Source organism: Dipodomys merriami, unplaced genomic scaffold (assembly GCF_024711535.1).
Source record: "Dipodomys merriami isolate MVZ:Mamm:240054 unplaced genomic scaffold, mDipMer1.0.p SCAF_6, whole genome shotgun sequence".
In the NCBI taxonomy this organism is placed as follows: domain Eukaryota; kingdom Metazoa; phylum Chordata; class Mammalia; order Rodentia; family Heteromyidae; genus Dipodomys; species Dipodomys merriami.
Window position 1 is genome coordinate 67,502,925 of NW_027206179.1, and position 144,179 is coordinate 67,647,103.

At 40.8% G+C, this 144,179-nt stretch overlaps 1 protein-coding gene and 1 pseudogene across 1 annotated transcript; one reads left to right on the forward strand and one right to left on the reverse strand.

Moving 5' to 3' along the window:
• Nucleotides 1-21,665: 21,665 nt before the first annotated feature.
• On the forward strand, nt 21,666-92,194 carry LOC138814151 (phosphatidylinositol 3,4,5-trisphosphate 3-phosphatase TPTE2-like). Its single transcript, XM_070003091.1, has 24 exons — nt 21,666-21,745; nt 22,689-22,882; nt 24,919-24,951; nt 25,993-26,046; nt 29,252-29,305; nt 30,531-30,587; nt 33,116-33,169; nt 49,321-49,374; nt 52,094-52,147; nt 55,367-55,528; nt 56,869-56,988; nt 58,547-58,646; nt 58,765-58,828; nt 59,859-59,923; nt 63,967-64,027; nt 65,044-65,125; nt 65,226-65,314; nt 74,760-74,821; nt 78,496-78,576; nt 82,784-82,889; nt 85,728-85,816; nt 87,844-87,936; nt 90,408-90,478; nt 92,071-92,194. Exons 2-24 carry the CDS (start codon nt 22,872-22,874, stop codon nt 92,177-92,179), a joined length of 1,725 nt encoding a protein of 574 aa, XP_069859192.1. The 5' UTR covers nt 21,666-21,745; nt 22,689-22,871; the 3' UTR covers nt 92,180-92,194.
• A 45,066-nt stretch (nt 92,195-137,260) lies between these two features.
• On the reverse strand, nt 137,261-140,839 carry LOC138814326 (small ribosomal subunit protein eS1 pseudogene; annotated as a pseudogene).
• Nucleotides 140,840-144,179: the final 3,340 nt, after the last annotated feature.

A 144,179-nucleotide genomic window follows, 5' to 3' on the forward strand; every position in this document is an offset into this window, starting at 1 on the left:
TTTGATCTAGTGGTGACAGAGCATCCTAGGTTTTAGTGAGAGTTGTATCACTCGGGTGAGAGGACACAACTGGAGAAACTGATGTGTCAAGAACTAAGATGGCTATACTAGGGCTGGGAAGGTGGCTCAGTGGTAGAGTGCTTGCCTTGCATGCACGAGGCCCTGGGTTCAATCCCTCAGCACCACATCAGCATAAAAAGCTGGAAGTGGTCCTGTGGCTCAAGTGATAGAGCATTAACCTTGAGCTGAAGTGCTGAGAAACAGTGCCCAGGCCCAGAGTACAGATCCCAGGACAGACAAAAAAAAAGGTGGGTATACTAGTTCTAAAAATAGAAGAATTATGCTAAGTGGTGATGGCTCATACCTGTAATCCAAGCTTCTCAGGAAGCTGAGATCTGAGGATCATAGTTCAAAGCCAGGTGGGGCAGGAAAGTTGGTGAGACACTTCTCCAATTAACCAGCAAAAATCCCAAAGAGGAGGTGTGGCTCAAGTGGTCGGACACTGACCTTGAGTGAAAAATCCAAGTAAGAGAATGGCACCCTATATTCAAGCCTCAGTATCAGCACAAACAAACAAAAATTGCATTCCTAAGAAGTTGGCTTCCAGAAGAAACAATCTGCCTAATTCTAGCAGATTTAAAATGTGTAATGGAGTGTTACATTTGCTCAGTATATTAAACACATGTGCTTTTTAATTTTTGTGTTTTCAGATAGTGGCCAGAACAACAGTGCCAGTAGCAAAGATAAATAAATATCAGAAATATCCTGGGCACAAATGAACCTTATGAAAGTAGCAGTAACAAAGAAATAAGCAAGTGTTGGCCCTCTCCACCCAGTTCCCACAGGGATAACAGGTCCCTGGACCTGTCCAGGGAGATGTTCCTGTGTCACTGGGCATCACTGCAAACTTGACATGTGCAGACAAACCCACAATGACCTGACAGCATTTCTTTTCACTCTGAGTCATTGTGTTTTGATTCTGAGGCTAATCAGTTGCATGTTTCTGTTGTTTCTTTTGTTTTGAAACCTAGATGCTCCCTATGTGGATCCAGTTGTCCTGCAGGCAGAAAAACCATAGACTGTTGCAAAGAAAAGAGGTGATGTGCTGGGTGCCGGTGGCTCACACCTGTAATCCTAGCTACTCAGGAGGCTGAGATCTGAGGATTGAGGTTCAAAGTCAGCCCCGGCAGGAAAGACCATGAGACTCTTATCTCCAATAAACCACTAGAAACCCTGAAGTGGCTCTGTGGCTCAAGCAGTAGAGCGCTTGCCTTGAGTGCAGGAACAGCGCCCAAGCCCAGAGTTCAAGCCCCATGATCGACCAAAAAGAAAAGAAAAGAAAAGAAAAGAGGTGATGAGGATGATTTTGTGGTGATGAGCTAGCAGCAGATTTACTTCCAGAATAAGATAGACGTCAACATCTTGGTACAGAAAAGAAATTGCCTTCCTTATGTTAACTTTCAGATATTGAATCCAATTTTGTACACTGTTAAATTTTTTAAGTGTATTCTGTTCCATAAGTATGAGCTGATATTGTCATTATTATCATTATGGAATAAGATTATATGAAATAAACACTAGGTTGGTGACATCCTTTCCTTTTTGGTAAAATTGACTCACTGTAAGCAATAAATTTCATAGCAGGGCAATGTGGCTGCAGACTGTAACCCTAGTTCTGTGGGCAATGGATATCCAGGGATTGTATTTGGGAGCCAGCTGAGTGGAAAATGAAATTCCATTTAAAATAATAGCTGAGTACAGTTTACACATCTGATATCTCAAATGTAGGGAAGTACGAGGGGTGGGTGCAGTGGCATGCACTTGTTGTCCCAGCCTAGTAGGGAAGCACCAAGAGGAGAATCAACAGTCTAGACAGCCACAGTGCAAATGGAGGCCCTATTTCAAAGTATCCAAAGAAAAGCCAGCCCCTGCTGGCTCATACCTGTAAACCTAGCTACTCAGGAGTGTAAGATCTGATCAGATGTGAGATTATGGTTGAATGATGATGATCAGATCTGAGATCATTATTTGAAGCCAGCCCAGGTAGGAAAGTCAATGAGACCCTTATCTCCAATTAACCTGCAAAAGGCCAGAAGTGGAGCTGTGGTTCAAGTGATAGAGTCCTAACCTTGAATGCAAAAAACCCAGGTTCTAAGTTCAAGTGCCAATACCCACTCCTACTTACACAACTACATAAAATGATTGGTGAAAAGTGCTAGGATATGAAGACTGGGTAGAATAAAAATCTGACTGAGTGGAGGAGATAACAGAGATATGTGAGGCTGTGAACAGTGGCAGATTTGGTGATAATGTTCTGGACCACATGATATTGAAGGTGTGGGCAGTCACTGGCCTAACTTCCTCGCTTTGTCCTCTCTGGCTAATTCTGCCTCTAACCATTTTCTTCTGAGTTTCTCCTGCAGACACTTTAGATTCAGGAAAGACAAGTCTGATTGATAGAAAAACAGCTTTCTGACAAAGGATAGGATCAATAGCAAACCTGTAGAAAGGGGGTCACAGTGTTTTAAAAGAAATGTACTTATTACCTTACCCTGTTTATCAACTTTAAAATAAATTAAAAAAGGCAAACCGGGGCTGGGAAGGTGGCTCAGTGGTAGAGCGCTTGCCTTGCATGCCTGAGGCCCTGAGTTCGATTCCTCAGTACCACATAAGCAAAAAGAAAAGAGCCGGAAGTGGCGCTGTGCCTCAAGTGGTAGAGCACTAGCCTTGAGCTGAAGAGCTGAGGGACAGTGCCCAGGCCCAGAGTTCAGGCTCCACGGCCAGACCCCCCCCCAAAAAAAATAAAAATAAAAAAAGCAAACCTAGAAGGACAGATCACACCCCAAGGAGATCAATTACCTATAAATAATCATCTCATGGCAACTAGATTGCTCCCTTCAGGTGATGACAGCACTGAAAATGCCTCCAGGAGCCCTAGAGAGCCAGAACTGAGATGATCATCAGTCAGCCCATTGTCCTGATCAGGGCTCATGTCCTGTCAGCTATGCATGCCCCGACACATTGTCTCCCTTTTCTATAAATAGTTCCTGTCAGCCTCTGGAAGGTAGATTGGAGTCACTTCATCTCTTTGCCCAGTGTGGCCATGCTGGATAGCTATATCTCCTTTCTCCTTTGTCACCACCTCTTATCTCTTTAGTTGATGTCATGGGATGGGTAGCCCATCCCATCTGCTGGGACTCTCAGATCTGGACATTTTGCCCTAAGACTATGAGAACAATTTGATAATCGAGATGAGGTGGGAAACCAAATAACTAATCAGCAAGTCTGTAGCAAGTACTAGACACTCTGAGAAGGGATACAAGAAATAGGAAGCAATCACCTAGTCCTGAAATACACTCTGGCAAGGGTCCTAATAGATGCCTGAATAGCCACTCTGGGATGGAAACGTCAGGTCCACCTGCAATTACCTGACATTGCCACCAGATGGTGGTGTGCCCATGCTCATAGTGCATACTGCTTGTAGCCATTCTGCTTCCTGATCAATATCTTTTTCTTTGTTGGTGTGTGTTTGTGTATGTGTGTGTGGGTGTGTGGGTGTAGTGTGTGAGGGAGTGTCTTGGGGCTTCAACTCAGGACCTGGGCACTCTGCCTGAGCATTTTTTTCCTCTAGTTAGTGTAAGCATTATACCCACCTTTGGTCCTCAGCTCCACCCAGACCTGCTGCCCCCCTCCACCCAAACCCAGATGAGCTCCCATCTACCTCACTTCCTACCCCCAGACCCTGCTGCTACTTAGATAGTGGAGGCTGTAATGGGCTCTCTCTCCAGAAGAAATATGGCTCCTCTAATAAACCTTGTACTAATCTTTCTCCTGTGCCTGTCTACCTCTGCGTGGTCCCCTGCCATGGATGTGGCAGATCATTTCTTTGATCCATTCATTGGTGGCTGGATGGGGGTAGGTTCATCAGAGGATTTGCTCCCCCCGCAACTTCAGATGGGGGTCTGACCAGCTTCCCAGGACCTAGCCTTAGAGCCTACAGTCTGATCGCCAGAGGACCAACAAGGTAACTTTCTCTTGACTGAGTGGTCTACCTGCTGCCCAACACTGGCTCATTAAGTCCTACCCCAGGTCAGTGACCAGTTGACCAGAGTTCTGGGTTTCGATTTAAAAAAAAAATATTTATTTATTTTTTATTGTGAGAATGCCGTACAGAGGAGTTACAATTACATGGGCAAGATAACGAGTACATTTCTTATCAAGCATTGTTGCCTCCTCCTTTGTTTCCCCTTCCCATTCCTCCCCATACTCCTCCTCCTCCCACCACCCTCTCCTGCCACCCCACCAAAGTTGTAAAGTTCGTTTTTCGACATAACGACTTGTACATCTCATTGTTGCAATGGGTCCACCTGTATCCCTATTTAAACAATTTGGTTTTTCCCTTCCCCTCCACAAATTATACCGACATCAAATACAGTGGAAGTATGGGTTATACTGTGGGGGAGGGACATACAAAGTGACATAGAAATCATCTTATAAATTGTAGCGACCGTCTACTCGACCAGCGAGAAAGAACGACCACCACACCAGGAGTCTTCTCAGATCACGCTTTATTGGAGAGCCTTTTAGTTGATGGGAGAGCTTGGGCGCGAGAGAGCATGCACCCGAAACATAGCCGCTTATATAGGGAAATAGGAACGCGGGTCGGTCTATTGTTGGTCGCCTGCCTTTCACTGTCACCAGGTGTCATGGGATTGGCTGGGGACTCTACCTGGCTCGCGCATGTGCAAAGCCCAGGCGTCCCGCCAAGCACCGTCTAATATGGGGTGGTTACCTCAAAGGTGCAAGGGAGTGGGCGGAGTCTCGCCCCGGCTCCCTACAGTTCCCCCTTCTTGTTTTTTGGTGACAGGTAAGAGTAGAGGTTGGGCCTCTGTCTAAAACATTAATGAGAGGACCTTGCACTGGCCTTCGCCTGAGGGGCGCCTTCCCCAGTGATGACCAGGCCCGTCCGATGCCTTTTTTGCAGAGGTGGGATCTTGGGCATCAACCCACTTGCAACCCAGCATGCTCTTCTTGAGGAGATGAGAACCATCTCCTCAAGTGCAGTGCACTTGCCTTGCACCCTGTCCCAAATTGCAAATTGCATACCTGTCCTGGTGCAATGGGATCCCCTGATCCCTCGGGGTGCTAAGGCTATGCAGAATGGTAAGGCTTAACTGCCTCTTAGGGCCGACAGCCAGATCTGGGGTGAGGATCCACTCTCCAAAGCGGCTAATGCTTGCGAGATAACAACCTTGTCCCTTCTGGTTTGGGCTCGAAGGCGACAGACCAACCATAGGCAGACCATGCATCCTCCCAGGCAGCAGGCTAAAAACATTCCGACTCCCACCCGCTCTTTGGAAAAGGACACCACAGAGGCAATCCAGTCAGTAAATTGTAACAGCCCACAGCATCATTGGTTTAGCTATCACAGGGATTGCTATTAGCACTGTTGCTAATAGCAGGAAGATCAGCTGCATCAGGAGACGAGTGGATGGCATCTTCAAGAGGGGGTTCTTCTGCAGTCTCCACCGGCCTGGTCAGTCTCGTTGGCACCCAGTGAGGTACTTCTTGACTCTGTGGAAAAACACAAACAGCTCCCCTGGATCTCGTTATTACCGGATCCGGGCCATACCATTTATTATTAATAACATCCTTCCACATAACCATGTCTTTAGTATCCATGGAGTCTCTTGTCATATGCCGATCTGCGGCAGACTGATCGTTGTCATTTAGAATTAAAAAATTAAGGGTAAAGAACGCAAGAGAAAGTCTTTCCCTGGGGGACGCGGACTCAGCAATTCCCCCTTTTTGCTTTTGAAGCATTTCTTTTATGCTTCGATTAGCTCTTTCCACTATACCTTGTCCTTGAGGATTGTAGGGCAATCCAGTGGTGTGAGCAACCTGCATTTGTGCGCAAAAGGCGCGAAAACCATGGGAAGTATAAGCAGGGCCATTATCCGTCTTAAGTCTAAGGGGCTTTCCCCAAGCTGCCCAAGCTTCTAAGCAGTGTATTCTGACGTGAGACACCTTTTCTCCTGCCAGAGGTGTGGCATGAATGACACCAGAAAAGGTGTCCACAGACACATGTAAATATTTTAACTTACCAAATTCTGTCAGATGAGTAACATCCATTTGCCATAGGGCGTTTGGTCTCAACCCCCTGGGGTTTACCCCCACATGGGGAGGATGAAGAAAGGTAACACAAGATTTACAGGCTTTAACAATATCTCTTGCCACATGTCTGGACAAATTATATCTTTTCCTAAGGGTATTAGCAGGTATATGATACAATCTATGAAAGTCTTTTGCCAATTCTACAGGATCAGCAGCAACCAGAACCATAGCCCGAGTTGCCTGGTCCACCAAATCATTACACTTTGCCATCGGGCCTGGCAACATAGAGTGGGCACGAATATGTCCAATATAAAAAGGATGTTTTCTATTTAAGATAAGGGATTGAATCTGTAACAAAACATTAGAAATTGTACTGGCCTGCTTAACTGAAGCAGCAACTTCAAGAGAAGCAACGGCATTTACAACATATAATGAATCAGAAAATAAGTTAAAAGGTTGATCAAATCTTTTAAAAACTTCAAGCACAATTAAACATTCAACAGCCTGTGGGGCATTCGGCCGAAAATTAAAGACCACTGGCTGTTTGTGTCCTAGAACAAAAAAAGGCACCTTGTCCAGATTTTGATCCATCCGTAAAGATGGTTAGAGCATCAGCCAAGGGCTCCTTTGAAGTGACAACAGGAAAATACACTAAATTTTTGTTAACTATGGCAAGCAGAGGATGCTTAGGATAATGATTATCAATTACATTTGGAAATGAGCAAACAAGAATTGCCCACATATCCACTGTGGCTGCTAAAATTTCAACTTGCTCACAGGTGTTTTTTTTTTTTTTTAATCTCAGATCAAAATTGCCTGTTTAGCCACTAATTCAGGAAAATATTGAACAGTTTTTGCTCCCACAGAATCATAGCATTAATAGTTAGCCTTTGAAGCAAGGCAGTGGTATAATTGGCCGTCACCCCATAAGTCCTGACTGCCTCAACTAAATCTTTTAACTGGGAGTAGGAAACCGGCTCAAAATTTCTTTCATTAGTAATTGGATTTTCAAAAACTGGGAAAGCGGCTGCCAGCCGTGACCAGATGCTTCCTTTTATAGTTACTCCGCCCCGCCGGCGGGCACGCCGCCCGGGGGGCCGACGGGTGAGGGCCAGCTCCGTTTCCTCTTCCTGGCTGCTGCGGTACTCCCACCCCTAGGGGGCGCCACCCCCCATATCTGTCTGCCTCGTGCTCCGCCGCAGCCTCTTCTAAGTCTTCACTATCAGCTGGATCGAGCTGCTCTCTCTCCTCCTCTAACATTTCTTCCTCTGAGTCACTCACAAGATTACTATATTCTTGGTCCCGCCCTTCCACATGTAGGGCTGAGAACCGGTTTGCTTTTAAAGAAGGGCATAGGGGTCTCCTTGAGACCCCCTCCCTAAAACCCTTCTCCTTTTGTGAGGGCTGCAGTCCCTCCTGCTTTAATTCTTTAGGATCCTTTTGTCTTTTTTCCCTTTTTCTTTTAGGCCTATTTTCCTCCCCCTTACTGGCTGCTGACTCTGATAGACTATCCTGATGCTGCGTTAGTACTTTGCGTCCTTCCTGGATTAAATCAAACCCTCCCTCCTCGAGGCAAGTGCGCACCATCAAAAAGACAAGCCACAAAGGAAGAAGCAATGCAAGCAACCAATAAATATCTAAATCTACAGTGAACAGCATACCGGGGGATACTTACCGACGTCCCCTCTCCGTGTGTTGAGTTCTGGTTCCGGTTCGGCCTCTCGCGCGGGTCCCGTCCCTGGTTCGTTCCCGGGTTTCGGCATCACTTGTAGCGACCGTCTACTCGACCAGCGAGAAAGAACGACCACCACACCAGGAGTCTTCTCAGATCACGCTTTATTGGAGAGCCTTTTAGTTGATGGGAGAGCTTGGGCGCGAGAGAGCGTGCACCCGAAACATAGCCGCTTATATAGGGAAATAGGAACGCGGGTCGGTCTATTGTTGGTCGCCTGCCTTTCACCGTCACCAGGTATCATGGGATTGGCTGGGGACTCTACCTGGCTCGCGCACGCGCAAAGCCCAGGCGTCCCGCCAAGCACCGTCTAATATGGGGTGGTTACCTCAAAGGTGCAAGGGAGTGGGCGGAGTCTCGCCCCGGCTCCCTACAATAAATATGTTAGAAACAAATGAAAGGAAAAAAAAACAAAAAAATTTCAATACTTATCTTGGGGTTCATTCCCATAACATCAATTTATCTGACCTTTTCTGGTTGACTCAGACATATACTAGTTATTGCAAATAAGAGAAACCATGGGACCTATGTTTCTTTGGGCCTGGCTTACTTCACTTAATATAATTTTTTCCAAGTCTTTCCATTTCTTAACAAATGGGGCAATGTCATTCTTTCTGATGGAGGCATAAAATTCCATTGTATATATATATACCACATTTTCTTGATCCATTCATCTACTGAGGGGCATCTGGGTTGGTTCCATATCTTAGCTATGGTAAATAAGGCTGCAGTAAACATAGTTGTCCTGGTAGCTTTAATATGGTCTTGTTTGTGATCATTTGGGTAAATGCCCAAAAGTGGGATTGCTGGGTCACAGGGTGAGCTCTATGTGGAGTCTTTTGAGGAACCTCCATACTGCTTTCCAAAGTGGTTGAACAAGTTTACACTCCCACCAACAATGCAGTAGGGTTCCCTTCTGTCCACATCCCCTCCAGCATCTGTTGTTATTAGAGTTCTTGATTTTAGCCATTCTAACTGGGGTGAGGTGGTATCTCAATGTTGATTTGCATTTCTTTTATGGCTAGGGAGGTGTCTATTGTCCATCCTTCTTTCCTCTTCAGAGAAGTTTCTCTTTAAGTCTTTAGCCCACTTATTTATTGGGCAGTTGTTTCTTTGAGGATTTGTTGTTGGGGAATTTAATTTTTTGAGTTCCAAGTATATTTTGGATATGAGATTCCCCAGCCTTCTGTGTCCGGGGAGCACCGTGGAGAGGGGTGAGGATCCTTCCCACTGGTAGGTAGGTCCTTGTTCGAGTTATTTGCACTGTCAGGGACACTCTGCAGGTAGCTTTTGGCTCTGGCCACTTACCATGGAAAAGACAGAACTAAATTTCTTTACAATCAAATTTGGCCCCAAATTTAAAATACACTTATGTGAATGCTTGGGCAGGTAAAACTCTCTCTCTCTCTCTCTCTCTCTCTCTGTCTCTCTCTCTCTCTCTCCCTCTCTCTCCCTCTCCCTTCCAACTAAAGGTAAAAGTATGGAGGATGATTTTAAGTTCAAACGCTTCTTTTAAGGCTTCCCACGAGTACCCCCCTTTGTGGTCTCCCCTGCGAGGCATCCCCTCTTCTGTGGGACCCTCCTCTGCCTTTGTAGTGGGGGTGGAATCCGAAGCTCCATGTGTGCCAGAAGCAATGCAGCCTCGCTGTCAAACTCTTCAGCCTTCTCTAGCATTGACCATGTGGCGGGTGCGCCATTGGCATCATGGGAGCTCAGCTGCTATTTCCTACCAACTCGATTTCTCGTGGACCTCAACTTGATTCTGTGGCCCTCCTCACTCTGACCTGACCAATGGCGCCATTATATCATGCCACGTGTCTGTTCTTGTCTCCTGTTTACTAAAGATTTTTGACAAAGTTTTGTGTTTTAAAGTGACCATGTGGTTCCACCATAAATTAGGCAAAGAAATTCCAAAAAACCTGATTTTAAAATCTAAGTGCACTCTATAATCTGTGCAAAAGCATGTCTGTCTGTCTGTCTACTTGGCTATATGTAAATGGTTATGGTTTCAAAGTTACCAAGTACAAGGCTTACTAAAAATCTTTGTCAATGGAAGCTGTGATTTACTCTAAATTGCTTTAAAACTTTGTGACCTGATTATAAGCCAAAGAAACTAATTCTCCATTTTTCTCTCCTGTGCACCTATCAACTCCCTTTAATATCCCTAAAGGACCAAAGTGAAACCAGGGGGACCAGCCTGCAAAAGCCAGTGTGAACCAGGTCTTAACCAATATATGTAGAAAATTTGCAATCAACCAGTGAGAGATGCCACAGACTCATCCAGACTCCAGCCTTACTCCATCACACATGACCCAAAGCCTCCTAATTTGGGGGTAAAACACAAGCCACCTTAGGTATTTGTTTCTGTAATGTTAATCCCCGCAAGTTAGACTACAAGGGGTGTATGACCAAATGATAAATTGTTGGCCTAGAGGTAAAGGGTGTAGCCAGTGTTTCAATGAAATGCTTAAATAGAGATTAAAATAATTTTAGAAAAAGGGATTAAAAATGGCATCCCCTTTGTGAACATTTCTGAAGTAGTGGGGAGTGGCTGGCTTCCCAGACAAAGTTTAAAATTAAAATTGTCTTAAAGGTTTTTTAAAGTCTAAAACAATAAATTAGGATTACCAGAGACCTGAAATTGTGTCCCTTTTGAGATCTGCCTAAACCAAGTTCCTCAGCCAGCCAGAAAAATGCTTTTATAAACCAGAGTGTTAAACAGGTTACCCAGCTGTAGTCCAAGATATAAACCACCTTAAACGGGCTGCCCAGAGGCAATGGGTGGTACTTAGAGTGCCAATAAGTCCCAGTTTAAAAACATCTCCTGGGTTTTATTTAAAAAACTCTAACAAATGCTCAAAGAAACAACTGCCCAATAAATAAGTGGGCTAACGACTTAAAGAGAAACTTCTCTGAAGAAGAAAGAAGGATGGCCAATAGACACATGAAGAATTGCTCAACCTCCCTAGCCATAAAAGAAATGCAAATCAAAACAACTCTGAGATACTACCTCACCCCAGTTAGAATGGCTATAGTCAAGAACTCTAATAACAACAGATGCTGGAGGGGATGTGGATAGAAGGGAACCTTACTGCATGGTTGGTGGGAGTATAAACTTGTTCAACCACTTTGGAAAGCAGTATGGAGGTTCCTCAAAAGATTCCACATATGGGCTGGGAAGGTGGCTGAGTGGTAGAGTGCTTGCCTTGCATGCATGAGGCCCTGGGTTCGATTGCTCAGCACCACATAAGCAGAAAAAAAAAGCTGGAAGTGGTGCTGTGGCTCAAGTGGTAGAGCACTAACCTTGAGCTAAAGAGCTGAGGGACAGTGCCCAGGCCCAGAGGTCAGGCCCCACGACCGGACCAAAAAAAGAAAAAAAACACTACACATAGACCTCCCCTATGACCCAGCAATCCCACTTTTGGGCATTCACCCAAGTGATCACAAACAAGACTGTACTAAAGCTACCAGCAAAACTATGTTTACTGCAGCATTATTTACCATAGCTAAGATATGGAACCAACCCAGATGCCCCTCAGTAGATGAATGGATCAAGAAAATGTGGTATATATACACAATGGAATTCTATGCCTCCATCAGAAAGAATGACATTGCCCCATTTGTTAGGAAATGGAAAGATTTGGAAAAAATTATGTTAAGTGACGTGAGCCAGGCCCAAAGAAACATAGGTCCCATAGTTTCCATTATTTGCAATAACTAGTATATGTCTGAGACAAGCAGAAATGGTCAGATAAGTTGATGTTAGGTGAAATTATCCCAAGATAAGTATTCAAATGTTTTTTCTTTCATGCGATTGTTTCTAACATATTTATAAGATGATTTCTTTGTTGCTTTGTATGTCCCTCCTCCCACAGTATAACCCCTGCTTTCACTGTATTTGATGTTGGTATAATTTGTGGACTGGAAGGGAAAAAACAAATCATTTAAATAGGGATACCAGTGAGATGTACAAGTTGTTATGTCGAAAAATGAACTTTACATGTTTGCCGGGGGAGGGGGGGTATGGGGGTTGGGGAGAGGATAGTAATGGATAGGAAGGGGAAACAAAGGAGGAGGCAACAATGCTTGATAAGAAATGTACTCATTATCTTGCCCATGTAATTGTAACTCTTCTATATGGTATTTTCACAATAAAAAAAAAGGGTATTGGTCAGGTTAAAGAACAGACTCAGAGGGAAAAAGGATTGTGGCAGTAGAGAAGAGCTATGAAAGCTTTGAGAAAAGAACCTGCAGGGGTCACGATGAGACAAGAAAGTATACTCAGAGGGTTGTCTGCCTCGCCCAGGGCCTGGAGTAGAACAAACTTGATTTGCAACAGACCTGGAGGAGCCACTGAGACCAGTGCCAAGTGCATGGCATTCTGACTCTCCCTTGGTTCAGAGGTCACTGTCCATGCAGAAATTATGGCTGTGGTACAGTGAGGACCTACCTCATTCTATGACATGGACATGGGTTTTGTCTGTGATCTTCTTTAGGCTCGTTTACCAATCAGAACAAAGAAAATGGCCTGGGTTTCAAATACACAACCAATCATCACTATAGGGTAGGTTCACAGCACACACCCATGAATGTATCTGCGCACACCCAGCTCATGAGTCATGCAAAGTCACTCTCAAACCAAATTCGACCTGGCTTTGGCACTGGACTCTAGGTTGTTGACCGTTGGATAAGAGCCACGAAAGGTCTTGGTTCAAATCCAGGTGTGTCAGCACAACCATGTTCATTCTTCACTAGATTACACTGGTTATAATAAGGAGAGTTGTCAGCTTGTTTATTCTAAGAAAAACAATGCACTAGAGTATGACTTGTTTTAGTTGAGAAGTTTGTCAAGACTTTCAAGGGAGCACTCATTTTATTTTTTTCTGAAGTTGTTTCAATTTTTTAGCTCAGCATTAATTATATTGTGGTGATCCATTTTTTTGGTCAGATGTGGGGCTTGAACTCTGGGCCTGGGTGCTGTCCCTTAGCTCTTCAGCTTAAGGCAAGCGCTCTACCACTTGAGCTACAGCTCCACTTCCAGTTCTCTAGTGGTTTATTGGAGATAGGAGTCTCACGGTCTTTCCTGCCCGGGCTGGCTTTGAACCGAGATCCTCAGATCTCAGCCTCCTGAGTAGCTAGGATCACAGGTGTGAGCCACTGGCGTCTGGCAGTGGTGATCCATTTTGACTCCTGAACTGACAGCTTGGAAATGTAAAGTTTCCTTTAAGTATAACAAATATGTTATTAAATGAAATGTCAGGATGTTCACTTGCTCATTCTCTTTATTCTATAATTTATCTTCTTGAAATAGAAGTGTGGCTCAAGCAGTAGAGTGCCCAGCCTTGATTTACAAAGCCAAGTGAGAATGTAGGGCCCTAAGTTCAAGCCTCAGGACTATTACAGAAATTCATCTTCCCATTGACAACACAATTGATAACTTCTACATCATTATGAAAGTTTCCTAAGTGAAAGCAATGTGTATAGACTCATCTTTGCTTTTAAATTCATGTTGACTTTTACTTTTATCGCTGTTCTAAAGTAATTTAGCTTAGAGAGTGCGCCATGTGAAATCACTCATCAGTACATAGCATATTCTATATTTGGCCTAGCTGGAGTTTGCACTTAGGACCTTGCACTTTCTAGCAAGTACTCTACCATTTAAGCCATGCTCCCAGCTCTTTTGCTTTAGTTTTCAGATAGATTCTCATGCTTTTGTCTGGCTGGCCTTCAACTGTTATCCTCCTACTTCCTCCTCTTGATTTACAAGGATTTCAGGCATGAATGCAGCATGCACTGCTTGTTTTTCAAGATAAGTTTTACTAACTAGTTGAAGAATTTTCCTGGTCTAGGCTACAATCCTCCTATCTCTGCCTCTGAGTAGCTGGTATTAAATGTGTGCACCACCACACTGGCAGTGTATTATTTATACATTATAGTATACTGAGTGATCTACTCTTTAAGTATAGCTATTTAACATTAGTTTTTGTTGGTTGTGGGGCCTGAAATCTGGGCCTGGGTACTGTCCCTCAGCTCTTCAGCTCAAGGCTACTGCTCTACGACTTGAGCCACAGTGCCACTTCCAGCTTTTTCTGCTTATGTGGTGCTGAGGAATTGAACCCAAGTCCTCATGCATTCAAGGCAAGTGCTCTAGCATTGAGCCTTCTTCCCAGCCCCTAACATTGTTTTTATTGCTGAATTTGAGCTGGTTCTTGATTTTAGTTGCTATTATAATGGCTTACACAATATGTGGTAGTTAAATCTATCATACTTTGAGCACAGTTATGTAGGATATGTCGCTAGCAGTGAAGCTACTGCATTAAAGGAAATGTACATATTCTCTGCATTAGCATATGTTCACATAAAATTTCAAACCAGTTATCTGCACAGGGAACAGCATTGCTGGTGGGAAGCGAGCCCTGTCTTGTCCCTATGATGGTTCCCAAGGCCTGCGGTGTTCTGTTTGGTGAGAAAATATGTTCTCTTCCATCCTGCAGTTTATAGAAAATTAGTGCATGGTGGCACTGAGGTTTGGGGTCCCAGATCTCATCATGATTTTTGACATCTACTTAAAGAACAGTCCCTTTATGAACATAAGAAAAACGAGTTCTGGGTCTCCCTGGCAGGAAGCAACATCTGTCTGTGAATGTGTTGGCTAATGTCCCTAAATGTCCAGCAAAGCTGACAGGAGGGCTGAAAGTGGCTCTAGAAACAGTTGGTGTCCACTCACTTTGGGGACTGTGCCACTTACATGCTGAGCACTTTCTGGGAGTCATCTTTGAGTTTTCATAATGACCTCATCAAACCTGGAACTATTCCCCTACTGTGTTGAGATGAGGAAATGGAGAGAGGCCCAGAGCTAATAAACATGGGTCATAGAGCAGCTAAATGGTAGAGCCAGACTTTGAATCCAGAGCAGAACTGGAAACTTCCCTTCTTGATCAGTTCTATCATTTTGTAAATATCCCAATATTTTATAACAATCATCTGTTTCCTGTTCCACAATACTCAGTCACTTTAAGGAAGATGCAGAGTGAGATGCTGTTTGTACCTTGTACAAAGGCCTTAATACAAAGGCCTTTCCAGCAGAATAGGAGCTCCAAGGACAGGGTGGTGAGTCACTCAGACCTAGGATGTTGCATGGAGAGGTACTTGGACAGTGTTGGTTAACTGAATGAATTTGACAAATTCACATAGAAAGAATTAAAGGTCATCAAGACTGTATCATCAGGAGCTAAGTAATGGGGAATGAAGGTTAAGATGGTGAAAGTCTTGAAGGTTGAAGAAGACTCAGGGGGTGTGTCTTCCATATCTGCTCACCCAGTCATGAGACCATAAGAACAGCACATTCTCAATATGTTAAAACTGTACTTGATACCTTATCCTGAGCCTCCAAATTTGTATTAAAGCAACATTAGGGGTGTGTGTGTGGATAATTTTCACTTTTTAAATAGCTTGAAATGTTAAAACAATATTTTATAATCTGTGAAAATGAAATGAGATTCAAATTTCATTTTCCACAAGTAACATTTCACTGGAATCCAGCCAGACCTTCTACTTATTTGCATGTGAAATACAGTGAAAGCAGGGGTTATACTGTGGGAGATGGACATACAAAGCAACAAAGAAATCATCTTATAAATGTGTTAGAAACAATCACATGAAAGAAAAAAAACATTTGAATACTTATCTTAAGGTTAACATCACCTTATCTGACCTTTTCTGCTTGACTCAGACATACACTAGATATTGCAAATAAGGGAAACCATGGGACCTATGTTTCTTTGGGCCTGGCTTACTTCACTTCATATAATTTTTTCCAAGCCTCTCCATTTCCTAACAAATGGGCAATGTCATTCTTTCTGATGGAGGCATAGTATTCCATTGTGTATATATACCTTGATCCATTCATCTACTGAGGGGCATCTCGGTTGGTTCCATATCTTAGCTATAGTAAATAATGTTGCAATAAACATAGTTGTGATGGTAGCTTTAGTGTGGTCTTGTTTGTAAACATTTGGGTAAATGCCCAAAAGTGGGATTGCTGGGTCATAGGGGAGCTCTATGTGGAGTCTTTTGAGGAACCTCCATACTGCTTTCCAAAGTGGTTGAACAAGTTTACACCCCCACCAACAATGCAGTAAGGTTCCCTTCTGTCCACATCCCCTCCAGCATCTGTTGTTATTACAGTTCTTGATTTTAGCCATTCTAACTGGAGTGAGGTGGTACCTCAATGTTGTTTTGATTTGCATTTCTTTTATGGCTAGAGAGGTTGAGCATTTCTTCATGTGTCTATTTGGCCCACAATTCCTTAGGTAAGTCTGATAACCATTCTACTATTAAAACAAAAATATAGGCAATCAATCATAGTATTGGTCAGTTCAATTTTTTAATGGCTTAAATCTATCCTAGACATAATCTAGACAAATAACCAAGTTGAGAAAATAATTTCTACCATTCCACTCAATTGAGTCCCCACAGTCAAGCAAATAAGAGAGCTAGCTGGCCTTAGTGAGAGCTTGTCACGAAAGAAAAGCAGGACAGCATTTCCCACAAACCAGATGGCAAGAAAGGTTACATCTGTTACCTTGGTCATAGGGCTTGTTGGCTTTCCAGTTCCTGAAATAACCACCTTACAAAAGCAAAAGCAGACAACAAACGCCTGGTTTCAGAAGGCTTCTTAGAGAACTGCCTACAAGCTTGCCTTTCCCTCCATTCCCCACATACACAATGGCAAGCATGGCTTAGAATTCTTTGCCCAAGCAGGCATAAGCATGCAACCCAAAAGATCAATGTATTTGTCACATTCCTATCTTTCAAACCGCATGAATTAAACCATTTCACATCAACACAGAAGCAGCATCGCTCATCATGGTTTGACACCGATTCCCAGACACCTTCTCAGTGCAAGTGGAATTTACTATCAATTAGACCTCAGGTGATGCCTGGTCACTCTCACTTGAAATTAAGCCTCTGTGTCTGTAACAGAGATAATCCAACTGTCAACATTTCTTTCACAGGGTGACTCATATCTCCCCATGCACAGTTTCCCAGCACTCAGTGAACCTAAACACAGAGGAGCATTCAAATGTTACAGTCATCCATAGAATGTTAATGATTTAATATTAATATCCCTTAATATTAGTGATTAATTACTATTAATTCTGCCAACTCAATTTTCCATTCTCTAGTTTCTTCATTCATTTCTTGAAGACTTTATAATTGGATAAAGTGGGCCCCTCTAATCATTACTGAGGGTTATTCAGGGTATTGTGAATTGAAAAGCCTCATTTTTAAGTGAAAATTAACTATAACAAGCAGTATATGGATGATATTTGTCATGTGCATACACTGAATTTTAATGAAAAACCTATCCCATTGCTCTATTCTCCATTCCTCTGTTGTTTAACAACCTTTTTATTTGCTATCTTTTGATGTATTTACCCATCATTAGTCTTTTACCCATCTCTTCCTTTTGGATCTCTTCAAATCCCCCAAAGTGGCAAACAAGTTCTATGTGGGAGCACACACATAGACACACACATACATATATGTGTGTATATATATATATATATGTATATATATGTATGTGGGTATATATACATATATATATATATATATATATATATATATATGTCTTTAATGTACAGATTTCACCAGTAAGTGAAAATGTGATATTTGCTCTTTGAGCTTGGTTTATCTCAGTCATCGTGATCATCTCCAGCCTTATCTGCTTTATTGTATATGACAGGATTTCAGTTTCTTTATAATGGAGTCATATTCTAAGGTATATTTGTTTTACAAGTCTTTACCTATTTTTCAGTTTCTAGGCACTTCAGGTGAATCCACCATTTGCCTGTGCTAAACAAAGCTGGAATAAACATGAGTATGCATGAGTCTTTTTTGTATATTGATTAGACTCCTTGAGATATATCCCAAATAGTAATGTGGCAAGGTCATTTTTTATTTATATGTATTTTTATTGTAAAGATTCTGTACAGAGGGGTTACAGTTACATTAGCAAGATAATGAGTTCATTTCCTATGGAGCAATGTTACCCCTCTTTGTTTTTCCCCTAATATCTCTTTCTGCCCTACCTCACCAACTCCTTCTCCCCCCCCCCAGCCCGCCCCCACCAAGTTGTAAAGTTCATTTTCAACAAGATGTTTTGTACATCTCATTGTTACAAAGGGCCAACCTGCATCCTTGTTTCAGCATTTTGTTATTCCCCTTCCCCTCCCCAGATTAAAAAAATGTATATACAAGATGCATGGCACCATAATCAAATACAGTGATAACAGGGGTTATACCATGGGAGAAGAACATAACAAAAGAAAAAAATCACATAGTACATTAAAAACAACAATGGCAGGGTCTTAAGCTAAGTCTATTTGTAGTTATTTTTGGAACCTTCATACTTCACCAGTGTATTTCACACATGCATACACTATGCTTGAATTAGATTGACCCGCTTTTTCTTACTCTTCCTCTACGTGGCATTTTTCAAGAGCATTTTTTTAGTGAGTCCATGCTGCTCTCTTCATTGAGAGAGAAAATGTATTACAGGAATTTGCATCATCTAACACTCTCTTTTCTCACCTCCTGATCTCATAAAACAATCTGACAATGACAAAAATGTCTTATCTGTATGATCCCAAGTATTTTTTGCATATGTTTTCACACATATGAGAGCAAACACATGACTTGTCCTTCCTGAACCTGGCCTGAAAACAATATAACTTCATCTTTATGGATGAGTACTACCCAATAGTATATATATGTTGCATTTCTCAATTCATTCAACGGTTTTGGGACACTGTTTCCGTAGCTCAGCTCTTGTGAAAAGTGTTACAAGAATGTGGATTTGCAAGTGCCTCTATTATATGCTGATTTACATTCTTTCAGGTACACGCCCAAAAGTGTTATCACTGTATTGTGTGGTAAATCTATTTTCAGATTGTTTTTGTTTTTTTGTCTGTTGTGGGGCTTGATCTCTGGGCATGGGTGCTGTCCCTCAGCTCTTCAGCTCAAGGCTAGTGCTCTACCACTTGAGCCACAACTCCACTTCCGGTTTTCTAGTGGTTTATTGGAGATAAGAATCTCACGGAGTTTCCTGCCTGGGCTGGCTTTGTACCTCGATTCTCAGATCTCAGCCTCATGGGTAGCTAGGATTACAGGCGTGAGCCACCATTGCCCAGCTCTATTTTCAGATTTTTAAGGAACCCCCATATCAATTTCCATAGTGCTTGTACTGGTTTATATTCCCATTAACAGTGCATCCTTACTAGTATTATGGTCATTTGTGTTCTGGGTGATGGCCATTCTGATTGAGGTTAGATGAAATCTCACGTGTTGGTTTGTATTTACTTAATGGCAATGGATTTTTGAACACTTCTTCACGCTCATACTTTTTTCAAGGTATGTCTCTTCAGTTTATTTGCCCTTTTGTTGGGTTACTCAGATTGTCCCCCTTTCTGCTAAAATTTTTTTTCTCGGTTATCTGGGCCTGGGCGCTGTCCCTCAGCTCTTCAGCTCAAGGCGAGTGCTCTACCACTTGAGCTATAGCACCACTTCCGCTTTTCTAGTGGTTTATTGGAAATAGGAGTCTCACGGTCTTTCCTGTTTGAGCTGGCTTTGAACTCAGCCTCCTGAGTACCTAGGATTACAGGTGTGAGCCACTGACACCCGGCATTCTGGTAAATTTTTAATGGAAATCAGCAAGGAGGCATTTCTAGTGCCTTTTCGAAGTTTTATTTCATTAATTTTATTCAAACATACATATGGGCAATAGGGTTAAGTGTTAATTTACAAGGACTTATTTGCTCTCATTTTTGGAGGGGGGCAGTTCATGCTTTGTGTCTGGTTCAGCTGAGCTTTGTACACTACTGCTTCTATTTATGCTTTGCTCACATTGCTAGGTGTGAGAGAGGTGCACCATTGATCCCAGCCATTGTGTCTCCCTTGTGGCTAATATAACACCTGTGTACTGCTTTATTCAGCAATTTGATGAAATAGAGTTCCATGAACTTGTATTCCTGGGCTAACCCTGAACCATAGTCTCCAATCTGTTTCTTTATAGATAAGACAGCAAGCTTCAGCCACCATACCCAGACCTATTTCCTCTCAATTCTCTGAAATAATGGTTTGAATGATTCATCAATTTTCCCCAAGTCCGCTCTATCACTCTTGCCTTTTGGACCCAAATTTAGTATTCGTCAGAAAACATCCAGCCCCCTAGTCATTCTGTCCAACCTCCACTGGCAGGCAAAAGATTGATGTAATCTCATTTATCAGAATATATACTATGTAATAAGAAGATTCTGAGATATCCAAAGTTAAGTTACTGGCCATAGGATGGAGCACGAAAGAGAGAAGCAGAGTGCAACAACAGCTTTAAGCTAAACTAAAGGGGAAAATGCTTCAATTGATTCCCTGTATCCTGGTTTAGTTACCAAGAACTTTGTGTTCCCCTTTATAACCAGTCAAATAGGAGCACATTTCTCTCCAGACCACCATCTTGTTCAGGATTCCACCACGCCCCACCTGCCCTGGCTTTGTGTTGTACTCTCCTTTTATTTATAGCTAATATAGGTTCAGTGTAAAATTATTGTCCCCTGATACTCTGGTTCTCTCTCTTGGGTGGGCAACTTTCCTGTTACCTGTCACACTCTCAGTAGGGAATTTGAGCCAGTACCAACTCTTCTTTTTAGCTAGCATTTGTAAGAGCCTAGTCAAACCTTTTATTTCAGGGATCTTTTGTATCAAAAGAAAGGGCAAGATAGTCTGTGTGCTGAGATGTATAATTATACCGTGGCATCTGACCTTAGTACGTCCTTCCCACTTTCAGTCTGCAGTCTTTAAGGAGAATAGTTATGCCTTTAATTCTCCAACATTCCATTCCTCATTCTAGAGTGATATAACGATGACCAGTACATTCTGTTTGGGGTTGCCATGGGAGTGAGCATAGGAATATTTTCAGTCTGAACGGATACAGACATAGGGTAAGGGTCTCAGCAAGAGCAGTCTTAGGGTGTGCCCTGTATGTCAGCTGGACATGTCCTCACATCTGTACCAGGGGTTAAAGAAAAAAAATGAGTTTTCTGAGGGAGGGCTTGTGAGATAATGTGAGGAAAAGAGTAGGCTGGTGGAGGGGATGAAGAGGAGTGAGGGCTGGCTGGGGCTTTATGAGGCTGCTAAATATGAAGGTTTTGCTTTGTGGTTAGCTAAGTGTGTGTGTGTGTGTGTGTGTGTGTGTGTGTGTGTGTGTGTGTGTGTGTGTGTGTGTGTGTGTGTGTGTGTGTGTGTGTGTGTGTGTGTGTGTGTGTGTGTGTGTGTGTGTGAAATGCTAGGCAATGTCTTTTTCCTTCCTGTTCTTACCTAACATATATCCATTCTGTGAAATATTGTAGAATGTGCCACTTACTCATTCTTTTTATTTCTATTACAAAATGTTTCAAAATTGACAAGCATATTTACCATGAGGTAAATTTAGCTTAACACTGGATTTCTTTACATTTCTAGGTCCTATGCAGCAAATATATTTTCTCTTAAGGTGTCTTATATTCTAGTTAATGTCTGCTGAAGACTCAAAAATTCCTCTTCTGTTGTTTCTGTAACTGAATTATGAAAAGTAATTACAGAATGTATGTCTCACAGGATAGGTAAAATCTAAAGAATTGTAGATCTCATTCTTTCATAGATTTTACAAGGCTGAGTACTACCTAAAAAGTTCCAAGTGCATGTGACTTTCCCCCTAATGTTCAGTATATTAAGATTCTTCAACGCAATCAGCATGAAATTTTTATGTGTTTTCCTTCTCTTAGGTCAATTTACCCAGTAATTCAGTGTACAGATATCTCCGGATTATATTGTAGAAATACTGACACACAACAAATCTAATATGTAAGTCACAGGATTCAAAGACGCTAAATAATAAGTAAAAGGGCCAAGCTTTGTTGACAAAATTGGGAATATACCTATAGTTTGTTTATTAATAAATGAAAACTATGTGGAAACTATAGGTAACACATTCACAAATTATAGACCTTGTATTGTACCGTGGTTTTTCTTTCTCCTTTTGAGGTCATGGTACTTAAACTCAGGGCACTGGCACTGTGCCTGAGCTCCTTTGCTTCAGGCTCATGTTCTAATGCTTCATCGCACCACATCTCCATTTCCACTTTTCTTTTTTTTTTTTATTGTGAAAATACTGTACAGACAGGTTACAATTACATGGGCAAGGTAATGAGTACATTTCTTTTATTTTTATTTTTATTTTTTTATTGTGAGAATACCATACAGAGGGGTTACAATTACATTGGCAAGACAATGAGTACATTTCTTATCAAGCATTGTTGCCTCCTCCTTCGTTTCCCTTTCTGATCTCCACCCTGCCTCTCCCCCACCGCTCCCTCCTGCCCTGCCCAGACAAAGATGAAAAGTTTGTTTTACAACATTACCACTTGTACATCTCATTGTTGTAATGGGTCCACCTGTATCCTATTTAAATGGTTTGTTATTGCCCTTCCCCTCCACAAATTATACCAACATCAAATACAATGAAAGCAGGGGTTATACCGTGGGGGATGGACATACAATTCTAATCAAGCATTGTTGCCTCCTCCTTTGTTTCCCCTTCCCATCCATTCCCATCTCCCACCCCTGAAGTTATAAAGTTTGTTTTTCGAAGTTATAAAGTTCGTTTTTTGACATAACGACTTGTACATCTCATTGTTGCAATGGGTCCACCTGTATCCCTATTTAAATGATTTGTTTTTTCTCTTCCCTTCCACAAATTATACCAATATCGAATACACATTTCCACTTTTCTGTTTGTTCGTTGCAGAGACTTTCTAGCTGAGGCTAGAGTCAACTCTGAATGTAAGATCTGCTGTACAGCAGCAAGGAATACAGACTTGTGCCATCACCCCCAGACTTCCTGCTGTTAATAATACTACAGTTGGAACAGTGTGATGGGTGTGTCTGAGAACCTATAAGTGGCTATCCAGCGGCAGCTGGTGATCCCAATATGAATAACTGGTGAGTTGATTTACTTGTCATCTGATTTACTTGTCATTTTGGAGTAACAATACACAGTATCTACGAGAGCCTAACAGTATAATTATTTAATTATTTCCAGTTTTGAAAATAAATACTCAAGAGAAGAGAACAAAGAAACTTGCTCAGACCCTGTTGTGAAGTGAATTACTAGAAATTAGAATGCTAAGACTGTGACCATGCAACTCCTAATAACTAGTTAGAAGTGAGGAGGATTTCAGATATGAAGTAGCTACAGGAGCTAATGAATGTTTCAATAAACCACTAGTCTTCTACCTGAAATGCCCAACATCATGTTGGATAGAAATTTTGCTTCCAAATACAGATCATTTTCCCTATAAGAGAATCAGGACAGAAAGCCAACAATAGAGAGAGTGAACAGTAAATAGAGAAAAAAATGGAACCAAAAATTCATGTGCTATATCACCTTGAGTTTCTTTCTAATTTGTGAAATGGAAAAGAGTAAACATGGAAGCAGAAATTTAGATGGTACATCATCATAAGTTCCTAAATAGCCAATGAATGCAAAATATGGAAAGCAATGAAATCACAGTAAACATGGCAAAGGTTCATTAAGAAATAGATTTTTCTCAATCTGGCATGAAAGCTGTGTTTGGAAGAGGATAACAATTGATTTGAGCAAACACACTCGTATGTTAGCAAACCCAGGAAAGACATCCTTGCATATAAAGTATATAAAGTTAGTTGTCGGTGAATTATATCTAATTTAGATAAAAGATTAATGTATCAATTCACACGGTCTTTTGTTGTGTATCATTTAATGCCTCAGTGTTCACGACCAGGAGAACATAGGACCATGGCAAGAGCTGGACATACAAGGAGAGATACCCACTTCAGATAGGTATATGTACAAAGATGTCCAGAGACTTGGCACAAAGTGTGCGGGATCTCTTTGGAATGTCACAGGAGTGCAGTTTTTTCTGTGCCATTCTGTCCTCCTGCAACTTGGCTGAATGACTGAGACAGCAGTGAGGAGATAAGAGTTCTTGTGGTTCTAAAGAGCAGTAAAGAGGCCTCTTAAAAAACACTGATCAAAATGCCTGTGTGTGGGACTCTGCTCAAAAGGGTTGTTCACATTTCCTATTATTGAAGGAACACAAGATCACAAAGTAGCTTCTACACTAACAATATACCTCACAGCACTGGGAGATATGGGCCTCAAATCAAAATGGCCTGCAGCCATCTAGCTCTTGCCAGGGCTGTGGAAAAGTGTTTGGCCCTTACACTCATCCTCTAGATTTCTGCCTCATTTTGCACATGAAATTCTTTCTGTACACTTCATGCTAACTTTTTCAGAAATGTGAATCCAAGGTTTCTGACTTGATGAATATTGTACAGACAACATTTACCTTGGGTAAATGTTTAAATTCATGGTATCAAGACATGATCGTTACTCCTGAAATGAGCAGTAATTGGGTTTTCTAATGAAATCACAATATCCATAAATGAAATTATGGAGTGTATGTTCTGGTGGTGGTGGTGATGGTGGTGGTGGTGGTGGTGGTGGTGTGTGTGTGTGTTTGTGTGTGTGTGTGTGTGGTAGCAGGTGTGAGGGCTGGTAAATTGGCATTGAGCACCTTCTGCTCTTGTCTTCCTGACTGATGCTTTCACTTTTGAGCTCTACATTTGTGGCCCATCATCTTTTTGGTGAATTGGAAATGGCCTTTCAAAGACATTCCTACTGCGAGTGTCTTCCAATTCCTACCAGTCACTTCCTGGACATCGAGAGTACAACAGGGCTTCACAGAATGAGCCAGCATAGTCAAAAGCACGACCTTTCCTTAGCAGCTTCATCTAGCCTTCTGTAGTCAAACCTCAGTACAGCACAGAGACATGGCAAGGATAGGAAAGGTGGAGATGTAGCTCAGATAAGCAATTGTGTGCCTAGCATGCAGAAGGCCAAGGTTTCAATTACCAGCACGCGAAACAAAAACTATGATTTTTTTCCTTACAACCTGAAGAATAAAATTTGCCGTATGTGTCTAATTTCTCTACAGTGATGTGGGATGCGGTCCAGACCCAAAAACTTGGTGAGTCCACCTACTTGTCATCTGAGTGTTAAACAATTTAGAGACTTGGATCAATCAACAGTATACATGACAGGCTATCAATATCAGGATGTCCTTGTTTCCAGATTTGAAACTAGTTAGGCAAAATTGGAACAAGTTAAGAGACAACTGATCCTGTTTGCACTCTCTCACTTTCTCTCTTTCTATCACTCTGTCTGTCTGTCTGCCTGTGTGTCTTTCTGTCTGTCTCTCTCTGATTTTGCCATTCTTGGGACTGTACTCAAAGCCTGAGCACTGTTCCTGAGCATCCTTTTCTCAAGGCTAGCACTCTACCACTTGAGCTACAGGACCACTTATGGCATTTTCTGTTTATGGGGTGATTAGGAATGAAACCCAGGGCTTGTTGCATGCTAGAAGAGCATTTGACCAAGAGGCCACATTCCCAGCCCCAACTCCTGTTCTCTTTTCAAGTCAAGTAGTAGGAACTACAAGGCTAAAGGAAGGCAGTCAACGTGCATGTATACAACTCACATTTGTTGGAGGTAATTCAAGACATTTCTCATTCAAAATAGCTAAGGAAGCATCCCTCACTTCTTCATTCCCCACAACTCTGGGACCTTGAAAAACCCACCATCACAATGGATGGGAGTCCTCCTTGCAGCCTGCAGATCCTTTTCTCAATCAGAGAGGCAGGACACACAGCCAACAGGAGTGCCAGCAAGGAGTGAGCACAGGAGACATGGAAGCAGGAATCCGGATGGCATAGCAGCTTGAGTTCCTATGGAGAGAGTACAGTGGAACATAAGAATCCTAACCAAACCACAGTAAACACTGGTGAAGTTTCACCAGGAAAGACTTCTTTGTCAGGCTTGCATAAAAGCTTTGTTTTGCACAGGTGAGCACTGAATTTGAGCAAGAATCCTCATTTCTAGGAAATGCAGGCATTCCCATCTTGTGTACACAATATGAAAGATTGTGGTAGGTGATTTCTAACTTATTTGGATGCAAATGTGAATGGATGAATTCACACCATGATTTTCTGCATATCATTTAATCTTTCAGTGTTCATGACCAGGAGGAGAACACAAGGATTTTTGGAGAGGCCGGACATATAAGGTCAGACCCAACTTGACATAGGCATGTGTACAAAGATGTACAGAGACTAAGCACCAAGTTTGTGGGAACTCTTTGGAATGTCACAGTACTGCAGTCATTTCTGTGCCATGCTGTCCTTCTGGGAGTTGGGTGAATGACTGAGACACCAGGGAGGAGATGGAGTTCTTGTAGGTGTACTGAGCAGTGAAGAGGCCTCTTAGAATACAATGATCAGAATGCCTGTGCATGGGACTCTGCTCACAGGGGTTGTTCACATTTTCTTTGATTGCAGGAACACGTGACACAAACAAAGTAGCTTCTGCACTAACAATTTACCTCACAGCACTGGGGGATATGGGCCTCAAATCAAAGTGCCTGCAGCCATTTAGCTCTTGCCAGGGCAGTAGAAAAGAATCTCTCTACACAGTCACCTTTTTCCTCTTTTCCTGGCTGTGGAAAAGTGTTTGGCCCTTCCACTCACCCTCTAGATTTCTGCCTCATTTTGAACATGAACTTCTTCCTGTACACTGCTTGCTAACTTTTTCAGAAATGTGAATCCAAGGTTTCTGACTTGATGAATATTGTACAGACACATTTACTTTGGGTAAAGATTTAAATTCATGGCATCAGGACATGATTTTTACTCCTGAAATGAGCAGTGATTGGGCTTTCTAATGAAATTACAATATCCATCAAATAAATTATAGAGTGTATGTTTTGGTGGTGGTGGTGCTGGTGGTAGTGGTGGTGGTGGTGGTGGTGGTGGTGTGAGTGTGTGTGTGTTTGTGTGTGTGTGTGTTTGGTGGCAGTTGTGAGGATTGGTAAATTGGCATTGAGCACCTTATGCTCTTGTTTTCCTGACTGATGCTTTCACTTTTGAGCTCTACATAAGATGTTTGTAAGAAGTTAGTGTAGGGACATAATCAGGAATTTATGAACAGTAGGAGGGAAGATGTGTCCCTCTACAGTGGAATGAAACATGATAAAAGTAACTACACATTGATGATACCTCTTTACATACAAATTCACTGCTTTTTTTCTTTGCAAAAGTCTCATGTTTTTGTCATTCCCTAAAGAAAACTCATGTCTAGGAAATGATGCCAGCTTTGAATTAGGGCTACACATACAAACATTCCAAGAACAACTATTACCAGGTTCATCAAAGAATTGCACTTATTGGACCCCAAAAATTCTGTTTGGCAACAATATCTATGTATTGTTGCCCCTATTGATAGCAGACACCTCAATCCCAGTGTACATTGTTCAGAGGCCTGTTTCATGTCTCTAGTTTCTTGGCCTGTGTTAGAGCATGAAGCCTCTTGTGGTGGTGAAATTTAGGTGTTGGTTGAGGTATTCAAGGCTTAAGAACTGAAAATAGAACAAAAGGCATGTTTACTAAGACAACACAATTGAATTGGGCAAGGAAAAAACAGTCACAAAAGAGTGATGTTCTTGTTTGTATAATTCAGTTGTAAACACCTGAACAGAAATGCAGAGTATGTCAACATTTTATTGTACACAATAAGTGTGCTCTAAATATCTACAATTCAGTGCATGGAAAAGTGATACACAAACTACCAAGTAACTGATTTACATGGGAGTAAGGTTCCTACAGTGATCAGCTATGGAGATATTTCCACAAAAGTGGAATTTAAGAATTTACATGATCTGTGATCATATGTATCTGATCACATATTTACATGGAAATCTGAACACTGAAACAGACATGAGTTGGCCATATCTAAGTGTGAAGACTACTTGTTTGGAATGGAATTGTGTAACAAGAAGAGAAAGGAAAAAGAGGTTGAAAATTGTAAAGCTATCCTCTGGAGGATTTGGGATTGCAGTATCTTTTTAACTGTGTCTAATCTTGTCACTGATGGATCTCTGGGTGACGTCTGTCTTTTGATGGAATTGGCTAAGAGAAGAACAGGTCATAAGCAATATGGGACTTGTAGTCACTACTCTTTTTTTTTTCTTTGTTTTGGGAGGGAGTGGGGGTCAGTAGTGGGGCTTGACTTCTAGACCTGGGTGCTGTCCCACCCATTGAGCTCTTCAGCTCAATGCTAGTGCTCTATCACATAGGCCACAGTGCCACTTCTGGCCTTTTCTGTTTATGTGGTACTGAGGAATCGAACCCAGGGCTTCATGAATGAGAGGCAAGCACTCTACCACTGAGCCATTTTCCCAGCTCTAGTCATTACTCTTAAGAGCAGGATTCCTCAAGAAATAATCTGGTTTTAGATTTGTAAAACTCTAAGACCAAATGGGAGACTCCAGTTTGGAGTGGAGAGAAGGAGTGTCTGACAGGGAGAGGGGAGCCATGCTGGGTGAAATCAGAGATGAAAGATATATCCAGAGCTTCGTGTGCCAGGTGCTCCAAACCGCACTTAATACAGAGTTCTGCTCCAGGGAGGCTGGCTTGCAACTCAAACCTTGAACACATTGTTCAGAGCCCCTGCTTCAGGTCTATATTTTCTGGCTATTGAATGAAGGGCATGAAAACTCTTACAATGTAGAACCTACAAAGAATGCAAATGGATTTATCTACATGGGGCTGGTTTTGGGATGAGGGATACAATGGCTTCATAGAGTTCGGTAGTTAACTTTCTCTTTCAAATTCATGGAAGGGTTACAGGAGTAGTGGTGTGAGTTCTGCTCTAAAGGCCTTGTAGAATTCCATTGTAAAACCATCTGATCCTGGGCTGTTCTTAGATGGGAGGTCTCTTATGGCTGTTTCTATTCCAATGCTTGATATGGCCCTGTAGAAAAATTCTTTTTTTCTTATTTTTTTTTGGATCCAGTCGTGGGGCCTGAACTCTGGGCCTGGGCGCTGTCCCTCAGCTCTTCAGCTCAAGGCCAGTGCTCTACCACTTGAGGAACAGCGCCACTTCTGGCTTTTTTCTTTTTGCTTATGTGGTGCTGAGGAATTGAACCCAGGGATTCAGGCATGCAAGGCAAGCACTCTACCACTGAGCCACCTTCCCAGCCCTGAAAAATTCTTTAATTGTGTAGAAAAGCTTTCTTTTGCAGAGGTAAAAATGCAATTACCTCAAGAAATTAATTTCATTTCTAGGGAAAAATGGAAATACCTTTCTTCATTTAGCTAGGTATATAAAATCTTTCCATTTCTACCCATTTATGTGAGGGAAACTGTAGCTAATTTGAATGAAAAACTGTTTATGAATGCACATGGTATTTGACTGTGTACAATTTAATCCTTTAGCGTGCATCAAGGAAATGCAACAGAATGGATGACAGAAGGATCCTTCCCTAAAAGGTCAGATATCTGTATGTAGATAACCATATGGAAATGTACACAAAGATTAAGCATAGAGTTTCTAGGAACTATTTTCAAAGTATTGGCAGTGCAGCTTATGTCTGCAATATCACTCCTTTCCCATTCTTATTGGATAAATGAGAAATGAGTCTCAAGAAATTGTTTAATTCTTTTACTGAGTTGTGAGGAAAAACTCCTAGAAAACTCCCACACCACCTGTGTATGAGAGCCTACTACAATTAGTTGTGTTCCTTTGGTATGAGTGCAATGACACACAATCCCATGCATTTTGTTCCTGCCATAACAATTTTGTCACAGGTTAAGAAATGGAAGTCTCATGGCAAAGTGACTATGAGTTAGTTTCATTTTGAAGGGTGTAAAGGATCTTTTGTCTACCTCTTTTCCATAGTTTGCTGGATATATACAGTTCTTTGATGGGTACGTTGGTTGTCTAGGTCTTGAACTGAATTTATGCATAATCCTGTCATTGCACAAGAAATGACAAATTTTTAATACTGTGGTTCTAAGGTTTCTGACATTATGAATACTTTGTGGGCACCATTTATATTTAGTAAACAAAAATCCATGGCATGAGAACAAGTTAATTACTTCTCACATCAGTAACGACGGGGTTCATTAATAAATTCACATTTCAAATGAAAGAAATTGGAGACAGAGAGAGAGTGTAGTATGTGTTGGGGGTTGCAGTGACATTATGGCTTCAACTCAGGGCTTTGGGAATCTTCTGCTTTCTTGCTTATGACTGAAGCTCTGCTTCCTGAACCACACTCGCAGTACACCATTTTGCTGATTAATTGCAGATGGACTTCTGCAGAAATTTCCACCCTGGAGGGCTTCATATTGATACCCTCTGGTCTTTGCATCCTCTATTTATAGCATTATATCTAGAGCCAAAGGCATGCACATCCATCTAAAGTTATGGTGATAGCATACTCAGAAGTATCACTGAATAGGCAAGCCTAGGCATAAAGGATCACCTTACCATGAGCACAGTAGCAGCAAGTATGGAGCTCTGGGTTGAGGACTCAGTACTGGAGAGAGGGTGTGGCAGGGACAGAAGAGCTAGACATGTAGCCCAATTTGCAGAGTACCTGTATAGCATACATAAGGCCATAGTTACCTTACCTAGTAGTGTCAGAAAAATGTGTAATTTCTTCCTACATTGTTCCACTTAATTTTTTCTATGCATTTGATATGTCCACAGTGAGGACAGCGACTTAACAGCCATTATTATTCAAGATAATGAAAACATCTCTAATTGGTAAGTTGAGTTTTTGGTCATCTGAGCAACAAATTCTTTTGGAGTTATGGTGACTATTCAGATACACAGGAATGCCTGTCAATAGCTGCACGTCATCATGATCTGTTTTGAAGCTAAGTAGAAAATGATAGAGGAGGTCAAAAGACCTCGTGGTCTGCTGTGAACTCAAGTTCTAGCACCCAAAATCCTGGTCAGGTACTCAACATGAGCCAAGGGAGCTGGCAATCACTTTCTGAAACAAAAAGGAAGTCCCAGCACTCTATAGAGTCCAGGAGAAAGGAGCTCATCAATCCTGAATTGATGCTACCTTCTCTTGAATACTTCCATCCTGAAAGGCTCCCAATCACACTGAGTGGGAGCCCTGCTTTTACACTGCTGTTCCTTGTCTCTATGTGGGAGACCAGAAAGACAGCAGGAAACAGCATCTGCAGTGTGGAAACACACATGGTACAGAATTCTTGAGTTCCTATGAAGTGAGTTGAACTTAAACAGGAAGAGGTCATATAGGTTAGGTAGACGTATTACATCATATTCGACTTAAATCCTGTATGTAAATCATCTCTTACAAGGGTAAAAATTTAATTCCTCCAATGATCCTCATTTTAGATTCCATGCGTGTATGTAGACTGAACACACCTATACAAATAGAGAAATGTGGACACTGAGATTTGTGATGTCCATGGAGAGGTTTCCAGCACTAGAGAATGGCATTAACTTAGTTTCTACCTGATCTCAATATAGTGTGTGAAGGACACTTTCCAACTTTGTGTCTTTGGATAAAACGGAAACCTATAACAAAATCAGAAATGCTGCATGTGCATGTTGTGTTGGAGACACTGTATAAATACCAGCAAAATCTAAGGAGCATTTCATTCCAAATGCCTTGGCATGAGATTTGGTAGATTGGGTGTAGGGACAAAAGAATCCTGAAAGAGTAAGAAACAAAAGAATTTTAAAAGGCTGGGAAGGTGGCTCAGTGGTAGAGTGCTTGCCTTGCATGCCAGAGGCCCTGGGTTCAATTCCTCAGCACCACATAAGCAGAAAAAAAAAAAAAAGCCAGAAGTGGCGCTGGGGCTCAAGTGGTAGAGCACTAGCCTTGAGCTGAAGAGCTGAGGGACAGCGCCCAGGCCCAGAGTTCAGGCCCACGACCGGACCCAAAAAAAAAAAAAAAGAATTTTAAAAGAGCAAGGAATCGGTCCCAGTTGGCAGGGACTAGAGGCACCTTCATCTCCATGTCAGGCTAGTTCTACAGTTTCCCACTCATATCCACTGTGGATAGACGCCCTGCCGCAAATGTATAGCTGTTTCATTTTATCCCAGGGCTAGGAAGAGAGGTATGATATGATGTTTGTAAGAAGTTAGTTTAGGGACATAATCAGGAATTTATGAACAGTAGGAGGGAAGATGTGTTTCTCTACAGTGGAATGAAACGTGACAAAATCAACTACACATTGTTGATACCTCTTTACATACAAATTCATTGCTTTTTTTCTTTGCCAATTCTCATGTTTTTGTCATTCAAACATAAACACTCATGTGTAGGAAAAGATGCAAGATATGAATTAGGCTTATACGTACAAACGTTAAAAGACCAATTGTTACCAGGTTCATGAAAGAAATGCAGTTATATTCATAAATATTCTATTTATGGACAATATCTATGTACTTAGAGAGCCATTAGGGACAAAACACACAGCTAACATTGTAAGTATTTAGTTGCAACCAGCCAGCTAAAGGTTTCATCGTTTCAAATTGTCCCTGACCAAATATGTTCATTCCCAAATGATTCACACTCACTTCTATGCAAAGGTAATTTGCAAGTTTCAAAATGACTAACAGGGAATATGTGTTATTAATAGGACATAATATTGGGCTGGGAAGGTGGCTCAGAGGTAGAGTACTTGCCTTCCATGCATTAGGCCCTGGGTTCGATTCCTCAGCACCACATAAGCAAAAAGAAAAAAAAAGACTTCTAGGACACAATATTGAACTATTGGTGCCTTGCTCCAATAGTCACTGTAGATTTTCCCAACACATAATGGAGGTCATTGCAGTAGTCCTTCAAATTAAGTAATGAGTCTGTAGTTACTTTCTCATATCTACCTACATTTACTTGGAACAACAGGAAGTTTTGATTAGATGTGATGAAGATCATGGATAATTGATGAGCAATCCTTTCCATTAGTGAGTTCAGGCCCAAATGCTTTGGTGGTTCCCTGACTAATATGGCTCTCATCTCCTTTGGACAGGATCTTGCACCTTCCTCTTCTGACCCCCTGAACTGGAAACCCATTCACTTTCAGAATGCAGTTAATGCTTATCGTCAATATTTGATCACCAAGTGTATTACTTTAATGATATGAAACGGCAATGTGCCATTATTCCAAATCAAGGGTGAGAAGAGAACCAAAAGTTATAGGGGAAAAAACCCAGTCCTCTACTGTATGACTGGCAGAATAATTTCACCCAGAATATGAAATCTAGGAATTCATGTGATATCTGACTATATGTGTTTTTCATTCCTATAGCACATCTGCATATGAATTTTGTTCAGCACATGGTGATGGCAGTGCTACTGAATGGTAAAATACAAATAAAGCCGTAAAAATCTACGGATAGACAAGTATATAGGTAGAAGGTTATGCTAATGACTATGTACACACATGTATATATTTGTATAGGAATATATATGTAAAGACACAAGGACACATATGAATGCACATACACTTGCCTGGGACTGACACTTGGACACAATTGAAGAAAACAATTAAAAGGCAGGTGGCATGAGTAATAGAGTGCATGGCAGAAAGTGAAAAATCCTGTGTTGGAACAACAGTACTGCTAGGAAGATGAAAGAAATATGTATCAGGAAGGGGCTGTCTGCCACACATGCCTTTACCACATAGCCATATGCTAAGTTGTAATTGAGTGTAATCTCATTTAGAAGCCAGCTTGGGAAACAAGTTATTGAGGCCCTTATCTCAACTAGTGATACTGATGAAGAAGCTCACAGCTGTATTCCTCCCTATCAGGAGCATAGGTAATCAGATCTTAGTCTGAGGTCACTTCCAGGCCTAAATGGAAGGAAGACCTTCCTGGAAGGATATCTAAAGCACAAAAGGACTTTGGCCACCACTCAGGTGGTAGAGCCTTTGCCTAGCTGGCAAACAGACAGTACTGGCTAATGTAAAATGGTGAAACATTTCAACAAGCTCTTCTCACTGGGAGGTGTAAAACATTAGGGGTTATTCCTTCTGTGGGACTCCACCACAAACTCTTGTACCTAATACACCACAAACACCTCACCCTATGACACCATTCTATCTTATATTTCTGGAATATCAACTTGAGTTACCACATCAAAGTTAGTGTGCGTCACAATAGCATCATTTGGTTTCCATTTGTTTCAAATAAGTTTAAAGTTCCTTATTGGTTATCAATCCTCTGATCGTTCAAGTGCCTTTCAGTTAACTTTCATGCATTCTTATAATTTCTAAAGTCCTCTTTCTTTTTGTAGTTCTATTTCTTTGTAAAAATAAGATCGATTGATGAATAAAATTTCTTTCTCAATGTCTTGGGACTTGGTTTGTGGCTTTACCAATGATCTTCTGAAAGAAGATTTCTTTCTTTTTTGGGGGGCGGGTCCAGTCATGGGGCCTGAACTCTGGGCCTGGGCACTCTCCCTCCACTCTTCAGCTCAAGGCTAGTGCTCTACCACTTGTGCCACAGCGCCACTTCCGGCTTTTTTCTTTTTGCTTATGTGGTGCTGAGGAATCGAACCCAGGGCCTCAAGCATGCAAGGCGAGTGCTCTACCACTGAGCCACCTTCCCAGCCCAAGAAGATTTATTTCTTTAGCTAGAAGATGAAATGTTTCTAAGTGTCTCCTCGACAAATTTGGGTTGTAGTAAAAACACTGATGTTTTCTCATGGACATTTTTGTTTGAATGATCCTTCCTTGCTAGCAATGGATATGAATGCGTCTTACTTCTTGTGCTCAAGTGTATGTCACCTCACAGATTGAAGGATTTTGGTTTTGCAGAAGAGTGTTTTCTGGTAGTATGTACCTATATCTTTACAATGACTATTCTTGTTTTTTTATTTGATACACTTGTCATAATTTTCTGCCCTTCTTGACATTTTTTCCAGTGTGTGCTGCTGTCTGTCTTTCTTTCATAATCACAGCAACTTGTCATCGCTTTTTTGGAATGTTTTCCAGTAAGAGATTTTTCCATTCCATCCTTACTGTTGAAATGGGTGTTTAGTAGACAGCATACACTGGGTCAGGGATTTTCAAATTTAATCCTCTAACAAAATCTGCATCTTTCATTGGACAGAATAATCTATTTTACCCTAAGCTTCTGATGGATCACCATAGGCATAATGCTCACATTCCCATTCGTTTCTTTCATATATCCTACTTTCTTTTCTCTTTTCATGGGTCCTTGTTCCTGTCCTCCCTGGCTATTGCACAGCTGCCAATACTGGACTGGTTCTCTTCTTCTTTGTGTATCTGGCTTACAAATTTACGCTATATGACTGGCAGTAATGAAATCAAATGAGTGACAGAAAGGATCATACTAAAAGGCTTGATAATCAGTCAACTATATGTAGTTCCAGTACCCACAAGCTAACTTTCAACCTGAAATTAATGCCGTCATGAAGGTCTACTGTAATATTAAGGAAATGTTGTTAAATAGTGGACAGTTACATAATCAGTACTAAACTATGTCATTTCATTTTAATCAAATTGATGACCTAACTTCATCTATCGTCTGATTTTAACTACTAATATGTACACTGTCATATGAAGTAGCAATCTTCCGTGAGTAGTGAAAATTGATCAGTTCAGGTAAATGTAGACAGCTATTTTGCTGAAAATGTATGCAAAAAGCATTATCTCTGCCTATATATTCCAACACTTCCCTATCCTGAAAGACATGGCAGTAGCACCTAATGTGGGATCAATATTGAAATGTGAGTCAAAAACCACGGAGATTCTAAATGTATCTGTAAATACATACACATATACATTTTCACAGAATGAGGGAAAGAAATACATATGTGCATACACAAACAGATATCAAAATATTAAACAAGAGGTAGGGGGAGCAATGTGGCACAGGCATGTGATCCCAGCTACTGGGAGACATAGCTAGGGATATCATGGTCTGGTGCCACACCTGGTCAGTGCAGAAAACACTACTGAAAACACTATATCAAACACAGAAGGAATGAGATTTTTGCTTCAACATGAAAAACGTTGCCAGAAATCAGATTGACCACTGTTCAAACCCCTATACTCACCAAAGGAAGGGAACAAAATAGGGGGAGAGAGGAAAAGGGAAGGAGATGTGTGATCACCTTTAGGAGTCCCTTGAGTCTTTGACACTATATCTCAACCTTTTCACTGAGAATTCTGTGGACATCTTTCTTCCTTCTATAGAGCAAAGAGGGTAGGAGAGGAACGGGTCATGAGCAGCATCTTTTTCTAGTCAGTAGGTTAGTTACTCTTCATCCCAACTCCTTACCAATGGAGTCAAATAACCAAAGGATATTTTGGAGCCAAGTCGTGGAGATCTAAATAGGAAGATCAAAGATCACACATGAGTTCTTTATCCAGAGCTAGGTCATCTTGTGAGACTGGTGGCCTAATCCTCATTATGTGGAGCTCTTCTACCATAAGACATTGGTTATCAACTCAAACCCATCGTCCATTGTTTAGAGCCCCTACATCAGCCTGTAGTTTCTTGATCTTGTGGTAGTGTTTGAAGACACCAAAGATAGTGATCTTCAGGAGTTGTTGCTTAAAATCAGTGTAGAAGGGACTTGTGCCTAAGACAATACAATTGAACTGGGAGAACAATCCAGAAAAGATGACAAATCTACTATGGTAGATAAAATGAGTCCATGATGTAACTAGATCACATAAAATGAAGTCCACGATGAAACAGATATATGTTTATGTTCATAGATAGATTTGAAATCAGAATCAAAACATTAGATACTAATAGTCCATATCTTCATGTCTATAAAATCAGGAATGATTCACATTGAGGAAGAGTGCTAGACCTGCATGGGGGCATAAATTCAGTTTTATTTGGAATACCTTGATATTACAAGATCTTTGACCTTGTATCTAAACCTACAGAGATATCTGTAGTTAAGTTTCTGTAGATTACTTACTGTAGACAATACAGTATGTGCACCTAGCTTGAATTTAGTTGTAAACACCTGCATAGAAAGTTAAGTATTTACTAAATCAAGCATGTCCATTCCAAGTCTCCAAAAATCACTCCTATAGGAAAGTACTTTACAAGTTTCAGAATAATTTATTTGTACAAAAATAAAATTACAACTGTTTCTAAGCTATGTAGTAATTTGAATCAGAATGAGCAATCTAGGAAACCATGTGATGTCTGACTATATGCATCTGCTAATCTTATGGACCCTTCCACCTATGCATTTTCAACAATACCTAGTGATGGATCTACTAGTACAATGTGAGATATAAAGTAGCCCACAGTCTGTATAGAAACCTGGGTGCAGTAGCTCACACCTGTAATCCTACCTACCTGGGTGGCTAATTTTGGGTTGAATGCACATCTTGGGCAGTCCAGGGAGAAAAGTTCCCCAGACCCATGCTCAGTCAGGAGTTAGCACTGTAGTATGCATTTGTGAGAGTTGGATATTATATGGATTGTAGTTCCAGACCTGTGCACAGTAGAATGGTTTGCAAGACTTCATTTCAACAGAGCAGGGAAACATGGTAATGCACATCTATCATCCATGGTAGACAAAGAACCCTCATTTGTGCAGACCATAGTCCATGCATGTATCAAGCAGGATGAAAGCTGCAATCTCAAAAATGTCTGGTAGAAGAGAGGGCTTGAGGCATGTCTCAGCCATAGAGTGCTTGTCTAGCAAGCACAAGACCCAGAGCATGGCCAAAAAGAAAGACGGGGGTCTCTCAAACTCATTTCTTTGGCTACCCACGGACCATGTTCCCTCCTGTTCTCTGTCTCCCGAGTACCTGGGATTACATGTGTGAATCATGGCTGCTCAGCAAAATAGTAATACTAACATTTGTTAGTTGTCTTCCTTAAGGCTGAGTGTAGTGCCACCTATGTCTTAGGCCTTCAGGTAGTGGAGATGGGGAAGACCAAGGTCTCAGGTAGCCTAAGTAAAAATTACACATGACCTGATAATCACAAACAGGCCAGCACATGGTGTGGTACATGTGTGTAATCCCAGTTACAGGGGAGGTGTAGATCGGAAGACTTCATTCTGAAGTAAGCATGTAACTCTACTGGAGAAATAAAAGCAAAGAGTGAAGAGGACATGGCTCAAGTGTTAGTGCACTTTCAGTAGCAAACTCAAGGGCCTGAGATCAAGCTCCAGTACTGAAACCTAATTTAGGTGGTTCATTTCCAAAATAAGCTACCTAATATTTCCACATGATAAATATTTGAATTTACACAAAACAAAACAGCCTGATGCTGCTAGCTCATGCCTCTAATCCTAGGTACTCAGGAGGCTGAGATCTGAAGACAATGATTTGAAGCCAAGATTGGCAGAAAAGCCTGTCAGACTCTTCCTATTAACTACAAAAAAGATGAACATTGGTCTATGCTTCAAATGGTAGGGTGTTAGCCTTGAACAAAAACTTCAGGGACAGTGCCTAGACTCTTAGCTCCAAGACCCAGCAGTAGCACTACAAACAAAACAACTAATTCTGTGTACTCTGTGCCACCAGTATTCACAGGCATACTCAATTTTAGAGTAGTTGCAAAAAGTCAGGGCTGAGAAACATCAAACACATTATCTTAAAGCATACATTCAAGACCATTGTTTCACTGTTCCTGAAGTCCTAAAGAAGCCCAGACGTCTGTTCCTGAAGCCCTAAAGAAGCCCAGATGTCATTTCTTTTGACATGATTTTTAAATTTGTCTACGTGGCTACTGTCAGTACCTTACATTCTTGCGTAGTGAGGTGATTAAAGGACATGGCAGAGTATGGTTGCCTTCTTCTGTTTGTGTATTTGTCTGTTTCTTAGTGCATCTCTTAGAAAGCTACTGGGTTTTCTGTGTAGGAGACTTTGTTACACTGAGGCAAAAGAGGAGAAAATCTTCTTTGGAATGAGGAGGTAGCTATGAATGGAAAGCACTGAAGCCCTTAGTAGGAAGAGAATGGCAATAAAAGAGCCAGATGTGTCCCTTATCATCTGAGTTCTAGCACTATTTCAGGCCAATGTTGCAGATCCAAACCCATTGTCCCATTGGGGTGGAGCCTCTGCCTCATACCTGCAGCTAAAAGACTATTTGATATGTATAAAAGACAGCCAGGATGGGGGAACATGAAGAGTTATCAGAGCGGGTTAAGAAGAAGCAAGCTCTCAGATGGAACTGAATGGCTAAGTGCTGACAAACTCAAGTGAATTTGAAATTAATTTACCCTGCAAAGCCTGTCACATACTGTGTCAGATTTAAGAAATTAAAAGAATTTAGCTGGGCCCCAGTGCCTTGCACCTGTTATCCTATCTACTTAGGAGCCTGAGATCTAAGGATGGAGATTTCAGAAAATAATGCCAAGACTTTGACTTTTGGTTTTCACAACAAAGAGCTCAAAGTAAACTATGGCTCAAGTGAATCTTTAATCATTAAGTTTTTTTATTAGACCAAAATACTCTTTACCACCACAAAAATCATCATTTCAAGAGAAAATGGCATATCAGATTCCAAATAACTAATTTCCAGGTGAATGAATGAGGTCCATCAGTTTATAAAATGATGAGTAACTGATGAGAACTTTAAAAAGTGAAGATGGCGACGGGGCAGTAGGGAAACGCCACAGCTCTCTCCAACCAAAAAGAGAGTTCGAGTTCCAACGCTTAATCTCCCCAAGAGACAGACAACAACAAAAAGACGAACACTCAGAGAAAAACCAGAGGCAGAAAATAACAGAAAAAGAAAGAGAGGAAAAGAAGAATTTCAGAACAGAGAAAAGCGAAGACCCCTCCCCCAACCTTTACTGGCAGCGCGGCAGTGCGCCAAGCCGCCGGCCAGCCGGCCTGGCGGGGGCTGCGGGAGCCCCAGAGACACAGGGGGCCGCTTTCAGATCACCAGGTACCGGTTTGCAGAACAGAGGATCGCCAGGAACAGAGAAATCTACCAGCCCGGAGTCTCCACGAAGATCCCAACCCCACCCCTCACTCTCCACCAGAGCAGAGAGGCTCCATCCCGCCAAAGCCGCTCGGCACCAGCAGCGCGACAAAGGGACCTTGTCGGCAGACCACCCGCCTGATCGTGATTGCAACGACCTGGCGGGGCCTTCCGGGCCCCAGAGGCACCACGAAGAAGCTGCCTGAGCATGGACACTTTTGACCCGACAGCTTCGACAGAGGCAGAGACAGAAAAGAATCACACAGAGCCACAACCGCCCAACCCAGCCCGCAACCACCCCAACTGAACTCGGACTGCAACAACAACTGACAACCTACACCACACAGAAACAACCAGCTCCAGGGTGAGTACCCCACAGGGGAAGTGTATACCTCAAGGGAGACCAGAGCTGGAGGGAATCCCCAGACCCTGACCTAGACTCCCTACCCCAACACCCGGACCACAGGACCCACTAAAACTGGGAACTGTTTGAGAGCTCCACCAGCCTGTGGAGCACACTCAGCTGGCCAGGCTAGAGCAAGAGTGCCCCTGGAAGGGAGCTTAAATGCCCAAGACAGGAATACCAACAGTAGAAATTTGAACTGTGTCCCCCAGGCTGTATAACCTAGGTGGTATACACATCAGCACAGGCCTAACGAGTGCGCTCCAGGCTGCATAACCTAGGTGGTATACACATCAGCACAGGCCTAACGAGCACGCTCTAGGCTGGGGCTGGAACCAGGCCCGGGGATCTGGCACCTGAACAACACAACCAACTCCTCCATACTGAAGTAAAAAGCTGAGCATACACCTCAACAGAGGGGAGAAAACCAGGAAACAACACTCCCCGGGAAGCACGCCTGTGACAACAAAAGACCTGGAGGCCCAGGACAAGAGAAGCCCAAACCCCACCAAAACTCCACCCATATACCCTAGACTGGGAATTGGGCAACACAGGCTGCCAGCACCTGATAGTAAACAGGAGCTCAGACTGTTAAGGAGGCTCAGCAATAGAGTGATAGTCTTGGATGTATGAGGCCCTGGATCTGATTCCTCAGCATCACAAAAGCAAAAAGGGTCAGAAGTGGTGCTGTGGCTCAAATGGTAGGGTGCCAGCCTTGAGCTGAAAAGCTGAGGGACAGCACCCAAACCTAGAGTTCAAGCCCACAACCAGCCCAAAACAAACAAACAAAAACACATTAGGAGCCCATAGCAGACTCCAGTATTTGGGAGAGTGCATCCAGAGCATCTGTTCTTCACAAGAGCACCCGTAAAAGCAAACACAAGCAGTCTAGGCTGCTCAACCCTTCCAAAGGTGGGAACTGCTAGCAATCTACAGCAGAGAACTGAGAATCCTAAGTAAGTCAGAATAGCAGCTGGAAATAGGCTCCCAACAGAACCCAGATCAGGCACAGACTCTCTACTAATACAGAATCAGCAACAAAGCAAAGACAGACACACCAAAACAAAATTGAAGAGCAGTCTCCTGAACCTCCATGCGAAAATCACAGAGAAAAATCACAAGGTTTACCACCACCCAGGACAGCAAGCTTACCTCAAAAGCCAGCAGCCATACAGGGGAGAGCCACAGTGGGAGCAAAGCAGGAATGGAAGACAAAAGCTACATCCAAAGGTTGCTGGAGGCAATGACTCAAGAAATAAAGCGAGAAATTGATCAGAAATTGAAAGAGCACAAGCATGAACTATCCAAAGAGATACAGGGTATCAAACAAGAGATGCATGCAAAAATAGAAGCTGCACAAACCTCAGTAAGAAGTGAGATAAACGCCAAATTAGAGGTAATGCATACCTCCTTGAGAGGCAAGGTCAGTACTCTGAGAACCAACATTGAATCCATAAAGGGATCCATTTCCTCCATGAAAACCACAATAGAAGCCACGGTCAACAGAGTGAATGAAATGGAAGGTAGAGTGTCAGATACAGAAGACAGAATACACCAACTGGACCAAAAAGTGACAGATATGGAAAAATCACTCAAATTAAACCAAAGGGAAATTCAAGAGCAAGCAGATAATGCTAAAAAATTTAACCTTCGCATAATTGGAGTGGACGAAGGTGAGGAATTCCAGAGCAAGGGAATGCAACAACTATTTAACAAGATAATCAATGAAAATTTTCCCCACCTCAAAAACGACCATCTTAACTACATCACAAAAGCTTATTGAACACCCAACAAGCAAGACTCCAGGAGAAACACTTCTAGACACATTATAGTAAAAATGATAGATCTGAATAATAAGGAAACAATCCTGCATGCAGCAAAAATGAAGAAGGAGCTATACTACAACGGGAAAAAAATAAGAATCACTGCAGATCTCTCCACACAAACAATGAATGCAAGAAAAGCCTGGGAAAGCACCATACGAGCCCTGAGAACCAATAACTGGCAACCCAGACTGATATACCCGGCAAAGCTAGCATTCACATTTGATGGAGAACTGAAAACTTTTAATAGCAAAGAAAAACTAAATGAATACATAAACATTAAGCCAGCATTACAAAGAATTCTAAGAGGGGGGACACAACCTGAAGAAAGCAACCAGGAACTGGGACCTGCCCCAAACAGGCATTACTCAAAGTCTAACTGAGCAAGCACAGGAGGAAAGGAAAGAAGAAAAACTTAGGAAAACGGAATGGCAGGGACAACAATGCATCTCTCTATACTTTCTCTTAATATAAATGGGCTGAATTCGCCAATTAAAAGAAAACGAACTGAGGACTGGATCAGAAAACAAGACCCATCCATCTGTTGCCTTCAGGAGACCCACCTCTCAGCCAAACATACAAACAAACTCAGAGTGAAGGGGTGGAAAAGGATCTACCAATCAGACGCCCCCAGTAAGAAAGCAGGTGTAGCTATCCTGATATCTGACAAAATAAACTTTTCATTAAAATCAGTACAGAAAGACAAGGACGGACACTACATATTAATAAAGGGAACAATCCAAGAGGAGGATATAACCATCATCAACTTATATGCCCCAGATATGTCAAACAAATGCTCTCAAACTTACAGAATAAAATAGATCCCAAAATGATAATACTAGGAGACTTTAACACACCACTCTCACCAAAGGACAGGTCTACCAACCAGAGGATTGGCAAAGAAGCTACTGAATTAAGAGAGGCCATACTTCAAGCGGAATTAACTGACATCTACTGAGTATTTCACCCTAAAACAACACAGTACACATTCTTCTCAGCAGCTCACGGAACTTTCTCCAAAATAGACCATATCATAGTTCATGCAAGGAACTTAAGCAAATACAAAGGGATCGATATAATCCCCTGTATCCTATATGACCACAGTGCAATCAAGCTAGCTCTCAATAACAAAGCATACCGCAGAAATTTCTCTAATACATGGAAATTGAACAGCACACTCCTTAACAATGCCTGGATAACAGAAGAGATCAGAGAAGAAATAAAGCATTTCCTACAACTCAATGAAAATGAAAACACCTCACAAAGAAACTTGTGGGACACAGCAAAAGCAGTCCTGAGGGGCAAATTTATTGCCCTCAGTGCCCACATCAAGAGAATGTAGACAGACCAAGTAAATAATCTCATGTTGCAATTAAAACAGCTAGAAAAACAAGAAAAAAATGGGACCTAAAGCTTCTAGACGAAGCCAGATAACCAAATTAAGAGCAGAGATTAACCAATTAGAAAACCAGAAAACCATAACCAAAATAAACCAAACAAAAAGCTGGTTCTTTGAAAAAATAAACAAAATTGATGGCCCGTTGGCTAGATTAATTTAAAAAAGAAGAGAGGAAACCCATATTAATAGGATTAGGGATGCCACGGGAAACATCACCACACGTACCCAAGATATCCAAACAATTCTAACAGACTACTTTCAAAAGCTATACTCTCTAAAGGAAGAAAATCGGGCAGAAATGGATGCATTTTTAGAGAAATACAAGTTGCCCAAACTGAGCAAAGAAGAAGTTAACCAATTAAATAAGCCAATATCCTATAATGAGATACAGGAAGCTATCAAAAGTCTTCCAACAAAAAAAAGCCCAGGACCAGATGGATTCACAGCAGAATTCTATAAGACCTTTAAACAAGAACTAATACCCATACTCCTCAAGCTCTTCAGAGAAACAGAGAAGGAGGGAGCTATCCCAAACTCCTCCTACGAAGCCAATATCACACTCATCCCCAAACCAGGCAAAGACCCAACCAAAAAGTAGAATTACAGGCCAATCTCCTTGATGAACACAGATGCAAAGATCCTTAACAAGATTCTAGCTAACAGAATCCAGAAACACATAAAGAAAATAATTCACTATGACCAGGTAGGCTTCATCCCAGAGACACAGGGATGGTTTAACATAGGTAAGTCAATAAATGTAATCCAACATATCAACAGAGCCAAGGCCAAGAATCACACGATTATCGCCACAGATGCAGAAAAGGCCTTTGACAAAATTCAACATTCATTCATGCTAAAAGCTCTGGAGAAAATAGGAATAGAAGGAACATTTATAAAAACAATAAAAGCCATTTATGACAGACCAATAGCCAATATTATACTTAATGGGGAAAAGCTACAACCAAATCTCCTAAAATCAGGAACAAGGCAAGGATGCCCACTGTCTCCACTCCTCTTCAATATAGTCCTAGAAACCTTAGCCAGGGCAATAAGGCAAGAAAAAGACATTAAAGGGATCCGCATAGGGAAAGAAGAAGTTAAACTATCCCTTTTTGCAGACGACATGATACTATACCTCCACGATCCCAAAAACTCCATCCCCAAACTCTTAGAAATCATAAATCACTTCGGCAAAATAGCAGGATACAAAATAAACCCACAAAAATCAGTTGCCTTCCTATACACTGATAATGTACAGGAAGAGAGGGAAATAAAGGGAGCAACCCCATTCACAATAACCTCCCGAAAAATAAAATATTTAGGAATTAACCTAACCAAAGATGTAAAAGAACTATTTAATGAGAACTATAAAAAGTTAAAGAAAGAAATTGCAGAAGACACTAGGAAATGGAAAGACCTCCCATGCTCCTGGATAGGTTGACTTAATATAGTAAAGATGGTAATACTTCCAAAACTAATATACAAATTCAACGCAATTCCTATTAAAATCCCAATGACGTACATCACTGAAATACAGAAAACAGTCCAAAAATTCATATGGAACAACAAATAGCCAAAACAATTCTAGGGGATAAAGACAATATGGGAGGGCTATCGATGCCGAACTTCAAACTCTACTACAGAGCTATAATAACAAAGACAACATGGTACTGGCACAAAAACAGACCCGAAGACCAATGGAACAGAATAGAAGATCCAGAAATAAATCCACAGGCCTATAGCCAGTTGAGATTCAACAAAGGAGCCAAAGACATACAATGGAAGAAACACAGCCTCTTCAACCGCTGGTGCTTGGAAAACTGGGCAGCCACATGCAGAAAACTAAAAGTGGACCCCAGCCTATCACCATGCACCAATATCAACTCAAAATGGATTAAAGACCTTAACATTAAACCTGAATCTCTGAAACTACTGCAGGACAGAGTAGGAGAGACACTTGAACTAATAGGCACAGGAAGGAACTTCCTGAACAGAGTCCCAGGATCACAACAAGTTGGAGAGAGACTCGACAAATGGGACTACCTTAAAATAAAAAACTTCTGCACAGATAAAGCTACCGCAACCAAGCTAGAAAGACAACCAACTAATTGGGAAAAAATATTTACCAGCCATATATCAGACAAGGGGTTAACATCCTGTATATACAGGGAACTCAAGAAACTAATCCCTCCCAAACCTAACAAACCAATTACTAAATGGGCAAGGGAACTAAAGAGGGACTTCTCAAATGAAGAAATAAAAATGGCAAAGAAACACATGAGGAAATGTTCATCATCCCTGGTGGTGAAGGAAATGCAAATAAAGACAACCCTGAGATACCACCTTACCCCAGTCAGAATATCCCACATCCACAAATCAGCCAACGATAAATGCAGGAGGGGATGTGGAGGAAGAGGAACCCTATTACACTGCTGGTGGGAATGTACACTTATACAACCACTTTGGAAAGCAGTCTGGAGGGTCCTTAGAAAGCTAAAGATTGACCTCCCTTACGACCCAGTCATACCACTTCTAGGCATCTACCCTGAACAACAGGAACCAATATACAGGACACGTGCACCTCCATGTTTATTGCAGCACTGTTCGCAATAGCTAGGATATGGAAACAACCTAGATGCCCCACCACAGATGAATGGATCCAAAAATTGTGGTATCTATACACAATGGAATATTATGCAGCCATTAGAAATGACAAAATAATGGCATTTGCAGGGAAATGGATGGAGCTAGAAGGAATCATGTTGAGCGAGGTAAGCCAAGAACGAAGAGACAAATGGTACATGGTCTCCCTGATAAGTGGATGATGAATCCAAAATGTTAGGTGATATGACAAAACTAACAGGACTTAAGAAACAAAGAACTCCCACTCATCTGGTTGAACCACTACCAAATATCCCCATGCTGCTGATCACATATATGGTATATAACATGTGAGCACCGTTATATATTACAGACTGTGATAGACAATTTGCTCCAGGAAAGTTAGAATGAACTTGTGACTTTAAATGAGCATCATTATCCCACAATACTGTGAATTTCCGGAAATTAAGTAATCACTTAATCACAATAAAAAAAAAAAAAAAAAGAACCTTGGGGAAGGGAGGGAGGGAGGGGATGGTAGGGGGAAAACAATGGAGGGGGTAACAATGTTCAAGAGGAAGTGTACTCATTACCTCACTCATGTAACTGTAACCCTCTGTATAGTATCTTTACAATAAAAAAATTAAAAAAAAATTACATTGCCTTACTATATATGCTTTTACAAAATAAACACTTCCTTTTATAAGTTGAATCCTGGAACTGGAGGGAGTCAAGTGATAGAGCACAAACAAGAAGCTCAAGCACAAACAAGAGTGAGGCTCCTGGGTTTCAGGCCTTTTGGTAGTGTGCATACACACACACACAAGTTAAAATTGAAATCCTCCGGTAATATCACTCAATAAATGTTAGATAAAAATGAATGATGCATGCATGTACACACACACACACACACACACACACACACACACACACACACACACACACACACATACACATATGTGTATATAACTTCGTTTACCCACATAGCACTCAGAGACTGGGATTTGGGTTCTTCTTAAACCAGAATTCTCTTTACAATTATAAGCTTTAAAATTATGAGTTGCTGTATAGAATGTAGTTGTCTTCTTTTAAAATATAGTAGAAAGAACAAGTCACTGAGGGAAGTATTCTTAAACCTGATGTTTTCATCCCTAGCTGGCACATAGAAATGTCAGGTATAGTTAACAGAAAAGGGAAGATTTCTGTTGGGAACCAGGAGGAGGTAACCATGGGACAGAGAAGGGGAAACATCAGCAGAAAACAATGAAGCTCTCACTTCCAAGACAGCTTGCCACCATGTGAGGCTGAGGCTAGTCTCCCAGCCTGGTCCCCGCATTACCTTAGAAGGAGCCCCTGCCTCAGCACCATAGCTTCTTTACCATATTCCTTTGAGGGAAAGGAAACCATGATAGATGAATGTGTAATTGGCAGAGAAAATAGGGAACCAGGCATTAAGAAGGATGTGACCTTCAGATGAAAATGGAAGTTAAATAAATGCTACTACACAAAGTATTAAAATACTTTAATACTCTAAATACATTACTATTTTCTGAGATACTCATTACTAGCCTGTAAAGTGCCACATCTAATAAAAGAAAATGTGTATGTTACTAGATTTCATGATTATAGTCATTCTAGCTAGGGTGAGGTGGAATCTCAATGTCTTGATTTGCATTACTGTTATGGCTAGAGAAGTTAATGGGTATAATCAAGAAATCTAGTAATGACAAATGCTGGAGCAGATGTGGCCAAAAGGGAACCCTATTGCATTGTTGGTGGGAGTATAAAGTTGTTCATTCACTTTGGAAAGCAGTATGGAGGTTCCTCAAATTACTCCATATAGAGCTCCCCTATTACCTAGCAATCCCACTTTTGGGCATTTACCCAAATGATCACAAACAAGCTCATACCAAAGCACAACCATGTTTATCGCAGCATTATTCACCATGGCTAAGATATGGAACCAACCTAGATGCCCCTCAGCATCAAGAAACTTTAGATATGTACGTACATACGTATGTATGTATGTATGTATGTATGTATGTATGTATGTATGTATGTATGTACATACATATACTGGAATTCTATGCCTCTATCAAAAAGAATGACATTGCCTCAAAAAAATTATATTATGTGAAATAAGCCACACCCAAAGAAACATAGGTCTCATGGTTTCCTTTGTTTGCAATGACTAGTACATGTCTAGGCAAGCAGAGAAGTTCAAAGGCCATGCACATATGACCATAAAAGATGATGTTAACTGAAATGTATTCCAAGACAGGGCACACGTATTTTTTTCTTGCTTGCTATTGTTTTTAATGTAATTATAATGCACTACGTGATTCTTTTGTTTCTTTTGTATGTTCTTCCCCCATGGTATCACCCCTGTATTCACTGTACTTCACCCCAATGTTCTGCATTTTGAACATACATTTTTTTTGTAATCTGGGGAGGGGAGGGGATATAACAGAATGCTTAAATGGGGATGCAAGTTGACCCATTGTGATGATGAGGTGTTGAAGGTTGAAAACACACTTGACAATGTTGGGGGAGGAGGAGTTGGGGAGGTGGGGAGGGAAGGGATGGTAGGGGAAAAACAAAGGAGGAGGTTAACAATCCTTGATAGGTAATTTACTCATTCCCCTACTCATATAACTGTAACCCCTCTGTACTATATTTTTACAAATATATATGTATATATAAATATATGTATATATATATATATATATATATATATATATGATATTGTGGCTGGTTACCCATAACTTAAGCCAGTAATCCTAGCTACTCAAGAGGCTGAGATCTGAGGATAGAGTTTCAAAGCCAGCATGGGCAGGAAAGTCATTGAGACTCTTATCTCCAATTTAACCACCAGACATCCAGAAGCGGGGCTATGGCTCAAGTGATAGAGCTCTCACTTTGATTTAAAAAGCTCAGGGACACCACCTAGACCCAGAGTTCAAGCCCCATGACCGAACCTTCAAAAACATTGAGTCTGATCAATCTTTAGGCATTTCCTTGTGATTGTAAATGCACAGTCTCAATGTACTCCAAGCTCTCTGCAAATGGTCTTCCTTCCCCAGCATTCAGCATGCAGGAAATATAGGCATGCAGAATTATAACCAGCTTGAAATATTGCTTTCACAGAATTAATATGTCCTATTAGAATCATATTCTAGGAAAAGGACAGGTTGGATTCCCACTGAACGAGTTATATGTGTAAGTTTTAAAGTTTTAAAGATTAACTTGTCAGTTAAAGAGTAATTATAAATAATTTGACATGAGTAATTATAACTAATTTGAACCCTAACTGACATACTTTCTTTTGCATTTCTTTTAATCCTTTAGCAAAACTGCAGTGGAAACAAAACAAGTACTTCTAAGTGGATTAACAATTAGAATGTAAGATAAAATTTAAATTGTGTGTGTGTGTGTGTGTGTGTGTGTGTGTGTGTGTGTGTGTGTGTGTGTGTGTGTGTCTGTTTGACATGAGCAAACAGAGTACACTGCAGTGGCATCCAAGTGAACACAGATTTCCTTCAATACTGTTCAGACAGGAGATAAGTAACAACTCATTTAGGTGTCTAGCACAGGCAAGGTCCAATCCCCACAACAGTGAAGGAGAAAGAGAAAGGGAAAAGAAAAGGGAAGATGTGGAAGAAGAAGAAAAAGGAGAAAAGAAGGTGGAAGATGCAGAGGAAGGAGTAGAAGGCCAGTGCAGGAAGAGGACAAGAGGGAGGAGGGAAGAAGAGAAACAGATATTGCTGAGAGAATCATCATTCCTACAATTTGCCACTTAGTTACGACATGTGGACTCTCTGAGGAAGAAGATTATTTTTGAAAAACATTTCATTCTCTTTACCTGTACAAAGAGGTCTCAATTCAGTTACATTATTAGGAGGTAATAGTATGTAGGAAGAAACACTGTTTTCTGAAAGCCTTCAGCAGAAAACAATGAAACTAAGACTCCTAGAAGGAGTCATTATCCCACCAAACTGCTTCTCCCATGGTGCTTCTACCTCACCACGTGAGAGCCTCAATTCTACCCTCTTAAGCAGATTGGATGGAGCTCCTGCCTCACAGCTATGGTTTCTGAACCCTAACTGAGAGCAGAAAGGATAGGTTTAAGGTGATGGTGAGGAATGGAGGAATGATGAAAGAATCAGGAATCTAGGCACATTAAGAAGGGTCATATCTCCAAAGTGCAGCTGATCGAAAGGACTAATCACTGTTGCCACTGTCCTTTGATTTGGTTGTGAACACCTCAAGCATGAGTCTTGAGTTTTCTTACTTTATCATTAATAGTTTTTTTTAATTAAAAATAACAAGTTTCAGGGCTGGGAAGTTGGCTCATTGGTAGAGTGCTTGCCTCGCATGCATGAGGCCCTGAGTTCGATTCCTCAGTACCACATAAGCAGAAAAAAGCTGGAAGTAGTGCTATGGCTCAAGTGATAGGGTGCTATCCTTGAGCTGATGAGGTGAGGGACAGCACCCAGACCCAGAGTTCAACCCCCACAACTGACTAAATAAATAAATAAAATTAAAAAAAAATAACAAGTTTCAAACCAGGTGGAGGTTGAGATGTTAAGTATTGTGTTTTAAAGCCAGACCTGCCTACAAAGTTCATGAGCCTCCTATCTCCAATTAACCTGCAAAGTCTGGGAAATGGAACTGTGGCTTGTATGGTAGAGCTTGAGCCTCGAGCAAAGAATTCAGAGACAGTGCCAGGGCCCTGAATTCAAGCCGTCTCTGGGAAGACATTCTCAAGAGACCAGCTCTGAGACCAGCTCCATCAAGACTGAGGAAGGGACTAAGGCTTGGGACACTTGCCTCACACAGTGGCATTACTGTGTTACAGTGAGGAACACTTGTAGCATTCAGTTTTCTGCTGGAAGTCACCTCTGCTTCCTGTGTACTGATACCTTATGCTCGCTTCAATGGGATTGTCTTTCTTGAGCCAACTCTAGGACAGTCTCATATCAAATCAAGTGATAAAAATCGAGGAGACAAGAGGTTCACAAAATGACTCCTTTTATTGTTTGTTTGGCTTTGCCCCTATATATTTTTGGCCACTAGTTTGCTCGTGCATACTAGACACATCAATGAGCTGTTACTTCTTTTCTCACTCAAGTAAGGAGACAGACTTGTGGGCATTAGTGTCTTATGCCTATAATTCTAAGTACTCTTGAGATCTGAAGGTCATGGTTCAAACCCAGCCTAGGCAGGAAAGTCAAGGAAATTCTTATTTCCAGTTAACTTCCAGCCTTGGTTGGAGAAGCTAAGGGAGAGCAGCCAGGACTTAAAATCAAGCCTCAGTAGCACCAACACAAAAACACAAAAAGAAAGACGTATGCCTCCCTAGCACAAAGACAAACACAGGGTTTAAGTGCAAGGATGGAAAAAGAAATTCCAAGAATGCAACCCAAATGTAAGAAAATGTCAATGTACTCCTATCTGTCAAGGACAACTTGAAGATCAGATGACATAAAAGTTACTTCATGTTGCCAAAGGACAATGTAATGATAGAAAACAAAAAGGCACCTAAGCATCAATGCACCCAATTTCATGCAACAAACACCACTGAACATAAATGAGTAGATGGACCCCAATCATTTTAGACCCTTCCTAAATCCACAAGGAAATCAAAATCTAAAATCAACAAGGAAACCTGATTTCAGTGATGACATAGAACAAATGGAAGAAGACACCTGCAGGGTATTTCACTCAACACGCACAGAATAAATATCATCCAGCAACCCATGAAGCGTTTTCCAAAGGAAATAGTATCGGCATAGGGGCAGTAGTGTCCTCTTTTCTCATTTTCTTTTCTTTCTCTATTAGTACTATAGAGTAATTATACAAAAGAGTTTCTTTGTGGAGTATAAAGGAAGTCTTAATAAGTACGCATAAGAAAAGATTTTATTACTGCATGTCATCATACCACAGTGGAATTCAACTAGAAATAGACAGCAAGATAAACTACAGAAAAAGTTGAAATACGTGGAGATCAAGTAAAACACTTTTGAATGATTCATGTGTTAGTGAAGAAAGGAGGAATATGTAATCAAGTCTAGAAAATCGTTGAAGATGTCTGACAATATGCTTTGTTTTCATCCTTTAGTGATATACCATTTGATCCCACAACAGGACTTGAGGAAGGAAACAGCAATGAAAGGTGAGCTCTAAATACACATACACTCTCACCTATGTGATTTATACATAGTTACATGTATGTAAATACAGACACACAAGAAAGCATATTCACCAGAAAAAAAAGTGATTGAGATTAAAAAACTTTATTGGAAGTATTGATGACAATGCAGGGTCTTTGTGATTTTTTTCTAAGATTCTTTTGCTGTAATATCTCTATTTTAGCTGTTTGAAAAGAGAACTGTTAAGAATGCATGTTACTCCTAACTTATTGTAGTACCCAAAATGATGGAAGCCTCAGCAGAGTAAGAAACTGCTCTCCAGTGGCTCTATTGTCTCCACCTATAGGATAAAACAAGGTATTACTTGCCAGGCTCTTTCTCTTTTGATAAATGAGAAAGGGCTGGATATTAGGGGATTTTTTTTTTCTGGAACTGGGGCTTGAACTTAGGGCCCGAGGCACTGTCCTTGAGCTTCTTTTTGCTCAAGGCTAGCATTCTACTACTTGAGCCCCAGTGCTACTTCCAGCTTTTTCTGTTTCTCTGGCACTGAGGAATCCAACCCAGGGCTTCATGCATGCTAGGCAAGCACTCTAGCACTGAAACCACATTCTCAGCCCAGACTTTTTAACTTGAAATATGTTTCACTAAAATATCTTACCTCTAAGGTGTGTTTGCAGCCTGAAATAAAATTCTGTCTAATTATATGCTGGATGTCAATGTCAAGAGATGATTATTAAAAGACACGAAAATCATTTACTGCCCATGCCCACCCCTGATGTCTCTCATTTCATTGCTGTGGGAACTAGGCTGGCCAAGCTATAATGATTTGCCCAGGATGCCAGTTGTTCCTGGAAGAACTGGCATTGGAAGACAGCTCCCTCATACCATATGTGCTTTGTTTAGTTGTTGACTTAAAGTCTTCTTTTACCATTAAGTCAGGGTAAGAATTTTATATCCAAGGAAAATATTACAAAAGAACCAAACCTTGGTGTGTGTGTGTGTGTGTGTGTGTGTGTGTGTGTGTGTGTGTGTGTGTGTGTGTGTGTGTGTGTGTGTGTGTGTGTGTGTGTGTGTGTGTGTGTGTGTGTGTGTGTGTGTGTGTGGAGTAAAGAGAGAGAGAGTTGTTACCACATATATTCTGGATGAGAAGGTGAAAATCTCATAAATCAGAAATGTACACACTTCAGGTATTCATGGAAACCACTTAATTGTAAAACTGCTGAAGACTGTCCTTTTATTATTTTATTAATGTCCTTTTAAATTGATAGTATAAAGACCTTTGCTTTTGGCTATACTCATACTACATGCTAGAGAAACAAAATATGATTGATTTTATGTTTACTAATTTGTTACAGCAGCTACATCAAGAAAATTGCAAATCGAATTGTGTCATCAATAGCATTCAGGTATTCAGCATACTTCAGAAATAAAACATGTACATGACATTTAGCATCACTATTTGAAGGGAAAAGCATCTGAGAAAGTCAAAACAGAAAAAAACAATTTCTACTGTCAAGATGATGAAAACTAACCTATGTGCCCCTTCATAATAGAATCCAACTTATCTTGGAAAACTGACTTCAAATTTGCAAAGAAATGACATTTCACCAAGTCTATGTAATGGAATATTGCTATGTTTTTCCTACTTATAAAAATAAGTTGGGCACAGGTGGCTCATATCTGCAATCCTAGGTAAGATCTGAGGGACACCATTCAAAGCCATCCTGGGCAGGAAAGTCTAACAAATTGCACAGAAAAAGCCAGAACTGGCACTGTGGCTCAACTGGTAGAGTGCTAGTCTTGAGCAAAAGAAGCTCAGGGACAGTGCCTAGGATCAAAATTCAATCTCCAGGGCCAGAGAAAGAAAGAAAGACAGAGGGAAAGACAGAGGAAGCAAGGAAGCCAGACAGGCAGGAAGGAAGGAAAGAAGGTAAAAAGGAAGGAAGGAAGGAAGGAAGGAAGGAAGGAAGGAAAGAAGGAAGGAAGGAAGGAAGGAAGGAAGGAAGGTGACAGAGACAAAGCAACCAAGAAAGGAAGAAAGAGAGAGAGAAAGAAAGAGAGAGAGAAAGAAAGAGAGAGAGAAAGTAAGGAACGAAAGAAGGAAGAAAGGAAGGGAAAAAGGAAGGAAGGAAAGAGGGAAGGAAGAATAACACAACGAACAATGAATTGTTAAATTTAGATGTATAGGATGCATTCTATTAAGTCCCTTTAACATGTAATTAATTCTGGAACATGCTGCTTTGGCTTCCTCTCTACATGAGAAAATGATTTTATATTGTGCTTCACACTATTAAAAATTAATAATATTTTAATTTGACTTTCTAACAATACTTTGAAACCTATTCAATTCATTCCTTGATTATATAGTAAATAATACAATCAGCTAATTTGAAGTTTGCTTAACATATGTGAGAGAAAGACTTCAAAGTACTTAAGAGTGCAATTCCATAAATATTTATGGAACTGAATTCTTTTTCCTGTGCCCATTCCTGTATGTGGAAATATATAATCACCTACTAGTTGAAAACCTCATCAATAAAAGTCTTACACTCAAAGTGGAGTTTAGTAGGTTTGTGGCCTCAAGATTGCTGGCCAAGCATTCTACTACCACAATCAGTCTTCTAACCCTTCTTAATTCGGTTATTTTTGAGATAAAGTTCCACTCTTTGCTCTGACTGGCCTGGCCTTTAATCCTTGGAAGTCACCTCACTGAGCTAGCAGAAAGAACAGGCACAGATCATCACACCTGGCTTGTCTTGTTGAAATAGGCTTTGAGAATTTCTTTACTTGGGCTAGCTTTGACCTGTGATCCTCCAAAGTCTCACGGTGCCGTGCAGCACCGCACCCATCCCAAGTGGTCCTTCAGGGACTTAGGACAGCCTTCACTGAGGTTTAACTATTACATTCTGAAGCAATTACTGATTCATGCATCTTGAGAAATTCTCAAAGTTAAAGCGATTACACTGACAGGCTTGTCATTTTATTTCCATTTTTGTTCTAACTTGCAGTGTTATTTGGAGGTACCTATATAACATGAAGTATACTGGTTTGGTGGGAATGTTATTCACTCATCAATGCTTTTGGTCGATAAAAACCAAGTCATTTTGGGACATTCCTATGCACTATCCTCCTTCCTACCACTGGCCAACATAATCTTAAATAATAACATTTTCCCATCTGACCTGGCTTTAATAATTGTGAAACTGTAAGGAAAACTCTATTTATGTCTCTATTTACTTCAGGCTCTTGGGACTATTGCTCATTTTTGTTGATCTTGCATTGATGGTTACGGATATTGCAGTCACTTCAAGCAAGCTTTATATTCCTTTGGAATATAGAAGCATCTCCTTTGTGATTGCTCTCTATTTTCTTGTGGACATTCTTCTTCAAGTCTATGTAAAAGGGTAAGTTTTATTCTTTTCTTGAGCCTAAATCCAAATTGTGCTCTTATAACCCTAGGCTGTTTCTTCAACCAAGTAGCTCAGGCCCACTCTTCCCCTTAACTGTGTTCTGTAAACTCCTATTAAACTCCTTGCTTTAACACTAAAAATATTAAAAATACTACAGTAATTAGCAGGTCAACCCAACCAAATGTGCACCTTTTCAACATTATTCTTGGAGTCATGGTCCAAATCCAGATTCTCATCGACTAGCTTTATATTGCAACGGACTCTCCCCTGGTGTATTTTAGAAACTACCCAACAGTTAAAGCTTAAAGGATTTTGAAAGGGGCTAAGAAATTAATTAATGTGTCAACATGTACACTAAGAAGGAGGAACATGTATGTGAGGTCTGTTTATTCGTAACTTCATTGTGACTTGAATTTCCACTAAGATTTGATGGTATATGAAATACTAGATACTAGATCCTGCACAATCCCAAATTCATTAAAAGGCAAACTTTGGAAACCATCTAGAGGTGATCTGGGGAATGCTGATCTCATTAGTGAGATGTGGTATAGCAGGACAGTAATTGCTTTTTCCCTTTCCTGCTTGCTGGATTTCTGAGAAGGTGGGTATGTGAGACAAGCCTTAGAGATAGGCTGCTGTGGGAGTCAGGGACTGGACCTCCTAGCCTTCCTTTCTCCAGATCTTTTCAGAAGGCAGTTTGTGTTCTTTCCCTGATGACTTGTTCTCCTTATGCTTTTGAGCTAAGGAAAGTGATTCAGTGCCAGGTTAGTCAGAGCCTGCAAAAGGCTGCCCCAAAGAGAGAGGATGTTTTCCCTGGAGGACTATGCTCACCTGTGCAGGAGCCAGTCTTGGAAAGGAGCATGTGGTAGATGCAAGTCTGTCTTTCTTCCAGTAGCCCTTGGGAACGCAGTATGGGTGCAAGGCCAGATCATGAGTTCACAAGAGCCGCTCCTACCCCTCTCATAAGCTCCTCATATACTCAGAGCCTACTGCTCTAAGGATATTATGATGTACTGAGCTCAACAGAAATGTACACTTGCACTTTTCTTCTCCCAACTACATAGAAGGCAGTGCATGTCTCTTGTCCAGTACTGTGGGTAGATCACTTACTAAGTTTCAATTGCCATGCTCTAGGCAAGTGTGTAATAAATACAAATTTACTACTTGAAAACTTTCCACAAATATTATATTTTACCATCATCTAATCTAGACAATACATTTAAAGAATCTAGTAGAGTACCGATTTTAATGAAGTGCAATCCAGGAAATTTTTTGTTCCTAAGATTTTCCTTTATCCTCTTGGAGAAGATAACCATTTTTATTCTCTTTTACAGGAACAAGCATTATTTTTCTGACATACTTAACATCTTAGATGCCATCATCATAGGAATCATTCTACTTATCGATGTCACATACATATTCTTTTATGCTGGATTTTTTAAAGATATTCAAAGGTAGGGAACATAACTGCCAGCTTTCCTTTCTTAAATTTGTTTCTTTATTTTTATTTTTCTTGTCTTTAATTCTGTATATTGAACAGTTTTCTTAAGTTCGGTACTTAATAACCTCTTTGAAATGAAATATTTAGAGAAGGTACATAGATTGAATGGTAGAGGCCTGCTTAGCAAGTGTGAGGACCTGAGTTCAAATGACAGTACCACAAAACATGAAAAAAAGGAAAATGTTATTACATTTTCATACCCTGGGAAAACTAAGGATGATAGCATTTAGTTTACAGCCAGGAAAAGATGTATTCACTAAAGTACCTTCACTTGGATACTGAAGATGGAACATCATTTTGAAACTCTCCCAAAATTCCCCTTTGTGTTTCAACTACAAACTCATTACTCTTGAAGCTCTACCAATCTGAGCATTTCCATAATCATGAGAGTATTGACATGAATATGTGTAAAGTTTGAGTGACTCCAGTCCTAATATTCTAAAAAGTAGCAACTGGAAACCAGGAGAGTGACATATACGGCAACCCAAAGTATGAATTTTGCAGTGTCATTCTGGTTAAAAATGAAGAATTTTAAGGCAAAGTTAAAGCAGGAAGGGATTAGATAGTGAAATTGTAGTGGATGAGGGCTTGATATCTGTCTGCCTGTCTCTCTGTCTCTGTCACTGTCTCTCTAGAAATGAGATAGAAAAGTACAAATGTATATTTGGAGATTGATGTTAGGGGTTTTTTAGCTGTATCAGTAGAAGTCAAATAAGTAGATTCCTTTTACCTTACTTTCCCAGAGTTCCAATGTGATCCCCAAGTAAATATGTAATGTGATAGGCTTGAGAGCTTGAAAATAACCTCAGTCATTAGGGTTCTCCAATGGGCCACCTCAACATCACTTGTTGTCATGCAAGAAAACACTCTGGGCTCCACCCTTGACCACTGGGACTTGCAACCTGTGGTTTAACCACTCCTCCCAGATGACTCTTGTTTGTACACGTCCACACCAGCCAATATGCTCAGGAACTGTCTCAGTCTGCTGCCTGCCTGCTATGCATGAAGTAGCTGTAGGGAAGCTACTGATGTTACTGAAGGAGTAACACAAGTATACCAGAAACTAGTTCATTTGGGGGAAAAATAACATGTGCTCAGCTTAAACTCGTATATTCAGTCTACAAATTCCAATGGGTTTATTACTGTTTCTCTAGATTGTAATTTCTCAACTTGAGTATATTTGTATTTTCGACAAGACAAATGTTTACTGTGGCAACGGACGGGAGGGAAAAAATTCTCAAAATCTTCCTCAATTTCCATTAGCAGCATTCCTAGATCTGATTAGCATCTGCATTTACTTGGTTGTAACAACTAAAAGTATGTCCACATGTTACCAAATGTCCTCTGGGCATAGGAGTAGAGATGACTTGTAGAGCACTAGTGTAGCCTGCGAAAGCCATGGGGGGGATGAATAGCAACACATACAGACATAAGTATTTAACTTATGGAGGAACTCTTCTATTTCTGAACTAAAAAGGAATCTTTTCAACTTTATCTATAAATTTATTTAGAATGTCTGTGTTCTTTCGACTACTGAGGCTTGTAACACTTATGCGAGTATTCCATCTTGCCAATCAGAAAAGACATCTAGAAAGAGGAATCAGAAGACTGGTAAGTGGGCAGAACATGGTTTCTTCCTATACATGTAAGACTTTTCCATAGCAATATAAAAATCTTTCTGGTTATATTTCTATTTTTACAGATTAATCATTTTTGTTTTAATTACCAGGTGTCTGGTAACAAGCGTCGATATGACAAGGATGGATTTGATCTAGATCTCACCTATATCACTGGTTTGTGAAACTTTAACTGTTGATTTACTTATATTAATTATATTACTGGGTTTTGAAGTTTAACATATGATTGATTTACATTCATTTCACATTTTAATTAGCAGTAATTATATTCTTTTTGAAAGTTGTACCAAACTACAATATTTATATCTAAGCCCTGTTGGTTTGTGCTTTTTGTTTTTGATTTGTTATTGCTTTTTTTTTTGGTGGTACTGGGTAGTGAACTCAGAGCCTTGTGCTTGCCAGAAAGGTACTCTACCACTCAGGACACACTACTAGTAATGGTTATTGCTTTATGTCCCAGCTTTTCTAAGCAAAATTCTTCTACTCCTATGCCATTAATTGAGATGAAGTCCTGCAACGTTCTCCTGATTTTTGCCTCCCAAGTAGTTGAACTTTTCAAGCTTCAGCCAACATGCCTACACTTTTTCCATTCACTATATGCCCTTCTTGTGCTGTCTCTTCCTTTCTTTGCCTTTTTCTTTCTCTTTCACTCTCTCTTTCTTCCTTCCTTTCTTTTCTTCTCTCCTTCCTTCCTTCCCATTCTCTTTCTAAATAGTCTTTCTCTATGATGACACAGACTACTGTGTTAGGGTAATATATCGGTAAGTTACCTCTGGACACAGAAAATCTCATACATTTCAAAACAAGACTACTTGGTGACTACAGAACAGGTGGCACAGATTTTTCAGGTGGCTTCATTGGCATTTCATTTAGAATTTCTTCCATTTCAAGCATCCAATAGAGGCCTTGTCTTCTCATACCCTAGAGAATGAGGTCACTACTCATCAACAGGTTTACTGAGCCAAGAGGGCTACAAAGCACTAAGCACCAGTTGACCCCAAGGAATAACGGGCCAGCTTTAACTTCTATTCAATTGCATAATTGAATACATCATCTAGTTTATGTCAGCTTCTATCCTCAAAATTCTTTTGTCCTCAGAGAAAAGAATTTGGGTAGATGTAGAATAATTTCTGTGATATTTTCCATCTATAATGACATTCATATTAGTGATTCTTTTGATTTCCAGAACGGCTAATTGCTATGTCATTTCCATCCTCTGGGAAACACTCATTCTATAGGAATCCCATGGAGGTAAGCCTATTCATGTAACAAGTACAGAACACTATGAACTCAAGAGCTTAGTGTTGACCCAGGCAGGGCAGTATTCTGCAAGCTTATTCTTTCAGCTGAAAAATCATACTAGGTAGCACGGTACCAACTTGCTTTTGTTTATGCAAACCACTGCCAACCTACTTATTGGTAAGAGTAGGCCTTTATTTCACTCAAGATACTGGGGTTTGTAAATATGAATTGGAGTTCATGGAGTGGTTCAAATGATTAGGTACAGGATTGGCTACTTTGCTGGGCTTATCTAGGCATCTCTGAGCCTAGCTGGCCATCTGAGGACTAGCTAATCTGATACGGCTTAGCTAGTTGCCTCCTAGGATGTCTCTTCTCCCAGGCAGTTAGGTCAGCTGAAATGGTCTCAGGAACAGCAAGCAAATGAATGGAATTACGTCAAGGCTAAGGCTTGAAGTGAACATTGTGTGGCCTTGAATTCCTTCTATTACACAAAAGGAATGACAAAACCAGTCCAGAATCAAGGAGCAGAGAATAGACTCCATTCCAGATGAGAGGAACTGTGGCCATGTGTGTGGTCTTTTGGGGAGAAGGAGAAAAAAGTATAAAAAAATATATGTTCTTACACATAAACTCCCCTAAATTTTTATAAGGGAAATCCTGCTTCAAAGTCTCTAGATGACTAAGCTAATTTTAACACAATGAAGCTACTTACTATGAAATTAGATTAAATTTTGGCTTAGGAAATATGTATGTATGTATACTTCTGTAATTCACCCTGTCCTCCCTTAATAAAATATAACCACAGATCTGTATGTGGATGCATATACATAAATACATTCGATTGTCACTTCATGACAGGAAATGTTCTGTTGGGTGAAAATTCACTGAGTGAACATCAATGAATGTAGTTAAAGGAAGCTAGAGGACTCCTCAGCAGCCTTATCATATAAGACTACTGGTGTATAAGCTGTCCACTCATTATCCAAAATTAGCCTCAGGCCTAAATGGTCCTTTCCCAACATAAGACAAAATGGGCAAGCACCTTCATCATCAGAAAAATGCAGGTCCAAACCACAATGAGATCACACTGCAATATCCCCCAAACACTGGCAGTTTTCAAATAGATAGGGATAGCACAAACTTGCAAGGATTTTGAGAAAGGAGATCCCTGGCATGTTCTTGGTGGGAAAATCAATTAGCACAGCCATTGTAGAAGATAATGTGGGGGTTCTTCCAGAAAAAGAGAAATACAATGAGCCTATGATCCAGTAATACTACGACTGGGTATTGATGTGAAATAAAGACATCAGTATATGCCACAGACACAGGCACCCCTGGTTAATAGCAGCACTATTCAGGACTGAATAACCAAGAGATGAAAACAGCCTCCTAAGTGTCCTTTCACAGATGAATGGATAAAGGAAGTGTGGCACATATACAGGAGAGAGTATCGTTCACTCATAAAACAATGAAATATTGCTTTTGTTAACAACCCAGAAGTTCTCTATTAAGTAAAATAAGCCTACAGGCTAGAATGTAGTATGTGGAATATAAGAGTATTGATCTCAAAGAAATTGAGAATGGAATAGGGACTACCAAAAACTGGGGAAGGTCAAAGAGAGAAAGGTTGGAGGAAGGTTAATCAATGAGTGAGAAACTGCAGTAAAATAATAGTCAACTGACTGCTGAGCTGTTGCACAGTGGTGTGATTACAAAAACAGCATTTTATGATCTATTTCAAAAATCAAGAATAAAGGATTTAATATTATATGAATACTTCACACAATAGTTGTATTTAACCTGATTTAGGTACATATATGGGTATCTATGTATGTATACACACACACACACACACACACACACACACACACATATGTATACCGGCTGTTTGTGACTCAGAATCTCATGTGGTACTTATAAATTTGCACAACTTTTATGCTTCCATATGTATCAATAAAGAACAAAATATATTTAAATGAAAACCATCATTATTTAATAATGTAGAATATGTATGCTTATATAACTCAACTTATATTGAAGTATACTCAAACTGCACTCATCTTAAATGTATCTATCAATGCAATTATGGATAAGCGCGTGCAACCAACACCTCTACCAAACTGTTCAATATTTTTGGTACATTTTAGTCACTACCCAAACACTCAACAAAGTTTCTTATTACCACAGATGAGTTTTAATCATTCTTGAATTTCTCATAGTAGAATCATATAATACCTGCTTTGTAACTGACTTCCTAGTAGCAAAATGAATTCTGTCAGATTTATTCAATAGTTTTGTGCCCTGGTTATTCTTTTAAAAACAGAATTAATATTAATTGCTCTATGGATAATCTGTGCACACCAATTATATAGTTATATACTGCTCCAAGAGTCAGCAAACTCATTCTATTCTGAAAATCCACTTGACAGAAAGGAAAACCTACAAACAAAAAAATAAAGCTGAAGGAAGAGATGCAAATTTGGCAGCTAAAAGTTTTTGGCTGGTAACATAGAGCTCACAACTTTAAATATAGGAGTTTGAAAATATTTACGCTATACATTTTGCTGTGTGTTTATCTGTACATAATAAACAGCACACTCATTGTCAAAGCAGCATGTTCAACAATACTTAATTCACTTCCCATCTTTCTGGGTAAAGCATTCTGTGATCAGTGATATTGTGTTGTCAATAGGTTGAACTGAAAACTGAATTAATTACCACCTGCCTAACATGGGGCCAATAATGTTTTAGGATTGGGCTCAAGTTCATTTCTCATGTGAGTCAAAACAAAGACATTATTCTTCCTGGAATGAGCTCTAGACTGTTGCTTTCTCTCAGTTATCCACCACTTATCTACTTGGGCTATTGACAAATATCCTGATAAATTACTGATCCTTTTTCCACTTGTAATCAAAGAATCTAAAAATAATCTATCTTCATAAACATCTATAAACCATGAACCAGCCAAAGCTTACATCCACTGACTGAATTAAGAATTAAGTCTTTCACTTTTGCCAGAGTGGAGTCTCAAAGCTAAGCTATGTTGTGCAGTTCTCGGGTAGACTGGGACATAAGACATAGAGCTGCTTCAGTAGTCCATGTTCGATGACTACCGCATATCCTTGTTATGGAATGACTAGCTAAGCAATCTCTAGTAAACAATTTCAAGTCAAGATCCACTCAAGTGCACCTTCATCTCTGCACATTCTTAACTCCTGAAGAGTTTAAGCAGGTCACATGTTCCTCAGAATTCCTCAAAGGGAGGAAGTTTCAGGATTGTATTTTGAACAACACTGAACAGATAAGGCAGAGAGGGTCAAAGTGCAGATGTGTGGGACCCACCCACAGTTACTGGAGAAACAACAAAATGAGGGCATATCAACAAGTTTGGCCACTACTGTTTTCATGCAAGCACACAATATACCTTTGTCTCTAAGTCAAGGTAAAGTTACTTTTACAGGGAAATAAACTGTGAGATCACTAAACATTGAGTACCCAACCCCTCTACTTTGCATCTATGTTCTTCATCTTAGCCAAGCTCTTCTGCAGTCAATTCACAGTCACCCAGTGCTCCAGCAAGAACAGGATTCACAATAATCAACTTGTGACAAAAGTCCCCTCACACAATGCCTTCTTGTCATCTTGAAGACAACAACAGAGAGCTACAGACCACTGGCCAGGCCTCCAGGCTGAGCTAATGGTCAATCAGGCCCAGACTTGGGATCCATTTACCATTCCTACCTTTCTACCTCCAATACCTTTCTGCTTAATCTGAAGGCCTATCTGTAGATGGCTAGGATGTAGAAGCCATGAAAGCATAGCTGCCATGTGAAAACATTTCCTTTCTTTGCCCCTCAAAACAAGGGGAAAGCTACTATGAGCTCTAAGTGGGCAGAAAGAAGCATCTGGCAGATTGCAGAAGACCAGGAGGTTAAGGCTGTCACAAAAAGGCTTTCCAAGAGTAGACAGCAGATTTTCCTAGTATCTCTAAATAGTTGTATAAACGAGTTACATTCAACAAAGCAGTTTATGAATATATTTCTCTTTTTTAGGAGGTGACTCGATTCTTGGAAAGCAGACATGCTGAACATTATTTTGTATACAACCTTTGTAGTATGTACATGACTTAATATTTTTGCTACTATAGATAGAAAACATGTAAGAAAATGACTTCTTTAATATTTCATCTCATTGTAAGTATTTACTGGTGGAGAGTTAGATCAGAAATTTCTATTTTGTCTGGTCCTCTTTGGTAGGAAAAGATAGCTTGGTGGCACATTGTACCCTAAGGGGGAGACAGGCCAGTGAGAGCAAACGTGCTGAGTTGGCGATGAAGCATTCAGGAAAGTCCTGCTCAGGCTCTTAGGCTTATGCAGGTGTTCCTGTGTTTGGTGCCACATTCTGCTGAATACAATTCAGCAGGTATGTTCTCTGATTTACCAGAAGTGGGTGGTGATGAGAACAAAGCACTTGATGAGAAAAGACAAAAACAAAGACAAAAAGTCAAAGACAGAGTATACTCCCCAGTTTCTAGTTATGTCTGTCTGCATTTTGTTTACTCCTGTCTATACATTAAATCCTGTCTATACATTAATGACCATTATCAGGGACTGAGCATTTAGACAGTGCCATTGACCTCTGCTTCATGGTACACAAGTACCATAATAGAATGAGCAGGCTGCTGGAATGTTAAAAGTGAGGAGTATGAAACAACAAATTGAGTTGAGATTACCTAAGGTGAAAAAGCCACTTACTATCTTAGAATCTGTCCTTAAAGCCCTTTCCTTTGCTCTTTGCTCCACTGGCCTGCCTGCCTCCCTCTTTAGGGAACATTGTGCTGTTGATCTTAAGAATCTACATGACTTAGGAAATGGGAAAGTGTGAGAAAAATGAGAGAAGGGATAACAGGTTTGACAAGAAATGTACTCTCTACCTTATTTATAACCATGAGTCCTCTGCACATTAACTTGACAATAAAATTAAATTTAAAAGTACCATTTTAGAACAACAGAAGCCTCCCAGATAGCTTTTGAAGCTACATAAGAAATTCCTTATGGAAAATTTAAACTTCATGCCTTACTTTTATCTCATTAAGCATAGAGCTCTGACACATACATCATTTCTTCCAGGCGAACGATCTTATGACCCAAAGTATTTTCATCATCGAATGCATAGAATAATGATAGATGATCACAATGTTCCTTCTCTCGAGTAAGTTTTATGCCACACTGATTGCCAGAAGAGCACTAAATTTGTTGGGCTTGAATTGGGGGAATGAGTTTTAATTAACTAAAATTCTTTCTTAAACAAGAGAGATGATTTTGTTTTCAAAAGAAGTCATTGCCTGGCTATCCAAGGATCCTCAGAACATCATTGTGATTCACTGCAAAGGAGGAAAAGGTAACAATGTTTTCCTTTCTGTTTCCATTTGCTAAAGATAATTGAAAATAAATATTGAAGGACTAGCAGAGATGCATACTGGAATTTTTCAAATAAGAAATTCCTATAGATTAATAGTTGCTAAGATTTTAATAGTGATTTGAATGCTGAAAGAAGGAACGAAGGATAAAAGCAAACTAGAGAAGGGGAAAGTAGAAGAAAGGAAGAAAGGAACAAGCACTAAGGAAGGCTGAGTTTATTTTCCCTTACATTACCCATGATCTGAGTTTCTTCCTTTTGGGTTTTCCAGTTTATATATGTCAAATATGAAGTGTTTATCTTCAGGATGTTAGAGCACTTTTATTTTGAGACTCTTCTTTTTTCTCTTTTCCCTGACAAAACTGTACTTATGTGTGATGCACAATGTATTATTTTTATATTGATATACATTGGGGAATAGCTGAATCTTGAAGCTAGCTAACAAATGCATTCTCTCCTTGGGCCCTTAAGTTCCTCTTCCTTGTTAACTAGAGACATTGAGCATTGTTTCATACACTTGTTAGCCACTTGCATGTTTCCTTTTCAGAAAAGTCTTTCCAAGTCCTCTGTCCTACCCTACCTCCTACCTCCTTTTCATTCTTGGGACTTCCAGGTGATTTGGTTGCCATTACTACAGATGGAGCACAGGGCCTCATACTTCCTAGGGCACTCTACTACTGGAGCCTCACACACTCCTAATCCCTTTTTGCTTTAGTTATTATTCACCTAAGGGCTCACTTTTCATGCTGCCTCCAGGAAGGCCTAGTCTGTGCACCTCCCACTTTACATTTTTCACATTCATAGGTGGGATAATGGACATACACTGTGATCCACAACTTTTGACTTGAGATGAAATCTTGCGAATGTTTGTGCCTGACCTTGAATGACAGTCCTCCTTATTGCCATACCTGAATAGGTAGGATTAAAGTGTGAGTCACCTTGCCTGGCTTTCAGTTTGTTGTCTTTTGTTTAGTTTAGTTTTGTTTGAGACAGGATTTCCCTATATAGGCCAGGATAGTCTCAAACTTGTGATCTTCCTGCATCTGCTTCCTGAGTGCTGTGAAGCCAGGGATGGATGCCACACCTACCTCAGTTCTCCCCCGGCCCCCTGCCACCGCCACCGCTTTTTTTCTCTTTTGTTACAAAAGATGAATTTATTTTCTTGGCCTTGTGTTCAGTTTCTTACATCTTTTTGAATATTCCCCCACTCCACAGGTCATGTCTTTGCTCAGCTGATTACCTACTTTTCTGTGCAGAAGCATCGTGCTTTCATGCAGTGTCAGGTATTTTTTACTTTGACAGTCTCCATTTGTTGACTTCTATTCAAAAATTATCTGTGCCAAACCAGTGTTACAAAGCAATTCCCCATTTTTGGGGGAGTTCGTAGAATAATCCTTCCTCTCCAATCATTTGGAGTGTTGTGTATTTCATCCTTGGGCTCCTGTATATTCACTTGTACCAGTATCATTTATTTATTTTTTATTTTTATTTTTTTTGGGTCCGGTTATGGGGCCTGAACTCTGGGCCTGGGCACTGTCCCTCAGCTCTTCAGCTCAAGGCTAGCGCTCTACCACTTGAGCCATAGCACCATTTCCGGCTTTTTTTTCTTTTGGCTTATGTGGTGCTGAGGAATCGAACCCAGGGCCTCTGGCATGCAAGGCATGCGCTCTACCACTGAGCCACCTTCCCAGCCCCTCAAGATTGGTTACTTAGAAATTCATCAATTTATTTCTTCGTTCTCTATTCTATTCTACTGGTCTAAATTAGCTCTAGATTCCATTCTACTTGTCTCTATTTATTTTTTTTCCATTAGTATTTAAGGTTATTTTTAAACTTTGTGAGAAACTTAAGGTTATGGAAGCCAAGAAAGATAGCATTTTCCAAATTACCACTGGAATAGTAAGTAAAATAACTTCTTTTTATTTTTTAATCCTTTCAAATTTTAATTTCATTTTATTGTATAGATGCTGTATAGAGGGGTTATACAGTTACATGAGTAAGGCAATGAGTACATCCCTTGGCCAGCATTGTTACCCCTTCCCTTGCTGTTCACCCGTATGCCTTCCCCCCCACCTACCTCACTCCTCTCTCACCCACCAAACAAAGTTGTAAAGTTCATATCCAACATAGTGTCTTGTGGGTATCATTGGTGCAATGGATAGTCCTGTGTCCTTGTTTCGGTATTTTGATATTCGCCTTCCCCTCCCCAAATTAGACAAGATGCAGGGTACCAAAATCAAGTACAGTGACAACAGGAGATATACCATAAAGGGTAGAACATACAAAGGAAACAAGAGAAATCACAGACTACATTAAAAACCACCACAACAAAGAAAGACCTCTTGTGTCCATATCTTGGGGTTTCTTTCACTTAGCATCATCTTATATGGTCATATGTACATAGCTTTTGAGCTTTTCTGCTCATCTGATAAAAATTATCCTAGATCTATACTACCTATTGCAAATGAGGGAAACCAGGGGACCTATATTTCTTTGGGTCTGGCTTACTTCACTTAATATGATTTTGTCCACGTCTTTTCATTTCCTAATAAATGGGGTGGTATCATTCTTTCTGATGGAAGCATAGAATTCCATTGCATATATATATATGTATATATATATATACATATATATATATATGTATACCACACATTTTCTTGATCCATTCATCTACTGAAGGGCATCTGTGTTGATTCCATATGTTAGCTATGGTGAATAATGCTGTGATAAACATAGTTGTGCTGGTAGCTTTAATATGGCCTTGTTTGTGATCATTTGGAACCTCCACACTTCTTTCCAGAGAGTAAAATAACTTCGAAAAATATTTATTATTTGTTCATTGCCGATATTTTAAAAAAGCTAATTTAAGTGCCTGTAGGTTTTCTTCCACTTAGCTTGGTGCTTACAATAGTCATCTCTGTGTATTTTGCAATTTTTAAGAAAAATGAACAATTACGTTTTGGGCAGGTTTTTTTTTTTAATACAGTGAATTTCAAGAAAACATAACAGTAAAAACTGTCATCTATTGCAGTAGAGTCAAATTTTAGCACATTAGTTAACAAGCAGGTTTTGTGTTCAGAGGTGGAAATATTCTGAACCATGGAAATGTTTAAAGACCATGGCAAAATGAAGACAATTGCTATGGTTTGGAACTTGCATGTTCCCAAAGTCCCATGTATTAAAAATTGGGTCCTCGGCCCATGGTACTGGTGGAATCTTTAGAAGATGGGGCCTCAAAGAAGGATGCTAGATTCCTGGACTCATGAGTCTGAAAGGGGTATTGGGACCCTTCTTTGTTTCCTCGACACTTATGATGTGAGCAGTGTCTTCCATCATGTGTCCCACTCTGATGCCCCGTGTGTCTCAGATCCCAAAGCAACAGGACAACTGACCCAGACTGCAAGCAGGCTCTGCCACCATGAGCCAACATAAACCTTTTCTGCTTTTGATTAGCTTAGGTATTTTATCACCGCAGCAGAAAGCTGACCTAAATATGTGAATTGAGCCATATGAAACTGCCAGAGTTTCATCTTTTTGTTTGCCTATATGTTGTATGGCTCAACGTAAAGCAACATGATGCAAGAAGTTGGATTCAGTTTCTTCATTAATGCTAATCAGATTCTGGAAGTCTTCATTTTACCTTTTTACTTTGCTGATCAGAGGGGATTTGCATGATCCTGTGTTCACATGTCTTTCAATAAGTTTTCTTCTGGGTTGTTTGTAAGGGTTAGTTTTTATCTTCTTTGTTCCCAAACAGAGCAGTTGCTTTTTCCAAGTGTAAATTCATCCTGTCTTGCTGTCTTCCTCTGCACTGCTGCCTTGATATTGCCACTGTCCCATGACAGTCAAGATGTTTTATTAGTGTTTTATACTAGTTCTTTAAAGATTGGAGTGAAAATATGGGGAAATAGTATAGACTGCAAATATCTTTCACACTGTGCAGTCTTTCACATTTCATTGCCCTATTTTGTCCAATGTAGTATATTTAAGGTTTTTGTTGTGTAGGGTATTTTGTTTATAATTTTGGATGTAGTGAATTGTGTGTACGGGTGCTCACTCTGTGTGTGTATGTGTCTGTGTGTCTGTGTTTCCTACATTTTATTATGTTTAAGGAATTTACCGGAGGCACTGGTAGCTCAGACCTGTAATTATAGCTACTCAAAATGCTGAGATTTGGGTGGTTGTTGCTCTAAGCACAGTGAATTATGCTTTCTAAAGTGGCAGTTATTAGCAATTTAATTAAACCCACTTACTTCAACCAAGTTCTCCATAAATTCTTTTGGACTTTGTGGTTGCTAATGAGATCATGTGAAAATAAGAAGTTGTGCTTTTTTTAACCTTTTAAATCCTTTTTACACCCCCACCTCCAATGTTGACCAGACTCTTCAATACAGTTGAATTAGAAATACAGATAATGACAGATTTTTTTGTTGTTTGTTTCTGGTCATAAAGGAAAAGCTGTCATCATGTCACCTGTTATTTTAGGTGGCAGTCTGGGGCTTTAGATCTAAAGCGATGTTTTTTTGTTTTTTTTTTTTCGTAATGAAGGATGAATGTTGGATTCTATTAGAAGCTTTTCCTGAGTCTTTGAGTTGGTAATATGTTCTTTCCTTCTTTGTTCATTAGTGTAATTAGTTGCACTAATTACTAAGTGATAAAGTAACTTAGATTTGTGAAACCGGTGTAGTTTTACTGTATTAATATTTCGTCCATTCCTGGGGTACTTCTAATGCATTAACACTTAATCCATTGCTGGATTCCAGTTGTTAAGAATTTGTTTTATCAATGTCATAAGTGAAATTGGCTATAATTCTTCCTTTCTCAAATTAATCTTTTTCACTTTCAACTTCATAAGACCATGTTCAATTGTTTTTCCTGTTAATACTCTGGGTGAATCTGTGTAACTTAGTATTATTCTTTCTCAAAGCTATGAGAATTTAGTCTTAGCCAGGCACTGGTGGCAAAATAACTGTAAATTATACAACCTCCTGAGTAACTAGGATTACAGGTATGAGCCACCAGTGTCTGTGGTAAAATCCCTTTTGTGTGTGTGTGTGTGTGTGTGTGTGTGTGTGTGTGTGTGTGTGTGTGTGTGTGTGTGTGTGTGTGTGTGTGTGTGTGTGTGTGTGTGTGTGTGTGTGTGTGTGTGTGTGTGTGTGTGTGTGTGTGTGTGTGTGTGTGTCCGGTTGTGGGGCCTGAACTCTGGGTCTGGGCGCTGTCCCTCAGCTCTTCAGCTCAAGGCTAGCGCTCTACTACTTGAGCCACAGTGCCACTTCCGGCTTTTTTCTTTTTGCTTATGTGGTGCTGAGGAATCGAACCCAGGGCCTCAGGCATGCAAGGCAAGCACTCTACCTCTGAGTTACCTTCCCAGCCCTTTGTTAAAATTCTTAAACATAATAATAGCTATGAACCCCCCCCACAATTTCCTACACCCAAAATTACAAACAAAATAATCTATTTTATAAGTTACATTGTAACTTATAAGGCCCATAAGAGTTACAAGGGCCAGGCAGTGGTGGCTCACACCCGTAATCCTAGCTTATAAGGAGGCTGAGATCTGAGGATCACAGTTCAAATCCAGCCTGAGCAGGAAAGTCTATGAGACTCATCTCCAATTCACTACCAGATAACCAGAAGTGGCATTGTGGCTCAAGTGGCAGAGTGCTTGTCTTGAGCTGAAGAGCACAGGGACAGCGCATAGGCCCAGAGCTCAAGCCTTATGACCGACAAAAAAAAAAAAAAAAAAAAAAAAAAAGCAACACAAAGAAAATCTATGCTTAGTGTTTTGAAGAACAACCTCCATACTGATTTCCACAGTGGATGGACTAATTTAAATCCCACCAACAGGATACCAAAGTTACTTCTTGCCTTTCCCCTCCATCCTTGCCAGACTTTGCTGCTGTTTTCTCATGCTTGCTCATCTGATTTGGTTGATGCAACCTTAGTGCAGATTTTATTTATATTTTCTTTATGGCTAACGAACTTGAAAACTTCATTTATCTAATGGTCATTTTTACTTCTGAGAACTGTCTCAGTCTGAGTCTCACTTGACATTTAAGATATTTTGTTTTTGACTATGTATACATCCCAGCCAGGTATACTGGTGGCTCATTCATATAACTGTAACTACTCAAGGAAGGTGAGATTTGTGGCTCATGGTGCAGTAGCAACCCAGGCAAAAAATCCATGAGACAGTTGCCTCCAGTTAACAAGCAAAAAGCAAGAAGTGGAGGTATGACTGAAGTGGTAGAACACCTTCTCTGAACAGAAGCATTCAACAAAGTTCATGAGTTGCAGCCCCCCTACCAGCGTGAGTGAGTGCCACACGTCTCTGAAACTGATAGAACCTCAGTTTTTCTTCCTAATGCTAACATATATTCCTCACAGACCTATTAAGATTATGTGGTCTATAACTCAGTAGGTAAGTGTTAACTGTTTTCTCTAGGGACTGCTATTTATATGTGTTACTATAATTATATCAAGCAATCAAATACTATATCAATCTGAACAGAATGAATTTTAATGCCATGAAGACCAAGTTGAGTGTTTCAGGAAGATTCCATGAAGTTCACTGATGGTATATATTATCACAGCTAAATCCAATTCAAGGAAGACCACTAGCAAACAGTGAGGGAAAGCCTCCAGGAAGAAAAGTGTAGGATTCTGTATCTCGATTTCTCTGGCCAATTGGAAATGACAGGTTGTTGATGATACGATAATCCTTATACAACAGGCCTAACTGTTCCAGAATAATCTTTATACAACAGGGCTGCCTTTTTCCAGAAAGAACTCCACCTGGGAGAGGCTTAGTGATAAATGCTTGACAAATGATTGAAGAAAGCTACTTCATTGCTTCTTGTTTCACCTGGCTGAGAGGACACATAGTGATGCTGAAGCTGTACTTATCCACAGCACAGGCACATGAATCTGCCCCATATGGTGTATATAGACTTGGAAAAAGAGCTTTTTTACAAGTTTCCTTTCAATGGGAAAAGATCATTCTTTTGGAGACCCAGAGCTGTTCTCCAGAACTGACAAGTTTACAGTCAATGAAGCTGAGAAGCAATAGCCAGCATTCTTCTCTAACAGGAAGTTGCTATGTCTCATCTTCATAGCGACAAGTGGCATTAACTTCCCTTTGGAAGTACTTGGTTAGAATACTGTTCTTTAAACTTGGTGGAGAAGTTGAGTTCATTATAAAATGTTGAAGAGATAGATAAAAAAATGTTATGCTTCTCAGGAAGATGGGTATGCTAGGAATTGAATAAAAGCAACTAAGTTAAACTCTACAGATGATTATAGAAAGAGAAAAGACAACATTTTTTCAAACCTAAATACATGTGTCGTCCAAGGAAGGCAACATAAGAAATTTTTGAGGATGAGTGATTTGAAGCAGGAAGGAAGTCAAGGGTAAGCTTTAAAACACTATAACACACACACACACACACACACACACACACACACACACAAGTAGAGGCAGATGCAGACAGACAGACAGACAGACAGACAGACAGACACACACACACACACACACACACACACACACACACACACACAAAAGTAGAGGCAGATGTAGAGAGAGAGAGAGAAGAGAGGAGAGAGGAGAAAGGCAGGCAGGCAGGCAATCCAAAGCAGAAATTAAGCAAGTACAGTACAGCAAAATACTGAGAATTACAGAACCTGAGGAATATAGGTCCAAGAGTATTCATTATAGGTTCCTCTCTACATTCTTATCTTTCAAAAATGTTTGCCCTACAATTCAAATAATACAAGTAGGAACAACAAGTGCTAGCTGCTATTTTGGATTCCTACCTGCATTTGAACTCAGCACCTCACACCTGCTTGGCAAACACTCTACCACTTAAGCTGTATGCCCAGCCCTGTTTTGCTTCAAAGATTTTTTTTAGATAAGGGCTCATATTTTTTCCTGAGCTGGCTGCAGACTAAAATCCTCTTTTATGGATATAAACCACCCTGCCCACTTTGTTGGTTGAGAAGGAGGTTTTGCCTGAGTTGGCCTGGAGCCACAAACCTCCTAATTACTTCCACCTGAGTATCAGGGATTATAGGTGTGAACTGCCATGCATGACCTAGTTTATCTTTTTCTTACATTCATTACAAATGAGATGTTTCTATTTCTCAATTGAAAATCTTGAGATAGGCACCCTGAGAAGGAATCAGAACCAATACCAAAAGCACACTTTGGAGTATTTCTGAGTGTACTATTATACTGCAATGAAGGTTTCTTTTTTTATTTTTAAATTTTATTTTTATTATTAAGTAGTTGTGCAAAGGACTTGTTAGTCAACAAAGTATGTATATGAATACAACAAATCTTGATCAATGTCACCTCTTTCAACAGTCTCCCTTATCCCTCCCACCAAAATCATTTCAACACTTCAATACTTAACATTTAGCAGAAAGAATCCCAAGAGTACTTTCTATGTGTGAAAGGGTTTTTTTTTTTTTTTTTTTTTTTTTTTTTTTTTTTTTTTTTTGGAGAAGGTATTTTAACTTTCTTCACAAGGCGATAAATAATTTCCAGGCACTTATACATTTTATTGCACTTGAGACCTGAGGACCAATTGAATAGAATTGAGTCTTCTCATAGCCACCTAATCTTTGATAAGGGAGCTAAAAAAATAGAATGGAAGAAAGACAGCCTCTTCAGTAAATGCTGCTGGCAAAATTGTTTAAACACCTGTAGAAAACTAAAGATAGATCCCCATATATCACCCTGCACCATAGTCAACTCCAAATGGATCAAAGACCTCGAAGTCAAAGCAGACACCTGAAAACATTGCAGGAAAGAATAGGAGAAATCCTAAGTCTCCTTGGCAAAGGCTGAAATTTTCTTAATAGAGACCCAGAAACATAACAAATCAAAGAAAGATAGGACAAATGGGATTGCATGAAACTGCAGAGCTTCTGCATGGCAAACAAGCTAACAAGATGAATAGAAAGCCCACGGACTGGGAGAAGATCTTCACTAGCCATACCAAAGACAAGTGTCTCATGTCTAAAATATACTTAGAACTCAAAAAATTAAATCCCCCAAAAATAAATCCTGAAGGAAACAACCTCCCGATCAATAAGTGGGCTAAAGACTTCTCTTCTAAACAGAGACTTCTCTGAAGACGAAAGAAGGATGGCCAATAGACACATGAAGAAATGCTCAACTTCTCTGGCCATAAAAGAAATGCAAATCAAAACAACACTGAGATTCCACCTCACCCCAGATAGAAAGGCTATATACAACAAATCTAATAACAGCAGATGCTGGAGGAGATGTGACCAAAAGGGAACACTACTGCATTGTTGGTGGGGGAGTAAACTTGTCCAGTGATTTTCGAAAGCAGTATGGAAATTCCTCAAAAGACTACACATGGAACAAAGGTTTCTTGAACTAATTTTGGCTCTTTTCTAGGGCGCACGGGGACCATGATTTGTGTCTGCCTAATTGCAACTGGCACATTTTTAACCGCCAAGGTAGGATAAAGATTTTTATACTCTCTCTCATATTCACTGAATGTGCTGGTTCTGAAACATCACTGGTAAAATGATAAGACATGTCTTACCTCATGGGGATTCACTGAAAACCTAGATTCGTGCTGTCTTGCTTAATTTAAGTGGCCTGGAATCCTTGTTCTGGGCAAGGACAATAGTGACAGCAGTGATGCACAAATGGAAGGGAATGGCAAAATTGAGAATAAGATACACAGCATTTTTAAGGCATACTTTTACTATCTGCACATAGTTGCCATTCAACAAAGTAGTTTATGATGGTGTAATTCAATACTTTTTAGACATTGTCTAAAAAGGAATGTACTCATTACCTGACTTAATTGTAAACCCTCTGTACAGTATTTTCACAATAAAAAATTAAAAAAAAAGAAATCTGACATTATCTAAAAAGGAATGTACTCATACCGGACTTATGGAACTGTAACCCCTTCTTTACAGAAACTTTATAAAGAATTTGTAAGAGTATTAATAAGCTGGGCACTGGTGGCTCATGCCTGTTATCCTAGCTACTCACAAGGCTGAGGTCTGAGGACTGTGGTTCAAAGCCAGCCTTGGCAGGAAAGTCCATTAGCCTCTTATCTTCAACAAATCATTCAGAAAACTGGAAATGGCTCAACTTGAAGAGTGCTTACCTTGCGATGAAGAGATGAGCGACAGCCCAACAAAACACCAAAAGAAAAAAAAAAGAAAAAAGAGTAATAGGAATATAATTGTTTTAAAGAATCAAGGAAAAGTTGGGTATTAGTGACTCACACCTATAATATTAGTTACTTGAGAATCTGAGAACAGGGGGATTGTGGTTTAATATTAACATGGATGTTATTCTCCTTCACCTCCCCAAATTAGATAAAGGTATATAAAAATGTTTTTGATCCCACATATGGTATATATATATGCATATATATATGTAAACATATGACGAAGCTAGGAGGAGGGGACAGAATCAGAAGGAAATGAGTGAAAAATACATCAGCTGCACTGGACATTGATGATAGTGAACTAAGCTGCTCAAGGGCAGAGATGGGAGAGAGGGAATAAGAGAAAAAGAGGGAACAGCTTACATTAAGCACCCTATTTGGAAAAAAGAGTTGTATTGTCAAAATTTATAGAGATCACAAGCTTTATAAACCATGATAATGAAAACTATGAAGGCTAAAATGTGTTTGTGAATTTGGCTAAGAAGCACTTTCCCACAATTTTGTGAAGTTTTTGTAATCACTTAATCTCAATTAGAAAATTAAAAAACAAAAGAGCAGCTCAGGCAGAAAAGCTCATGAGACCCCTTCTTAACTGCTGGATGCAACAATCATCCCACCCTATGTGAGAAGCTAAGATTGAGGGGATCTCACACCCAGGCTAGGCTGGGTACAAGATTCCATAAGACTCCAGCTCCACAGAGGTGGCAAGCAGCTATCATCCCAGTGATGATGAAGAAACCTGTAGTAGGCAGATCATGGCTTAGGTGCATGCCTGAGTAGTAAGAAAGTGCAAATCATAAAAGTAACCAGCAAAAAACAAGCTTGAGAGCCTCGCTTAGCAGTATCACACCAGTCTAGCAAGCATGAGACTCGGAGTTTTTAAAAAAAATGAACAGTACTACCAACAAAACCAACAAACAATCTAATGTCAGCTTCTGTGTGTATGTAGCATTAGGATGTGAACTCAGGACCTCTGCTTCCTACCCAGGTGCTCTCTCATAAGCCATGTCTCCATCTCTTTTCTACATTGGCTATTTTTGAGATAGGCTGTCACTTGCCAATGGTCTGCTTTCTTTCTGTCCTACCTAAGATGACAGATACAGCAAACCATAATCCTCTAGTTCTCAGCCTCTCAAGTATGTAGGCACTAGCAACTGGCAGTTGTCGTCATTTTCTTTCTTTTTTAAAATATTTATTTATTTATTTATTGTGAAAATACTGTACAGAGGGGTTACAATTACATGGGCAAGATAATGAGTACATTTCTTATCAAGCATTGCAGCCTCCTCCTTTGTTTCCCCTACCCATTCCTTCCCATCCTCCCCCCCCCACCCTCCACCAAATCCTCCTCCCCCCGCCCACCAAAGTTGTAAAGTTCGTTTTCAACATAATGACTTATACTTCTCATTGTTGTAACGGGTCCACCTGTATCCTTATTTAAATGAGTTGTTTTTCCCCTTCCCCTCCACAACTATACCGACATCAAATACAGTGAAAGCAGGGGTTAAACTGTGGGGGAGGGACATACAAAGCAACAAAGAAATAATCTTATATATGCATTAGAAACAATCACAGAAAGAAAAAAAAGATTTGAATACATATCTTAGGGTTCATTTCCCTAACATCACCTTATCTGACCTTTTCTGCTTGAAATGTCATCATTTTCAATAAAGACAGGAACCCCTTGGGGAAGTTTGAAGGTAAAATTGAGTAAAGCCAACTTGAGCCAGTGCAAAATAAATTTTGTCTGCCATCATGCTGCATGCTAGGATCCTAGCTCTCAGGAGAAAAAAATCTACCAGTGCAGTGTAGGTTGCTCTACACAAAGAGAAAACAAAACCCTCAGTAATCAGATGCTTCTGAAACCTTCCCAGTAATGTGACCACTTCTTTCCTCAAAATAAGATCTTGATGAACTAGAATTTGAATTGCTAACTTGATACAAGTTGCCACATTTCAACTGAGAACATAGTCTGTCTTCTATTTTCTTATCTCTGATAGCCAATAAATGGGGGATCTGTGGCCTTTATGAATTTCTGCAGAGACATGGTGGGTTGTTATGACCTTGTGAAGGGGGGTACAGTCCTACTGACATGTTCCTCCTGGGGAGCTACCACCTGTAGGACAGAGAGCCCTGCTCACTTCTTGGCCTATAGTCTAGACAAAAGAAGAAATGGATTTAGCACTATATCCATCTCTGTAGTCCTATCCTTCTGTTTTCCTAACTTGGGACACACAGACTTGGAAAATGGGTGTTATACCCCTGCTCCCCATGCTCTCAGGGGCTAATGGGAAATACCATATCTACCTTCAGGCTGGGCTGGTTAGACTATTACCTAGGGCCCAAGGACCTGGGGAGAAGAAGAAAAAACAAAATGACTGTTCTAGGACAATGTTTCCCAAACTATAACCAGTCATTTATATAATCAGCTTACTAAATTGTGACTAGAATTTTTTTTAATGGAAAGGAATAGAACAGAAGAGAAAACATGAAAAGTTTTGGGATTCTTTGTCTTGCTCTGAGTGTGTGTGTGTGTATGTGTGTGTGTGTGTGTGTGCGTGTCTGAGTATGTGTGTGTGTGTGTGTGTGTGTGTGTGTGTGTGTGTGTGTGTGTGTCCTAGGTGTATTTGTATGGATCCTAGTCCCAAACACAAAATGAAAGACCTCTGCTTCAGTCTGTGTGCCTCTCACTGGCTATACTGCAGGTCTCTGGGTTCTCTTTGGATTTCAGTCTTCTCATATATAAAATGAAGGATAGGAAGAAGAGTTGGACCAGCTGATTTCTAAGGTTGGTCTAGCTCTTAAGTTCCATGTCTTTATGAATCTTGAACTAGGAAAAGTCCTTGACATGGCTTTCTTCCTTTTCTTGTTTTGAGTAGCTCTGTGCAAAGATTGCTGATGTGAAGGTGAACTGTGGTTGTATCATCTCCTTTTCTGTAGGAAAGCCTGAAGTACTTTGGGGATAGAAGAACCGACACAAGTTTCAGCAAGAAATTTCAAGGTGTTGAAACTCCTTCCCAAGTAAGTTTTCTCTTTTCACCAGGAGTGTGTTCGTAGGGAGGGATTAGTGGCAGCTTCAATTTGGCTGCATTTGAAATCCTTCTCTAACACTCAATTAATTCAGCAAGAGCACTTGTGACTTGTAACACTTGCCTGATCTCTTTAGAGGATCCACTCTGTAGCCTCTAGGGTTGCCTAGGCTTGGTTCTGGCCAGAGCATTCTACTTTCCATTTCATATTCCTTATTATTTGTGCAGCTTCAGGAGTTGTTTCCCCTCCACAAGAAGGAAGGTCTTTTGCTTGAGGTTTTCCTCACACCTGAAGATGATCTCAAATCTACTAGCCCTTGATTTCTCTGAAAAGAGGGATTGGATCTTTCAGGAACCCCTGAAAGACAATGAGCAATTCAATCTCTCTAGAACATCACCAGGATTGTTTCTTGATCACTCTCCCTGTGTGGCTAAAAAGAGGTCAGAGAGGAGAAAGAATGAAAGAGACACACACCAAGAGTTAGAAATAAATATACACCGACACAGGAAATGAATGAAAGAGAAGGAAACGGGAAAAAGAATATTTTTAGAATCCTGTCAGGGCAGACATTAGCATACTCATGTTTATTGTTCCATACTTGAAACATTCATGTGAACTATATACTATTATCCTGCTTTTCCTCTGAAAATTTCCGAACATACTGCATTAGACTATTGGTCACTGTGACAAATACCTGACAAAAGAACTTCAAGTGGGGAAAGATTTATTTGGGCTCACAGTTTCAGGTTTCACTTCTTGGCCACTTGATCCCACTGCTTTGGGCCTAAGGTGAGACTGACAACTTCTGTCAAGGAGGGTGTTGTAGAGCAAGGCTGCTCACCAGGAGGTGGCCAGGAAGCTGAGTAGCAGGAAGGGGCAGGGACAAGATACATCCTTCCAGTGACTTCCTTTCTCCAATGAGGCCCCACCACCTAACATTTTTCCCACCTCCTACTAATATGAACCCCTCAATGGATTAGGCTACTGCTGAAGTCAAAAGCCTCATGAAACAATTACTTCCCAACACCTTACCTGGTACACTAGGCATCAAGCCTTTTACATAGGAGCCTTTGAAGAGCACATTTCATAAAAAACCCTAACACACAAGATGGAATTACACAGTCTATTCTTCAATCATCCTCTCAACCTATAGCCAATCATGCTACATGCATTCCTTCCCTACTCTCCTCCTGGGTACCCCTTCCTACCCTTTCTTTCCTAAACCAGGAATACTTTGAAGGAAATTCTACACATCCAATGCTTTTATCTCACAAGTACTTTGGCATGACACTCAACATATGCACTTTTAAAAAATAAGCCAATAAAACACCTAGCCAGGAACTAGTGCTTCACACTTGTCTGTATTCCTTGATGCTCAGGAGCCTGAGATTTCAGGGTGGCTGTGCTTGCAGGAAAGCCTGTGAGACACTTCTCTCCAATCAATTACCAAAACAGCTGGGGATGGAGTTGTGATTGAAGTGGTAGAGCACTGGCCTTGAACAAACAGAAAAAGAAAACAACAAATCCAACTACTGGTTGCCTCTAGCTCATATCTGAGGATCATGGTTCGAAGCCAGCCTAGGCAGGAAAATTCATGACACTCTTATCTCCAATTATTACAGATGTGGAGTTGTGGTCAAGTGGTAGAAAGATTACCCTTGAGGACAAGGCTCAGGGTTAGATCATAGGCCCAGAGTTCATATCCCAGAATGCACACAAACAAACACACACACACACACAAACACAAAAACACACACACATAAATACAATGCTGACATTAATTATATGCACAAATATTATAATTTAATACTGCCTGTTTAGCATTAATTTCCATTCTACATATAACTCTCAAATACTAAACAAAATTACACATTTCATTCATAATCACAACAATTCTGTTAAAGTTTGTTGGTCTCTTTTTTTTTCATAAATTACTTTCTGAAGAAACCAAGGTATTTATATCATAGAGTTTACATTCCAAACTTTCTTAAGCCATCTGAGGACTTCCTATTCATTGTCTCCTTTATTATTGTGGACCACTATGGGAGAGCACTTTTATGCAAATTGGGTAGTTAAGGATAGTTGAGAGAAATTAACATTTTGAACTAAGCACTCAAATCTGGTTCTGTTGGAGTCACAGTCCATCATTTCCCATGCTGTGCATAGCTGCTCATCCACACATTCTTGTCTTCAAACCATGTAGGAGCTTGTGGGGAATGCCTAGAGATTGGGTGAGGTGGTGAATGGAAGTTTTCGATGGCAGAAGTTGATAGATTTGAACAGCATTTTGGCCTTGTGAACAGTCCACTAACTACTGGTCTCGAGTTTGGCCAACAAAATTTCAGCCTTATCCATGGATATACTTTCCCCTTGTCCAAGTGACCCCACTAAAAAAGAGAAAAAAAATGTAGCTATGAAGCCTAAACCTATGAACTTAGCAAACTCCATTGCTAATGATGCCATTTCTGCTAACATCCACAATGGCTTCCTTCTGCAACCAACTATACGACCTGAGCTGAATTAACGGTCTTGTACAATGTGGTATTTCCACATGCTAACATCCATAATAACTCCCTTCTAAGACAAACTTAAGTATCTTGAACTGAACTTACAGTCTTCTACAATGTGATTTTTCCACACCTTTCTACTACACAGAGTAAGTTTACTGCTTCCCGACATGCCAACACTTCGTCCCCTCAAGCCTTTCTTCACACAGGCCCCTTAGCCTACAGTCCCTTTCCATTCCCAGCATATAGTAGTCTCTGCCCATTTCAGGTCTGGCAGCCCTTTGAGGGCTTGTGAGGAACTATGCCATTCATTCTGTAGCCATTTCAAATGCAGTGTATGGATCCCCTTAAAGGCAATTCCCATGTCTTGCTGAAATTCCCACCCTTTGCATCCCAAAGTGCTTTGCCAGGTGGCAGAGTGTCTTCCTTAACTGAATATGTGCTCACTAGGTGTCAGTTGTCTTAATATATAAGGAAGCCTCTGTTGCTTTAAGCTGAATCAGGAGAAGGAAGAGTGAGAGTAGAAGCAACTTGAAGGGCTCCGTGTATAGAAGTGGAGAATCTGATAGCAGAAGCTAAGGAGATTGTACCGGCATCTCCTTCTCATGTCTCCATACATCTCCCTTCCTCACATCTGCAGTCACACAGTTTCCCTGACTTCAGTCCAGACCTGACCATAGCATGGGCTACAGCTCTTCTGTTTCACTGGGAAAGCAAGGCAGGTGTTGGCAAGGCTGCAGAACTGAGTCCCCTTGGTTCAGAGGTCCTTATTACACAATGCCACATTCCACCCTCCATTGTGACATTCTTTTTGTCACAGTGCATGCACCTGAAAGGCAAGAATTTTCAGGAGTCTTTCTCACCACTGCCCTTTCATCTGTTGAATTCTGGGACCTTGTGCTTGGTAGCCTTTACTTGCTCATAACAAACACTTTACCACATCTCTGGCCCAACTTTTGCCTACTGGTTACATATGATTCTCCCAAACTTTTCAGTCCTGGCTGGCTTTAGTCCTCAATCTTCTGAGCCTCAGCCTCCTGAGTAACTAGGATTACAGACATGAGTCACTAGCATCCAGCAAAACTACTTTTGATAAGTGGAGCTGTGGCAGTTCAGTCGATCAGCTCTTCCCCGTTGGTTCATCACCAGGACTCTTCAGTTGCACCAAGAGAATTCCAAAGAAAGCCCTTGTAAGCAACTTGCTATCGAGGGGAATAGAAGACTAAGAGAATTGCAAGGTTCTCTTACAAAAATATATTTGAGAAAAGGGAAGATGAAGAAACACTTATCTCTTAGGAACCCCTCAAAAGTGACATATAATCATCTACTGTGGCTCTGTATGGAAGTCTCATTCCCCTTGAGAAGCAAACATAGTCCTTTCTCTAACCCATGGCATCAGACTCTGCCATAGTTGTTTTAGCACCTTTATTATTCTCATGGTCAAAAGCAAGCCTATAAGCAAGGACTAGCTCCTTCCATGGTACTCTCTGCAGGTCAGAGGCCAGTGCTTTCTCCATAGAGCTCATTAATCATGGGGAGACAAATAAAAAAGACTCTTGATTATGTAATGGCACACTATCAATGTTTTCTTCATTTCTTATTGCTCTGAACATGGTGTAACAGAGAGAGATTAGAATACTGACTTTAAACCTTGCATTCCAATGCAATTGAGGCCTCTGGTTGCTTTACAGAGTCGATACGTTGGTTATTTCGAAACCATCCGAAATGTATGTAACTGGCAGCTACCATTGAAGAAAATACTCAAAATTACCAAGATTGTCATTTACTCCATTCAAGGTAAGCGCTTTAATTTAAAATGGAAGGATGGGTTGAGAGGATGAATGTTCCACTACTTGAGAGCGGTTTGCTCATGGTTATGTACATAGATGATCCTAACTCACAGCTGTGTAAGTTTCTCCACGGGAGAACTCCTCCCTCCAGAGCTGCCATGACAGCTACTCTCAGATGCCTCCCTTCTTCCCTTGCCCATTTCCACTTGAGGGGAGGGCTCCATCTCCTTGCCTTCTCTTCTCATTGTTCCTGGTCTCAACTTAGGTAACACTTTTCAAGGTGGAGCCTTTACAGGAGAAAGACCCATGAACCCTATCGACTGCTTCTTTCTCAGACTAACTTCTCATTCCTGGTTCATCTCAGCAATGCAGGCCCTGTATCATTTTCTCCTGTAGTCCTTCCAGAGAAGATTTCTTCTAAGCACTCTGATCTTTCTTTTCGCTCTTTCCTCCTCCTCCAGACATCTCATCACTAACACCTCCATCAAGGCGTTTTACTTTATTTGTTGCCACATAAGGCCAGGCTATATGCTAGCATTCACCATGGGTTGTCAGCAGAAAAGAGATATAAGTGCATAGATTCAAAAAGCCAACTAGAAGCTAGGTGTTCCTAAGACTCAAGCCTAAAGTCCTAGTTACTCAGAAGGCTGACATCTTTAGGATCACAGATTAAAGCCAGCCCAGGAAGAAAAATATGTTTCCATTTCCAAGCAAAGGAAGTAGAGTTGGAGATATAACTCAAGTGAAAGAGTGTCAGCTAGGCAAGCTGTGCAAGCTCAAAGCCTTGACTTCAAACTCTGGCAACAGAAAATGGAAAAGTCAGACATCATTTCCAAGCACAATTAGGTACTGCAGAGAAGCTTCCTAAAGGGCAGCACTTGTACTCACCCCCTTTCCACACCTGAATCTCCATGAATATGGAAAGGGTTGGGAGAAAGTGGTGTTTTACTAGAGTCCTTTACCTACCAACAAGTTACTGCCTACTTTCAAAAACGTGAGGCTGCCTAGTTTAGGCATCTCATTATTCCTGGAATGATAGGCACTTAGCACCATGTCCACAAAGTTGTTCCAGTGGCCTAGCTCAAACTGTAATCTTCCCAAACTCAACCTTCCAAGCAACTAGGGTGACAGGCATGAGCCACTGATACTTATCCACTCTAGCTATTGTTGAGATCAAGTCTCACATTGCCCCTGCTGGCCTAGAAAAACAGTGAGAGAGGTTATTGCTTTGGGGACAAAGACCTAAACAGGTAGAAGATGGGTGAGACACAGAATTTTCACTTCATTTTTTTCCTTCTACTTTTTACATGATGAAATACATTTATGTGGTTTAAAATTGTTTACATATGGGGAAAATTAAGGGCTTAAATCCATGTTCTTGTTATGCAATAAGAATTGGACTTAGTTCTACCTTTGATTCATTGGTAGTAGACATGGATAGAAAGAAGTTGTGCAACCAAACAGGAGCGAGGGAAATGCAACATAAAACCTTGCTTCCTCCCAAAACTCATTCACATAATGGTAGACAAATGAAATTAACAGAAACCAAAACAAGACAAAATGAGAAGAGCAATCAAGCATGGTTAATGGGCCTTTTTGTGTCAAGGTGAAATTGGCAGGGTTGAAAGGAAAAAGTGAATTCTGGGATCTGAAACCAGGTTTTGGAGGAAATGCTAAAGGAAGTGGGGCCATCTGAACTGAGGTAAAAGGCATAGGTTGAACACTGTTGGCTCAAGCTAGTTATCCTAGCTACTTAGGAGGCTGAGATATGAGGACTGTGATTTAAAGCCAACCCATATAGACACCACTCTTATCACCAGTTAATCTGTAAACAGTCCAAAGTGGAGGTAGAACTGGTAAAGTTCCACCATTTCACAAACAGCCATAACAGAAAACATGAGGCCCTGAGCTCAAGTCCTATTCAAGGGAAGTAAGTAAGGTCCAAAGAGAAATTATGTATGTTTTCTCTCACATGGAGAAGCTAGATCTCTAATAAATCAACAGTAAATGCATATGAGGTTGTTTATATGTGCACACAAACATATTAAGGGAAGTATGGTATTTACATGACAGAACCCAAATGGTGTAATTCCTTAGAAAAATGAGCTCATGGTGCAACAAAGTGAATGCCAGGAAACACCAATTTCTTGAAAAGCATGTGGTGGGGGGGAGGTAGTAAGGAGGAGGGTAGAGGAATGAGGACAGGTAGAGGGGAAGACAGTCATAATATTTCATGTGTGCCCTATGAAACTAGGAAAATTGAGAGAAGGATGGGTTGGGAGGGATTTGAGACAATGATGAAGGGGTTATATCCATCAAGATGCATTGCACTAATAAACTGATTTGGTAATGGTAACCCCTTTGCACAACCACTTCAAGATAATAAAAGTGCAAGTGAAAAAAAGAAAGAAAGGGGCATAAGACTATTGCTCTGAATACTTGCCCTCTGTTTTTCTAGAGATGGATTTAGAAAGTGGACTTAAATTAGGGCAAGTGGAACTTACATTATTATCATACAAGTCTCAAGAAAGCATCCCATTAGCGAGAATCTTTGTAATTCCCTTATATGTTTTTCCTTTTTTCCGGAAAGCTGAAACAGTAAGAATTTATCTTTCAGAAACTAAACATGCAACATGTATGTTTTTGTCTCTTTCTCTCTCATCTTATATACTGCTTTAGGACATAGAAAACATTTTTAAGGACAAAATCTATGCAAGATCAGATGATTAAATATCGTCACAATGTGAGCTGGCATTGTTTTCTCTCTTTTTACTCCATCCTGTTAACTGGCAAGACAATTTGCTCTGTACTCTAACAGGTCTATTTTTTTTAACCTTTTCTTCAGGGATAGGACAAGGAGACGGGAAGGACCTGAATATTGAAATAATACTTCAGCACAAGACTGTGCTTACTTGCACTCTACAAACCTGCACGGTGAGCAAAAGCACATGAACTGAGAAGTCTAGTGTTTGTTTCAAAATACCCAGTCCAACAGTCATGCTGACCAACCCAAACCATCACTCACCACAAACAGACCCATGCTACCTTCTGGTCACCATCCAACTTGCAGTTCCTTAGTTCAGATGCAAAGCAGATCCTTGTTCCAAACAGTTCTTGTAAGACATTTCTCAAACTATGCTTCCATTTAGTGCTCCTTTGTTTTCACTTGCCCACAAATGCTAAGAATGTACCCAGGAATCAATCAAGTTTTTAAATACCTACATCTGGTTAGCATTTGCTCTATTATTTTCCTTTTGATCTTTTTAAAAAATAATTTCTTAGATAGCTCTGATTCTCCAATTTAGGGTTCTTGAAGATCACCTTGGCACTTGTAAAAGTGGAATGTTGTAACTCCAAAGTAGGGTGCAGAAACTCTCCACTCAGTAATGTCATCAGGGACTCTAACTCAGATGTTCTGTAGGATGTCACCTTGAGACATGGGGAGAAAGCATATAGACTGAGGAGGTACCTCTTTACCTCCAGAAGTAAGGGGAAACATTGTTTAACTGAAATGTTGGAGAAATGATCAAGACTGTAGACCTTTCCTGGAAGAAATTAGCAAGTTTCCTTTGGACACAAAAGTTTAAAAAATATTTCCCAGGTTCTTCTTATAAGGTCTCTACACATACACACACACACACACACACACACACACACACACACACACACACACACACACACACACACACACACACACACACACACACACACACACACACACACACACACACACACACACACACACACACACACAGAGTCCTGGAGCTTGAACTCAGAGCATAACTGCTGTCCCTGAGCTTTTGTGCTCAAGGCTAGTGCTTTACCATTTGAACCACTGCTCCATTTCTGGCTTTCTGGAGCTTAATTGGAAATGAGAATCTCATAGACTATTTTGTGTAGGCTGGCTTTGAATCTTGACGCTGAGATGTCAGCCTCCTGAGTAGCTGGCATTACAGGCATGAGCCTGGTATCTGGCTTCATAGGCACTTTTAAAACTGTTACTGATTGCTGTTTGACTTCAGTTAGAGTACAGCATTGTCCCATTTGTTAGGAAATAGAAAGACTTGGAAAAAGTTACATTAAGTGAAGTAATCCAGGCCCAAAGAAACATAGGTCCCATGGTTTCCCTTATTTGCAATAACTAGTATATGTCTGAGACAAACAGAAACTGTCAGTGAAGTTGATGCTAAGCGAAATGAACCCCAAGATAAGAATTCAAATGTTTTTTTCTTTCTTGCATTTGTTTCCAACATATTTATAAGATGATTTCTTTGTTGCTTTGTATGTCCCTCCCCCAGGTTATAAGCCCTGCTTTCACTGTATTTGATGTTGATATAATTTGTGGAGGGGAAGGGAAAAACAAACTCTTTAAATAGGGTTGCAGGTGGACCCATTACAACAATGAGATGTACAAGATTTTATGTGGAAAAATGAACTTTACAACTTTGGCTGAGTGAGGGGTAGGAGGATGGGGGTGGTAGAGGGGTGTAGGGGTGAGGGTGGAGAAGGGAACAGATGGTATGGGGAAACAAAGGAGGAGGCAACAATGCTTGATAAGAAATGTACTCACTATCTTGCCCATCTAACTGTATGGGATTTTCACAATAAGAAGAAGAAGATAAAAGAAAAAAGAAAAAAAATAATCCTTCCTATTGAACATATAAGTGCCTTCTTGAAAGAAGGTAAAATCCAATGATTCACATTCAACTGTAATGTTCAATAGGTAAAACCTCCATGAGAAAAATTTCTCAGCTGTGCTCTATTATAACTCTCAGACATTTTGATCTCATGTAAACAATAGTTTTACAATGTAAGAAAAATCATTACCACTTATTTCTATAGGAAATGACTGGCCTGTGAAACTAAGAGTACATATTGGTTTTAGGATGCTTGGATGAGGGAAAATGAATAGTTATCAACAGCTACATTGATCATTCCTAATTCCATGTATTCATTCATAGGTTTTTCATGATCCTGAAAAAAACAGGGCAGTATTTATTGTCCCCAACTGCCCGGACTTACAAAATGATGTCAAAGTGAGGTTTTTGTCAATGGTGAGTCATCAAGAATTCTCTATGATTCTCTTGTCGTCTGGTCTTTTGAATGATTTTGGTTCAAGATTGCCTTTGTTGCAGTTCTGGACAATCCATTTCTAGAGAAGGGGAGGAAAACAAAACCAAAACTATCACCATTTCTACTACACATAAATACTTTTCTTCACTTTTTTCAGAAGTGTATGTAATTGATATCTAATTTCAAAACCAAGATGCTAAAAACAAAAAGGTATTGTTTCCACTGCCCAGCAATATGAACAGTTATACTGTGTATCTTTTAAACACATTGTGATCAAAGTGTGCACACATTCCCCAAAGTGACAGACATTTTACTTTCCTGTGAGTTGATATGTGCTATCATTATCTATTACTATCATTACTATAACAGTGTGGAATTTCTAGTCATCACAAGTAAAATGCCATGACTGTTCTTCTGTTTGTAATGACTCTTTAGGAAGTCATCTGTCACAACTATCAATAAGAAACTTAAATTTCATTCTCTATGTCTCCTTCATTACCTGCTTACCCACTACTGAAGGGTATTGAGATGGTAAATATGTGGAAGCAGGTGACCACTGGGGGTAGTCACTCTACTGGAATGTTGTCCCTTGGATAAGAGAACCACTGTGAAATCTTGCTCAGATAGTGATCTCTAAGCAGAAACTGTGATTTCTTCCCTGGTTCAGGGAACTTTGGGAAGAACTAGTTTTAGTGATGATCAAGGGTTAAGATGTAAAGGCATGCTTGTAACAATTGAGAAAATTTTGGCTCACTTTGGTGTGTTTTGGGCCATACTGAGTTATGAACTCAGAGCCTCACACTTTTGCTCGCTTGGCTTGCTTGGCTAATCTCTATCACTTGAGCCATGCCTCCAGCCCAGTGTTTTGCTGGTAATTTTGGAAACAAAGTATGAGTTTTCTGCCCAAGCTATCTTGGACCCTCCAGAACTCAGCCTCTTGAGTAGCTAGCTATCATCAATATCGATGGTTCATTATTCAAAGTAGCTGTTGGTTAGAGAAATAGATATGTCTTCTATTTCTTTGAGCATAATCTCAAGGACTGTCTCTGGACAAAGATCATGAATTCTAGCTTTGTTCTGATGGGGCTCCAGGTGAGATGGCTGTGGATGCTGTACAGGTGTCTTTCATAGGATGGTTGTTTACCCTGGTGGCGAGTAGTTTAATGCCTAAGTGCCCCACTGGTGGTGACCATTCGACTTTCTCACAGGAAATTGGTTTGTGCTGGCAGATGACCAGTTGCTCTTCTCTGCCTTGCTGTGTTTTTACTTTCTTTCTAACAAAGTGATCACTCTAGAAAACTCCTGAAAACAGGGCAGGTGTGCATGCTGGTCAGATAAGGCACCAATAAAACAGCACAACAAAACACAGGAAATAAGAGAAACAGTTGATGACAGAGAAAGGACAGGACAGCACATCTCCCATGGCCAGTGGAAAGAGAGGAGCCACCCAGGACAAACTGATACCTGACCAGTGGTGGGGAGACCTTGGTTAGTGCTGTAAACACAGGTAGTCACTAGGATAAACCTTCCCAGGTCTCTGGGAGCATGGGGTCACTACAGCAAGTACATTGTATCTGCTGTCACATAGAGAGTTGGTCACCAGAAGATGGGTGCATAGGACAGATATGTGGGTCAGAAACGGTTCGGGGTGCTGTGTCCTGCTTCTGGAATGCCAGTCTTTCGTACATTCAAAATGAATGCAGAGGAAACAGAATCAATGAAGAATTCACCACTATATGTTTGGGTGTGTACAGGTACAGGTCTTTAGCTGATTCTTAGGACTGTGCAGTCAGACTGGAAGATCCTTGTCTATATTTTCATGGGGAAAACATTTAACAAGTGGACTGGGTGCCGTATGGTAATTCCATGTTGAATTTCCTGAGGAACCACCGGACCCTTTTCCACCATGACTTGGGGTATATTTTTTTAGCATTTGGGTAAGCAAGGCTTGAGGGACTCCAGTGCTCGGTGGTTTTCCTTAATTTTCATGGTGATCCTAATGCGTGTGACATTAGAAGTCAATCTTGCCACCACTTGGATATATTCTCTGAGGAAATGAAATGTCCATTCAAACCCTTGGAGTTGTTTGGTCTGCTTATGTTTTTATCTGGCTTTGGTTTTTCAATCGAAAGGGTTGTGAATTCAAGATGTTCACCAGACACAAGATTTTCAAATATTTCCTTCCATTCTGATGCTCTTTTTTCACTCTGATCATGTCTTTTATGAAATAGAAGTGAGCATGTTTTATATTTCACCACACTAATTTTGACACTTTCTATTTTTTGTGAAAAGTTTTCTCCTATAGCCTCTGAGTGCTTTGTTTATAACAGAATGCTGCAATTGACATATACATAAAGGAATAAGGAGGGAACTTCAATACCTTTGTAATCATTAGTTGGTGGTATCCATTTTGTTTTAAAAATCACATTTATCTTTAACCATGTGTTTTTAGAATCTTCCTATCCACTACGACGAATGCGCCTTCTTTTTCTGGTTCCACGCTTCCATGATAGAGGGAAACAGGTAAGGCTATAATGTAATCCAATAGAAACTGTTTCATTCTCATGTCTGTTTCTAAGGTATATTGGCAAATATTTTTGCCCACTGTCCTCAGTTTATTTTCTACAAACATAACTCCTGAGCAACCACCTCACTTAAAACGCAGTTACTCAAACTGTAGGGATGATCAATTTCTCTCAGGCAAGTGTACATCTGCTCAGTTCCGGGAATATGGCAGGTCCTCAGAAGGTGCCAATTGACTGGGACATGATTGGTATGATTGGCCTAGGGAGGCATTAGCTTGTTTCAAGCTGCTATTGGCATATTTCCATTTGGGACAGAAGTTTTAAGACCTGATAGGCATTAACAAGGCACAAAAGCCTTCATCAGATAGCCTCCCATAGAAATCCATTCTCTAATGATTGAATTGATTCATTGTTGCTAAGAACCTACTACCTTACCTAGAAACTCATTTGTGAAACTGCAAGTTCTCAGCTTTTCAGGAGGATTTGTCCTGTGCTGATAAAAAGAAAAACATTTTCAAGATCATTCAGATCAGAGATGAAGTGCCTGTCACTGTGTCCTCATCTATGTGTGAATGATACTACTTGTTACATCCAGTGTCACTCTGCTCTTCAAATCGACACTGGGCCTAATACTTCAAGTCTAGTAAGAAAGCACCAAGAAAGTCTCACTTCTACAGATTTGCAACTCACAAACATTTTGACTTGGCAAAAAGTAAACTCTGCACTTATGGGAACTTTTTTTTAAAACCAATTTCTCTAGTTGTACACAAAGTGTGTGAGGAGCTAAGACCTCAACAAAGATAGGGCCTTTACTTGTTGCTACCTGTCAAACTGCTTCTTGTTAAAGCATAACTTTGTCCTTTCTACCACCATGATCCCAGTAGAGATCATAAGAACATTTGATTTAACTTCTGTATATGTTTCTGGAAAAACTGGTATCATTTCATACCTTGCTTTTGTAAAGCTGTTTCACAATGATGAGGTGGTTGTTTAGACAAAAATAGCAACTTCATCACATAAGGGAGATATAGCCAGACACCACTGGCTCAATGGCCAGTTATCCTAGCTATACAGGAGGCTGAGATCTGAGGATCATAGTATGAAGCTAGCCTGGACAGAAAAGTTTGTGAGACTCTCATCTCCCATGAGCCAGTGAAAAAGCCAGAAATGCAACTGGAGTTCAAGTGATAGAGGGCCAGCTTGAGCAGTAGAAGCCAAGTGAGACCACAAGGCCCACTAACGCCTACCCCCACTACCCACACAAAAGAAAGAAACAAAACAGTATTTAATTACTGGCTGTCATCATATGCCCAATGTATTTCATGGTAACTTTTTCAATTATAAACACTTCGTTTGCTCACACTAGTGTCACTAATTCCTTAAGAGGCATGTTGTCACTGATATGTTCATTCCTGAAGCTTAAGGTCTTGTAGGTCATACCAAAAAGATAGAATGGGCTAAGTAATGAAAACAAGTGGGGCTTAGATCCTGGTTGCAGCCATCACATCTCTTTCTAAACAAGAGTGTCTATTGAATGACTTTTCTGTAAGCCCTGAACTAAAAGATAACGCTTTTTCTTTCTATCCTTAGACTTTATTTAACAAGGAATGAGTTGGATAATCCTCATAACAAAAACACCTGGAGTATATATCGTCCCGATTTTGCTGTCGAAATCATCTTTGAAGAAGTATTTTTATAAGAAACAACCTATATATGCCCCTATTAGTTTAAGTCTTGTATATATTAAATAAATTATGTATTGTTAAGTTATCTGTGCATGAGTGCGTGTGTGTGTGTGTGTGTGTGTGCACGCATGCTTGCAATGCAACTTGAACTCTGACCCTTAATTTCAGCTGATGCTCTACCACCTGAACCATGCTTCTACTTCCAGCATTTTGCTAGTTTATTCACAAGCACAGTCTGGAGTATCTTTCTTCCCTGGTTGGCACTGTACCGCTGGCCTCCAGACCTCAGCCCCCTGAGTAGCTTGGATTATAGGTATGAATAAGCAGGACCCAGCTTCCCTGTTGTCTTTGTTGAAGTCATGAGCTTTACACTGTCACTGTCTACTATTGAAATCATTTGGGAACACAGCATGTATAGGAACAGTGCAGAACAAGTTTTAAGAACTTTGAAACAGCTTATAGCTCTCTGAAATTTATGCTGTTACCACTACGCGTGCACTCCTCTGTTTTTACACACCTAATTTTCTTTGCTCTGGTTTACGTTTGCCATGTCTGATTTATGACCAGACTAACTGTGTGATTCACAAACCACCTTTTCACCTACATCAGATTAGCAGGAAAGGTTTAAAGCCAAAGGACAGAGATGTTTTACACCCTTTTCACTCAACCCCAATATCAGGCACCACACAATGGATTTATGTGACAAGCAGCCTTTGGTAATACATGACACAGACATGGGAGGGCAAAGGGATTTTGAGACACAAGAATACATCTCAATTACTTAAGCTTTTTTGTAATATCAGAAATCAATTCAAAAAAATATGGAATCATCTAGATTCATTATGGGAAACACGATCAACTCTGCTCGCAGCCAACTGTACACAGGCCTCAGAAACACTGTAAAGAACTAATGTATAAACAATGCTTAGCCATGTGGACACAAGAGTCTTCATTACTTTCATTATATTACAGAGTGGCACTTTAAGTCCCTTCACAGGGCCACTATTTGAAGCCCATGATTCCCCTTGAAAAGAGTTCTATGTTAATGTGACTGGAATGATATTCTTACTTGAATGGATTTGCTTTCATGAACATTGCTTCACCGGGGCACCTTCTAAGTCCCAGTAACAACTAGGTGATTCTATCGCTGTGCAAACATCAGGATGGGTTTGCATAAATGACCACAGCTACGGTGTCACAAGGCAATAAATCCCACAGGACCACCATCATGCATGGCCCCTCACTGACAGAAACATCATGCAGGCAAGGCTCACTTAATCCTGAAACCTCAGCACTGCAGAAAGTACACTCTATAAAGAATTCATGAGGATAATGGAACTACGTAGATAAGAGCAGCTGGCTGGCAGTCATGTAGGTCTCCATCAGAGCACTGCTGCACAGCCTGTTCAGCCTCTGTGCAACTTCCTCAATCCACAGCAGAAGGCAGTGAAGATCTTTGGGGGAGGAACAAGAAAGGAAGCTGGTGAGGGCTAGCCTGCCTTGCAAAGACCAACATGGCTGGGCCACAGCCTGCAATCCAGTCAAGACTGCAGACTCCATTCAGAATGCATCTACAAGATGAATCATACTATTTTGAAGAGTACAAAATCTGGAGATAATCCGCAGGCCTACCATGCCAAGGGTACAGACACAATCTCTGAAAAATCTAGATGACTATTTTACTTCCATTATAAAAACAGTAACCTGTTAGTTCATGGGTGGGTTCAGGGGAGTTTTTAAAAAGGACCTTACTTCTAGAATTGGTAAAGCAATCATTTATAACCTTTTGCATGAAAAATGGTCACTTCTGGGTTTTCAGCTACTTTTTCTGTTTACAATGAGAACAATGAACCCGAGGTGTTTCTCTCGGTCTGTACCTATGCAAACTGCATGGGTTTATAACATACCTTGATTCAGAAATCACACCCTGTTAGAAGTGTATCTGGCCCTTCAGGTAGGTTGATCAGGCCATGATCCACATTGTTTATTCCATCAAGGGCAACAAAATTTGGCAAGTTTTCTCTTGCAGTACAGTTACTTGTGTAAGTTTTATTATGTAACATAGAGGTTCTTCCCAAAACTTTTAAGATTTAGGGCAGAAGAAGGGAGGACACAGACAAAATTCCTAAGAAATCAAGTTAATTCTACATTATTACTGTGCTCTGTGAAACCATGAACAGTACTTCTCAAATGACTGTGCATGAATCTAGGCTCCCCTGGATTCCTCAGTGTGCTTCCAACTGACTCATCATCAATGTCCTTCCATATTCATAGGCCAAAACACAGTGAGCGATTGGCAGTGATTCCTTGAATCATACTAGGCTTTGATCCAGAACATAAGCTTATTCCTAGAAGACAAAAGACCATGACATTCTCCTTCTCAGTGGGGATAGCTACACAGAGTAGAAAGATTTGTCCTTACAAATCCAGATAACAACAGTACAAAACCCAACAAGTGATGGAAGAATTTACTTCCAGGTATCCTTAAGTCAACTAGCCAAAACAAGACAGTATCAGACCTCCTGGAAAAGCTGATCCTTGCTCAGCTAGCAAATGGTTTCCATGCCTAGTAAACTCCTGGGATATGGACTGAGCAGTGCCAGAGCCTGACAGGGCCAGAAAGAGGGAACTGTGTAGCCAGAGGTTACAGCCAGAGCACCAACAATGGAGGCAGGCCCATTTCTAGTATAATTGCTGCCCAGCTGGCTATGAGGATGAATTGGAGAAGGGAAGCATGCACACTCTGTAAAACTACAAATTGTATTGCAAATTTATCGATGTTGAGGGTTAGTAATAATACAAAGATGTTTGTGTGGTATTGTGGATAGGAATTAAGCAACTTTGTCTCTGCTCTGTGCTTTCTTGAAACCAAAAACAAAGGTTGCTAACCCAAGTGTTTGGGGACAGGTTATGGGGTTGCACTTTTTCTTTGTTTTGTTTTTGCCAGTAATAGGAATTGAACTCAGTTCCTGGTTGCTATCTCAGAGCTTTTGTGCTAGAGGTTTGGAGCCACAGCTCCAATTCCAGGTTTTTGCTAGGGAAATGGAGATAAGATTCTCACAACCTTTCCTACCCAGACTGGCTTTGAACCACATGCCTCAGATCTCAGCCTCCTAAGTGATGATTACAGAGGTAATATAGATGTGCTGGGCCCTAACCTAAGATTTTCAGTGGCTGCTAGAAGGATAGTTTTTTTTTCTCTGATTCCATAGGGTAGGCTTTTAACAAGCATCACTTAAAAGTCAACATCCTCCTGTCAAACTCTAACCATCAGTAGCAAGTCACATTCAGAAGCTGCTTGCTCATTTCTGACTCTAGGAATGTCCTCAGTACGGATGTTTTATGCTCTTTAGAGCCAAGAGGACCCTTTAGGGAGATTCAGTACTTCCTCAGAGCAGGTGACGCTACCTTTAAACCATGTATTTCCCTGGATGAAGTCCACATCTTCAAAAATCCTTTTAGGCTCCTTAGAACAAAGGGTCATACAAGGCACCTGGCCAAGAGGTGAGGACTTAGTTGAGAAGAACAAAAACAAAATAACCAGTCAACTGTGTGCACCTAGTGTGCTTCTGCACTCAGCACACGCACATTCAGCTTTCAAAACACTAAGAGAGCTTGCAACAAATCGGGCCTGAATGCACCTGAATTCGACATTTGATACAATCCACTAAGTAGTCAGCCAGTCATAGGCAAATTCCACCCATTTTACCACATAGCATGGAAGAACAGGACCTATAGGAGAGAAATGGCAAAAGTTATTTTAGCTTAAGGGACATTTTCAGAGGTCAATGGAGCAATGGCTGCAGGCAACCAAAACAGTAATGCTGAAGAACATAATTCCTTGAGAAAACTGTTGAAGGACACAAGTTCTATGTGGAAGGTAGTTGGGGGTCTATCTTGGACCTCACCAAGACAAAAAAGCATTTCTTTATGCTGTCTTCACACACACACACACACACACACACACACACACACACACACGGTTACAACTCGAAGTTAGGTTCTAAGTACAATTCATGTTGGTCAATGCCACCCTTTACACTAATCTCCCCTTTCATTCTCCTCCATTCCCTACCTTTGTTACTTAATTACACTGCTACATAATGTACATAATGTTGACCGCATTTGTTTACCCTTACACCATCCATTTATGTTCACACACATTTCTCTTCCTCCTCCCCCAAATAAGTTTCAGCTTCCTGATACTCATTTTGTTGAATATTAGCTGACACTTTGTAACTGAGATTTTAGCCTGTAATCCTAGCTATCTTGGAGCCTGCATCTGAGGACTAAGGATTGAAGCAGCGCTAGCAGACCCGTAACACTCTTACCTCCAACTCACCAGTAAAAGCTTTGGAGTGAGGCTATGGGTCTAGTGGTAGAGCACCACTGAGGGAATGTATCAAGCAACAGCAAGCATCACACACCCAACGAACACACACTAATACTTTAGATATCTCCACCCTATTCTTTTCATCATCCCACCTAGGCAAATACAAAGTCTGCCTCCTTCCAGAACTATCCTTTAAGAAATACTGCAGCCTTTTGAACAAAAACATACAAGACAGCAATGCTACTAGCACCACAGACATGTGGAAATCAGGTGTTTATCCACTTCACTCATTTCACATAGAGTAAGTATCTAATAGCCATGTGTTAGGTACATAACTTGGGCAAAACTAGAGAAAGCTTCCTGCCTCTGGAGCTGACATGATGTCTCTGTACTCAAGCCTGTGTGTCACCCTACACAGGACTACTTGTCCACTGTGCTCAGCTTGTGCTCCTCTAGCTGAGCTGGAGCCTCAGTTCAGAGAAGAAACAAAGCCATCAAATGGGAATGCTTTATCATCAAGCCATCAGTGCGACTTGTATTAGCACTCTTCTTTCCTTCCTTTTATTTGGAAAGAAATGATGTTTCTGGGAGATTGACCTAGTCCTATTCTTCATGTCAGCAGTTTCACTCTGTTTTTTTTTTTTTTATGTTGCTTGTCTTCCAGAATTTGTGTGCATGAACTCTGGAAGCGACTTTGGAAGTACAAAATCTGGCCATTGTACTGGAATCTTGAGAGGGTAAAGCATTACTTTAGTACATGACTCTCAAATTAATTTGTCTTGGCAAAACAGAAATATCTCCGTATATGTGTACCTTTAAAAGCAGATATAAACATCTACACACATTACTTAATCTTGAATTTGCTAGTTTATTAACTTACCAATTTTACGTCTCCAAAATACTAGCACAATACTCATTTACTTGCTTCCCTGTCTAACCTTTTCTTCAGGATTCTTTTTTGTGTGTGTGTCCGGTCGTAGGGCCTGAACTCTGGGCCTGGGCACTGTCTCTCAGCTCTTTAGCTCAAGGCTAGCGCTGTACCACTTTAGCCACAGTGCCACTTCCGGCTGTTTTCTTTTTGCTTATGTGGTGCTGAGGAATCAAACCCAGGGCCTCAGGGATTCAAGGTAAGCACTCTACCACTGAGCCACCTTCCCAGCCCTAGGATTCGTAAAATATAAAGCATGCATACCTTACATCATAAAGTATACATGCATGTACACTTTACATCATTGGACCACTAATAATCTAGACTTGATTTACTTTTAACACACTATGTGACACGTTCTTAAATTTTAAAAATAAGTCACAGATAAGGTAGGTATTTTTAGAACTACCCTATGATCCTGAGAAAACCCTCTTGGGAATTTATCCAAAAGTTTGAAAATCAGCATACAATAAAGATACTTACACCTCCATGTTCATTGCTGCACTGTTTACTATAACCAAGTTCTAGAAACAGCCCAGATGCCCTACATAGAATAAGTGCAAACAGAGGAAGGCGTGAGGTGGGAAATAAAGTCACAACATTTAATGTACTATGTCAAAATGGACCGAGGTAACTGGAGGAGAAAATGGGGCTGGGAGAGATGAGGAAGAATGATGGAAGGGTGGCACTGATCAAGATGCATTAGACTCATAAACTGACGTGCTGAATTGAAACCTTGCAATACAATTTGTGTTTTACAGAGTGTGCATGCTTCCCTTCTCCAATTCATCCTCATAGCCAGCTGGGCAGCAATTATACTAGAAATGGGCCTGCCTCCATTGTTGGTGCTCTGGCTGTAACCTCTGGCTACACAGTTCCTTCTTTCTGGCCATGTTAGGCTCTGGCACTGCTCAGTCCATATCCCAGGAGTTTACTAGGCATGGAAACTACTTAAAGATCATGAACAAAAGATTTTCAAAAGATGTTTCAGCTGGGTGCCAGTGGCTCATGCCTGCAATCCCAGCTACTCAGAAGGCTGTGATCTGAGGATCACACTTCAAAGTCGGCCTGGGCAGGAAAGTCTGAGACTCTAATGTCCAATTAATTGCCCCAAAGAAGCCAGAAGTGAAGCTGTAGCTTAAGTGGTAGAACACTACCCTTCACCCAAAAAGCAGATCTGGCACACACACACACACACACACACACACACACACACACACACACACGCACGCACTAAAAAAATAAGGAAAAACATATTTCAGTGGAATAGAAGAGCAAATTTATTACTATACTTCAACAACTACATTAAAGAGTTATTCATAAAAATACTAAAATACCTATATGTGAGGCACAGGGGCAGCAAAGATGGCACTGAGAGGAAGTTGAGTGGGCAGAGCCCAAGGTGTTTATGTTAAAATCTGACTGGATTCCACAACCAGGCAAAGTGACATTAGTGCTTGAACAGCAAGGGGGCAACAGGGAAAGTATAGAAAGCTTAGGTGCATGATAGGGTGACCTCTACAGGTCTCTGCTCAGCAAGTGAAGAGTCTTGGGGTTGATTGCCAGCACCAGCCACACACGCACACACACACACACACACACACACACACACACACACACACACACACACACACACACACAACCAAAAGCCACCACATTAATTCACACAAAACTGCATAGAACACATACAATAGATATTCCTAGATTGATTCATTTGCTAATTCCTAGAACTAGGGATGATATTTTGATTACTGTGCTTTTACCACACCTTCTTGAGTTATGTATCTAGGAAAGAATAACATACAGCCACAATATACCAACAGCACAAGGACCTGCACATCTATCTTAATTCTTAGCTTTGAAGGAGGAGTGGGTCCTGTCACTGATCAGGAAGGTCAAACACAGAGCCCAGGACACAATCCAATCTTCATAGTTAATTTCAAACCCGTTAACTGGGAGAAAAATATGAAATCTTGCACAAGTTATTTCATTTAACTGCTTCATAAGTGGCTTACTTATCCACAAAATGCCTATAACATTGGGTGTACATAATGTTAAGAACTTGGTAACAGTTTTAAGATGCAGAAAACAATTGTGGGTTAGCTTGTAAAAGTCAAAGTAAAATATTTTCTCTGCATGTTTATCCCTAGAATGAGTTACAAGCTATCAACTGTGCAAGTTATAACCCTGTTTTAGGCTTTCTAATTTCTCTTACTAGTACAATTTCCCTTAGCAGTACTATTAACTTGGTAACAATTTTATTTTGTTATTTATGTAAGCATCATTAATATTTTCAACTTTCACAAACCCCATGAACATACTGTAAAAGCATATTTCAATACATTGGGACAAATTATGCACTTAGGTAAATGCAACTCCAAAGGAGTTATTTAAAAAATCCATCACTCATTTCCTTCCCTTTATTTCAGGGGAAGAGTACAATAGTGGAGATGGAACCTGGAGCTTTGCACTTGTACATGGCAGACAAATGTCCCACTCCTGAGCCACATCCCAAGCTTCTCCTTTCTTTTCTAAATGCTACCTAAATGAACTCAGAAATGAACCTCCAGGTTTATGGCCACCTAATCTTTCACATGGGAGCCAAAAAAAAAATGGGATGGAAAAATGAGAGCCTCTTCAGCAAATGGTGCTGGCAAAATTGGTTACACACCTATAGGAAGCTAACATTAGATCCTTATGTAACACCCTGTACCAGAGTCAAGTCCAAATGGATCAGAGACCTCGAGATAAAAGCAGATACCCTGAAAACATTACAGGAAAGAATAGGAGAAATTCTAGGGCTCTTTGGCACAGGATGAAATTTTCTGAACAAAAACCCAGAAACACAACAAATCAAAGAATGGTTGGACAAATAAATGGGATTGCATGAAACTGCAGAGCTTCTGTATGGCAAAGGACATAGCTAGCAAAATCAGTAGAAAGCCCACGGATTGGGAGAAGATCTTCACTAGCCACACAACAGACAAGGGCCTCATACCTAAAATATACTTAGAACTCAAAAATTAAGTCGCCCAATGACAAACCCTCCAAGAAACAACTGCCCCATTAAAAGTGGGCTAAACACTTAAAGAGGAAATAAGAATGGCCAATAGATACATGAAGAAGTGCTCAACTTCTCTGGCCATAAAAGAAATGCAACTCAAAACAACCTTGAGATTCCACCTCACCCCACTTAAAATGACTATAAGCAAGAAATCTAATAACAACAGATGCTGGAGGGGATGTGGCTAAGAAGGAATGTTACTGCACTATTTTTGGGAGTGTAAACTTGTCCAACCACTTTGGAAAGCAGTATGAAGGCTCCTCAAGAGACTCCACATAAAGCTCCCCTATGACCCAGCAATCCCACTCTTGGGCATTTACCCAAATGATCACAAACAAGGCCACACTAAACCTATCAGCACAACTATGTTTATCCCAGCATTATTAACCATAGCTAAGATAGGGAACCAAGCCAGATGCCCTGAGTAGATGAATGGATCAAGAAAATGTGGTACATATACACAGTGGAAGTCTATGCTTCCATTAGAAAGAATAACATTGCTCCATTCGTAAGGAAATGGAAAGTCTTGGAAAAAATTGTATTAAGTGAAGTTAGCAAGACCCAACGAAAAATAGGTTGCAGGATTTCCCTCATTCGTAACAACTAGAATATGTCTATGATATTCTCAACAGGAGATCTCAATAACCCAACTGCTTAGTGCATAGAACCATCTATAACGAAGCATATCAACATGAACTCCAATAGATGGAAACAAGAGGTTCTTATTAGGCCCCATATGTAATTTATTGTTTTTGTTTTGTTATTTTCTTTTTCATTTCTCTTCGTTTTCTGTACCTTGTGTCTTGTATATAAGATTATTCAATATGTGGAAGGGAAAGGGAATCACAGAAACAGCAGGTCAAAGGATGAATTAAAGCAACATTGATATTCACATGACAGTATGTTGCATATGAACATTACAAGTTGGGGGATGATGGGCACAGGGAGAAGTAAGCAGAGAGTTAATGAGGGAGGGGGAAGCAATGATTAAAAACAAGTGTACTCTCTGCTCTCTCTGCTCTTTTCTATCTCTTCTCTTTTGTAGCTATTTTCTCTCTTTTCTCACTCTTTCTCAGCTCTTTCCTTCTCTTCTCTTTCCCAGGTCTTTCCCAGGCCTTTCCCAACTTAGTGGAGGGCCAACATGGCTTGATGCTACCCAGAACAATGAATAAACCTACTCCTTACCTGAATACCACATGCGTGGTGCAGTTCTTACTCAGCTACCTCTTTTTAAAAACCTAACAACAACAACAAAAAAGAAAAACAAATGTACTCATTACCTTACTTATGTAAATATAACCCTCTGCTCATCACCTTTTCAATAAAAATAAAATATATTTTTTAAAAATGAGTGCTGGAAATGTTAGGGAAATACAAAAAATGTCAAGGAATATAAACTTTCAGGATAACAAGGACAGTAACTTTAAAATAAATCAGTATTTTCATTAAATGGACATGAAGATTATTAATGAAATCATGAGGTGGTCAGACTACATTTACAAAACCAGCACTTGGGTGTGAAGTTCACCAATACTCAGCTGAGGCTTATGGTTTACTTACAACAGTTTTCTGCTGTGAGTATTTCAATGTAAGCAATAAAAACAAATATATGTTGGTGTTGCTCAATTGGTAGAACACTGGCCTTGAGCAAAAAAAAGCTTAGCAAAGAAAAGCAAAAGGTCCTGAGTTCATCTCCAGTCAAAAGTAATATAGTTTGTCAACGAAACTACACTTTTTAAAAAAAATCATTTTTCACTCTTAAGGAAAAACAAAAAAGCACAAAACCGATTTGCCACTGATCATATAGTATTCATTTGAAAAAATGAAAAAAATACATGTACAAAAAGACTTATAGAGGAATGGTTCATGTAGGTGCAGTAGCTTACCTCTATAATCTTAGCTACGACTCAGGAGGCTGAGAAAGACAGTATTGTGGTCCAAGGACAGACAGCACAAGCAAAGTATTCACAAGATTTCAGCTCACTAAAAAGCTGGATGTGGTGGCTCATGTCTGCCATGCCCGCTCTGTCAGAAGCACAAAGAAAGAGAGTTAAAAAAAAAAAAAGGAATACTGCATGAATTTTGTAGTACTGAATGTGTAAGTTTCTCTAGTGTGTGCGCACAGCTGCACCAGTAGTGTTGAGGCTTGAACTCACGTCTGGGCATTGTTCCTCGGCTTTTCAAACTCAAGGCTGAAACTCTACCACTTGAGCCACATCTCCTATTCTGAATTTTCCTTGGTTAAGTGGTGATGAGTCTCAGACTTTCCTGCCCCAGCTGGCTTTGAACCTCAATCTTAGATCTCAGTCTCCTGAGTAGCTGGAATTCCACGTGGGAGCCCCCAGCACCCAGCTTTCTTTTCTGTCTGATAGTGCTGTACCCAGACAGCACTGACTGCCTTCAAAACATGAACAGGCTGCTAGCTAGTGACTCTTGTCTGGAACCCTAGCTATGCAGGAGGCTGAGAGCTGAGGATGGAGGTTCGAAGCCAGCCCTAGCAGGAACGTCCATTGAGATTCTTATCTGTAGTTACCTGAAGAGGAGAAGGGGGAAGGAAGAAAAAGGAGCAGAGAAAAGAGACTAAGACAGGAGGAGGAGGAGTGGGACTGGGGGAGGAAGGAAGAGGAGGGAGAAGCGGGAACACAAACTACCGCGGCCCGCCCGAGCGCCAGGCCCAGGGGACCCCAGGCCCAGGGGACCCCAGGCCCAGGGGCCCACGGCGGGGTGCGGCGCCTCGCGTGGATACGCAAGGCGGGGGCCGTTGGGGACGCCATGGACCTGGACTCCGCCGAGTCTTGCCTTGTGCTGAAGAGAGCGTGGCAGGGAAGACTCGGCATCCTCCTAAGTCTACCCAGAACCTCAGGTAACAGACATGAGGGCATGGCGGTTAGCAGTTGAAGAAAGCCAAGCCGCTGCTCCCGCCATCCTCCGCGCAGAGAGGGCGTGCCCCAGGGCGCGGGGGTGGAGCCGCGGGCCAAGGGGCGGAGACAGAGCCGCACAGCCCCAATGCCAGGGCCTCTCCTAGACCGGGTTAGATAGGTCCTGCCAATCACTGGAGGGAGGCCATCTGGAAGGAGCCTAGAGGAGCTGGTGCAGCTGTGCTCATCTCCCAAACTCTGTGTGTGTGTGTGTGTGTGTGTGTGTGTGTGTGTGTGTGTGTGTGTGTGTGTGTGTGTGTGTGTGTGTGTGCGCATGCGTGTGTGTGCGTGTATGTGTGTTGTTGTGGGGCATGAAATTACGGCCAGGGCTCTGTCCTTGAGCCTTTTTGGTTGATGCTAGCCATTTCCAGCTCTTTGGTGCTTAGGAAAGTATGTTTCTTAAATAATTTCCTCTCAGATGCTGCTGGGTGAAATATTCGGTATATGTCTGTTAAATCTAGTTGATCTATGCAGTTGTTTAGATCTGCGGTTTCTCTGTTGAGTTTTTGCCGAGTTGATCTATCTAGTGGGGAGAGTGGTGTGTTAAAGTCCCCAACAATTAATGTCTTTGGATCTATGTGGGATTTGAGGGAAAGTAGTGTTTCTTGGATAAATTTGGGTGCTCCGTTGTTTGGTGAATAGATATTTAGAATTGTAATATCCTCCTGAAGTAGAAATCCCTTAATTAGTATGTAGCAACCTTCTTTATCTCTTCTCACAATTTGTAATTTGAAGTCTATTTTTTCTGATATTAGGATTGCAGCTCCCGCCTGTTTATGGGGGCTGTTTGCTTGGTAGATTTTGTTCCAGCCTTTAACATTGAAAATGTGTTTGTTTTTACGGGCAAGATGTACTCCGGAAGGCAGCAGATAGAAGGATCTTGTTTTTTAATCCAACTAGACAGTCTATGTCACTTTATTGGAGAGTTAAGTCCGTTAATGTTAAGAGATAGGACTGAGAGGTATTTGGGAGTTCCTGCCATGTTATCCACCTTCTTGGGGGCTGCGAAAACTGGGTTCTTCCTATGGTTCTTGGATTCCCAGTTTGGGTCCAGTTTCTTGGCCTTTATTGTGGTCTTGTTGGTTTTCTATGTGTAGGACGTCTTTGTAGGGCTGGTTTGGTGGAGATGTATTGTTTCAATTTTTCTTTGCTATGGAAGGTTTTTATTTGGCCTTCAGTTATGAAGGAGAGTTTAGCTGGGTACAGTATTCTTAGTTGATAGTTGTTTGTTTTTAGGGCTTGGCACACATCATTCCAGGCTCTTCTTGCTTTGTCTCTGCTGAGAAATCTGAGGTGATTCTAATTGGTTTTCCTTTATAGGTGATTAATCTTTTCTCCTTGACAGCTTTAAGGATCTTTTCATTGGTCTGAATTGATCCTGTGTGGATTACAATGTGAAGGTGGGATGTCCTATTCTGGTCTGGTCTATTTGGAGTTCTAAAAGCTTCTTGTATTTGAATAGGCCTATCTTTTTGCATGTTTGGGAAGTTCTCTGCTAGGATCTTGTTAAACAAATTTCCTAGACCATTAACTTCTGTTTCTAGGTGCTTCTCTATACCCATTATCCTTAGATTAGGCCTTCTGATGGTGTCTTCCAAGTGTTGGATAGATCTCTCATATTTCTTGGATTTGTCTTGGATGGTTGTATGTTCTTTCTCTATAATGTCTAGGCTGTCTTCAATCCCCAAAATTCGAACTTCTGCATGGTCTAACCTGCTGTCGAGACTTTCTACTTTGTTTTTTATTTCTTTTCCTTCTAGTTGGTCAGCTTTGATGGCTTCAAATTCTTTGTTGAAGCTTTGTTTTAGATCTTGTATGAACTTCTTTACTTCCTTAATTTGGTGTTCAGTGTTTATTCTCAAATCACTTAGTTGATTAGTTATGGTTTCCTTGGACTCCCATTCCTTCTGTTGTGTTCCATTCAGCATTCTCTTTGTTTTCTCCCTGACTTCCTTCAGCTCTTTGTTAATGGATTCCATGAATGCCTTTAGTGATCTTTATGTATTCTCTTCCTGCTCTCTCAATTCCTGTATTACTCTTTGATTAGCTTCCTCCCATTCGTGCGATTCCTGTAGTTCTCTTTGAGTGTTCTCAGCCTGCTCACGCCATTCCTGCCTTTCTCTTTGAGTATTCTCAAGCTGCTCACGCAAATCCTGTATCAGTTTTTGAGTAGCTTCCTCATGCTTATGATATTCCTGTATAAACTTTTGGATTGCCTCCTCTCTCTCCCTATCACGCTCATACAGAGTCCTTTGTATGTTTTCAATCTTTTCATTTATCATGTTTGCCAGCAGTATTTGTAGAGCTATTTGGGAACTCTCCTCTGGATTATTCATTATCTGTTCTGTCCCGTGGTTATCATGAGTGGGAGTTGAGATACATGGACTTGCCATTTTTCTTGTGTTTTTCCGGCTTCTCTGCCCATTTAGGATGAAATTAACACCAGTTTTGTGCTAAAACACTATCTTAAGGCAAGCATCAACCAAAGTCTGTATTTGTATGAGTCAAGCAGAAAAGGTCAGATAAGGTGATGTTAGGAAAATGAACCCTAAGATATGTATTTTAAATGTTTTTTTTGTCTTTCTTGCATTTGTTTCTAACACAATTATAAGATTATTTCTTTGTTCCTTTGTATGTCCCTCCCCCACAGTATAACCCCTGCTTTCACTGTATTTGATGTTGGTCTAATTATTTGTGGAAGGGAAGGGGAAAAACAAGTCGTTTAAATAAGGATACAGGTGGACCTGTTGAGAAGTACAAGTTTTCATGTCAAAAACGAACTTTACAACTTGGGGGGGGAGGATTGGGTGGGGGGAAGGGAGAATGGGAAGGGATGGGAAGGGTAAACAAAGGAGGAGGCTACAATGCTTAATAAGAAATGTACTCACTATCTTGCCCATGTAATTGTAACCCCTCTGTACAGTATTTTCACAATAAAAAAATTGCACAAGCACAATGAGAACTATGAAATAAATTTAACAATGATACTAGAAAAAAAAAAAGAAATTTCCTCTCAGGGCTAGCTTTAAATCACTATCATCACATCCAAGCCTCCAGACTAGCTCCGATTACAGGCGGGAGCCTTGGTGAACTGGATATTGGACATTTTAAACCAAAACTACTTCTCTCAGTCTTCCTAATAAAGGCTTCAAACTGGGAACAGGGATGTCCCTATTGCACAACACGGGAAACTGAGGCACAGAAAAGGGAAATAACTCATGTGGCACTGCCCGGTAGAGATGAACAACTTTGCTTCTATTAAACCTGGTCTCTTTGACTTCCTGCAGGCTCTGATCCAGCTCCAGATTGATCTATGGGCTTCTGTTCCTGCACTCCCTTTGTGGGGTACCCATTAACACTGTGGACACTGGGGTGGGATCCTTCTCTGAGTGGTTGTCATGGACACTGCAGTGTGCAGAACACCATCCAGGGCCTCTATCTTCATGTAAGAAGCACCTAGCCCTAGGTGTGGCAGCCAAAGTGTCCGCAGATGTGGCCCAGAGGCCCTTCTGCATTGAGAGTAGGTGCATTTTGGTGCCCTGGCCCCAGGTGAACACCACTCAGGAGCCCACCTCCCTAGACTGGCCACACCAAGGCCCAGGGGGAAAGGGGGTTCTCTCCCCTCTGCCCATCCATGGTACTGAAACAAGATTTGCTCTCCAGAGTGCCAGGTGTCAGTAATTCTAGCTACTCAGGAGGATGAGATCAGAGGATTGTGGTTGGAAGCCAGCCATCAGAAAAGACCATGAGAATTTTAAGTCCCAAATACCCAAAACCCAGATGTGGAGCTGTGGCACAAGGAGTGGAGCACTGCCGTTGAAAGCAAAAGCTAAGGCATACCACCAAAGGCCTAAGTTCAAGTACACATATTAGCACAAACCATAAATGGAATTAGAAAGGGCAGGGGTGACATTGTCCAAAAAGAAATGCACTAATAGCTGGGCACTAATGGCTGACACCTCTGTCATCCTAGCTACTCTGGAGACTGAAATCTGAGAAAATGCAGGAAAGCTCAGGAGACTCTTAGCTGCAATTAACCCCCAGAAATCTGGAAGTGGAGACTCAAAATGGTAGACTGCTGGCCTTGAACAGAAGAGCTCAGGGACAGTCCCCTGACCCTGAGTTCAAGCCCCATGACTGATAAAAATCACAAAAGAAAACAAGAAATGTACTCATTATCTGACTTTCATAACTATAACCCCTGTGTATATCACCTTTACAATAACAATAACACAAATAACCACGTAAATAAAATTTGCTATCTGAAAAGATTACTGCCTAATACATTATTTCAGAAGAGGCCCGGACAAGAGGAAGAGAGCAGCTCTGTGCTGACTGACCTCTGGGTTGTGCTCTGGTGCCTGCTCTGACTCTTAGAAAAAATAAAATAAAATAAAAAATAAGAGGAGGACCCTGAGGATAGGGCACTATCCTGTGTTCTAATACCCAGGACTGGCACCAAAAGAAAAACTAAAGATCTATACACAACACCTTTACCTGAGTGTTGGGAAGAAAGTCTTCTGATATGATCACAGTACAGCATGAATTATTTTATGCTGAGGAAAAAGAAGGCATATGAGTGAAAGCTTTCTCTCCAGGCTTCCAGTCACTTTCCCTCCAGTGTGTAGACTGCCATGGTTTAGGGAATGGAAACAAGTGAAGGGCCCCCCAAACTGCGTATATTAGGTTTCTCGAAAGTGGGAATTTCAAGAATTTTTAAGAATGTATGGGGAAGGGCAAGGAGTGAATTCTTTCCCATATTACTTACTCCCATATGGCTTCTCTCCATCATCTTTGATTTGGAAGGTGCTTAGACCAGAGAAGGTATTCACACCTTATGTACATAGGTTTTTCTCTTTAATTGGAACTCTTTCATGTCTCTGATGGTGAGTGAGAGAGTTGTGTGAAGGGATTCCCATACTGCTTACACCAACACACACAATGTGAATGTCAGACCTGAAACTTCATGCTACTAAAGCAAAACAAAGGCAAATACAACTGCAATAGTTCAGGAAGAGCAAGAATTGAAAGCTGAATTGCATCAAATTTGAAGGCTTCTGTATGTGCATGGAAAAACAACCAATAGAGTAATTCTCTACATAATTGGAGAAAATCTTTGCTAATTATTCTTCTGAAAAGGGATTAATGAAAGATGCAAAGCTCAAAAATTAAAATATGAAAATAAGAAATAAACCAGTTTACAAATGTGTAAAATGTTTGAGCACACAATTCTTTAGAAAGAAATGGAAATACAAGAGGATAGGTTCAAAATCAGAGGCCATAAGGGAAAGACAGGAAATTGAGTTTCCATCTTCATCCCAGACTGAATAGCAATCTGTATGGAAACAAACAATCCTGGCTGGTGAGGATGAAGTGAAAAGGGAAGCCTTATCCATTGTTAGTGGGAATGTAAGATAGTTCAGCTATTATGGAATTCAAAGTGGGTGCCTCAAGAAGCTAAGATGAAAAGTAATAATCCTGCTCTAACGCTCCTGGGCATATGTCTGTAGATGTGTCAGTCAATGTACAATAGAGGAGTTTACACACCCACAATAGTAAAGCAATGGAATCAGCCTAGGTGTCCATCAGCAAGTTAGGAGAGGATAAAGCAAATATCATTGTATGCAAGCATGCATGCATGCTTGTATGTACATACATATGTGTATTTATCTATTTACATATATGCATATACATATGTCTATATGCATATATACAATGGAACCTTATTCAGCCATATAGTTAAATTACATAATTTTCAGGCAAAGAGACAGAACTAGAATTATAATGTTAAGTGAAATAATCATACTGAGAAAGATAAATACAGCATGACTTTTCTTTTATCCTATGCAAAATTTAAATAATAAAAAGACAGAAAAAAATAAAAATTTTAAGGAGAGGGAGTCATGGGGTAAGGATAATGTGGGTTAAATATGGTAATTGTTAATTATAAGTATAGTCTACTGGATGGTGAGCAGAACTCACCCAGTACTTCTGTTACCGAGGCAACTGGGACAACTGGAAGAGGTCACATCCAAATCAGCTGAGGTCACAGCTGAATCTGATGTGGCCACACCTTTCTCCCAGCTGGTCCCACCCCCCCTTTACCTGGCCACACCTTTCCCCACCCCTACACTAGATAAGACCTAGCCCAGAGCCAGATGCCCTCTTTGCCAGCTGCATGGAGTGCCAACCTGGCCATGTCCCAGCAATAAAGATGGTAATTAGAAATAGTTTTATAAAAGCATAATCTTACCTAGAACTGATTAGGGGTCAAATTTATGTTTTATTTTTTTTAAGATTCTTTTTTTATTTTTTATTTTTGGGTCCACTTGTGGGGCCTGAACCCTGGCCTGGGCGCTGTCCGTCAGCTCTTCAGTTCAAGGCTAGCCACTCTACCACTTGAGCCACAGCGCCACTTCTGACTTTTTTTTCCTGCTTATGTGGTGCTGAGGAATCGAACCCAGGGCCTCATGCATGCAAGGCAAGTGCTTTTCCACTGATCCACCTTCCCAGCCCATAGGGGCCAAATTTATATCTGACAAACTTTTAAGAATCCTCACTCATTTTGTGGGCTTGCTGGGAACTGTTACAAAAAACCTGAAAGAGCAAACAATAAAACATTTATTTCAGAAATTCTAATTTTTCTTTTTTGCACTTTGAGACAAATGTTAGGAACAGTTTTACTTTAAACTTTATATCCAGGAATCCATTTCTATTATTTTTTCTCTCAGTCCTAGGGCTTGAACTCAGGACACAGACACTGTGCTTGAGCTTCTTTTTCTCAAGGCTAGCACTCTACTACTTGAGCCCCAGCACCGCTTCTGGCTTTTTCTGTATATTTGGTACTGAGTAATCAAACTCAGGGCTTCATGCATGCTAAGCAAGAACTCTACCACAAGGCCACCTTCCCAGCCTATCCATTTCTATTTTTAAGTCTTTTATTAATCTCTGTTCTAACATTTAATACATTAGTTTTCACGTGCACTTTGAAGAATCCCTTGAAATCTTGAGGCTAGGTACCACTCATTTTACTGTCAAGGTGACAGTTACATAAGTAAGGTAATGAGTACATTTATAAGTGAAGAAATGAAATGTCTTCAATTAGGTTAGCATTCTAGAGTAATATACTTTATTTATACACAAATATTGAATACTAACTACATGTCTCATTTCATCTCAGATACAAGCCAAGACAAAGACAGAAGAAACCAGTCAGGGCATTCAGGATAACATGTTAAAAGAATGAAAAAAGATTTAAGAGTATTTTGACTTTATAGGTGCTAGCACATAGTAAAAATTATCTTGGAGAAATGGAGTGGGTTTACCCCATGCATTTTAATGTATGATGTTTTCCAATTTGGGGATGCAATCATAAATGTTGACAAACACTGAGAAACTCAGAACTTTCAAGTCTAGTTTCAAGTATAAGCATTTTTCATTTTCAATTTAAAAAAGACAGTTCACATAAGTACAGTAATAAACTTACTAAATGTTAGTACTAGTTATATTAGGGTTCTTTTTCAAGAGAAAAGTAACTAAGATATGAAATTGAAGGAGAAACAGTGATAGAGACAAAGACACACACACACACAGGCAGAGAGACAGAGCCACAGAGACAGATAATAGGATACACCTACAGATGAACACACAAAAGACTCCTAATTGTATGGACTGGAAAGTGTGAAATCTGCAAGGAACAAATGCAGGTTGGATCCAGGAAAAAAAAATCTGATTGCAGCTCTTTTTTCAAAAGCAGACTGGAGATAGAATTTATGTTTCTCTGCAGAACTTTGGCTAGTCTAGAGAACTTCAAGTGGTGGCAGAAGACTCACACCTAAGATAGAGGGAAAGTGCTTTATGTTGTCCATTAACTTGCATGTTAATTACATCTAAATATTGCTCTCACTTTATCACGGAGATTGATGTTTGAATACAACCTGAATAAGATGACATAAATACATAAATTTATGTATTTACATAAATTTATGTAATACATAATACATAATAATACATAAATTTAATACATAAATTTACATAATACATAAATTTAACTACCCCATTGTTATATGTGATGTTCTGTATTGTTGGCAAGACAGATAATATTTTCACATGGAGAAATTTCTGCCAAAGTATCACCCATTTTCCTTTTGTCATGTGGGTAACAATGCCTGATAGGAAATGTACTCATTACCTTACTCATGTAACTTTAACTCCTCTCTACAGTATCTTTACAATAAAAAATATACATTAAAAAAGTAAATTTTCTAATTGCCATTGGCCTGAGGCTGGTCATGAATATAACTTGTGGAATTAATTTGCTAAAAATCTGAGCTGATCATTCAAAGGCTTTTTATTGTTTCTTTTTTTTGTCCACATTAAACTTGGGACAAAAATTATTGGTTACCGCTTTGTGAAGATTGTTCCAAAATTTAAACTATAGAGTACTGTAGAGTGACAGAAAATAATTTATTTATTTATTTATTTTAAATTTAATTTTATTTTATTTGTGAACATACTGTACAGAGGAGTTACAATTACGTGGGCAGGATAATGTGCACATTTGTTCAGAAAATAATTTAAACATCAAATAAAGATGCATTTTTATAAATTAACTCTTGTCAATAATAAAGTTGATACAAGATGATACATTAACTCTCTTAAAATTGCTATATGAATGGTTCTAAATTCAAAATAGAAAAAAGTACATTTATTACTGTTCTAATAACTTAGTACCTTGTTTTTTTGTAAGAACTTTGTATTTAGTAAAATTACTAATTACCCAAGTTTATGTGGAAGTCACTTGTATTCCTTTAGGTTTTCATTTAAATTAACACAGTAACATATGGAAATCCTCTCAATGTATCACTAAAGTTCATGGGTATCTTTTGTCCTAGTTCACAATTATTATTCCACACTTAGTGACATGTGTTAATAAATACAATTTAGCCTTATTGAGACTAGGTTCTCTTAGGAGAGAGAGTGGAAGTCTTCAGTGTATCTTCATTAGATGCTTGTACAACTTGTACATATCAAAACAGGTACAGGCAAAGCCAATATTAGGGGGAGTGTGTGTGTGAGTGTGTATTTGTGTGTATGTGTGTGTGTGTACCATTTGTGGTTTGAACTCTGGTCCTGGGCACTGTCTCTGAGCTTCTCACTCAATTCTAACATGCTCTATCACTTGAGCCACAGTTTCACATCCAGATTTTTTGGTGGTTAATTTGGGAAAAGAGTCTCAGGATATTCTTGCCTGGTTGGCTTCAAACCTTTATTCTCAAACCTCAGCCTCCTGAATAGCTATGATGATAGATCTGAACCACTGACAGGCTTAAAGAAGAAAAAAGTCTTGAAGTCTTAATTACAAACTTTGTTTTTTTAATTTAATTTAATTTTATTTGTGAACATACTGTACAGAGGAGTTACAATTACATGGGCAGGATAATGCGTACATTTCTTACCAAGCATTGCAGCCTCCTCCTTTGTTTACCCTTCACATCCCTTCCCAGCCTCCCCCCTCCCCCCCAATCCCAATCCTTCTCCTCCCCCCCCCCCCCCCGACATTGTAAAGCTCATTTTGGACATGACAACTTGTACTTCTCATTGTTGCAACAGGTCCACCTGTATCCTTAAACAACTGGTTTTTCCCCATCTCCTCCACAAGTTATACTGACATCAAATATAGTGAAAGCAGGGGTTATACTGTGGGGGAGGGACATACAAAGCAACAAAGAGATAATCTTATAAATGCATTAGAAACACATGCATGAAAAAAAAACATTAAAATACACATCTAAGGGTTCATTTTCCTGACATCACATTATCTGACCTTTTCTGCTGACTCATACATCTACTAGATATTACAAATAAGGGAAACCATGGGACCTATGTTTCTTTGGGCCTGGCTTACTTCACTTAATATAATTTTTTCCAAGTTTTTCCATTTCCTAACAAATGGGGCAATGTCATTCTTTCTGATGGAGGCATAGAATTCCATTGTTTAATTACAAACTTTTATATAATGAAATTAGAACTTTTATAAACTTAGTACAATAGTCTTTAGGCATGTATGAAACAGGATTGAATATTTTGTTTAAGGTATTGCTTTTCTCCATAAAATCTGTGAGTTTGGGATTTAACTTGTAAAAGCAATGTGACTAATGATGAAAGGCTCACTTGATTGTTATTCTTCTATGTGAATTCTGTCCATTTCATGAACTTTAGAACTGCATTCAATATCAGTGGAAAGAACTGTGAAGAATCTAATCTCTTAGAATGATGTATATTATTCACAGGTCGAGAAACTTTTTCTACCTGGTGATCACAAGCATATGCTATAAAAACATTAACTATACTTCAAAGACCTGGCCTATCCTTGTATCCAATATTGTTGAGTTAATAAACTACTGCACATATTAGGAGAAATCAAGTCATTATTACATAGAAAAATAATCTTCAAATTTTGTACTTTCATTATGTTTGTCTAAAAGAATTTGAGGGGCTAGGAAGGTGGCTCAGTGGTAGAGCACTTGCCTTGCATGCATGAGGCCCTGGGTTTGATTCCTCAGCACCACATAAGCAAAAAGAAAAAAGCCAGAAGTGGTGCTGTGGCTCAAGTGGTAGAGCACTAGTCTTGAGCTGAAGAGCTGAGGGACAGCACCCAGGCCCAGACTTAAGGCCCCATGACAGGACCCCCCAAAAAAAAATTAAAGAATTTGAAAGCTATGTATTTCCTCTCTTAATATATTACATTTTCATTCAAAATTTATACATTAGTTAAAATTTGTGAAACATGTAGTCCAATTATATAGTAATTACTGATATTTAAAAATATTATTACTTTATTCTGTATGCCAACAAAGAGAAAAGTATGTCTGAATTTAGGAAAGCAACTCCATTCGTAATAGCCCCACAAACAATAAAATACCTAGGAATTAACTTAACCAAAGAAGTGAAGGACTTCTATGATGAAAACTTTAAAAACTTGAAAAAGGAAATCAAAACAGAACTTGGCTAGTGGCAAAACTCCCATGCTCCTGGATTGGAAAGATCAACATCGTGAAAATGGCAATACTTCCCAAGGCTATCTACAAATTCAATGCGATACGTATCAATATTCCAACCTCATTCTTCAAGGAAATAGAAGAGGCAATCCAAAAATTCATATGGAACAATAAAAGACCCCCAAGTAGCAAAAACGATCCTTAACAGAAAGAACAGTGCTGGAGGAATATCAATACCAAATTTTAAACTCTACTACAAAGCCATAGTAACCAAAACAGCTTGATACTGGCACAACAACAGACCTCAGGACCAATGGAATAGAATTGAAAACCCAGAAATGAACCTACAGACCTATAGCCATCTAATCTTCAATAAGGGAGCTAAAAAAATAGAATGGAAGAAAGACAGCCTCTTCAGTAAATGGTGCTGGCAAAATTGGTTAACTACTTGTAGAAAACTAAAGATAGATCCTTATATATCACCCTGCATCAGAATCAACTCCAAATGGATCAAAGACCTTGAACTCGAAGCAGACACTCTGAAAACATTACAGGATGGAATAGGAGAAACCCTAGGTCTCCTTGGCTCAGGCTGAAACTTTCTGAATAGAGACCTGGAAACACAACAAATCAAAGAAAGATTGGACAAATGGGATTGCATAAAGTTGCAGAGCTTCTGCAGGACAAATGACATAGCTAGCAAGATCAATAGAAAGCCCAAGGATTGGGAGAAGATCTTTACTAGCCATACAACAGACAAGGGTCTCATATCTAAAATATACTTGGAACTCAAAAAATTAAATCCACCACCAACAAATCTTCAAAGAAACAACTGCCCAATAAATAAGTGGGCGAAAGACTTAAAGAGAAACTTCTCTGAAGAAGAAAGAAGGATGGCCAATAGACACATGAAGAAATATTCAACATCCCTAGCCATAAAAGAAATGCAAATCAAAACAACATTGAGATATCACCTCACCCCAGTTAGAACGGCAAAAATCAAGAACTCTAACAACAACAGATGCTGGAGGGGATGTGGACAGAAAGGAACCTTACTTCATTGTTGGTGGGAATGTAAACTTGTTCAACCACTTTGGAAAGCAGTATGGAGGTTCCTCAAAAGATTTCACATAGAGCTCCCCTATGACCCAGCAATCCCACTTTTGGGCATTTACCCAAATGTTTACAAACAAGACCACACTAAAGCTACCAGCACAACTATGTTTATTGCAGCATTATTTACCATAGCTAAGATATGGAACCAACCCAGATACCTCTCAGTAGATGAATGGATCAAAAAAATGTGGTATATATACACAATGGAATTCTATGCCTCCATCAGAAGGAATGACATTGCCCCATTTGTTAGGAAATGGAAAGACTTGGAAAAAATTATATTAAGTGAAGTAAGCCAGGCCCAAAGAAACATAGGTCCCATGGTTTCCCTTATTTGCAATATGTAGTATATGTATGAGTCAAGCGGAAAAGGTCAGATAATGTGATGTCAGGAAAATGAACCCTTAGATATGTATTTTAATGTTTTTTTTGTTTCATGCCTGTGTTTCTAAAGCATTTATAAGATTATCTCTTTGTTGCTTTGTATGACCCTCCCCCACAGTATAACCCCTGCTTTCACTATATTTGATGTCAGTATAACTTGTGGAGGAGATGGGGAAAAACCAGTTGTTTAAGGATACAGGTGGACCTGTTGCAACAATGAGAAGTACAAGTTGTCATGTCCAAAACGAGCTTTACAATGTCGGTGGGGGGGGGGCAGAAAGGGGGGGATGGAGAAGGATTGGGATTGTGGGGGAGGGGGGAGGCTGGGAAGGGAAGTGAAGGGTAAACAAAAGGAGGAGGCTGCAATGCTTGGTAAGAAATGTACGCATTATCCTGCCCATGTAATTGTAACCCCTCTGTACAGTATGTTCACAAATAAAATTAAATTAAATTAAAAAAAAAAGAAAATTTCAGCCTGTGCACAGGAGCCCTAGAGTTTCTCCTACTCCTTCCTGTAATATTTTCAGGATTTCTGCTTGACTTCGAGGTTTCTGATCCATCTGGATTTGATTCTGTTGCAGAGTGATATATAAGGATCTAGCTTTAGTTTTCTGCAGGTGTTCAACCAATTTTGCCAGCACCATTTACTGAAGAGGCTGTCTTTCTTCCATTCTACTTTTTTAGCTTCCTTATCAAAGATTAGGTGGCTATAGGTCTGTGGGTTCATTTCTGTGTTTTTAGTTCTATTCCAATGGGCCTTAGATCTGTTCTTGTGCCAGTCCAAGCTGTTTTTATTATTATAGCTTTGTAGTAGACTTTGAAATTTGGTATTGGTATTTCTTCAGCACTGTTCTTTCTGTTAAGGATTGTTTTTGCTATTCGGGGTCTTTTATTGTTCCATATGAATTTTGGGGTTGCTTCTTCTATTTCATTGAAGAATGAGGTTGGAATACTGATAGTTATCATATTGAATTTATAGATAGCCTTTGGAAGTATTGACATTTTCATGATGTTAATCCTCCCAATCCAAGAGCATGGGAGGTTTTTCCAATTCCTAAGTTCTGCTTAAATTTCCTTTTTCAGGTTTTTAAAGTTTTCATTGTAGAGGTCCTTTGCTTCTTTAATTAACTCCTAGGTATTTTTTTGTGTGGAGCTATTACAAAAGGAGCTGCTTTTCTGATATCAGCCGCACTCTTCTCGTTGTTGGCATATAGAAAACCATTGATTTTTAAGGGTTAATTTTATACCCTACTACTTTGCCAAAGTTTTGAATCAAATTTTCTAGTAATTTGGGAGTGGAGTCCATGGGATTCTTTAAATACAAGATCATGTCAGCTGCTAAGAGGGAGAGTTTTAATTCATCTTTTCCTATTTGGATCCCCTTTATGTTTGTGTCTTCTCTTAATGCTGTAACTATGCATGCTAATACTAAATTGAAGAGAAGTGGAGAGAGGAAATAGCTTTGGCTTTTTGCCATTAAGTATAATGCTGGCTGTAGGTTTGTCATACACAACTTTTATTATATTGAGGAATGTTCCATGGATTCCTAGTTTTTCCAGAGCTTTCATCATAAAGGGGTATTGGATCTTGTCAAATGCTTCTTCTATATCTTTTGAGATAATCGTGTGGTTCTTAGCCTTGCTCTTATGGATGTGATGATTTATATTGATTGATTTACATATACTGAAACAGCTTTGCATCCCTGAAATGAATCCTGTTTGATCGTGGCGTATGATATTTTTGATGACTTGTTGAAGTTGATTGGCCAAAAGTTTGAGAAGTTTTGCATCAGTGTTCATCAAAAAATGGGTCTATAGTTCTCTTTGATGAATCCCTGCCTGGTTTTGGGATTAGGGTTACTATGGCTTCGTAGAAAGAGTTTGGTAGTGAACTTTTGCTTTCAATTTCATTGAAGAGTTGGAGGAGTATTGGTGTGAGTTCTGCGTTGAAGGCCTTGTAGAATTCAGCTGCAAATCCATTGGGTCCTGGGCTTTTCTTGGGGGTTCTCTTATTGCTGTTTCTATTTTGATGCTTGATATGGGTCTGTTAAGTTGGTTTTAAATCATCTTGGTTTTTCAATAGTTGCTAGAAAATTGTCCATTTCTTTCCATTCTCAAACTTATTAGCATAAAATTTAATAAGTATGCCCTTATAATGTTCTGAATCTTGGTTGCTTCTGTGGTGATGTTTTCCATTCTCATCTCAATTTATTTGGGTGTCTTCTCTTTTTTTCTGATAAGATTTGTTAAGGGTCTGTCAATTTTGTGAATTTTTCAAAGAACCAACTCTTTGTTTTGTTGATCCTTTCTATGGTGTTTTTGGATTCTAATTCATTTAATTCTGATTTAATTTTATTTGTTTCCATCTACTAGATTGGGGTTTAGCTTACTTCTCTTTTTCAAGGAGCTTCAGGTGGTTCATTAAATTGGTTTCAGGTCTCTCCATTTTATTGATATAGGAACTCAGAGCTATAAACCTGCCTCTGAATACTGCCTTCGCTGTATCCCAGAGGAGCTGGTAATTTGTGTGTTCATTTTTGTTAAATATCATGAAATTTCAATTTCCTTTCTAATCTCTTCGATGACTCACTGATGGTTCAACAGTGTGTTGTTCAGCCCCCCTGTGTTACAGGAATTTTTCTTTGGTGGTTTTGGTGTTGAGTTCTAATTTTATTCCCTTGTGGTCTGAGAGAATGCAGGGCATAATTTCAATGTTTCTTAAATTAGACAGTTTTGCTTTGTGACCTAAAGTGTGGACTATTTTGGAAAATGTTCCAGGTGCTACTAAGAAGAATGTGTATTCTGATAATGTTGGGTGAAATATTCAGTAGATATCTGTTAAGTCTAGTTTAGATCTGAGGTTTCTCTGTTGAATTTTTGCTGGGTTGATCTATCTAGTGGGTTTAATGGTGTGTTAAAGTCCCCAACAATTAATGTCTTTGGATCTATGTGAGATTTGAAGGAAAGTAGTGTTTCTCAGATAAATTTGGGTGCTCCATTGTTTGGTGAATAGATATTTAGAATTGTAATACCATCCTGAAGGAGTGATCCCTTAATTAGTATGTAATGGCCTTCTTTATCTCTTCACATTAATTTTAATTTGAAGTCTATTTTATCTGATATTAGGATTGCAATCCCGGCTGTTTATGGGCACCATTGGTTTGAAAGATTTTATTCCAGCCTTTTACTTTAAGAGTATATTTGCTTTTGTGGGCAAGGTGTGTCTCTTGAAGGCAGCAGATAGAAGGATCTTGCTTTTTGATCCAACAAGACAGTCTATGTCGCTTAATTGGAGAGTGAAGTCCATTAATATTGAGAGTTAGGACTGAGAGGTGTTTGGTAGTTCCTGCCACGTTATCCTCCTTCTTCGGAGCTGTGACAACTGGTTTCTTCCTATGATTCTTGTATTCTCTGTTTGGGGGTTGTTTCTTTGCCTTTATTGTGCTCTTTTTGGTTTTCTATATATAGGACATCTTTAAGTATCTTTTGTAGGGCTGGTTTGGTGGAGATATGTTTTAGTTGTTCTTTGCTATCAAAGGTTTTTATTTGACCTTCCATTTTGAAGGAGAGTTTAGCTTGGTACAGTATTCTTGGTTGATAGTTGTTTGTTTTTAGCGCCTGGCATACATCATTCCAGTCAGTTATTCTGATTGGTTTCCTTTCATAGGTGATTGATCTTTCTCCTTGACAGCTTTAAAGATCCTTTCCTTGGTCTGAATTGATCTTGTGCAAATTATAATGTGATGGTGGGATGTCCTGTTCTGGTCTAGTCTATTTGACATTCTAAACGCTTCTTGTATCTGAATAGGCCTATTTTTTTGCATGTTTGGGAAGTTCTCTGCTAGGATCCTGTTAAACATATTTCCTAGACCATTAACTTCTGTCTCTAGGTGCTCCTCTACACCAATGAGCCTCAAATTAGGCCTTCTTATGGTGTCTTCTAAATGTTGAATAGATCTGATATTTCTTGGATTTGTCTTGAATAGTTCTGTTCTTTATAATATCTAGGCTGTCTTCAATCCCAGAAATTTGATCTTCTACATGGTCTAACCTACTGTCAAGATTTTCTACTTCGTTTTTTATTTCCTTTCCTTCTAATTGATTGGCTTTGATGGCTTCAAATTCTTTCTTGGACCTTTGTTTTAGATATTGTATGGACTGCTTTACTTCCTTAATTTGGTTCTCAGTGTTCATTCTCAAATCCCTTAGTTGATTGGTTATGGTTTCATTGGACTCCCTTTCCTTCTGATGGACTTCATTCCCTTTGTGGCCTCCCTGGATTCCTTCAGCTGTCTGTTTGTGGATTCCATGAATGCCTCCATTAATCTTTGTCTATTCTCATCCCCCTCACACAATTCCTGTATTAATCTTTGATTAGCTTCCTCACACCCATGAACTTCCTGTATTAATCTTTGTTAGCCTCATTCTACTCACACAATTCCTCTATTAATCTTTGATTAGCCTCATCTTGTTCACGCTTTTCCCTATCTTGCTCATGTGTTTCCCTATCATCCTCACACAGACTTCTTTGCAGACTTTCAGTCTTGTCATTCAGCATATTTACCAGTAGTGTTTGTAGAGCATTTTGGGAACTCTTCTCTGGATTATTCATTAACTGCTCTGTCACCTGATTATCATGAGTGGGATTTGAGATACCTTGGACATGCCATTTTTCTTGTATTTCTACAGCTTGTTCTGCCCATTTGGTATGAAAGCAAAACAAATTTCATGCTAGAACACTATTTTAAGTCAAACATCAACCAGAACCCTGTAGTTGCACAGATTGTTTGATGCAGTCAAGATGAGTACAGATAACAATCTAGTTCAACAGATACAATCTAGTTCAAGAACACACAACTACAGATTAAGAACATCACAGAAGGAGTCAGCAGACTGGAAATTGATAAGTTTAAGGAGAATTGTGGGGAGAAAATGAGATTAGAGGAATGTGAGGAGGGAAAAGGAGAGAGGGAATTAAACCAAGACCTAAATTCAGGAAGAGGAAACATATAGAAAGAAAGGAGAAGAGAGATAAAGAAACAAGGAAAAATGAAAAAATATTTTTTAAATGAACCATTTAAAAATTATGTAAGTATGAAGAAATAATACTACTATTAAAGGAATTAAGGCTGAGAGTTTGGGAATTGAGTAGTCAATTGAGGAATTAGGTATGCACACAATGAAGGATAAGGGCTAATAATCAAACAAGGGTATATATCTGGAGATGAGCAGAACAGCAATTAAGTCATGCAAAAATAACCCAAAAAAGACCAAAAGTGTAAAAAGTGTTTAATAAAACACACACCAAAAATTAATGATGAAAAAAAATTTTAAAAATTTAATTAGGTAGAAAAAAAGTTCTTTGATTTTTTTTGGTGGGGGGGCGCAGATCTTGTGTCTCCCTGTGTCCATAACCAATCTCTTGGTGGAGTATCTGGTTTCCTTGATATGTTTGGTTTTCCTGTGGCTTGATTGGTTTCTTAAGTCAGTTTGTTTGAGCAGGCAGAAAGAAGCTCAGCCTTACCCCAACTTTATTATCCTTATCCCAGGCTAGTTCAGTGGGAGGGAGATCTACTTTGAGTATCACAAACGAGGAAGATGGCTGTTTCCTCTAGCTTGGAGTTGGTGTGATGGGGTTAGGTTTTGGGTAGGTTTGAGGCCTGTCAGCAATCAGTAGCTTTAGCCTGAGGGGCTAGCTCCTGAGAAACTCACAGAGCCCAGCCTGTAGCCATTCTCAGGATTTATGTTTACTGAGTTTCAACTGTTTTTCTTTTACCCCTCCTGCCACTGGGTCTGCTGCCTAGGCTGCAATAGGGAGGGACAGCCTCTGGCTCTGTTTACCCAGTGAAGAAAGTCACTCCTCTGTGCGAGGAGCTTTCTCTGCCTGGGAAGGGCAACTTTCCCCTGCGTAGAGATGAGCCAGGCAGGTCAGGTTCCTGAGACCTGTTGCATGGCTTCTATTGTCTTCTTCCAAGGCCTGAATTGCATGCTAGTTGCTCTGGCCAGGTCTTTTTCAGTATCAAAGACGGAGTTCTTCTCTGGTGTTGCCCCATCCCCTTCTTGAGGCAAGAGTGAGGCTGTGTGTGGAGGGACCTCCTATAGCATCTGGCAAGTCAAGCCATAACTGTGAGTTCCCAAGGTCCTAAGGATACATGGTGACTGAGCCCTGGTGTGCCAGGGAGCCCCACCATGACAGTGTGTGGGGCACCCATGGGTCTCCATAATGTTTGGGTTGGGGGGTCTGGGATAGTGGCCTCAGGGGGAGAAGGAAGGAACACCTCAGGCACCATCACCCCAGGCCCCCCCCCCCGCCCCTGCTCCTCCTTCCTGGTTAGTCTGTGCAGTAATGGAGGGTGCTTGCAGGAGGTAGATGTCAGGACATGGGGGCCATTCCTCAGCCCTCTTCATTAACCTCTCAGCCTGCAGAATGGAGTGGTCATCTACTGCTTCCTTGATGATGCCCAATTCCAACCCTTCACTATGCACACTAACCATGCCTATTCATTCATATACCATGTCTGAAGCAGCACTCTGGCATATTGTGTGATGAAAAAGTCATTTCCAAGACTCAATCGCATGCTGTCTCAATACCCACCACCCTGTGCTGTCATTCCTCACATCTGTGGACTCTGTTCTGCCTCCCTTCACTCTGCTCCAGCTTTTGGTGAGCTGATCTTGCCTCCTGTCCTCTCAGGAACTATTATCAGGGCCACTGTAGGCACAATGGGGCCTTAGCGAGAAATGGGAGGTGTGGAGCCCTCCAGGTGTGTGAGACCTGGCCTCGTATGCTTGATTACCATGTGAAATGCGGATGGAGTAATAGCTTCCTGCCGTGGCTGCTGTGTCCAGTCAGAACCTGCAGCACTGTGGACTGTCATGTACAAAGGCCATGACCAGGGCCAGAACCAGGGTGATACACCGAGGCTTAACCAGCATTAGTTCCTCTTATAGCTCTCATTCCCATAAAAAATCACTTCCTAAATGTAAAAAGTAGTAGGTTTATATTTTGGTATTGTACTTGGCCTGTTTGTAGGCCACATTCAGATGAGGCCAGTAGATTAGAATGAATTATATATGTGTGCATATGTTTATATGTTTATATATGTGTATAAATTTATATACATATAGTTGTTGTTGTTGTATGTACCCAGTATTGAGGCCTGGTGCTCTAAATTTGAACCATACTTCCACTTCTGGCTTTTTGCTGGTTAATTGAAGATAAAAGTCTCTCAGATTTGTCTGCCTGGGCTGGCTCTGAACCATGGCCCTCAGAGCCCAGCCTTCATGATAGCTAGGATTACACATGTGAGCTATGGGCGCTTGGTTGAAGTTACATTTTTAAGACACAAGTGGGGCTGGGTCATAAAAGAGGAAAAATGTGTAACACAGTCTGTATATGATCCACAAAATCCAACATGGATTTCAAATGGCACTTCATTGGAAAAGTCTGGAAAGTTGAGCTTGGCTGGCCAGAGGAACCTTCCCCAGGCCTGGACCATTCCCTTGCCTGGATGGTTGGGGGCAAAAGGCTCAGAGGCCAGCCCCAAACCCACCCAAAGAAAGCCCAGCATGCAAAGGGAAATCCAGGGACATGCTGCATCATCTGACACTCCTCTCCTTCAAGTTCCGTGCTCACTGAGGGCCAGCTCGGCTTTCAGTTGCCACAGGTGTGATGGCCTTTGATAATTGTTTGCAAATAATCGCATTGAATCAGGATATCCTGGGAACATTTTTTTTCCTGACAATCTGTAAACTGGCTATTTATTTTCTTGGAGAAACAGAACCCCAAATGGCTCCGTAGTAAAGTGTGCTGTGGTTACGAGACTGGTTCGTGTTGTGTTGAGGAAGATTTATGTTCTTCGGTAGATTTTAATGAGAAACAGTGGAGACTAATATTCTCAAAAAAGCAGAAAGACTGTAAACAGCATGAGAGGTCTGTGTCACTGAAGTTGAGCAAGTGTTCGTGTTCTCTCTAGTCCTGTTGTGTGGGTGTCTTGCTGTGTGGAAGGATAATGCAAAGCCTCTGGAAGGTGAGTGATATGTTTTAAAAAATGGCACTACTGGGTTTTGAACTGAGAGCTTTGAGGTTGTTAGAAAAGCACTGTACCACTGAGCTATGTCCTGATGTCCTGATAGAATGTCATCTTTTTATTTTGCCTTGGTTATTTTAGAAAATGGGTCAGCTTCCTGTCTGGCCCATGCCCAGATCATAATCCTCCTTTTTCCTTGCTTTCTACTGTAGTTGAGGTGACAGGCACACTACAATACCTAGCCTCTTCTGTTGAGATGGATTTGTGTGGACTTTTCTGCCTGAGCTGTCTTGGAACAGAGATGCTCTCTATCTCGGCCTGTTTTGGCTCACAGTTTCAGAGATGTTGGTTCATCATGGTAGAGAGGGCACAGTGGAGCAGAGCAGCTTACATCATGCTGGCCAGGAAGCAAAGAGAGGATTGTAGGAAGGAGCCCCTAGACAATCAGACAGAGCTCCTAGCTGCCTACTTCCTCCAAGTGGGCCTGCCCTCTACTCTTCACCACCTCTCAACAACACCATCATGTTGTGAATCCATAGATTACTCCTTCCTTTAGGACCAAATGTCCAGGACAGTCAAACTGACAATGGAACCATGGTATGCAAGGCTATAGGCAATGTTCCATAGTCAAACCATCACACTTCCTCCAAAGATACTACAGAACCTTTCATTCCTTCTCCCCTCTCCCCTTGTTCTTAATCATCTTCACTTTCCATATTCTTCAGGCCAAGGCTGAGAGGTGTGCTGTGAATTCAGGGGACAGACGCCCTGGCTTTGGTCCCTGGAGGCTTGGGTCCTTACATAATATGTCTGGCCCCAGTGCCATTCCAGTCTTCCCTGACTGGCTCTGAAGGAAGGCTCCAGAAGCATGTGAGAACCGAAGGGCACAGAAGGCTTGCTGCAAGGGGCAGAGTCTCTGAGGATGAGTCTGGCCCCAGTCAACATGACCACTCTGTGGGGAGCTTGCTCCAAGGGAGGTCAGAGGATGGGCAGTGTCAAGAACCGAGCCTGCTTGGATGTTTCCAGCCTTTCCCCCTATGTCTGCTCTGAAGTGGCCTTTCTAGAAGCTGAGCATTTATCCAGAGCACGAATGGTCTAAGGACCAGTGGGTTGGGTGATTCAGGGACCCTTCTCAGAGAGGGACCAGGTTTCAGGCTGACACTCCTTCAGTGCTTGACTTGTCACTGTGCATTTATGAGAAGTGGAGAGCAGGTAGCCCCTCGGTGAGTGAAGAAGCTCCACCCCTCCCTATATGGTAGGGCCAAAAGGATTGAGCTGGCTATCTGCTCTGGCCCAGACTGTCATGGGAGCACCTGAAAGCCAGAGACATGATCCTTAATTTAAGGGCTGACTTAGAACCTGGCACTGCTCTTCCAAACAAACATTTCTGTCCATGTTACCTCTTTATTATGAAGGCATCACTTCCTTCCTGTAGGGCACATGGGCAGCAAAGATGGCACTGAGGGAGTTGAGTGGGGAGAGCCCGATTTGTTTACATTTAGTGCGTAAACAGCTCGTGGAAGCTTAGGTGCATGATAGGGTGTGACCTTTTACAGTGATTGGTTGGTTCCTTTTCCTCCCCATGCCACCCCGTCTCTTTTGCTTTAAAAAGTGCTTGCTGTGTGCTAATAAATGAGTTCCTGCTTGACTTGACTCCCGGCTGCGACTGATTGTCTCCTGGGCTAAGGGAGGCTGGGGAACAGGCGAGTGGCGCACGGGGAATGGGCGAGTGGCGCACTTACCTTTCCTCGGACCTCGTCCATCTTTCGTGGGATGGACAAAGACCCAACACTTCCCACCAACTCTGTTCCCCTGATCACAGAGCCCGTGGGGCCTGAAGGGAGCAAATGCTAATGTTTTCAGCCCACACTGCTGCAGACAGGTGGGTGGAGGGCAGTGGCACTTGACAGACATGAGAAATCTATCACACATGCACTTCTGTCCGGATCCCATGCACGATGCTGAGAAATATGGCATTTTATTTATACTTTCTCACAGAGCAGAGGCTGTTTTGTTGTCCAAAGCAGTCGACCCCTAGGTTTGATATTTTTTACATTTTTTATTATAAAAAAACTGTACAAAGGGGTTACCATTACATGACCAAGGTAATGAGTACATTTCCTATCAAGCATTGTTCCCTCCTTTGTTTTTCCCTTACCAAAAATCTCCTCACTATCAGGATAATGGCTTAACAATTACACTAATAAATGCACATATAAGGCTGATATTAACCTAAAGCAACAAATGAAGTGGGGTCAACGCAAGAACAGTCACTGTTGTTTGATGCATTTCTATTCCTGGCCTCTGGTATACATGTCTCAGTCCTTCAGGCAACCCCATGGAGTAGGTACCACCTCATCATTCTACAGATGAGGAAAATTCAGCTTAGGAAAAAATCACACTCTCTGCAGTCATCTAATAGAAACATCAAGAGAAGTTACCAGCTAATAATGCTGCCTTTGGTGTTTATGTGTCTTGTGTTTTACACTGAGATGCAGAGCTGTTGATTTTATGTCCAAGCTGGTAGATGTGCTGAGATCTGTGAAGGGAGGTGTGAGGATGACTGGCACTTTGATAGGTGGTGTGAAAATAACCTGTGTGGTATTGCTCTGTAATAACTCCAGCAGGGAACCCTGACAAGGTTTGTGTGTACTGATGGTGAACTCCATGAGGTGTCTGAGCCCCGAACACCTTATTAAATTTAGCCACAATTTGGGTTTGTTGTGGAGTTGTCAGTGTGACCTGGGTGAATGTAGGATTTCTGCCCAAGCTCAGGCTCCTCTCCTATGTGTTTCTGGATCTTGTGGCTGAGTCAGTTACCCCCTGCTTATGTTGGTGTGTGTGTGTGTGTGTGTGTGTGTGTGTGTGTGTGTGTGTGTGTGTGTGTGTGTATGTGTGCGCTAGTGTTTGTGTGTATAAGATTATGTATGTATGTATGTGTATGTGCCAGTCCTGGGGCTTGAACTCAGAGCCTATCCCTGAGTTCTTTTGCTCAGGATGGTGTTCTACCACTTAAAGGAGAAGCATTTTTCTACCACTTGAGCCACAACTCTACTTCTGGCTTTTTTGCTAGACTATTCTGCTCAAGCTGGCTAGAGCTGGCTTTGAACTGTGATCTTCAGTTCTCAGCCTCCCGAGTAGCTAGGTTTATAGGTGTGAGCTACAGTGATTTGACTTAGATCTTTCCTTAAAAAAAATAAGAACAGAAATGTCAGGGCCAAAGGAATAAATGAATGGATCATGCTACTGGCTATATTAGACATAGGTTATAAGTTTGCGGTTCCATTGAGTTATGTGGAGATGTTCCTTGGACTTTGACCTTGGTCAGGAGCTCTTCCTTCTGGCTTCCCTTGGTGGCTGTGGGGCTCTACTCCTTGCAGTCTCAGCATTTGGGTCTTAGACATCAGAGTTTAATATTCTGTGAATTCCTGTAAAAACAATTTTGCCTCTTCAGGATTCAGTTTCTCTGATTATCCTGTTAGTGTGAGGCTGTTTTCATTTAATCCATCCCACAAGGACTTTAAATGAATGATTGAGTAGCAGTATATCAATTCATGAAGTAATCCATCTCCATTTTGTAAAAATTGCCTAACAATGAGAAAAGGTAGGAACAAGAAGAAAGCCCTTATGTTCTGCAATCCATTGATCTTCGTCCTTACCAATTGACTTTAGTCATTTTGATCTTAGCCTTTTTTTCTGTGATGATTCTTTACTTTTCCTCCTACAGTGAGTCCTGGGAATAATTCAAGCATATAAGACACCTTTAAAATAATGGAGCCATGCAGTTGAGAAGACTAGATACAGCAAACAGGCCTGACATAGTCCAGTGTAGCTCCAGTGTCCTTGCAAAGAATTGGTGACTTGGCTACCCTGATCCTCCAGCAGAGCCCCTAGAGGAAGGCTTTGCACCTGGGGAGTGTGTGCTTAGCTTACTGGGGAGAGGGTGCATCATTATTCTTCCTTTGCTTCTTGAATTTTCCACTGTCTTGCTATCATGGCCTTCCTCTAGGTTTGCAAGAGAACCCAATGTAGCTGAGCAATTTGGTCGTGGAAATCTGCTAAGGAGTTTTACATTGCAGTTGTTTTGAGCATCAGGAGTAAAACCCAACTGGATTTTTTTCTTCGTGTTCATTAGTTTTCTAATAAGAAGGGGACTTGAAATATTTAGGAAAGAATTACTATTTGTGGTCGTGTTGGGCCCATAAAAATGCGTTTGGTAAACATCAAAACAAAAGTAGCTTCTCGCTTTGGTCTACCTTGCATTCTTTTTGTTATGCTGGTTATTGCTTGTCAGTGAAAAATGCTCCTGCTTTATTTATGCAGAACTTTTGGGCAGATTTGATTTATTATTTGACATATTTATGGTCACAGAATTTTAGAACTGGAAAGAACTTGCATTGTAGTTCCCCAAATAATAGATGGAAGGAAAATATAAAAATAAAAAGTATTACGTAGTTTCTGCCATCTGAGTATGTTCTCACTGAAGTGTATTTTGTTACCTTATAAATGATCTCACCTGATCATTTCACTGTGGAGGATTTCAGCTTCAAAATCTGGGGACAAGGGATCTTGCTGTTCATCTCTCTGTACCTCTGCTCCCCATGTTCATACTGGAGACTTTTCAAAGGCTCCATGAGAACAATGGGACATTAATTGCAACCAATGTCTGAAGGGCAGGGAGAAGGAACCCCATCCTGGTTTCCATGGTGTGGCCCTAATTCTTAGGGAGCTCAGCTTCAGAGAACACATTTAATTATTTAATACAGGAAGGCAATGTGGGATCAAACTGTGTCTCTGCAGGAAGAGGAGGAGCAGGCAGCCAGCTAGTCATTTCCAGTTTTGTTTCAGAATGTCACACAGGTCTGGACAGATGGTGCAGGGACACATTCTGCGAGGAAAGGATTCAGTGCAAAGTGTCCACTTAGGGTGTCAATGTAGAGGACCTGAGAGTGGAGCTTCCCAGCATTGCCTGGGGACTGACTACTGTGGCCTTTCCCTGCCATTGTGTGTGTGTGTGCTTTGGGAGAATGTAGATCACACTTTGTTGTAGAGGGGGTGGGGATAGTGTAGGCTTCCTACAGGAAGTTGTGTACAAGCTGAGGTCTCCTAGAGTATGTGTGTGTGTGTTTATGAGAGCAGAGCCAGGAGGCGTGTGTCTGGCAGAGAAGAGGTGTCACAGGCAGGTCTTTGGAGGCTGGGAGAGCCTGGGCTATTTGGGAAATACACATACACTGGCCCAAGGCCAGCAGGCCATGTGCGAACCCATGGACTGGACTGTGGTCACAGGGAGGCCATAGGTCTCAGGTTGTCCTGTGAGATGGGGCTAGTGGGGTTGGCTCATACCTGAGAGCCACTTTGGGATTTGGGGAGGGGAGTCATATGATCAGAGTGTCCTTTAGAAGGTCACTGTCAGTGCCTGCAGAGAAGCAGCTGGGCAGGGACCCTGGGAGGAAAGGAGGCCGGGTGACCTAGAGACCTGGTGGGTAGGAGTTGAGTATGCAAAGTAGTGGGGAGGTTGGAGGAAGGGAGACTGCATAAATAGGGGTGGGGAGGATTTGGCTGTTGCCTAAATGGCAGAAGGATGGGAGAAAGAAGATTCCAGTTGCAGCCTGGGACCTTACTGGGCAGCTGGGTCAACAGAGGCACTGGCTACCAAGTTGAGAATCTCAACAGCCAGACTATAAGTGTGGAAGATAAATTCAAGAAAGTTCCAGAAACCAGGAGTTCTATCCCTAGTGGGTGATCCATGGTGGGCCTGACTTTCCCATGGTCACCTCAGTCACTGTGATTGTGGGCGTGCCTAGCTTCATTTGGTCCGTCAAGAGTTACTTGTTTAGAATCATTTGGAAGGCTTAAAAGTCAATCCAAGATGGATTCCACATTCCAGGCCTGCTGGTCATCACCTCCAGAGTGGGTCTGGGCCTCAGAAATAGGAAAACCATGTCAGCCTGTCTGCTGCCTGTCTCAGAGACGAGCCAGGAGGAGGGATGGTTGCTGGTGTTTATTCTCTAAAAGGTAGCATCTGCTTACTCGTGGAAGCCTGCCATGTAGGAAGGGGCACTTTTAGATGGTGGTGGGACCTAATTAATTTGAAATTCATAATGGTCAGACAAGGCTGGGCCTCAGACCAGTATAATTTGTGCTTTCTGGGACATAAAGACTTCCATGTTAAAAGGTGGCAAAGGCCTTGTTTGGTGTGCCAATGAGCCAGACAGTTCCAGGGCTCCTCCATCTGCTGTGTACAGAGAAATCGATGATTATACAGAAATTTTGTCTGGTGGTGGTGTCTCAGACCTGTGATCCTAGCTACTCAGAAGGCTGAGTTCTGAGGAACTTTTTTGTCAACCTGGGCAGAAAAATCTGTGATTCTCATCTCCATTTAACCAGCAAAAAGCCAGAAGTAGAGATGTGGTGCAACTAGTTAGGACTCCAGCCTTTAGTGAAAAAGAGTGTGGGACCTTGAATTCAAGCCCCAGATTGATGTGTGGGGTGGGGTATGTGTGTGGGGTGTGTCTGTGCACACTCGCGTGCGTGCATGCACACCTGTACATACCCACTAACACCCACACCCACACAGTGCCATTTCGGGCTTATTTCCCTTAGGAGGATGCAGTTCATTGTAATTGGAATGTTAATTCATTTATGCTTATATGGTAAGTCTTTACCTTACTTCAAGGCACAAAGCAGTTAAATGGTATAGGTGTTGTGTTATCTTTTTGTGCTAGGTGGGTTGTATTTAGTTATCTTTTTGTGCTATGTGGTTGTATTTATTAGATGAGTGTGGTCAGACCTTTGACAGAGTCAGACTTGAAATACCAATATGCTTGTAACTCAGGTTTTCAACTTTTATTGTTCCCCCCCCCCAAGGGACTCTCATGAGACTAATATAATTAACATGCACTTAAAGCATTTAATAAGTATTATGCACTGGTGGCTCATACCTGTCATCCTAGATACCCAGGAGGCTGAGATCTGAGGATCATGGTTTGAAGAAAGCCAGGGCAGAAAAATCTGTGACACACTTATTTCCAACTAACCACCAGAAATCTGGAGCTGGTGCTGTGGCTCAAGTGGTAAAACATTAGCCTTGGGCACAACAACGCTCAGGGAAAGGGCCTAGGCCTAGAGTTCAAGCCCCAGCACTGGAAAAAAAATCAAAAGTATTTCTCCCAATTGCAATTGGTCTTCCCTCACTTGGGCTTCATTAGTAAACTTCAAATGAAGAAGTCACGTTATTGAACTTTCATTCATAGCATGTTTCTGCAAAGCCTGATGTTACTTCTGTTTTAGGTACATCTCACTGCCACAAATATCTGGACATGAAAGTGTGTAGCTCTGTTATTTATTCTGTGCTGGGTAATGAGCCAGGTCCTTTGCATTACTGTCAAGAATCTGGGATCACACTCCACGGTTGGTACACGTGGTCTCATGGACAAGCAGCTTTGTACTACAAGGTCCCACAGCTGGGAGGTAGAGCAGGAATGAGAGCCCATGTCTGCCTCCAAACCTGCCCTGCCCATAGCAGTCTCTCTTCCTTCCATATTTTGTCCTTCCTTAATATGAAGCAGTTCTCAACAATTTGGTGATGACTTCAAGGGTATGGGTGTATCTGACCTGAGACAGTGCCCCCGACTTGGCACATGATAATGGAGAGCCTTGTCTTATAATTGCTGTCCCTAGAGGCAAAACTCAGATGCACAACATTATCTCCAGAAGGAACCTCCGCAAACTTGTTCAGCTTGGGGAAAGAGCAAGTTCATGATTCCTTCCTCTCCACTGCAGCCTGGGTAGACTGACACATCATGGAGGGGTCCTGCTGAGCCTTCCAGCATTACCTATTTCTAAAAAACCATAAATCCAGGCACCTGAGGTGGGGACCCCCACTAAGTACTTTGGAGCTGCAAGACAATGTAATCTTTTCTTTTTCAGAATGTGGAAGGTCTGTCATGCCTTTGTCTTTGATGACATCTGGGGATTCTTACTGAATATTGCCCCTACACTGAAGGTCTCAGGCAATGACCCATTTGAAATGCTCCTAGAGAGCCATGGGGTTGAGAGTGTGGATCCCCTTGGGACTGTGCCCTTATCCCTCAGTAGGGGACGTGTCCCCTAACCACATCTTCCTGCATGAAAGATGGGGCATTTTCATAATACTCATGAGAATATGTCTGGCTATCTAGTATGAGAACTTTCAATTGTGATATGATTGTTAAAAATGTTTACAGTCCTTCCTGCTGTTTGATGTGACTCTTTTATTTTTTCCCATTTATAATGCTTGCATATTTAGGAGGCTGATGTCGGTTTTTGACTTTTCCACTCTGTAGACATAGTATCAAAATAGTTACCACATAAAATGTAAATGGTATCCTACATCTCAAATCTCACTGATTAATATTTGTTTTCCTTCAGTGAACAAGTACCTTATACATTTGTTTTTCATTGATATATCCAGGGGATACAATTTATCAAGTGTATATCAACAGTCCATTTACCGCTTTATCTTTTCTCATTGGCTACAGTACAAGTATGATTGTCAGTTATTATCTCTGCTTTACTGGCTGGTTATTTATTGAAAGAGTAGAGAAAGTGACATTATTTTCTAAATCACTTTGTCTAAGGCCCGCAGGACTTTCCGCTAAATGTCAGACCAATTTATCAAAGAATCACTCTCCTCTGCAAGAAAGTGATTTCCAGCATGTATAAAACATGCCTACCTGTACTTAATGCACAACAGTGTCGGTTGGTTAAGGAAATTTCACAGGGAGGCTCATAAAACTCGGAAGCAGCTTCCTTGTATTTGAAGCAATACAGAGAGGATTGTTCACGCGCCACTGGGTCACACTTTAGAGAATACGCAGATGAGTGTGGCTCCTCCCTGCTCTGCAGTAGCCCCGGCTCATGCTCATGTATGGGTGGTGACATGTGCAATCACGGAGTGTTTCTGCACACAGCACTACCTCCCTGGTGGGCAGGGCTCTGCTGAGTGGTGCCTGGGAGGCCCCATCTCTGCCCACACAGGGCCAGGCGGTTAGGTCATTCCATTCAGAATGATTCTCAGAACTTTTCCAGGGATGGGCTCAGAGCTGAGTGGCTGTGTGGGAAGCTAGTCCCCTCCACAATAAAGGAAGGGCACTGTACCTTGTAAGTAGCCTGATGAGCAGGGAAGCCCATTTTCCTAAGTTCAAATGACCAGAAAAAATGGCACATTAGATAGTAGATGCTCTTATATATAGCTTGGTCTGGAGAGCTCAAGGTTCTAGTGGCTACAGTTATGATTTTGGGGATCCTTCTCTTGCCCAGTCACCAAACAGCCCTCCCCTCTGACCTCCATGGTCACATAGCATGAAAAAGAACTAAATTGGCTTCTACAGAAAACCCCAGAAAGCAGTTTGGTTTTGGGTTTGTCCCCATTGGGGACATCTCTACAAAGCAGGGACATGCTTCCCTGGTGGCACTGATTGGCCTCAGGCCAACGCAAGTCTCCACAGTGACTGCCTGGCCTGGCCCAGACTGCACTTGGCTTCTTAACAGACATGGCTCTCTTACACATCCCTGGTCAAGGTAATGAGGCTCCTCCTCCCCCACCTTTATTTTCCTCAGGCTGGTAATATGTATTATTTCAGGTAATCTTCACATGGAATGGCTGGGTTCAAACAGTTTAGCTAAATATGTATGAAGGAGAAATTATCTGTTTTATATGAGCTAAGTGCCTTTGATCTGTGACATTGGAGGCAGTGTTGAGTCATCAGTCACCCTTCCTCCCCAGAATCAGCAGCCTGAGCTTGCATTTCGTTTCCAGAATGGCTTCTGGCTGGTTCTGCCCTCCAGCACTTCCTCCAAGTTTGGTTTAACATTCTTTGGATCTTAAATAGGTATCTCCTAAAAGGCAGATCCTTGGATGAGAAAGAATAGAACTGGGCACCAGTGGCTCCCGCTGGTAATCTTAGCTACTCAAGAGACTGAGATCTGAGGATCACAGTTGGAAGCCTCTCCCAGACAGGAAAGTTTGTGAGACTCTCATCAGCAATTAACTAGCAAAGAGCCTGAAGTAGATGTCTGGCCCAAGTAGTAGAGCACCAGCTTTGATGGAGAAAGCCAAGTGAGAACATGAGGCCTCTGAGTTCAAGTTCCAGTACTGGCACCAAAAAAAAAAACCTGGGGTGGGGTAGATGGGAAGGAATGGGAAGGGGAAACAAAGAAGGAGGCAACAATGCTTGATAAGAAATGTACTCATTACCTTGCCCATGTAATTGTAACCCCTCTGTACTGTATTTTCACAATAAAAAAAGCCATTTCTGATCCCACACACACACAAAAAGGATAATAGGTCAAAGATGATTAAAGTATGTTATGTCAGTTTGTGGAAATACCACAATGAAACCCCTTTGATATATGCTAGCAAATAAAAATAAATAAATGAAAGGCAAATCCCTGGGCAATATGTGAGCTGAATGAAAGTCAGTTTGAGGCTGTGGCACAAGAAAAGACTCATCCAAAATGGGCAGGAACCATAGATTGGACTGTTGATCATGTCCATCCACTCACAGTGAAGCAGGAATGTTTTGCCCTCATTTCATGTTAGAAATATTTCACAATTCCACTGGAGGCTGGGTTTCAGAGTGGAAGGCCCTTGGCATATCCAGGCATCTCTTACCATCTATGGGGGGTTGGGTCTTGGATCCAAGGGGATCCAAATCCATGGATGCCCACGTCCCTTCCACAAGATGGTATAGTATTTTCACCCTCCCATATACTCTAAACTTCCGTCCATTACAAACAATGCCCACAACAATGCAAGTGCTGGGTAATTACTGTGTTATGTTGGGAATCATTACAAAGTAAAGAAGCTGTAGTACAGAGATAATTTGTTTTAGTGTTTCTGATGTTTGGTTTGATCTTTGGTGAAAATGGAACCCATGAACATAGAGAGCTGAGTGTGGGTATATGTATGTATATATCATATATGTTAGTAATATGTACAACGATACGTATATATGTGTACATATAGTATATATGGTAGGCACATCTTTCCCATAAATGATCATGGGGACAAAATACCTTTCATGTTACAGAAAACCTAAAACTGATATCATTGTACCACCTGTTGGGAGACAGTAATTTTATGCCATCCACTACTTTGTTACTGGGATATTTTAATTAGTGAAGTAAATGGAGAAATATGGTTTTATTTATGTTGATCAGTTATGGAGTTTATTTATTTATTTATTTATTTAGTTGTGGGGTGTGAACTCAGGGTCCGGGCACTACCTTTGAGCTCTTTCATTCAAGGCTAGTGCTCTACCACTTTGAGCCACAGAGCCACTTCTGTTTTCTGTTAATTGGACTTCCCTGTCCAAGCTGGATTTGAACTGCAGTCTTCAGATTTCAGTCCCCTGAGTAGCTTGGGTTACAGGCCGGAGCCAGGGTTTATATTTTAGTGTATCTACAGTCCTACTAGTCTCTAGTCTTTTCTCTGCCCCAGCACCTACAACCTTCTTCTTCTATGCCTAGATACACAGAATGCATTCATAGAATTCATAGTTTGCAGAGGAATGAGAACACCATGTGGTATGTAGGCAGGGAGAAAGGTTTATTTTCCAAACTGCTGGCTGGCCTCTGGTCAGGTTGGAAGCCCATGCAGCTGGAAAAGGGTCGAGCCACCTCCAGGCTAGGACTTATCAAGGCCAGGGGCAGGAGAAGGTGTGGCCATGCAAGATGCAGATGTGACCTCCAGGAGGGAGGAGGTGACTGCCTCCAGGTGGGCCAGTTGACCTAGGTGATGCAGGTACCTACTGAGCAGAGACTTAGCCCAGAGGACTGAGGAGTCTGCTCTGTCTTCTCTGGGTGGACCATACAGTTTATATTTTTTATATTAAGTGAAGTAAGCCAAGCCCAAAGAAACATAGGTCCCATGGTTTCCCTTATTTGCAATATCTAGTATATGTATGAGTCAAGCAGAAAAGGTCAGATAATGTGATGTTAGGAAAATGAACCTTTAGATATGTATTTAAATGTTTTTTTTTTCTTTTATGCATTTGTTTCTAACGCATTTATAAGATTATTTCTTTGTTGCTTTGTATGTCCCTCCCCCACAGTATAACCCCTGCTTTAACTATATTTGATGTCGGTACAATTTGTGGAGGAGAAGGGGAAAAACAAGTCGTGTAAGGATAACTGTGGACCCGTTACAATGAGAAGTACAAGTTGTCATGTCGAAAATGAACTTTACAACTTTGGTGGGGGGGAACAATTGGATGGGGGGGGAGGATGGGAAGGGATGTGAAGGGTAAACAAAGGAGGAGGCTGAAATGCTTGATAAGAAATGTACTCATTATCTTGCCCATGTAATTGTAACCCCTCTGTACAGTATGTTCACAATAAAAAATAAAAATTAAAAAAAATTAACTGTTGCTTGGCTCTTTGAAGGCTTTTCTTAAACTACCCTCATTAGGTGATAACAATGGCTAGTCAAGGGCTGGGAAGGTGGCTCAGTGGTAGAGTGCTTGCCTTGCATGCATGAGGCTCTGGGTTTGATTCCTCAGCACACATAAGCAGAAAAAGGCAGAAGTGGGGCTGTGGCTCAAGTAGTGAGTGCTAGCCTTGAGCTAAGAGCCCAGGGACAGCGCCAGGCCCAGAGTTCAGGCTCCAAAACACACACACACACACACACACACACACACACACACACACACACACACACACACACATACACACACACACACATGCGCACACACATGCACGCGCGCGCGCACACACACACACACACACACACACACACGCACACTAGTCAAAAGGCCAGGTTAGCCTGCTGCAAGTGCCTATCAAACTTTGCCTATTGTACATACCTTTCACCAAGGTCTGAATTTTCCCAGGCCAGGATTGTCAGGGGTGAGGGCTCTCACAGTCCTGGAAGTTGCAGGCGTTTGCATAGGCCTCCAGGATCCTCCCAGCAGCAACAAACTTTTCATTCAATGCAGCCTTGGGGTGGGGCTGAGGCAGGCATGCAGCCTCCTGCAGTGGGAACAGAGAGAATACAGCATATGTATTCTAGAAGGGAAAAGGAGAGCCTCGGGGGAGCCACCAGGGCCTTTGCCTCTGGAGATGACGCCAACACTGGCATTGGCTTAGAATCACAGGCTGCTGTCCTTGGAGCATCCTGATTGTTACATAAGACTCAGGACCAGGTATGAGGAGACCTCAGGGGGTGAGGCTCTGCTGTGGCCTTCTTTTCTCATTGGCTTTTGCACAATGAGGTATGGATGCTAATTCCTGCAGATGTCCTGCAGAGGCAGAGAGAGTGGTTCTCCCTGTGTGGCTGGTAAATGTACAATAATGATCGTGTTTTCCCTGGCAGTCTGTGAAAAGTGCATTCATCTTGATGGTACAGAAGAAATTTGATAAACCTAGAAAAAGATAAATAGATCTATAGATCTTTCAACATCAATATTTGTTCTTCAGTGGTCAATGTATCAATATATCCACTACCATCATTTTATTTCTTGTTAGTCATGGGCCTTCAACTCTGGGCCTGGGTGCTGTCTCTGAGCTTTTCAACTCTTCTTGGACTGATGATTCATATCCATCAACTCACTCAACTTTAGCACCAGTCTCATCCCCACTAGTTTTTCCACAACTACCATCTTTTCACCGTGAAGGTTCATGAGATTTCCCAGTTCAAACTTGGGTTTCTTCAGCATTTTTACTTTTCTAACAAAGACATTATTGATAAATAGACCTGCAAGCCTTTTCCATGTCTTTCCCAATGCTGTCTGCAATCAAGGTGTTAACTACTTCTTTCAAGCCATTTGTCTGCACTTCTCCAGTCATGATTTCCATCATTTTCTTCTGGATTTGGCAGACCTCTTGATGTCTGGCTGTAGTGTTTTGTTTTTTTTTTAGTAAAACCAACACAGAACAGATGAAGCAAATAACCATTTTCAGTCTTGACATCATCATGAACTTCAATCATGGCCTGTTGTTTTCTGACCAGGAAGCACACTATGTCCCAGGTGAGATCCATGTCATGGATGTTGGTCAGGCAGTCTTGCCCTGAACACCTCAGTATTTAGCTTGAAATTTCTAAATGCCACTTCATTGTTCTGCAGATCAGCCAGGCAACTTCAAACACTGGATCCTTCAGGCCAACAGATGCGATTTTGATTCCTTGAGTCCTCATGACTAGTGTTTTCCTGTTATTTATTACATTGAATATAGCTGGTGCTTCTGCTTCATGCCAATCTTTCTGAGAAAATGGATCCTACTTCTGTCTTCTTGGCTCCCCTTGTAGAAGGGGACCACACCACCAGCAATTAAAACGTAGAAGATCTTATTGAGGGATGGAACACAGATGAGTCAGGACTGTACCTGAGGTCAGATTCCCAGGAGACAGCCCAGGAGGTGGCCCACCTTGGCCTTTTCTTTTTTATTTTTTTGTTGGTCATGGGGCTAGAACTCGGCCTGGGCACTGTCCCTCAGCTCTTCAGCTCAAGGCTAGCGCTCTACCACTTGAGCCACAGCGCCACTTCCGGTTTTCTGGTGGTTTATTGGAGATAAGAGTTTCACAGACTTTCCTGCCCGGGCTGGCATTGAACCGTGATCCTCAGATCTCAGCCTCCTGTGTAGCTAGGATTACAGGTGTAAGCTACTGGCGCCGGGTTCCACCTTGGCCTTTTAAACCTTACTCGGCATTGGGGGGGGGGGAGAGGAGGAGAAGGGGAGGTACAATCATGAGTCAAAGCTATTCTTCAGATTCCAACCAACAGCTGCGCCAGCTTTAAGTATGAGCTTCCCACCCAAGGATACCATCTGCTTCCGACCTGAGCTGGGAGTGCCTCTGATTCCCCAGGAAGCTCCAGGAATAAAGCAAAGGATGTTAATGGCTCAGCTTAGTTGGGGCACTCCGGGTTCAGGAAAGGGCAGTGGTAGGGTTACAAAAGCTAACTTATTAGGTACCAAGAAAGTCTTATCCACAGGAAGCTTAGTTACATTCATATTTTAAATCCATTCGTCATTCACTTCACAGTTTAAATACTACAGTTCATTTCTAATTCCCCATCATATCATTAGATTCATTCATTGTCTGCCTTATACAGGGCAAGTCAAATACTCTAATTCATCTCTAACTCTCCATCATATCACCCTTCTGCCACCTTTCCTAAGGCACTTGTTCTTGCCAACTGCCACAGTGCTGCTCAGAGAGGCAAAAGGGCATCAATGAACTTGTTACAGATGGCTACTATAAAATACCTGGAAATAAAAATTCTGACTCATGGAATTAGAAATCGTGTAGAAAAAACAGTGGAATAACGGTAGGCTCAAAGCATGTATCTGGAAGGACTCAGAAAACAATATTCTCCAAATTAATGTAGTAACTCAGGCAACTGCCATCAAATCTCAATGTTTGAGAAGAAAACTATAGCTTGCTATTAGATTGGAAGGCATTCACCTGATGATTACTACTCCCTAGAATTTATCAGTTTATCTCCTCATATTGTGTGTGCTCACATTTCTGAATAAGTGAAATGTCTACTTTTGAATGAATAAGCATAGACCATAGCAGACAGACATTATCTTTAAAAATTTTTAATTGTTATTATAAAGGTGATATAAAAAAGGGTTATAGTTTCATAAGAATTGAATACATTTCTTTGGGACAATGTCACCCCTTCTTCCTTCACTCTCCTAGTTTTTTTCTTCCTGTCCCCAACCACAAGTTGTATAATTCATTTTCAACATAGTGTCTAGTGAGTGTGCAACATAGTAGTTGTACAAAAGGGTTTCAATTCAGCATGCCACTTTGAGAGAACAATCCATGCTCAAAATGATATAGGTCTATGTTTTAGACTTTTTGAGAATGGAAGAATAATGTCAGTCAGGTGAAAAGCAAATCCTGAGAAAAAATGATAGTTTAAAAACACAGGTAAGAACTGGGTGCTGATGGTTCATGCCTGTAGTCCTAGCTTCTCAGGAGGCTGAGATCTGAGCATTGCAGTTCAAAGCCAACCTTGGCAGGAAACTCTGTGAGACTCTTATCTCCAATAAACTACTCAAAAACTCCAGAAGTGGCCCTGTGGCTCAAGTGGTAGAGTGCTCAGCTTGAGCAAGAAGCCCAGAGACAGTGCCCAGGCAGGCCCAGAGTTTAAGCCACAGTACCAGAAACAAAACAAAAACAAAAGAATACAGGCAGGGGTAGGGCATTGGTGGCTTGAGGATAAAATCCTAGTTACTCTAGGAGGCTGAGATCTGAGGATCAAGGTTAAAGCCAGTCCAAGAAGAAACTCCATGAGATTCTTAACTCTAGCCACTAAAAAGCTGGAAGTGGATCCGTGGCTTAAGGGGCCAGCCCTTATAAAAGTATAAGGCCCTGAATTTAAGACACACACACACACACACACACACACACACACACACAATAACTCCCAAAAGAACACATACAGCATTCATTTAGAGGTATTTCCTACTCAGCATTATTTAGGGTCTAAAGCAATAATTATATAATTTGTCTAATGTAGTAACTAACTGCTTTAGGTAAGGGGGCTATGGAGAAATGGAAGTGCTGACCAAGTGCTAATGATAATTCTGACTCCTCACCAGAGATGGACCAGTGTCTAGGTCACCAGTATGCCAATATAGAACAAAATCACTGCCTGCTGGTAAAAGTAGTAAGCTTTCTGACTTATGAAGACAATGGGGATGGCTCTGGCTTGCTTGGCTCTCTGCTTCTCTGCATTCACAGTTACTGTCCTTGGGATTTTTTGTGACCCATCAAGACAAGCCCATTGTCAAGGTCAGTAACTGGACTCTCAGCTACCTCTTGCTCATCTCCCTCACCTGCTGTTTTCTCTTTTTTGCTAGTTCTTGGTCATCCCAACACAGCCCTTTGCATCCTCCAGCAGACCACATTTGGAACTGTATAAACTCTGACCCTTTCTACTATGTTGGCCAAAACCACTACTGTGATTCTGACTTTCAAGGTCATTTCTCCAGGGAGAAGAATGCAGCAGTTGCTGATATTAGGGAAACCTAACTTCATCATCGCCATCTGTACCTTGATCCAAATAACTCTATGGAATTTGGGTGGGAATATCTCCCCCATTATTGATATAGAGGCACACTCAGAACATGGCCACATCACCATCTTGTGCAACAAGTCCTCCATCACTGCCTTGTATGGTGTCCTGGGATACCTGGGCACTGTCCAGGCACTGGCCAGTTTCACTGTGTCTTTTTTGGCAGAAACTTGCTTGACACCTTCAGTGAAGCCAAGTTTCTGACATTCAGCATGCTGGGCACCTCAGCAATGTGTTCAACTTCCTGCCTGTGTACCATAGAAGCAAGGGGATGTCATGGTGGCTCTCCATCTTGGATTCCAGTGCAGGAATAACCATTAGGTTGCATTTTCCCCCCACATTGCTACATCATCTTAAGGGCAGAGCAAAATTCTCTGCATGGAAGTAGAAGTAAAGCACATTGTAGGAGAGATGAACCTTTTGCCCACTAAACATAGGTGTTTCCTAAAATGCAAAGAGCATTTAGAGGGGCAGTTCTGTACTATTTGTCTTGTGACAGTTTGTGTGATAGGAATTACTTCAATGGATCAGTATTTTCTTTCTTTTGTGCCAGTCCTGGGGCTTGAACTCGGGGCCTGGGAGCCTCCTTAGCTTTTTTGGCTCAAGTCTAGTGCTCTTATCACTTGAGCTATACCTTCACTTCTGGCTTTTTGGTGGTTAAATGGAGTCTCACAGACTTTCCTGACTGGGCTGCCTTTGAACCACAATCCTCAAATCTCAATCTCCTGAGTAGCTAGGATTATAAACATAAACCTCTGGTATCTGCAATTAAAAAATTGATTAAAAAATTCTTTTGTAGTGTTAAAGACATTGCAATTTATAGTCGCCATCTAAATTTGAGTTTTATTCTGTGTATTTTCAGTGCTTCCAATTGAATCTGTACTTACTCCTATTATTCACTGTTTTTTAAATATAATTTTTTAAATATCTCCTAAGTGGTTGTACAAAAAGTTATCAATATAACATATCAGTTTATGAATACAATGCCTCTTGATAAAAGTCACCCCTTCCATTTCTCACAGTTTTGAGAATATTATGCTCTCTTCCATCTTTTGCTTTCTTACTATTATATTTTAAAAATAAACCAAATTCCTACCTTCACATTACTATATTGCCAAATCCTCTTAATTTTAATGCATTAATATGCTAAGGGCATGCTTTGTTTAGTTATCTGTTTCTATTCAACATATGTTATATAGAAGGTATATTTTATCATGTATACTTCTGGATATTTTAGGGCTTGATGTTAACCTGAAGATGCTTATCTGTCACATTTTCAAATAATGTACTTCTATTTTATAAGAAAATGATTACTTCTATGTCCAACAAATTTGTTCCATACTATGTTAACAGAATCATGTGTTAAGATATGATTTTACAATAGTAGTTCTGTTCTCTTCATCATTGCTCTACTTGCTTTATAAGCTAATGTTTTATTATGTATCTGCCTACAAGATTCTATTACTTGTATTTGCATGAGAAAACAATGTATTAGCCAAAATGTGCTTTTTATCAAACTTAATTTTATGAAATATAGTTACTATTTCACACCATTAATACAAAAATCAAGACTCATAAGGTATATGTTATATGCATTTCATATATGTAATTTTTACACATAATAACTCTAATCTTCTGGGCCAATATAGTCTCTATTCATAAAAAGCAGTTACAATTTGAGGGCATTTAATAGCCTCTTTTGCCAGCACCAACTCAGCTTCATAGGAATTTTTTCACTTCATGAAGAATATCAATTCTCCATTGCGTTCTGTGACACCAATTATTCATTCAGGCTCAAGACCCCTGGCAAAGCCACTTGAGTTGTCACTAGTACCTCTTTTATCATTTGATGTGTTATCATCACATTCACTGGCAGAAAAACTAGCTTCTTGAGAATTTATGAAAACCATGATTAAGTCGGCACAATGTAGGTTTTCCAATTCCCAGGTATTATCAGCATGTGAAAATCCCTTCCATTGCAGGAGATGTTCTTCCTGGCCATCTACTCATGTCATCCCACTACTTTCTCTACTTCAAATTCTCTAGGCAGGCACTGCTTCTTCAGCTTTTTCAGACCTTCATTGTTTCAGTATTTTTGGAGGCCATTTTTAACTTACAGAGTTGAAGGGCTATGATTATTTTTTTTGTCAGTGCTGGGGCTTGAACTCAGGGCCTGGGCACTGTCCCTCAGCTTCTTTTTCTCAAGGCTAGCACTCTACCACTTGAGCCACAGTGCCACTTCCAGCTTTTCCTATTTATGTTGTACTGAGGAATGGAACTCAGGGCTTCATGCATGCTAGGCAAGTACTCTACCGCTAAACCACATTCCCAGCCCTAAAGAACCATTATTAACCACTTCAGATACTCCAGGTCATGATCCTGCAGCAACTCTGGTCCATACATCTCAAGCTCCAGTCACTTCCAAGGGGCTATCTGTTAAATTTTATGGTAAGAAACTAGCACCCTGAATCCAGATTTAGGACCTCCAACCAGATCTCATTTGCTAGAGTTGGGTCAAATGGACTAGGCAATTGAAAAATTGAGGCATCCCAACAGGTGTGGCATTCAGATAGTGAGCATGCCCTGCCCGATAAGGAATCCAAGGAACACACAGCCATTACTTCTATATGTGAAGAGTCCCCTGTGCACTACCAAGGGCAAGCAGTTTTTGCCAAAGTAAGATGCAAAGGGAAGAGAAGGGGGAGGAGAAAAAAGAAGAAGAGGAGGAGGAGAAGGAGGAGCAGCAGCAGCAGCAGAAGGAAGAGAATGAGGAGTAGGTAGAAGATGAGAAGGAAGAAGTGGAGGAAGAAAAAAAGCAGGAGGAGGATGTGAATGAGGAGGAGGAGGAGAAGAAAGCGGAGAAAGAAGAGGAGGAGGAGGTGGAGAAGAGGAGGAGTAGTAGAAGGTAGAAAAGAGGAGGAAAAGGTAGGGAAGGAAGATGTAGATGAGGGGCAGAAGGTGGAGAAAGAGGAGGAAAAGGTGCAAAGGAGGAGGAGGAGGAGAGAGTGGAAAAAGGAGGGGAAACAGGAGGAGGAGGTGGGGAATGAAGAGGAAGAGAAGGAGCAGAAGGTGGAGAAAGAGGAGAAGGTGGAAAGGGGAGAGAAGGAGAAGACGAAAGTGGAGAAAGAAAAAGGAGGAGGAGAAGGTGAAGGAGAAGGTAGAGTAGTAGGAGG

Bases quoted from the DNA above. Each gene is read 5' to 3' on its own strand.
- LOC138814151 (XM_070003091.1), top strand. The intron at 26,047-29,251 runs GTCAGACCCAAC...TTAATCCTTTAG, and splicing joins GGAGAGGCCGGACATATAAG to CGTGCATCAAGGAAATGCAA. The intron at 49,375-52,093 runs GTAAGATAAAAT...TTCATCCTTTAG, and splicing joins AGTGGATTAACAATTAGAAT to TGATATACCATTTGATCCCA.